The 132,100-nt window shown below is 39.6% G+C and overlaps 2 protein-coding genes and 1 long non-coding RNA gene across 5 annotated transcripts in view; 2 read left to right on the forward strand and 1 right to left on the reverse strand.

The window, feature by feature from the left end:
• The first annotated feature begins 16,602 nt into the window (after positions 1 to 16,602).
• LOC138354483 (uncharacterized) lies at positions 16,603 to 19,839 on the forward strand. Its single transcript, XR_011223579.1, has 2 exons — positions 16,603 to 16,652; positions 19,738 to 19,839. It is a non-coding gene; the product is annotated as an uncharacterized lncRNA (long non-coding RNA).
• A 13,427-nt stretch (positions 19,840 to 33,266) lies between these two features.
• On the reverse strand, positions 33,267 to 104,984 carry mle (dosage compensation regulator mle). 3 transcript variants are annotated; one of them, XM_069308798.1, is made up of 24 exons: positions 104,909 to 104,969; positions 98,837 to 98,929; positions 97,901 to 98,073; positions 94,402 to 94,614; positions 85,622 to 85,761; positions 79,818 to 79,951; positions 72,206 to 72,252; positions 65,147 to 65,373; positions 62,610 to 62,777; positions 62,187 to 62,384; positions 58,999 to 59,328; positions 57,076 to 57,273; positions 55,288 to 55,537; positions 50,942 to 51,036; positions 50,616 to 50,828; positions 47,511 to 47,685; positions 46,358 to 46,534; positions 42,854 to 43,044; positions 42,162 to 42,326; positions 40,482 to 40,586; positions 40,061 to 40,159; positions 38,065 to 38,211; positions 37,486 to 37,633; positions 33,267 to 35,925 (listed from the first exon to the last, which is right to left on the reverse strand). In XM_069308798.1, the coding sequence occupies exons 7-24, from the start codon at positions 72,234 to 72,236 to the stop codon at positions 35,519 to 35,521; spliced, it is 3,324 nt and encodes a 1,107-aa protein (XP_069164899.1). In that variant the 5' UTR covers positions 72,237 to 72,252; positions 79,818 to 79,951; positions 85,622 to 85,761; positions 94,402 to 94,614; positions 97,901 to 98,073; positions 98,837 to 98,929; positions 104,909 to 104,969; the 3' UTR covers positions 33,267 to 35,518. The 3 variants fall into 3 exon arrangements, with proteins under 3 accessions (XP_069164899.1, XP_045616539.1, XP_045616540.1); XM_045760583.2 differs by lacking the exon at positions 79,818 to 79,951 and having other exon boundaries at positions 104,909 to 104,984; XM_045760584.2 differs by lacking the exons at positions 94,402 to 94,614; positions 97,901 to 98,073; positions 98,837 to 98,929; positions 104,909 to 104,969 and having other exon boundaries at positions 79,818 to 79,872; positions 85,622 to 85,638.
• Positions 104,985 to 121,398: 16,414 nt separating this feature from the next.
• LOC138354545 (oxysterol-binding protein 1-like) overlaps positions 121,399 to 132,100 on the forward strand; it is a 95,971-nt gene continuing 85,269 nt past the window's right edge. The window contains exons 1-2 of the mRNA XM_069308908.1: positions 121,399 to 121,582; positions 124,783 to 124,988. Coding sequence (XP_069165009.1) covers positions 121,464 to 121,582; positions 124,783 to 124,988 — 325 coding nt within the window. The 5' untranslated portion in view covers positions 121,399 to 121,463. The remainder of the gene's footprint in view (positions 121,583 to 124,782; positions 124,989 to 132,100) is intronic.

The following is a 132,100-nucleotide window of genomic DNA, read 5'->3' on the forward strand; positions in this document are numbered from 1 at the left end:
AGAACTCTGTAGGGTAAGGCAGGTCCTAGTCAATAACGGCTTCTCCAATGGTTTCATCGAAGACATCATAAGAAGGAAAGTGAAAAGCCATGCAACCTCTGAAGAGACAACTAACACAACACCTATACCCCCTATTAGACTATTTTACAGGAACTTCTTTTCCACAGCTCATAAAACGGAGGAAAGGGTCCTGAAAGATATTGTTAATAGAAACGTTATCCCTACAGACAAAAATCAGAGGATACAACTGACGATTTACTATAAAACCAGAAAAACGGCCAGCCTACTCATGAGAAACTCTCCAGACACAAAACAGAACGCTTTAAAAGAGACTAACGTCGTCTATGCCTTCAAATGCCCACTTGGGGACTGTAAGCTCCAAAAAACCCAGTATATAGGCAAGACAACAACATCTCTTTCTAGGCGTTTAACGATGCATAAGCAACAGGGCTCCATTAAGGAACATATAATCTCTTCCCACAACCAAACCATCGCCAGAGAAATCCTAGTAAACAACACAGAAATCATCGATAGATACAGCGATAGCAGGCGGCTTGACGTTTGCGAGGCACTACACATCAAGAAGTCAACACCAGCAATCAACAGCCAATTATTGCACAACTATATTCTACCCACCTCAAGACTCCGCTCCAATATAGAAGCATCAAGAAATATGGACCAATAGGCTTTCTACAAACACTTCTATTCAATACCCATTGTTTCTGTTCTGTCTTGTGTTGATACTTTTAATACCCTATTAATATCCCCTCTTGTTCTGTCTTGTGTTAATGCCACATCACCCCTCCCACCTCACTCAAATGTAGATATAAAATTGGAGATACGTAAGTTCTAATCAGTTGTGTATTTGTGAAGTCTTTGAAAATGTAATAAGTTTTACGAAACGCGCCCGTGTCGCGTCAGACTAGAAATAAAAATGAATTTTGGAGAAGTGATTTTTGATTTACCTCCAACAGTGAAGCGTAATGTACGAAAGATTGAGAAAATTCGTGTTAGAATTATTAATCTTACTTTTTCGGTCATATTTAATAATACATGTCTACAGGAAAGACTGCTACCAAAATATACTAATATATATATATATATATATATATATATATATATATATATATATATATATATATATATATATATATTAGTATATTTTGGTACCAGTCTTTCCTGTAGACTGTATTTTCACTGTATATTGCACTGTAAATTTATATATATATATATATATATATATATATATATATATATATATATACATATACACACATACACAATGTGTGTTTGTGTGTGTGTGTAAATCACGAAAATAAACACCTGATTAAAAATATACACTTTATTTTACAAGGCATAATATATTATACTGTATATATATGACAGTGTCAGACCACGGAGGAAAATTGAAACAGTAATTTCCTTAAGTACTTTCGTATATTAATACATCTTCAGACTCCTCCTGAAGATGTACTTACCTAAATTGTGCTTGCAGGGGGTGAGCTCTGGCTCTTTGGTCCCGCCTCTCAACTGTCAATCAACAGGTGTACAGGTTCCTGAGCCTATTGGGCTCTATCATATCTACACTTGAAGCTGTGCATGGAGTCAGCCTCCACCACATCACTTCCTAATGCATTCCATTTGTCTACTACTCTGACACTGAAAAAATTCTTTCTAACGTCTCTATGGCTCATTTGGGCACTCAATTTCCACCTGTGTCCCCCTAGTGCGTGTGCCCCTTGTGTTAAAAAGTCTGTCTTTATCTACCCTATCAATTCCTCTGAGAATCTTGTATGTGGTGATCATGTCCCCTCTAACTCTTCTGTCTCCCAGTGACGTGAGGTTTAATTCCCGTAGTCTCTCCTCGTAGCTCATACCCCTCAGTTCTGGTACAAGTCTGGTGGCAAACCTTTGAACCTTTTCCAGTTTAGTCTTATGCTTGACTAGATATGGACTTCATGCTGGTGCCGCATACTCCAGGATTATTCTGACATATGTGGTATATAATGTTCTGAAAGATTCCTTACACAAGTTTCTAAAGGCCGTTCTTATGTTAGTCAACCTGGCATATGCCGCTGATGTTATCCTCCTGATATGAGCTTCCGGGGTCAGGTCTGGCGTGATGTCAACCCCCAGGTCTTTCTCTCTCTGACTCTTGCAGGATTTCATCTCCCAAATGATACCTTGCATCTGGTCTCCTGCTCCCTACACCTATCTTCATTACATTACATTTGCTTGGGTTAAACTCTAACAACCATTTGTTCGACCATTCCTGCAGCTTGTCCAGGTTTTCTTGAAGCCTCAAGCTGTCCTCCTCTGTCTTAATCCTTCTCATAATTTTGGCGTAGTCAGCAAACATTGAGAGGAACGAGTCTATACCCTCTGGGAGATCATTTACGTATATCAGAAACAGGATAAGTCTGAGTACAGAGCCCTGCGGGACTCCACTGGTTACTTCACGCCAATCTGAGGTCTCACCCCTCACTGTAACTCTCTGCTTCCTATTGCTTAGGTACTCCCTTATCCACTGGAGTGCCCTACCAGTTACTCCTGCCTGTTTCTCCAGCTTATGCATCAGCCTTTTATGGGGTACTGTGTCAAAGACTTTCCGACAGTCCAAAAAATGGGGTCCGCCCATCCTTCTCTTTCTTGCTTAATCTCTGTCACCTGATCGTATTATTCTATAAAGCCTGTAAGGCAAGATTTACCCTCCCTGAACCCATGTTGATGGGTTGTCATGAAGTCCCTTCTCTCCAGATGTGTTACTAGGTTTTTTCGCAGGATCTCCATTACCTTGCATGGTATACAAGTTAAGGACACTGGCCTGTAGTTCAGTGCCTCTTGTCTGTCGCCCTTTTTGTATAGTGGGACTACATTAGCTGTCTTCCATATTTCTGGTAAGTCTCCAGTTTCCAGTGACCTACTATACACTATGGAGAGTGGCAAACAAAGAGCTCCTGCACACACTTTCAATACCCATGTTGAGATTCCGTCCGGCCCAACAGCCTTTCTCACGTCCAGCTCCAATAGGTGCTTCTTGACCTCATCTTTTGTAATTTCGAACCCTTCCATTCAATCGAACCATTCGAACGAATGTATTAATAAACGAAAGTACTTAAGGAAATTCCTGTTTCAATTTTCCTCCATGGTCTGACATTGTCATATATATACAGTATAATATATTATGCCTTGTAAAATAAAGTGTACAACAAAACAACAACAAAAAGGGGGTGTGGTAAGAGAAGTGAACACTCATACATATCCAGAGTTAAATGACAAGCTTTTCTCTAAAGGCTGTGTTCCCTACAGCTGCACCAGAGGTGGTACCACTATTACATATACATACAATATATATTATTTATATATTATATATATATATATATATATATATATATATATATATATATATATATATATATATATATATATATATATATATATATATACATACACACACACACACACACACATACATACACACTATATTAATATATAGACGAGGAGTCACAATATATTAATATAAATATATACTGTGTATGTATGTGTGTGTATATATATATGTATAATGTGTGTGTGTGTGTGTGTGTGTAAATAGAGTTCCAACTAATACATATGAAATTTTAAACAATACTGAACATGTCCTTACAAGGTAAATTCATGATAGTGTCACTGGTTACAAAGTATAACTGCCTAATTCAAACAAATACCTTATGACCTTGTGTAAATATGTAGGTGCCATAGGTACCCTGTTAATTTATGTTCAGGCACATCTATCACCTTACTACATTAAAATGTTGAAAGGTAAACCTTACCACATTTCAATAAAGGCGTTGTATTGTTTTCAACTGAAAGTTCAGAATTAACACAAGTGCCAAATTATAAATTGTTTGAAGGACTGTACTGCACATTTGAAACCATTTTATTGTTGCTGCTAACTAACTAAAGCAAATAGATTCTACCTATAAGAAGAAGCACTATACTGTACAGTTATGTTTAAATACATTTAAAGCATGAGAACTAAATTTGAAGGCACAACCAGAGTTATTCATTCAAATTCAAATTTATATATTGTATATGCTTAAGTAGATGTGTTGTATATTAACACATTTAATATGATAAAACTTTAAACCTTCCTAAATACCATTTTGAATGCATTCACATTCCTTGTGTTTTAAAAATGTATCCTGACCTTAAAGTACTGTAAATCTATACCCCTCGCACTGTATTTTAACGCTAAATGACTGTCCTATGGGCAACCATTTCACATATCCACAGTACCTAAGCACAGCACGAAAGTGACAGATCTTGGCCTGATCTAAAGTGCCTACTCAAATATTACTTAATTACGTTTTAACTATAAAAAATAGTTGAGAATATCCCTACATTTACATGCACTCATTAAGTGTTAACCTAAGTAAACCTAAATTAAGGAGTATAGAATGGGTTGTGTTGAGGAGCGGCAGAGCCGACGCTAGGGGCACTTGATCATGCCGTTCTCAATACTAACCACCACAAATAACAACAAACTGGTGTTGGTTGCCAAATGTTATTCTCACACACTTAATCCTAAGACACACCCAACGTATTTACACACCATTGGCGAAGTAGGCGTGTCCAGGTATGGGGAAATATTGCGTAAATCCCGATGGTGGAGAATTGGAGAGGGCCGCAGCCCACAACAACAAACGGACGGTCCTGCCAAGCCACCAATACCACCGTATTTTCAACCACTTTTCTTTCTCCCCATCATCACATCTTACACTTCACTTCCTAACTATAAGGAGCACTTATATCCAAGCGTCACAGTTAACTCAGGTTTCCACTGACTTGGCCAAGCGTTAGCAGATTATTTCAGCAAAAACGCTATAGGTTTCGGTCTTAGCTATGGCCAAGCGAACGTCACTCGTTCCATACACCATTTTGTGAAAAATGATTTTTCCACTCACTTGCCACTTTTAACCGTCCATTTGCACTGTAATTTGTTCTTGAGATACTAAACTTGCTTTCTTACACCATCATTTCGGCGCATCTTACCTGTTATAGGGGTAAATCCAGGCATGATTGTGAAATATTACAGACTCCATTAAACAATAACATTCGCCGCCATTTGCAATGTCTTGTTTACGCATGCGCTGATCAATCTGAGGCCTGATGGGAAGGTGCCCTGAGCTCCGTCTCTTTCTTTACGAATAATACAACGTTATTAATTAAATCAAGAATTTTGTCAAAATATTTAAAGTCATTAATTTCTATGAACGTTTATAATCTGATAGGTTAAATATTGCTGATGAATAATATTCATATTCAGTTTATTGCCTTACCAAATGTTTATTCACTGAGAGAAACAGACGGAGCCTTCGGAGACACACTAGAAAGCTAGCTGCTGATTGGTGGAAATTCTTAGTAATGTGATATCCCATTGGTTGAAACGCAAACTTTGTACTAGGTTTCATAGACAATAATGTTGCATAAAATATGTATAGATCTGTACAAAAAAAGACTTTAGCGATTTATTAAGTATTTCATTATGATTTCCTGGTATTACTTTGATATACTTGTGATGTTGATAATTCCCTGTTTCCTTGATATTTGTGTTCCATCAAGTTGCGGTAACAGGTGAATTTGTGCACTTGATACCCATATGTATTTTACTTTCATGTATTCTGTATCATTTTCCTGTATTTAATGATAATAAAGACATTATTTATGAGTTATTATATATTACAAACGTAATATTTCAACGAGTAAGAAGCGATGTTATTTTTTGGTGAGTGGCAGTCGCGCTGACCTTATTACACCGTAGCTCTTGGTACACGTCGCCCACTGTGTACATGTAACGTAAAATGCAAGCTCTTGTTTATAGTGTGTTGTGGAGGGGAGTGCGATGTGCTTTAGAAGTGTGGCAGGTGTGGAGTGAAAGATTAAAGGAATGAGAGGAGCGGAGGGAGGGTATTCAAGTGTGGCGGTCTTGGTGGCGCAGGTGAGGGCTTGCTGCCGTCGCCGCCAGAGGCCTCCCGCACCCGCCATCTTCCCCACACATCCTCGCTCGCCATAGCTATTTGCTCCCTCTTGTCGTCTTTGCTGGCCTCTTAGTGCGCCTGCTTTCATCCCCGGGTGACTCTATTTCAAGGCAAGGTTTACGCAGATTTATTTATGTGATAGAGAGTGTATGCGCGTGTGGTGTTAATGGTGTAGTAAGCGTCCTCGAGTACACCGTAAACCGGTCAATGAATGGGTGGATCAGCTGATTGTTAAACCTTCAGTATCGGTGTTTTTTATAATTTGGGTAATGTAAAAGTTATCAGAGTTCTTGCGTTAATGTTAGCAAACCTAATACGCCTCATGAATCTCCTGTATAAGAGACATTTGTTCTGTGAGATATTGTTCTCGGCTGTTCAAGTACGTTTTTGTAAGCCCCCAATATATTCCTCCCACACTGTATGGTCACCTGGATACAGGTTACTTTGGTAGGCTGTTAAATCCTAAGGGATATAACAGTCTACCTAACGGATTTAACAGTCTACTTAACCCAACCCAACCTTGGCTTACAATTGGGAGACTCGATTCAGTCATATGGCAGGACAGAAACTGTTGGGGACATTTCTTTTCACCTAGCAGTAAAATGGTTGCATGGGAGTTAAGCATTATTGCAGGTTGCATCCTGGCAAAAGTCTATACTTGGTATTGTATTGTACTCTTAACCCGGTTATTGTACAGGTACTCTTAACCCGGTTATTGTACAGGTACTCTTAACCCGGTTATTGTACAGGTACTCTTAACCCGGTTATTGTACAGGTACTCTTAACCCGGTTATTGTACAGGTACTCTTAACCCGGTTATTGTACAGGTACTCTTAACCCGGTTATTGTACAGGTACTCTTAACCCGGTTATTGTACAGGTACTCTTAACCCGGTTATTGTACAGGTACTCTTAACCCGGTTATTGTACAGGTACTCTTAACCCGGTTATTGTACAGGTACTCTTAACCCGGTTATTGTACAGGTACTCTTAACCCGGTTATTGTACAGGTACTCTTAACCCGGTTATTGTACAGGTACTCTTAACCCGGTTATTGTACAGGTACTCTTAACCCGGTTATTGTACAGGTACTCTTAACCCGGTTATTGTACAGGTACTCTTAACCCGGTTAAGAGTACAATACGTTTAGAACCACCTCGGGTTTTGAACTGTCTCCTGTTATTATTTACATGCAGTTTTAACAAGGGGTGCTGTGCCAATTTTATAGATGCTGGAGCTCTGGTGATCCTGAAAAAAACATGAAATTTTCTATCCTGTTTCTAAATATATCACACGATTAAGTATTTCATTGTTCATTAAATACATCTGTTATCTTGAGATGATTTCAGGGCTTAGCAACCCTGCGGCCCAGTTGTCGACCAGGCCTCCTTTTTGGTACACATCCCCAGGAACCAGCTTGTAGCAGCTGTCTAATGCCTAAGTACCTATTTACTGCTAGGTAACAGGGGCATCAGGGTGAAAGAGACACTGCCCATTTGTTTCTGCCTCCACTGGTGATCGAACCTGAAACCTCAGGACTACAAGTCGGAAGCGCTGTCCATTCAGCTGCCATGTCTCTTACATTGCTCATGTTTGCACATACTTTACACCCAAGTTTATCATTCCTGAAGTCTAACAGTGGATAGGTTTCCTTTTTTTTCTTCCTTCTTTCTTTCTTTTTGATCATCGCTGAATATTCGTATCCAAAGTGGTAGGTTGGCAACTTTGTCTTGTATAGTTTTTCTCGCATAAATTGACAGGAAGCATTCACGCGCATCTGCAATTCAGCCTGTTTACTTTTATAGTATATAAAAATTTGAATGTTATTGAATCTTAAAAAAATATATCATTAACTCGCTAGTGATGTAAAACTAATTTTCCTGATATGGTCAACCACAAGCAAGCATCTCCCTTTCCCCTCATTCTCTCTCCCACTCCATCTACTTGCAGAGGTGCTGGAGAGCTCTTGTAGCACTGCACCTGCGTAGTAGCCTTGCACTGACGCCTTGACGCAAAAGTGCGTCAGCCAGAAAAATGATCGGATGGATTACGAGAACTTTCAAATTCAGGGATCCCATCACAATGGTTGTACTCTTTAAGTCACTTGTGTTGTCCCGTCTCGAGTACTGCTCAGTACTCGCTTCCCCCTTCAGAGCAGGAGAGATTGCTGAAATAGAGGGAATACATATACGGCACGCATAGACGAGATAAAACGCCTAAATTATTGGGATCGTCTCAAAGATCTCCAAATGTACTCTCTAGAAAGGAGACGAGAGAGATACCAAATAATATACACATGGAAAATACTGGAGGGCCAGGTCCCAAATCTACACAGTAAAATAACAACGTACTGGAGTGAAGGATATGGAAGAAAATGCAAGATTGAACCAGTGAAGAGCAGAGGTGCCATAGGCACAATCAGAGAGCACTGTATAAACATCAGAGGTCCACGGTTGTTTAACGTCCTCCCAGTGACTATAAGAAATATTGCCTGAACAACCGTGGACATCTTCAAGAGAAAACTGGACTATTTTCTAAGAGAAGTTCCAGATCAGCCGGGCTGTGGCGGGTATGTGGCCCTGCGGGCCGCTCCAAGCAACAGCTTGGTGGACCAAACTCACAAGTCGAGCCTGGCCTCAGGCCAGGCTTGAGGAGTAGAACAACTCCCAGAACCCCATCAAGCAGGTGCAGAATAGAACCAGTGAAGAGCAGAGGTGCCATAGGCATAATCAGAAAACACTGTATAATCATCAGAGGTCCGCGACTTCTTGAGGTTATCTTGAGGTGATTTCGGGGCTTTAGTGTCCCCGCGGCCCGGTCCTCGACCAGGCCTCCACCCCCAGGAAGCAGCCCGTGACAGCTGACTAACACCCAGGTACCTATTTACTGCTAGGTAACAGGGGCATAGGGTGAAAGAAACTTTGCCCATTTGTTTCTGCCTCGTGCGGGAATCGAACCCACGCCGCAGAATTACGAGTCCTGCGCGCTATCCACCAGGCTACGAGGCCCCGAGGCGAGACTGTTCAACATCCTCCCAGCGAGCATAAGAAATATTGCCAGAACAACTGTGGACATCTTCAAGAGAAAATTAGACTGTTTTCTTCAAGAAGTGCCGGACCAACTGGGCTGTGGTGGGTAAAGCAACAGCCTAGTGGACCAAGCTCTAACAAGTCAAGCCTGGCCTCGGGCCGGGTTTGGGGAGTAGAAGAACTCCCAGAACCCCCATCAACCAGGTAACCAGGTATCAACCAGGCACTACTACTGCAAATCTTTTTTTTTTTTTTTTTCTCCAAAAAAAGTGCAAAATGATGCATTTTTTCTGTTTTAACCTAGAAAAGCAATGCAAAGCTAGTGACATTTGACTATTTATTTGTCACAGCCATTTCTACTGTCAATTTTGCTTGCTTCTGTTAATTTTGTTGTAGGGGTCAACAGGTGAGAGCGGGGTTGTAGGGGGGGACCGCAGGTGAGAGCGGGGTTGTATGGGGGACCGCGGATGAGAGCGGGGTTGTAGGGGGACTGCGGGTGAGTGGGGTTGTAGGGCATTTTGACTTTGACCTGTACTATTGTCATTTATGACATCTGTTCATTGTGTGATGGTAGAGTTTAGTTGTATTTGTATGGGTGTTTTTCTTGCCCTTTGTTTTATTGTGTTTATTCTTATAAATAAATATGGACAGTAACCAAAAAATCCTCCTGAAATTACATGTGCAGTATGAGTAAACTGTTTTTAAGTTTGATCCCATGGATTGTACCTATATGATTGTGTAGTCCTGACTTTATTGTGAAATCAGTGTTTGTATTAGTTCTATGTGAAAAGTTTACTACATTCATCTTTGGACTGTTTAGTCGATCCTTGTCGTTGATAATCTTGTAATTGTCATACAGTGTGTCAGGGTAAGTGGATTGGCATACTTTTTTATTTTATTGTATAGACTGTATTCTCTACTTTTAAAAATAAAAAAGTAACACTTGAATACAAATCCATACTTATATTTTGTTTACCTTCCAAGCTTTGGATTGGTTATATGGGAAGATGTGTTATATTCCTACTCTGCTGGGTATGAAACTTTGAGTAAAACAGTGTGTGCTTTAGAAGAATTGAATACCTCCTAACAAAGCCTGTGGTAGGTCATTCTTATTTATAAATCTACAGTTCAAATTCTCTTGTGGCTTTCATTGTGTATACTAAGACTGAGGTAAAGAAAGATTACGAAAATAGATATTTCTATTTGTCCAGTCATAAATAAGGTAATTAATTGTAGGCAATTGAAGAAACAAATATCCAACATCATGTTGATGTATACCTACTGAAGATGCATAATGCAGTCACTTTTATTTCCAGCCCATCACGATGAGTCTGCCAAAACCTGTTATGCGGGGCCTCTTGAGATCCCAAATTAAGAGGCAGATAATAATTGCTGCCAGTCTTGCTGTTGTGGCTGTCGGTTCTTGGAAATACTTTGTGCAGTATCCCAGGAAACAGCTATATGCAGATTTTTATAAGTAAGTGACTTCATTGAACTACATACGATACTCAGTAAAGTGTAGTGCAATTGATATTTGAGGTTTCCATGTGATATTTTGATTGCCTCTATATATTAACTTTCGAACTTGGCTGTATAATATAGTACCTAACTATTTGTTAAGTGTAGGTCTATGAAAGCATGTATGTATAAGTGTGTGTGTGTGTATATATATAATATAATGTTGTACCTAGTAGCCAGAATGCAGTACTTGGCCTACTATGCAAGACCCGATTTGCTTAATAAGCCAAGTTTTCCTGAATTTTATATACAGTATTCTATTTTTTTTTTTTTTTCTTAAGAAATGATAAAGCTTTCTATTTCATTAGGTAGGAGTTAATTTTTTAAATTTTAGTTAAAACTAACGTAGATATATGACTGAACCTAACCAACCTATCTTAACCCCTTAACTGTGTTGCCTCCAAATATGACACCCCCCAGTGCGCAGGAAATAACTTCTCTTTTTTTTTTTTTTTTTTTTTTTCTGTTTTGTCCTTCTGAGTTGATGTACTGTACTTGCCTAATTGTACTTGTGTGGGTAGAGCTTTGGATCTTTAGTCCTACTTCTCAACTTTCCAGTCAACGGGAGTACGGGCTCTTGCATTTGAAACTGCGTATGATGCCTGCCACCATAACTTAGCCTCTTAGCAATTCATAGATTACAATAATAAAATTTACATGTACATATCACTCAAGATCACTATAGAAGCTGACAGGATTATGTAGGATATGCTGAAGTCTATTTTGAGCCTCTTCTCACAGTAATTCCATGAGAAAACACCCCCCTCCCCTCCTTAGATCACCTGGATAGTTAACTAGATATTTTTGATCTGAAAGCATATTACGGTTCTGGTAATAGTCTACATATAAACTGGTATGAATCTTTGTCATAAACATTGATTATTCTCAAGTTATAACATTATTGTATTATATATTGTTGGTTTAAAATATAAAATGTATATGCTGAAAACTTTTTCTTTCAAGAATGTGGTTTTATGTAAATGGAATTCTCAGACACACATGAAATAGTCTATATACCTGGACTGTATGGGTATGGGTTTGAAACCCATACAGTCCAGGTGAATGGAATGCTTATTTCCACGGAAGTGTAGATGGCAATTTACGTTGAAATACAGTGGAACCTCAGTTGACGACTGCCCTAGAAGACGAATTTTTTGGAACACATAAATTTCTTCATAAAATTTGAATTGGTACATGATGGTTTACTTGGAAGACGGCATCTGTTCATACATGTATGGGTCGAACGAATGCGTAGTGCTGGGGGGCGAGAGGCGCGGCACTCAGTTTGTTTACAAGTCTATTCCAATGACTGATCTTGAATTCTTTGCAAAGAATTTCAGTTTTTTGCTTTTGTGGTTTTCTGAACAGTAAAGTTTTTTTTATATATCACACCATGGGTCCTAGGATGGTGAGGGAGACTGTATGGATGGAGGGGGAACTGGATAGGGGTGGATGGAAGGATGGTGGGGGGACTGGATGGATGGTAGAGGGACTAGATGGATGGTAGAGGGACTAGATGGATGGTAGAGGGACTAGATGGATGGTAGAGGGACTAGATGGATGGTAGAGGGACTAGATGGATGGTGAGGGGGTCTGGATGGATGGTAGAGGGACTAGATGGATGGTGGGGGGGTCTGGATGGATGGTAGAGGGACTAGATGGATGGGGGGGGGACTGAATGGATGGTGAAGTGAACCTCTGTCCCTCACACCGAACCCCCCCCCCCCTGCACCGGCCACATCTGGACATTATTATGGGCTTCGTTGCTACCAGCTGGTGGATCAGAAGGCGGACTGCATGACATTAAACTATTCTTGTTTACTGACTGCGAAAGCCTGATTGACTAAATGCCTAACTGGTTGCTACCACAACTGTGAATGCTCGACTGCCTGACTGTCTTGACTGAATGCATCACAGATCAGTCTGCTACCTCGAAGAGCTTCACCTGCTTTAGCAAGCCTGTGAACTCATGCCTGTAGAGAGGTTACCTCCCTGGGAGAATAGCTCGTGTAGGATTATCATCAATGAAATGGCAACGAAAAAATCGAACATGATACCATAAGAAATGAGGCATAAGTATCTTGGGGAAATTTATAAAGAAGCCGGAGATGAACTAGATCAAATCTGCACTGACGGGTCATCTAATCCTGTCAATGGCAGGGCTGGTGCAGCATACACTATAATTAGGTATAATGCCTTTCAATGTAGAAATTAACACTTTCGCTCACTGGGCGCGCGACCGCTTTACTACCCCAGGTGGGTTTGGGCGGTTCACGGGTGCGCACGAAAATTCTGAAAAGTGTATACTCTTTTCAACTTTGTCACCTCAATTTTTGTCAAACGATATTCAATTTGGTATCAATGTGTTCGCAATAGAATTCTCTAGCGGATGAAATGCATATAACCTGCATAAGCCCAGCTTACCACCCGCAGCAAACAGAGAAAGTGCGAGCGAGTGACCCGGGAGCGCTCAAGAGGGAAAAAATGTTTACAGTCTTTTCACTTTGGTCACCTCAATTATCGTCCTAGGTCTTTCATTTTGGTATCAATGGGTTCGCAATAGAGTTCTCTAGAGGAGTATATTCATATAAAATAAAAAAAACCTGGTCACGCTCCACCCGCCGACGAGTTGAAGACAAGCCATGCGAGGGAGCACTCGTATGCTCACCTGCTACACTTAAATTCCCGCCCACAAATGTTTAGTATATTTTCCGGCTGCTAATGTCAATTTTCGTGTTACAGCGCTCATTTTGGTATGTAATTATCCCCTAATAGAATGTTTTAGATGGATATATGCATATAAGGGCAAATTGAAGATCAATATTGCAAATACAATACAATAAAGTATAAATAAAAATATAAACTATATAAGTTGTCTTGAATTTATTTGCGAGATATTGCATCACTGATCGAACTTTGATTAGTCTGTCTAGAGTGTGACCTTGTGGAATGGACTTACTGTACTGTTATAAATATGGAAATACTTTCCAATCAATTCATATCGTTTACCAGTCATAAATGTATCGAAACTAGGTATATGCCAGAATCTACCTGTAAGTCATATATTTCAGCAAGCTTTGAGTGAGAAATAATTGAATAAATCCCAAAGGAGTGCTAGGTACAGGAACAGTTAAGCCTGGTATTCCTGTAAAACTGTCTACAAAACTGACTGTATTGTCACTACACCACCCTTCATCAGAACCTGTTGGTGTTGGGGTATGTTTGGCTCTGGCACGAGCCCCAGTACCTCGCCTTGCACGTTCGGCAGTCTAAACCTCAGACTCCTCACTTCCATCACTATCAAAATCCTCCTATGCTGTTTCCGTGTCAATACATTCACTACCTTCATCAATGTCAGTCTCAACGACAGTTTAAAATCAGTCCCCCAAAAATTGGATAAAAACCGGATTTTTGGCAAATATTTTAATGGAGGACCCAATGCTAAACCGTCGCTGGACTTGCTCCTGTTTTACGGAGGACTCGGTGCCGAGTCGTCGCCGAGCGAAAGAAAGCTCATATTGAGAACTATGCAAGTTCTTCAATGCAAGCAGAGCTAACTGCCATTGTTATGGCATTAAGATTCCTTGAACAAAACACTAATGGCACAGTGATCTGCGCCGATTCAAAAGCAGCGTTACAAAGCCTAAGTAAAAATCAGGCAGAAAATCTTGCGATAGTTGATGAAATTAAGAGAGCTGTTAGGGTACTAATCATTCGGGGAAGAGTCGTCTAGTTTGTGGATCCACTTCCATGTTGGAATATATGGAAATGAACGAGCAGATGTGCTGGCTGCTGAAGGCGCTGAAGGAGACCACATTGAATGCTTCATATCCAAGACTCTTCTACAAATTAGAGGTATTGTCAGGCAACATCACCGTGACAAGGTATCTGAGGAAAGGAGGATAGAAACACAAATCAGCAAATCTGTATGATGGTACAACATAGTTGCAGCTGGCAATCCCAATCATTATAGGCAAAAAGGTGGTGGCCGCGGGAGAAAATCAGTAATAGCGAGAATCCGTCTTGGATACAAATATTCATGGAGATTCGGAATGGAAACGACAGTTGAGTAGCAGAGTTGTAGAATCTGTGATGAGAGTGACAGACTACCTTGACCACTACCTGAGAGAATGTGAACACCTGAGTGACGTTAAAAATGTGTAGAATAATAAACCCCACATTGTTCGAGTTAGGAAAACACCATTTGTCAATTATTGATACTGTTCTTAAAAGGTTCCCCTATTTTCCACCTGCAAGATAATGTAAGATTTGAAGGGTTGACAATGTTAATCCTCTTGTTTAAGCAGCTGTTCACATGACAGTTAAGCAAGTCCCAGCTATGTCTGGGTACAAGTGACAGGATGAACAACCCATCGGGTTTTCTTCCTACTGGGGAGTGTTCTACATGCTGCTATGGTGGTGTGTCCACTCACAGGTTGAGTGGCGCTGCCCAATGAACTCGCCCCTCGGGGCAAAATTTAAAATTTAAAACTCTGAATGCTTAACTGCCTTTGATTATGACTGACTTGTGACTGGCTGCCACATAACAGGCAGTGAAATGTGTGAAAAGAAAATCTGAAACAAGTGATGTAGATATGAATGCGCTGATGGCGATTGTGGGACGGTCTCACTACCTCCTCACCCTCCCCATACACCAACACCGCTCCTCCCTCCCTCCCTCCCTCGCTGTTTCCCATACACCACCAAGAGTCCCCAGTAAAGTGCAGTTAAATGTTCTTATTTTATTTATGGTTTATATACCTGATTGTTTTATGTATGAATAATATGAGTAGTATTCTGTATAAAATTTATTTTAAAGTTGATTTTTTTGTTGGGGGTGTGGAACGGATTAATTAAATTTACATTATTTCTTATGGGAAAATTTGTTTTGGTTGACGACGTGTGTCTGGGAACGGATTACGATCGTAAACGAAGGTACCACTGTAGTTATTCATTTTTCACATTACTGTATCGTCAATGATACACCATATTAACGCAACCAAATGTAACGAAACCAAACCAATCTTTACCTAACCTTACAATAGATAGAGAGTAGAAAATAGCACTAATTATGTAGTCATTCCCAATCCATTTCCTTGAGCTGATCTTGAGGACAGGTTGCAGATTCACTCAAGATATTACAAACGGTATTCCATTTATAGAAATTGTTGAAGATATTTGTTTTAAGTCTGAAAATTGGCATTCAACTACTGTATGTGTATAGCTGCAATATAAACATTTACAGGTATTTATAAAAAAAAACAATGCAAGTAATTGTTGCATCATCAGTGTGTGCATTTATAAATTGTCTCTATAAAGTTCTAATTATATAAGCAGAAAAATGCAATTCAGATAGTATAAGATGCATTTCCATAGTGTGTGGTATTCTTGGGTGGCTGATACATAATCAAACTGATCGCATTTCTCATTTCCCACACTGTACACTTGGCTCAGACAACTCAATCCTTTGGAATGAGGTTCAACCAGAGGCATGCTTTGGTTCATGGAAAAATGCGAGACATAAAATTACCATATATTTTCGTAAATTTTCAATGAAATTAGCATTGCCAAAATACCAGTACTTTATACCCAAATACACTAAGCATACAAATTATACCTGTACTTTTAATAAATATTAAAAAATGAGACCATTTTTAAATTAATTGTATTAAATTAGTGTTTGTTTTCCCTGCATGTTTTATTTCCTGTTTACTGTTAAACATTCCTGTGGACTCTAAAGGACGTCTACCAATTTTTTTAATTGGTCTATAATTGAGCAGTCTAGCAGCACCATTAGACAGGTTGAAGTAAAGAAGAAAAATATATATAAATTTCATTACACTTAATTGAGAAATACTGTTAATGTTAAGGGTTAATAAATATTTTTCATGGCAATTTTTTTGTCAAATACCAATGCAGTTGTTTATCTGTAAGTAATATATCATGTTTATTACAGAACTTACGATGCGCAGGCTGAATTCGACCGCATAAGGAATCTTGGTTTGTTCCAGTCCTGTAAGCCAGATGGAGAAGTAGAAAACTAATATTGTACGAAGCAAGCAGTACATTTCCCATTCATATTAAAAGTAAGTAATATTTATGTAAATGCTTGTTAGCATTTTTATTTTAATATATTTTATGAAATTCTATCACATACATTATACAGTATTGGATTTCTGATGTACTGTATCCAAATTTGCTCTTAAAAGCAACATCTGCTGTGTGATATGGCCAGGATCGACATGTCACAGGGCAACATTGACATTTATGCCATAGAATATTTCAAATGGTCACTACAGGCACATTAGTGTTAAGAGAATGCAAGAGAATATTTAGTTCAAACAGAGTTGATTAAAGTTAACACTTTGGCGTACCCCACGCGCCACCCCTCAACTGTGCGATATGGGACCCAGGGTGTCATGGGAGCGCGAGTAAATTCTGAAAAGTGTATACTCTCCAACTTTGTCACCCTAATTCTCGTCCTACGAGATTAAATTTGGTATCATTGTGTTCGCAATAGAATTCTCTTTAGCACTAAATGCATATAAACTCCAAAGGCCCGGCTAATTACCCGCAGCAAACAGAGAAAGTGCGAACGAGTTACCCAGGAGCGCGCAGACGCGATAAAATGTTTTCACTATTTTCACTCTGGTCACCTCAATTTTTGTCCTAGGTCTTTCATTTTGGTCTCAATGGGTTTGCAATAGAATTCTCTAGAGGAACATTAGCATATAAAATAAAAAACCTGGTCACGCTCCAACCGCCGACGAATTGAAGACGGGCCACGCATTAGCCGCGAGTGAGCGCTCAGATGCCTTCCAGCTACACTCCCAATTCCCGCCCTTTTCAAGCCTTTCTTTTGCAATTTTCTTCCTGGAAGGGCCTTGTTCATGATCACTATCTATCGTGGAGTAAGCGTAGATAGTTTCTAAAGCCGCAGTAAGAAATATAGCCACGAAAAATAGCCGAAATGTTCACACGTTTGAGATGCGAGGGGAGGCGACATTGGTCACAACAGTGGAGCAAAAACAATGGGCCCACAGCGTGTGCCAAGCCGCCTGAGGGCCACGAGGCTCAACAAAGAAAATGGGAAGACATCGGCGCGCATTTTAAAACCAGTCCCCAAAAAATCGGATAAAAACCTGATTTTTGGCGATTATTTAAAGTGGATGACGCAATGCTGCGTCATCCCCGGAATTACCGACAGTAAACGGATGACGCAATGCTGCGTCATGCCCAGGCGAAAGTGTTAACCGTCTTGTTCCAACCTTCGACATATGTCCCGACAGTGGACATGTGCTGTTCGTCATATAGTATACCATTCTTGGAGATAAGAATCGTGTTAGGTTTATAGAGGTCTTCTTAGCTAAGGGCCTGGCTATATGCACAAAAACCTATCCAGTACTGTACTTGTCTTAATTAAAGTGGTTGACAGTGTTACACATCCACCATTCTTCAGCCTTTCAGGTTTATTACTTCCTGATCGTTCTCATTTTAAGACTTTCGTTCAGGGCTGGATATGAACAGTGCATAAGGAGCAGCTTTCACGATCCATTGGAACTTGGTTTGTGAATGGTTGTTTTCTTCTGGTTATTTTACATTGTGTTGGGTATTTGTGTTGTCCCCCAGACCGTGCTCACCAGTTATTCCGAGTACATTTATTTATCCACTCATATTTCACCTTTTCATTCTCTAGTAGAAGGATAGTCTTTTTAACTGATTAAATGCCATCAAAAACTCCAACTTTAGTAAATGGACTTCCTCCTACTATAGTCAGGGTCGAGGCCTTCGCAAGTTGTTTGTAATACAGTACTCGGTATTGCTTTCCTCTAAGTATTGCACATTATTTTCCAGCACCAACAAAGTTTGCAAAATTCTGCATAATGCAACTTAGAGGAATGCCCAACAGGTATTTCTTCTGCCTTTAGTGTTCCTCTTTTTGGGTTCAAATGGATCTTCCTTTTGTTTAGTTAAATATCTTCATCCTGGGGTATGTAACTCATGTTTGTGTGGTGAGCTTGTTTGAGCCTCCTAGGCTTGCTGCATATCATGGTTTAGGGTTTACAAGCAAAATTATCAATTCTTTCCAGCTTTCATGCTTGCTTCATTGTCTTTAGATTAAAATGGCTGTTCTTGGTTTACTTTTCTAGATGCTTCAGTTGGTGACACTTCAGCTTCAAATCATCCATATTTTTCTTATCTTTATCAATTTTGAAGTTGTAAATGGAAGTGGTTTTGGCCACCCATTCAGGGTATGATAATCTTCTTACATTTCTACAGCTCGACAGTTTCCAGCATCCTTGTAGTTCACTCCCTTGGATCTATTGTTTATTCGGACCCATTTTGTTCTCCCAAACGGCATCTTGTTCTGCACTGTGGTATTGCTTAACCCTTGAACCATAGTTCTTTTAAGGAGTAAACAAGTGGGATAGTTTTAATGAAAGCCTTCTTTCTTGGTGCAACAAGCACCAAGAAAGTGCTTGTTAATTCTTCCCGCCCTTGTTTTCTCCACTTTTCCTGTGCATATCCATGTTCTGGGCATCATATGTGATTCAAGAGGTGGGGGGGGGGGCAGTCAGAATTGTGGCTGTAATAGGCAGCCTGATTGGTTGCTACTTAATGTGTTCTGTTGGAGGCAGCTTGATGCTAAAGAATGCCTAGAGTTTGTACTTTAACCTTTCTGGATATTATTTTAAAGCTGGATTGTGTATTCTCCAGTGCTGACACCTGAATGTGACCGTATAGGGACTTTAATACTATACATCTGATGCTGGTACCAGACCACCATTATGCAACCATTATTGAATCTGGTCAAATGCCATACAGTAGCAGGTGTGAAGTTCAGTAACAACCAAGTGTTCTGCTTTCAAAAAGACTAAAATTTCTACACCTCAATGCCAGATGATTTATACACACTTTTCAAGCCCCTTTAAACCATGGCAGCATGTGGGTGCTCTGCTGTTCATTCAAGGTTCATAAAACAAAATGTGTAAAAATCAGTGTGTAAATATTTAGTGAATCACATTAGCACTGTAGTAACATTTCTTTTTACTTCATTTATATTGGCAGAAGTGCAAGATTTATTATGTCAACAAAATAGGAGCATTGTACAAAGAAAATTAATTTGTATTTTATTTGCACAACTATTTCCTAATATTTTTCTCTTTTCAGGTGGCTTGTAATACCGATGAACATTATATAAATAAAATGTGTAAAAAGGATAATGTAATGAATTTGCTGTATAGATTGTAAATTATACTCTACAAACAATGATTGTTTTTTTTTCTTTAATCCCTTTTGCTCAGTCATTTTTTATAGCTTAAATTGTTAATTTAAGTATAAATGTCATATAAAAACTGAGAGGTGCCAGTGAAGGTTTGAATCTGAATACAATGCAGTGTATGTACAGTACAGTATGAAAGCCATGAATTAGTGGGATCAGTCATAATTTAACTACAAGTAGAGACAAAGCCCAGGAGGAAGGTATTAATCTTTTTCCACAATATCTGGAGAATGCTTGTGTGGATATTACTCTAATGTTAAGTATGATCCTTATTGTTACTGGCCTAGTTACTCATGATTTCATCTTATAAGTTAATGGAATAAAACTAATATCCTTTAGTAAGATTGCTGAGGCACTTGGTTAAGCATTAGAATTACTTTATCTCCTTAAGAAAATGCTAAACCAAACCAATTTGTACCATTTTAAATCAAGCATCTGTGCTGCAAGGAGCTGAGCACTAAACATGGTTCCTGGAGAGAGAATGGATGAAAGATGAGCTCTCAAAAATTAGCATAAAAGCCACATTTTGTTGAATTACACAGTGAAAACACGTGCAGGTAAAATTACCTCAAAACCAGAATTCAGCTCTGGTGGCAAGCTACTTCAACAGAGAGGTCATTAAAAGACCTGTGTGCAGAAAGGGGCCATATGTGGAACAATGCACTGGGTCATTGTGAAAAATACCAGGTCATTGTGTGGCTCCAGTACAATGGTAGATGTTCAGAACAGCAGAAAGTAAATGGTTTATGAATGGATGTGAAGTAGAATTTCAAGTGAATATTGATTGAAACTGAAATACTTACCATGATTGTTTTGTACACTTCCCCCTCACTGTCTGGCTCGTTGTCGCCGTGAGGGGGGCTTGGTGGGCAGCTGCCGGAGTGTGATGCTCCGTGGGTCAGTCCTCTGTCCTTTTGCAGCCTTATGCTCCTGCTGCTGCCTTTACCAATTTTGCCAGGCCCCTTTTCCTTTTACTCATGTTTCATTTTTCTCCTCCCTCTTCTATCAAATTGTCATTTCCTGCCGACCTTTTGCCTGTTTTGATTATTCTTTCGACCTTCTATTGTTTCGACGCTCGGGTGTTTGAGGAGGCATACTCTTGCACCCGTAGAACTGTAGTACCCAACGTCTCTAGCGAGGGGAACCTTTTATTGTCAATCCTCCTTTCGTCACTGAACCCGCTCTCGACAGACTCACGGTTCTTAAGGTGGCGTTTGTGGGGCGTATACTCATGACGCACCCCTGGGGGGCCCCGGCAAGATCGGTGATAGCTTCTTGTTGGGTGTCCCTGCCTCTAATTGAGGCTCCATGGTGGGTGTGGGGGCACATTCGTGAATGAGTTTTAACTCGTTTTCATGACTGATAATGTTTCCCTTGTATTTTCTCAGGCTCGTGGGGTGGGCGACCAAGCCCCCGAGTCGGACTGTGTTGGAAGACCAGGCCCTGTAGCCCCTGCTGCATTGACTACTGCCGGCGACCTGACTACTCCCCTCAGCTCCCCTCCCTCCTCTGCGGTAGGGTCGAGTCCCCAGCCCCCAGTGGTGACCACCTCGTCCCCTGGCCCGGCTCAGTCTCTCATTGTGACTACTGCGCCTTTTACCCCCTTGAACTCCGGGGGTTCTCAACGCCGCTCCCGCCACGGCCGCACTCGCACGATCCCTTCCTGTAATACTACTTACAACGCCTTGTTTGGTCCCGCTACGTGGGCTAAATACTTTGATCTTCACCATCTGGATTCTACTCCTGACGATTTCTCCCTCCATAAACACCTTCTTGATTCAGTAGATGCCTCTGTTACTTTTAACCCCACCAGTTACGGTACGCGTGTCGTTGCTGCTCTTCAGGATGCAGCTACTCGCTTAGCCGCTTTGTCCTGCATTGGAGAGACCCCTGTTCGGGTCCCCAAGAGCGCTCGGTTAAATGCCAGTGTTGGCACTGTTCTCCCACACCATGTTGCAACTGTTCGGGACCTCAACGATTGCCATGAGGATATTAAGCATATCCTCGAAGCCCAAGGCCATTCTGTCCTCCAGGTGGACACGTTTACTCGACCCCCTCGTGGTCATCGCCGTCAGCCCCTTCGAGTTGTAAAAATCACCTTTGATAGTAGGACCCTTCCGCCCTCTATTATTCTTGCTGGTGCCAGATGCTCCGTTCAGGAGTACATTCCCTCTCCTAGACTATGCAATAAGTGTTGGAAGTTCGGGCACGGTGTCCTCGAATGCACCAGTACTGTGTATCTGTGCCCCATGTGTGGGGACGATAGTCATTCTAAGTCCGAGTGCACTTCTTCCCAGGCTCGCTGCCTCAATTGCGGTGAAGCCCACCCTACCTTCTCACGCTCGTGTATGCACTACAAACTCGAGGAAGCCGTCCTCAACTTGAAGCACCGTGATCTTTTCCTGAAGCGAGACGCCAAGTAAGTCGTCTCATCCCTTTTGTGGGCGTCTCCTACGCTCGCGTGTTGCGTTCTACCTCTCTTCGTCCTTCCCGTCTTCCTCAGTCTCACAACCGTTTCCAGGCCTTAAACCCGACCACACCCACCACCTCTTCCCCTATTCCTTTGCCTCCTGTCCCAGATGGTCTCCGTCTGGGATTTCCCCCCTTCCTACCCAGTCCGCCATATCTCCTTTGTCTTCTTCCCCATCTTCCCGACCCTCCCCCCAGTCTCTTGACCCTCCACGCCACCTGTCTGTCCAGGCTGATATCCATCATCCTCCCAGCAATCTTCGTGTTGTTCGCTCTCGTTCCTCTTCTGCTGAGACCATTGAGTCTGTCGCCCGGTACGTTGTTACTGGAACGCCTGTCTCTCTGAGCCAGAAACGTAAGCCTGGCTCCTCTCCTTCTTCCTCTCCGGCGGGTAAGAAGGTTTCGCTGTCTTCCTCGCCCCCTCCCTCTGACTGTCACTACATCCCCTCCCATTTCAGTAGTCGAACCCCCTGTTTCTGATATAGAGGTTTCTTCCGCCCCCGATTCCCTCTTCTGTTGCTGCCCTTCCTGAGGTGCACTCCTTGATTTCTGCCTCCCCTCCTCCAACTGTCCTTGCCTGCCCCTCTCAGTTGTCCCCTCCTCCGGACCCCGTCAGTCCGCCTCTGGTCTGTTCTCTCGCTCCCTTCCCTCTCTCCTTACTAAGTTTACCCATGCCCCCTAACCCTGATTTTGCCAACCCTGATCCTGAGATCCTTTAATAAACTGTTCCTCTTTCCCTTAATTTCTTTCTTGTTCTTTGTTACTGTCCTTTCTCTTTGATAATGTCTATTCTTCAGTGGAATATTCGTGGATTTTATGCCAACTTCCATGAACTCCAACTTCTAATTACACAGTTTACACCACTTTGTGTTTGTCTCCAGGAACCAATGCTTGGTGCTCGTCCTGGTCACTTTCGTGGTTATTCCTTTCTTTCTCCCCCCCCCCCCAGCTGTTGCTGGGGCCCATAACTCTACTGCTCTCTTAATTCGTTCTGATATTCCCTTCGTCCCCCTACTTCTTCCGTCCTCTATCCATTGTTCTGCTGCCCGTGTTTTTGTGGGTAAATGGTATACAGTCTGTTCCATTTATCTCTCTCCAAATGTTCCTCTTTCCCTTCCTGATCTTAAGCACCTCCTGGACTCCTTGCCAGAGCCGGTGCTCCTTTTGGGTGATTTCAACTGTCGACATTCCCTCTGGGGTCATGTTCTGACAAACACCCGAGGCCGTCTTCTCGAACCGTTCGTCCTCGATTCATCTCTTATCTCTTCTGAATTCTGGTGAGCCCACTCATGTGGACTCTCGAACTCGCACCCTTTCCTGCCTTGATCTTTCTCTCTGCTCGTCGTCCCTCTACTTAGATTTCACGTGGCAGGTTCTTGATGACCTCCATAACAGTGATCATTTCCCCATCCTCTTCTTTTTTCTCATTCCACCCTCCTCTTTCCTTCCCTAGGTGGCAGTTTGCCAAGGCTGACTGGTGCCTATTCACCCTCCGCGCTACTCTCTCTGACCTCTCCTCTCTGCCTCTTCCTCGCGCCCTCCTCCTTTTTTATGACACTGTCTCCAACGCTGCCCTCAGCTCTATCCCTCGCTCTTCCTCCCCGGGGCACACGGAAGTGTGTTCCCTGGTGGAACGCGGACTGCTCGGGCTGTCCGCTGTAAGCATGCAGCCTGGAAAAAACACCGCCGCCGGCAGACAGCTGATTCTTTTATTCTGTTTCGGAAGGCAAGTGCGGTGGCCCGTAGGACCATCCGTACTGCTAAACGTGAGAGTTGGAAATCTTGTGTTTCTACCATTACGTCCGATAATCCTCTACCGCAGATCTGGAAGAAGATCCGCAAGATTGCGGGCAAGTTCGTTCCAGATATCTCGCCGGTTCTCCACCTCCGTGGGACTCTTGTGGCGGATCCAGTGAAGGTCGCGGCCGAACTGGGTTCCCACTTTTCTTCTGTTAGCTCTGGTTCTCATCTTCCTCAATCCTTCCTTCTTCGTAAGCCTGTTCTTGAATCTTATCCTTTAGATTTCCACACTCTTCTCCGCCTTCCCTATAACGATCCTTTCTCTCTTTCTGAACTTCGGTCTGCCCAGGCCGATCCGCAGAGGGCTGCGGATCTACGGCAGCGGGCTCGGATGACGTTCATTATAAGATGCTTCGCCACCTCCCTCCGTGCGCGTTTCAGTATTTACTGAATCTGTATAACCAGGTCTGGGAGTCGTCGTCCGTCCCTGAGGACTAGCTCGATGCCGTTGTACTCCCTATTCGGAAACCAGGGTCTCTCGGTACGTCCCCTAAGGACTTCCGCCCTATTGCTCTCACGAGTTGTGTTTGCAAACTGTTTGAGCGTATGGTAAATGTCCGTCTGATGTGGTTCTTGGAACACCATCACCACCTCTCTCCTTCTCAATTTGGTTTCCGCAAGTGCCGCAGCACGACTGATGTCCTGGTGAACTTGGAGGTTTATATTCGTACTACTTTTGCTGCGAAGACCTCCGTTGTTGCTGTCCTTTTTGACCTGGAAAAGGCTTATGACACGACTTGGAGATGCCATATTCTGTCCCAACTTCGTTCTCTTGGCCTTCGTGGTAATCTCCCTCTCTTCCTTCAAAGCTTTCTCTCTCGTCGTACCTTTCGAGTCAGACTTGGTGCCACTCTGCCTCTTTTCGGCGGTATAAAGGTGTGCCCCAAGGTAGTGTTCTGAGTACTACTCTTTTTTCTGGTTGCCCTCAATGGTCTCCTTTCCTCTCTTCCTTCTGGCATCTTCTCCGATCATCATGTTGATGATCTTACTCTTTGCTGTCGAGGTGATGATTCGCCTCTCCTTCAACGGCGGCTTCAACTTGCGATTGATGCCGTGTCATCTTGGGCCACCAATCATGGCTTCAAGTTCTCTACTACTATGACTTGTGCCATGACTTTTACTCGGAAGCGGGTCGTTCTTCGTCCCTCTTTGTCACTTTATGGTCATCCCCTTGAGTACAAAGATTTCACGAAGCTTTTGGGGTTATTCTTTGACACTCGTTTGTCTTGGTCGCCCCATGTCTCTTACCTCCGTGTTGAATGCTCTAAGGCCCTTAACCTACTTATTTTATTTTATTTTATTTTATTTTATTTATGCATATTCAAGAAGGTACATTGGGAATGTGAGGATACATAATATGGTAATTACAGTCTTGTAAAACCACTAGTACGCGCAGCGTTTCGGGCAGGTCCTTAATCTAAGAAAATTTTAAGTAGGTAAATACTTGCAAAATTTATAGTTTTACTTAAGTTTTTGTCCCATACTTCTTGGGGAGCGGATAGGCGCACGCTCCTCCATTTGCATTCCTCTCTCGTCCTGTCTAAGCTCGATTATGGTTGCCCTGCATACTCTTCTGCTTCTCCTTCTACTCTTCGCCGTCTTGATCCTTTGCACCATACTGGGTTGCGCCTCAGCTCTGGTGCTTTTCGTTCAACTCCTACCCTCGGCTTGTATGCTGACACTGGCTTTCTGTCTCCAGGATCGCCGTGATCGCTACAGTCTTCGCTATCTTGCGCGATCTTTACAGCATCCTCACTCTCGCCTCTATCGTGCTTTGACTTTTACCCCGCCTGTAGTTCTTGTTCCTCTTCACCACCTTCCTCTTTCTGTCCGTTTGTCTCGCTTACAAGATTCTCTTTCGGTTCGTCTTACTAATGTTTCTCCTCTTATTGTTCCCTCCTTGCCCCCGTGGAGGGTCCCCCTTCCCAAATTTTGTACTTCTCTGACCCGCATCACTAAAGCTTTTACCCCTCCTACAGTTTTGAAACAAATCAAAATCAAATCAAATGTTTATTTAGGTAAGGTACATACATACAAGAGATACATACATACATACAAGGGGCTCAACGTCACACGTTTAGGGGATGCGGCTCCAACACTTAGCCTCGTTGTCACGTGCACACACCCACTCGAGCCGCTGTGACTCCCCACTCTCTCCTTAGGTGATATGATCTCCTCAATCCCCTTTAACTTACTAATCTTCCATCCTACCCTGTCCACAGCGGTGGTTCTTGGTTCTTTCTCTCTCTCTCTCTCTTCCTTTACTATTTCCTGGGAAGCCTCACTAGGACAAGTGCAAACACCAGCAAATTGGAATGCATTTACTGGACAAAGCACATACACAATACATACACACATATAATAATAATGAATCCTATACTATTACAATCAGGTTGCACTCCATCACCATCAGAACTCTATTATCAGCTTATCAAGTGGTATCCTATCTCCTGGTTCACCACCTGATACTATCAACCTCCTCAAGTTGATCAAGTCTACATACACTGTTGCACCATTAGCAATAGAATATATATATATATGTATCCTATTAGACTATTTTACAGGAACTTCTTTTCCACAGCTCATAAAACGGAGGAAAGGGTCCTGAAAGATATTGTTAATAGAAACGTTATCCCTACAGACAAAAATCAGAGGATACAACTGACGATTTACTATAAAACCAGAAAAACGGCCAACCTACTCATGAGAAACTCTCCAGACACAAAACAGAACGCTTTAAAAGAGACCAACGTCGTCTATGCCTTCAAATGCCCTCTTGGGGACTGTAAGCTCCAAAAAACCCAGTATATAGGCAAGACAACAACATCTCTTTCTAGGCGTTTAACGATGCATAAGCAACAGGGCTCCATTAAGGAACATATAATCTCTTCCCACAACCAAACCATCGCCAGAGAAATCCTAGTAAACAACACAGAAATCATCGATAGATACAGCGATAGCAGGCGGCTTGACGTTTGCGAGGCACTACACATCAAGAAGTCAACACCAGCAATCAACAGCCAATTAATGCACAACTATATTCTATCCACCTCAAGACTCCGCTCCAATATAGAAGCATCAAGAAATATGGACCAATAGGCTTTCTACAATCACTTCTATTCAATACCCATTGTTTCGTGTTCTGTCTTGTGTTGATGAAATTAATACCTTATTAAATACCACCTCACCCCATCCACCTCACTCAAATGTAGATATAAACAAATCGGAGATGTGTAAGTTCTATTCAGTTGTGTGTGTTTAAACTAAAGTCTTTGAAAATGTAATAAGTTAAATTTAGAATTTAAATTTAAATAAATAAGTTAAATAAATGAGAAAATTCGTGTTAGAATTATTAATCTAACTTTTTCGGTCATATTTAATAATATATATATATGTATCTATAAATGTGTACAAAGAAAATCATCATGTGAATGCAATAACATATATCAGTATAAATGTTCATTGACACACAACAATGATCAATCGATCACTCTATCAGTCCTAGAACGCATACATCTGTAGGTAATCCAGCCTACGTCTGTAACTCTAAGCTTCAGTATAAAACACTCCTTGACATAAGAATGCCAACAATCACTCACCTCTCACTGCGTCTTGCACGCTAATGACAATCAAACACTATCAACTCCCTACAAGTAATCCACCAGAACTTCCCTTCCACCTCTGGAAGTTCACTACCCTGATATCTTTAGGTTCTTCCGGGCTTCACTACCAGGATCCTCTGCAGCTCCTCCAGGCTGCTACCATGAAGTTCTCCTTGAGCAACTACGGTGCTTCACCCTTCTGCTAGGTTCCTCCACAGCTCTCTTGGCTGCTACACCATGAAGTTTCCTCGAGCAACTATGGTGCTTCACCACCTCTACAGAAGCACGTGACACTCCTCTTCACTGCTTCTCCTCACAGCTCGAGGTCCTCTGCTCCACTACCTTGGAGTCTCATCAACTACTTCATCTGTGCTGGCTTCGAAGTTCTCAGCAACTTCTCCCCCAAAGACAAACCTGCAACCCATCGACACTCCAATAAAAATGTTTCCCCTTTAACACATAAACAAAAATAATCACACAATATGTTTGGCTCCTATATCCATCTGCTCTCTACATACTGTGAGAGTAGACTCCCCCGTTTTGGGCGGGTCCATACTCCACCTCGCCTGGCGGGAGTGAGTCACACTGGGAGGGTCCTTCGCCGTCAGGAGCCGGGCTCCGTCAGTTGCCTGCCAGCGCTCAGAGGGGACGGACGTCGCTCCGTGTTCCTCCCTCTCCACTCTCTTATTTCAGGCTTTCTGCCTTATTAAAACATGTCTAACTTATCACTAAACATTGCTACTGTCGCTGGGCACACGACCAACTACAAGCAATCACTATGAACTGGCGTATATCGTGCTTACCACAGATTGTCTGGTCGAGGGCGCTCCTCCCTCTGACGAAACTTGGTCAGGGCGCTTCCACGGCCCACAATAATGCCTCTGGGCGGTTTAATAATCTGCTCGTCGACCAGGACTTGAGACCACAACGTTCCCAGCTCGATTCTACAGCTGGCACATCTGCATACTTCTCTTCTCTTCGAGATATATCACTAGGGGTTCCCTTCTGGCGGGAGCTCAACGGAGCGCGGCTTTCCCTCTGCGATGTCTGACCTCAAGTGAGTCAAAGCCCTCCAGAAGCGAGCCTCACGCCTCCAGCAAAATGTCCACATCTCCTAGTCAGTCATTTATCTGTTTTCTTCTTCACTGCCCATAATCTCAAATTGTTTTTCATATCCAACCAGCTATTTTACATATGTGTTATCACCTCTATATTTTTTAGACCTGGTTAGGTCAGGCTTGATGAATAACTCTCAAGGAGGGAGACTCGTTTCTCCTGCAGGCTGAGATCATAACAATAGCCTTCCAGGTTTGGTGCCTTCTATTGATAATTACTTAATGTTTTGTACACTTAAAGTTGGTTAAATTTACACACAGGCAAATATAATCTACTGAAGAATTAGATGCTATAATATCAATGATTTTGAAAATCATCACAGTTGTCAAATTCTGAATAGGAAACTATTAACGTAACAACATTTACAAATAGTTATGACAATGACTGAACTGAAAGGTATACAGCAGTCTAAATAAGATTTTACATTTTGGCTTGGTGAGTAACATTTAGCCTACAATTTGAAACGATCATGGTATTGGTATAGGTCTTGGGGACTTGTCCCAGCATCTGGGAATCATGTTGTTTGGGATTTGACAGCTATTCTAAAGCTTTACATGCACAGAACAATGTAGGGAGCTGAAGACTGTTGCATGAACAATTAGGATATACATTAGGATTAAGACGAGGCTCGGGTGTTTTAATTTGCATAGTATCTCTGGAAAGAGAAGTTATGAGTTAAAGATGTTGCTTTAATTTTAAATGGTCACAGAAAATATAATATTCACAGTGACCATTGGTACAATATGTTCAGTAAACTGGTTATCTTGAGATGATTTTCCCCTCCCTGTCTGGCTCGTTGATGCCGTGAGGAGGCTTGGTGGGTGGCTGCCGGAGTCTGATGCTCCATGGGCCAGTCCTCTGTCCTTTTGTGGCCTTTATATGCTTCTGCTGCTGTCCTCACAAATTATGCCGGACACCTTTTCCTTTTGTTTCGTTTTTCTCCCCCCGTCTTCTTCTTTCTGATTGTCGTTTCCCCGCTGACCTTGTGCCAGTTTTGTTCATTCTTTTGTTTTGACGCCCGGGTGTTTGAAGAGGTATACTCTTGCACCCGTAGAACTGTAGTACCCAGCGTCTCGAACGAGGGGACGCTTTTATTGTCACTCCTCCTTTCGTCGCTGAACCCGATCTCGACGGACTGACGGTTCTTAAGGTGGCGATTGCGGGACGTATACTCACGACGCACCCCCTAGGGGGCCCCGGCAAGACCGGCAACATGTCTATAGTTGGATGTCCTATCCTCTAATTGTAGGTCCGTGGTGGATGAGGGGGCACATTCGTGAGCGAAAGTATTACCTCGTTTTCATGTCGCTGAATACTGTTCCTCTTATGAGTTCTCATGCTCGTGGGGTGGGCGACCAAGCCCCCGAGTCGGACTGTGTTGGACGACCGGGCTCTGTAGCCCCCGCTACATTGGGCCCAGACCAAGCTCCTCCTTTGACCCTCCTGACTACTACCCCTGGCTCCCCTCCCTCTGTGGTTGGGTCAAGCCACTCCCCCAGCGGTGACCACCTCGTCACCTGGCGCGGCTCAGTCTCTCATTGTGATTACTGCACCAATCTACCAATCTTTCATGTTGTCAACAATATCTCCAATTCCAGCTCCCGGATAGCAAACCCTTAACCTGTTCCCCCTATCTCTGGCACAAAACGTCCTGTCTAAATACCTCACCTGGGAATCTCCCACAACCAAAATTCGCTTAGGTACCTTCTTACCTTTCTGAGCACTTTGAGGGGCCTGCGCTTCGTTGCTCTTCGTTGATTTCCTTTTCGAGTGAACTGCAGGCTCACCACAGCACTCGTCTTCCAACACGGCAAATGAATTTGCCGTGAAGAATTTGAATGAATTTGCCGTGAATTTTGAAGGCGGCCTTGTCAAGGTCTTCTTAAGACCCCTGTCCTTTACGACTTTCCACGACGAGGTCATTTTAATATTGGTCTCCTCCTTCGTTTCTTCTCGATGTTTCAGCTGTCGTACCTCCTCCCGTAGGGAATCCATCTCTGCTCTCAGAGTTCCAACTAGATTCATCAGTTCTTTCACTAATCCTTCCATTATTGCTATAATAATATTACTGCAATCGGAGCTCCAGCTAACACACCCTCTCACTGTCACTGCGCCTGACTGACTCAACGTCTCGCCTGCAACATTCTCTTTCGGTTAGTATTACTAATATTTCTCCTAGTGTTGTTCCGTCCTTGCCCCCGTGGAGGGTCCCCCTTCCTCAATATTGCAAATCCCTGACCCACATCACTAAAGCTTTTACTCCTACAGTTCTGAAACGCCTTTTCCTTGAGCAGTTTTCTTCACACTACCGCCCCTTTTCCATCTTCACCGATGGGCCTAAGTCTGCGGACGGTGTAGGCTACTCTGTTGTTTTTCCTGACCGCACTTATATGTGTCGCCTACCTCCGGAGACAAGCATCTTTACAGCAGAACATTATGCTATTCTCTATGCTCTTCGTATCCTACTTTCTCGTTGTCAATCCTACTTTCTCGTTGTCAATCCTACTTTCTCATTGTCAATCCTCCTTTGTGGTTGTAGTTGACTCTCGTAGTGCCCTTATGGCTTTAGGATCCTTTAATCTTCTCCATCAGGTGGTCGTCGAGATTCAACATTGGCTGTTTCTTATCTCTAATAAAATTAAATCCGTAGAGTTTTGCTGGGTTCCCAGCCATATTGGTGTTTCTTTAAATGAGCGTGCGGATGTTGCCGCTAAAGAAGCTATCCCCTCTTGTCCCATTTCCCATAAAGGTATTCCTAATTCCGACTTTTACCCAGTTATTCATTCCTCCATCCTTGCCCGTTGGCAGGGTTGTTTGTCTTCTGCTGTTGGTAACAAACTGCGTACTCTTAGTACGCAGTTTGTACTAGGGTAATGTGTCCCTGTGGACACACAGGGACATATTACTACTTCCTCCTACCACAGTAACCAGCGATGGGAAACGGCTCTGGCTAAGTTACATATTGGCCATACACGCTTAACTCACGGTCACTTAATGGAGCGCCACCCCGCTCCTTATTGTCCCTCTTACGGTCGTGCATATCCTTGTTGAATGTCCTGACTTCGAGGACGAGTGTGTCTTGCTTTCCATCACAAATTCACGGTCACTTGTCCCTCAATAGAATTCTTGGTGAATCAGATACTTTTGATATCGTTCGCTTTATGCGTTTCTGTTCTCGTATTGGCATCCTTGGTGATATTTAGCGCCCTCTGATTATTCCGCACATTTGATGGTGCTACATAGCCGTCTTGGTTTGGTGCCTTCTTTTGATAATTACTTACTTGTATGTGAGCGCCCTCTGATTATTCCGCACTTTGATGGTGCTACATAGCCTTCCCGGTTTGGTGCCTTCTTTTGATAATTACTCACTTACTTGTATGTGATTATATATATATACTGTATACTACTTCATATTTTGACTTGGTTCTCTTAATTCAGGTACTGCAGTAGCCTTGTTACAAATATCTCTACTTAAATTTTTATTTGACTTTTCAGGGGGGTGCAAAGTTTATGAAAATGCTGCAGATTCTCACTGGGCTAATACAGATTGTAGTGTGTCCTGAATCCTCTATGTAGATTTCTGATCTATATTTATATTTTTGCCAATTATTTTTATCTTAATGTGTAACTGGAAGTACACATTTAAGGCTTTATGAAAGCAGATGATTTAGTCTTTCCAAGGAAGACCGTGGAAATATATTAGACTGAATAAATTACGCCAGTAACAAGTGTGTTCAAATACTAAAAGTTATAAGTGTTGGCTTCCCCATTTTTTTAGCACAGTCTGTTAGGGTTATCGAGTTCCCTTTGGCAAACAACTGACCTTACCTAGGATGCAATCCACACCAGTCAATAAACTCTCAGGCATTATTAGCTGCAAAGTGAATCAGGGAATCTGGTGCAAGGAAATGTTTAAACAATTTGCTATCTGGGGATCAAGCTTTGTCTATACAATATGACTTGTTTGGCACGATAAACCTACAGTACTTTACTGCAGTTCAGATTCTAAAGGGTGATATTCTTCCATGTAATGTCCAAGCTTATGCTAATTTTCAACATTGAATACTATTTCACTTGGTGCTGCTGTGCGAAGGATCCTGGTTATTTCAGACCATGCCTTGTATTAACTTTACCTTATATTACAGTATACTATCATTTTCTTGTATTCCTGTGGCTGCTTTTTTATCCTTCTTAATCTTTTTATTCCTGTTCTTGGTAACTTCATTCATTTTTTAATCCCGACAAGGATCCACCCATCCTTGGCACTTCTTAAACCGCTTTCCAAAATACTTACAATTGTTTGGCTGCTTCTAACTTTTGTATCCTTCCCAGAATTCATTCATAATAGTGTACCGAATGCCCTCCCTGGTGGCATTTATGTCTTTTCTTTGGGTTGATTTCATACGATGGGAAATCATATAAATGTAACAAATATTTATTCATTTTATTGCCACCACAGAACAACTTTCACTTGGTTCTAAAGTCCAACTTTTTGGCATTTTTTTATTTGCTCAAAATGCTAAGAAGGCATCATGCCCCACAAATATGAATGTTCCTTACTGTGGAATATAGTTTAGTTTTTTTGAGCACCATTATAGCTTAATAGTGTGCTTACCAAATCATGCAGAGACAGCGAGATTTAGCATTAAAGTAATCCTCCTTTGTGTCGCAGAATGTTCAAATGGATAAAATCCACCAAAGGACAAATGACTCAAACAGCAAGAAATTTCATATAACCTGAAAATCAAGACATTCTACAAGTTGTTGAAATACTTTTAGCAGGACAATGTTGTTCTGACTAATTTAACGATTTAACGATTTAATATTAGATTAGCCCTTTTACTATTCATTATGGATAAAAAATACTAGCACTACATTTCCATCAAGTACACCAAAATTTTTTTGGAAAATCCTTATAGACAATGTTTACAAAGACCTGAATTCCATTAATTAAAAATTTCCAGTTTACTGCTATTTTTACATACAAATCTAAATCAACAGTAAAATAGATTTGTTAGTTTACCTAGTCAAAATTGTGTGTTACCTTCCGTCAAACGTTTTGTACAATTTGTTCAGCTACAAGTCAAATATAGTTCTCCAATGCTGACAATAGAGCATTGACAAGTACTATAGAATTCAACTTATTTCTGCCATTAACCTTTATCTGACCCATTTCATTTTTCAATGACTTCTACCCATACCTGGAAAAAATCTTTGCTTGACTTTGCTGCTCTGCTATATGCACTTCATAATTTATATATTTTTTTTATGGTACTGCCTAGCATAATAAATTGTTTAGAAAAAATCAGTTCACCATTATAATATAATGTAAAGTTTACTTTAGTCCCATGATTAACCATTTAGGCCAATATTATTGAACCTAATTAATTTTCATGGTATACAATGCCCGTAAACCTCAATTAGAAAGTTTGTAAATGCATTAGAATTTGCATCTGCAGAATATACTAGTTCAAGTCACCTCTCATGATCAGCTCTGCCCAATCTACCCTCTGCAAGTAACTCGTCAATCCCTCAAAATCAGCTTCATGCTCTATGTATACATCATGCTTGTTATAACTGTTCTCAGTCTCCCACTTTGTTTACTTATTATTAATTCCCTGTTGACCAGAAGTGTAAAATATTATTTTCCTGTGTTGCAATTCATGCAATTAGTAAGAAAGCACTGAATGCTAATCTATATTAACTTGACATGTCCTGGAAAGAAAATTTACTTAATTGTTCCTTCTTGAAAAAAGTTAAGGGAAGACACTAATATAGTTTGACTTGCTTCAGGTGCTGGTATAATTATATGCACACAAATCTTAAATTGCCATATACAATGACAATACACAACAGAATTGCATAGGGGCAATGATACTTTTAAATCTAGAATGTTCTGAAAACTATATACGGTACTGTATTAACTGTAATTTATTATTGTGATACAGTTTTACTATTACAGTAAATTTAATCCACAAAAACATGATTTAAAACTAAAGTATTCTATAGTTTGTACTAAGTTTGTAAACCCATCAATATTCCTTATTAGTATTGTTTAAATATATCAGAATTTTGCCAAATTTTGCCTCATTTGCCAAAACAATTACCCATGAATGTAATTCAAATTGCACAAGTTCACTAAAAAAAATTAAACACAGTATTTTCAATTAAGACAATTTTACAACTTTATTTTGATATCTACCACAACTTAAGAAATTACTGTAATGAAAAATGTTTGATTTGTGACCTGTTCAGGATGTTAATCAAAACAGTACAGTATCATGGTTTTATTATTACATCCATTGGGACTGTAATGTAAATTTATATGATCATTATTTCCAGAACATTTATCACCCATTTTATGTGTATATTAATCAATATATTGTACAAGATTATTAATTTAAAACAAAAAATGCAAAATTTTTGATCTGTATTGTGCACTAACCAATACCAAACATGTTTCATTATGTTACTGGAATATCCATCATAATGTACTGTGTATTTCAAAAACATTTATTTCCTCCTCATTTGCCAAAACAATTATTCAATTATTCCTTTTAGTTCAGTGAACAGCTGCTTAACTGTTCAATAGCTATTTATTACTGGCATCTTTGTATGGGAAAAACTAGAACACATTACTATGCAGTGTGCCAATGTCCATCAAGCTTTCCATACATAGTTCTTAGTCTGCACCATATTCCCTTTTACCACTGAAACCTCCAGAGCTTCCTCCATAACCTCCAGAGTTTCCTCCGTAACCTCCAGAGCTTCCTCCGTAACCTCCCGAGCTTCCTCCATAGCCTCCCGAGCTTCCTCCGTAGCCCCCAGAGCTTCCTCCGTAGCCCCCAGAGCTTCCTCCATAGCCCCCAGAGCTTCCTCCATAGCCTCCAGAGTTTCCTCCATAGCTTCCACGGCTGCTACCAAAGCCTCCACGGTTGCCACCAAAACCCCCACGACCACCACGGCCACCGCCAAATCCTCCACGGCCACCTCTAAATCCTCCATCACGACCATAGCCCCGGCCACCAGCAAATCCACTGTTGTTGCTATAACCACCCCTGAAACCTCCTTCTGATTCTCGAAAACCGCCTGTAAAGAAAAAAATTAAATTCAGTTTTTTTTTAATGTTTAAACAAAATACTGTAATATTACGCACACATATGCCGCCTCAAACATTCTGCAAGTCTTAATTTAACATCTGATGAACTGTTTAAAGTCACTTCAGGCAATTTAAAATTCTTAAAAATTTACAATAATAAATAAGTATAATAATAAGGTAAGTATCCACTCAATACAACCACCTATATGCAAACTGTGCCCAGATCGTTCAGTGCTGGGCTCTGCTAAAACCTAAGTTGTTGAAATGTCAGTAAAATTCAGGCCCTTAAAATGTTTCTTTCTAAAAATTTTATTAAAGTTACAGAGTACTGTACAGTACAGTGGTACCTCGGGTTACGAATGTCGAATGGCCCTGTTTACGAACTTTTCGGGCTATGAGCCCGATTTGTTCAGAAAATTTGAATCTGGATACGAGTTTGTTGATGTCTTGCGCCCAGTGACTATCCCGCCTGAATTCTTCACAAGAATTTACCATTTTCTTGTCAGCCTTTTGGCCATATGAGCATAAAAGTTGTTATTATATATATTGCCATGGGTCCCAAGAAAGCCAGTGTAAAGGTTTACCTAAGAAAACAGTTGCATAGAGGATGTCCCTTCCTCATTAAGAAAATGTGTGAAGTATGGGAAGAACTGCAAAGTTTTGTTGAAAAAACTAACCCAGATAAAGCTGTAGCAGGCCTTTGCATTGACCTTTTAAATGACAATGTGATGTCTTACTACAGACAAGTGTTAAAATGTAGGGAAAAACAAGTGTCTTAAGCCAGATTCTTAGTAAGACAAGAAAGCAGTGAGCCACAAACAGGTCCTAGTAGTATGCAGGCAAAACGTGCCAGAGAGTGCACACCAGAGAAGTCCTCACTGCCTGATATTATAATGGAAGGGGACTCACCTTCCAAACAGTAACACCTCTCCTCCTCTCCACTCCTCAACATCTTCCATACACCAACAGGAGTCATCAGCAAAGGTAATAACTTGAACATACTTTTGTAGTGAAGATTTGGGTGAATTAGGTATAGAATGTACATTGAAGAGAAGTTTTTAGCGAGTCAGGAACGGATTAAATTCTTAAACCGAGGTACACCTGTATATGTATATGGTACTTTGAATTGCAATAAAACAATACTATAGCTTTATAAATAATACAAATTACAGTTAATTACAGTTAATTACAGCACTGCCATTACGTCAAATTTGTAATGACGTCTGTAATGAACAGTACAGCACAGTATTTAAAAAACAAAACAAAAAAAATCGGTTCACTTGTGTTTCAGCCTGTGCTCCAAAAAGATTAATTAAATTACTTACAAATAATACTTATACCCACAAAAATCACAGTTTATATTTTGTGAGAGTAAATATGCATAAACATGTATCACTTGCTTTCAGAATCTGCCATAAAATTTGGAGGTAAATATAATGTCCTTAAATATTCTTTCATGAGCACTAGCCGAGACTTGATTTTGCCTTTTACCTTATACTATGTATATTTATGTAATTTAACCGCAATACCTTACTGTAAAATGCCATTACCTGTTCCATCATCTGACCTCATTCTCTTCATGGGTGGCCCACCAAATTGTCGGGGAGGTCTAGGTGTATTAAATCCTCCCATACCAATTGGCTCCATATTGTAACGGCCTGCATTAATGCGGCACAACTGGCGAACACAGTTCATGACCTGAAAGTTAATTTACAAATTTACAATAACATAAATTATAAAAATATATTCTTTATGGAATACACAAGTATTGGTATCTATATCCATCTTGGCACTCTATCAAGACTTTTTCAATACATTGAACTTGTGACATTTTATCACTTTCAACAAAAACAGTTCCCTTGATGTTAATTCAACCTATCCTTACACTTAGGGCCAAGTTAACAAATTTAGTAATCCTTAGAGAATGTAAGGATGATCTCTCACTCATTTCTCTTGGTTCAGGTATAGTGTAGTTTCATTTTGTCCCTCATTTACCACAGATTTATCACATCATACTATACAGTACTTCACTGGGACGCAGCTAACTCGGGAAAATATCACAGGCCCCTTACCAAGGCATATTAACCAAATCCTCTGAATGCAATACAGTTCAAAGAATTTTAACTAACCTGCTCATCCTGATGTGAAGGCTCAGTTATAGCCTCAGGACTGGTTGCTCCTCTAATAACAAGAGCTTCCAAACACGGCCTCAGTGTTAGTATTCTCGATGCAAGTTCAGCTGAGAGATCTAAATTAATCCAACCATCCAAGCGAATCTAAAAAAAGTAAACACATTAACACCCACAATGACATTACTACAAAACATTTAATATCCTAACCCCTAAACTGCTCTGGGCTGTGTGGCCTTCAACACTCACAGGCACAAAAAAAAAAATATATATGTCTTGTAAGTGTTCATTTGTGTTCCCTGATCACAGGAAAAATTATAAATTGTAGGTGGCATATTTTGGCCACAATAGGGTGGGGAAGTCTGGCAAAAAAGAGGATGACAGAGCAAGTGCAAGAAGACATCTGCTCCGCTCCAGCAGTCAGGCGGGAGTTGCCACAAAGATATATTACCTAATTATTTCAATGTCTAATTGATTTTTCTTAGTTTTTTGAAGTAATATTATTCAATAGTGTGTAGTGTGATATATTTATATAATAAAATGTGAGAATCATCGCTATACTCAAAATTATGGAGTGCATAAATGAACAAATCAACAAGGGTCATGACAAGGATTCGAACCCGAGTCCAGGAGCATCCCAGACGCTGCCTTAATCGACTGAGCTACGACATGGTCAAAAGAGTTGAAGCCGAAGTTCTACTGAACTTACTGGATCCTGCAGCCTCTCAGAGAGGCAAACCAGGGTTTTATACAACTCCCCCATGCACTCGAGCTATGTCAATAGGCCGTTCTCCCTCTTGACTCGTGAGAGTTTGGTGCATCAAGCTGGCATATTTACTCCTCCCACAATACTATGCACAGCACAAATTATCACAACAATCCTGCTATTATCAGAATCCTTTACATTTTTATCACAATCAGGGATCTTCTGTAATACTATCATCCCTAAATAATACCAGTTACATAGATTTTGACATTTTTAGTCGATGCTGTGGTCACAAGCTGAGCAGCAGTGCTGTGAGCTCATGCTGCGTGCGCCAGCCTTAGTGGCTCACTCAGCACCGAGGCTTTCACACCCAGGAATGCTGCCCACGATTTTTATTTAAAAATGGCGTCTGTTTACAAGAGCCCTGAGGAAGCTGATGTGAACCTCGTGTAGCCGCGGGACTTTTAAATCTTGCGTGGTACTCCCAAACATCATATGATGCCGAGCGCAATTTGTCAACAGTTACTCAAAGCATCATACGATGCTTTGTGCAGTTTAAGGGTTAATGTCCACCAATGCTGGAGAGACTAAAAAATAAATTAACTAAGACTGTCCTTTCAAAACTAACTCCTTTAAGGATAATATTTCAGAAGCTTATTTACCCTTCCAGGAATTAAAATTTCAAATATTTGTTATGAGAAATGTAGATGTAAATGTACAACTACACATTTTAATATGGTATTAATTGTATGATAATGCGAAATGCATGTAAGAAAATCTAGACAAAATTGTATTCCTCTAAGAAAATATTTTAGATAATAAAATCACTTTTTAAAGAATAAAATCTATAACTTAACATCCAATGTCCCTGGCTCTCCTAGCACCTGGCAATAGTAAAAAATCTCAATCGGTGCCCAACTCTACATGATACCATGATACAGGGAAACCACTTTATTTTTACAGAAAAATATTCTCATCTAACCAATTCATATGATGGTAAACAATGCCGAGAAATATTTGAGGCCGGCAGCACAACAGACCGATGCTATCTTCTTTGTTTACTTGGAAAGCAGCAAACAAGCAAAACTGCTACCCACATGTTAGACAAACTCAAAAAATGCAGAAAATACTTGTTGCCAAGTCATAAGTATTTCTACTGAAAAATTAATTTGGTTAGACATGCCATATTAGCCATTAAAATCTGTAGAACATAACTAATTCAGAATATAATAAAAATATTTGTATTAAATATGCAGTGTACGACACAAGCAAGAAGTGGCGTATACTTACAACACCCTCCACAGCTTCTACACGTCTAGACCCAAACAACATCAAGTGAATGGGTGTCACCATTGTCATTTGTTTGCACGATACGGCCCGAGTGCGAATCTATAATGGAAATGTCTTGTTACCAACATTTATATTAAGACACTAGAGTATACTATTTTCCAATGTCTTCATTTATATAGTTGAGTTAACAGTACAAATGAGTAGAATTCAACATGAATAATAGACCAAAATATAAGCAACGTTATAATAAAATTTAATAAATTTTACACCTATAATTTCATGCAATCAAATTTCTACCACTCGGCCAGTTTTGCTTACAAACTGCCATCACATCTACTGTTCATATCTGTGACTGTGTCAATTAAGTTGAACGAATCCTGTCTTTGATATGCAAGTAAAAATATTTTATTATTACACAAACCTTTTCTCCAAATACAAAGTACGGAGAAGGGAAGATCAATTCTTGATTACTGCAGTTGACAGATGATTTGTGAATAAGAGCCGCTTTAGATTCTGTGGTTAATACCTGCCAATAGAAGGAAACATTATAAACTGTTCTAATGAGAATATTAAAACTCACTCATGCGCATACACAAATATTCCCATACAAAAACTAGAAGCGGTCCCCAGCAGTGCCCAGGTCTTTGTCATGTGCGTGACTTTGTGACACCCACTCCTACTACCACCGCCCCCCACCATCTGTATCTGCTTTCCTTATGTTTGCCAATCTTGCATGAATATTTTATTCTCTAAAGAATTCAGAGAAGAAATGTGCCTTCTGCTTGGATCCTCTAAATAGACTTTTGAGTCTTAACATGGGCTATGGATAAACAATCTAGGAACTATATTAATATAGGCTTTCAGCACACTCTCACTCTAAAGCACAAGCTTCAGTTCATGTAAATAGCCTTAAATTTCAAAACGCCATATAAACTCTATCCTTGTCTGTACGTGTAGCCAATGTAGCTCAGACTCATAGAAACTCCCAATTTAAGCAAAAATCAACTCCAGGAAACAATTATAACTTTCTTAGAAAAACATTTTGAGCCAGTACATGGAGGTATTCTTCAGATAATGTGCACATACAGCAAATTAACATTAAAAAAAAAAGGGCATTTTAACACTTTGGCGTACCCCGCGCGCCACCCCCTCAACTGTGCGATTTGGGTCCCAGGGTGTCACGGGAGCGCGCGTAAATTCTGAAAAGTGTATACTCTCTTCAACCTTGTCACCTTAATTCTCGTCCTACGAGATTAAATTTGGTATCATTGTGTTCGGAATAGAATTCTTTACAGCACTAAATGCATATAAGCTCCAAAAGCCCGGCTAATTACCCACAGCAAACAGAGAAAGTGCGAACGAGTTACCCAGGAGCACGCAAACGCGATAAAATGTTTTCACTATTTTCACTCTGGTCACCTCAATTTTTGTCCTAGGTCTTTCATTTTGGTCTCAATGGGTTCGCAATAGAATTCTCTAGAGGAACATTTGCATATAAAATAAAAAACCTGGTCACGCTCCAACCGCCGACAAGTTGAAGACGGGCCACGCGTTAGCCGCGAGTGAGCGCTCAGACTCCTTCCAGCTACACTCCCAATTCCCACCCTTTTTAAGCCTTTCTTTCGCAATTTTCTTTCTGGAAGGGCCTTGTTCATGATCACTATCCATCGTGGAGTAATCGTATAGTTTCTAAAGCCGCAGTAAGAAATATAGCCACGGAAAATAGCCGAAATGTTCACACGTTTGAGATGCGAGGGGAGGTGACATTGGTCACAACAGTGGAGCGAAAACAATGGGCCGACAGCGTGTGCCGAGCCGCCTGTGGGCCACGAGGTGCAACAAGGAAAATGGGAAGACATCGGCACGCATTTTAAAACCAGTCCCCAAAAAATTGGATAAAAACCTGATTTTTGGCGATTATGTAAAGTGGATGACGCAATGCTGCGTCATGCCCGGGTGAAAGTGTTAACTATGGATCTTGAATGAGAAAGAAAACTGGTTGTAAATAATTAAAAATTGTATATTATAAGCCAAAAGGCTCTGCTATTATATAATTTTTTTTTTTAATTTTGACAACTTCCATTGAAAAAATATTGCTTACCTTGCGCTTCTCTTTGTGAGCACAAACATTGGGATAGTGTCCCAAAGCTAGGAGGCCCACCACCATGTCCAGCTTAGGATCTGGGCCATAAAAGTTGAATGTTTGAGGTAAAAGACATTCTTCTGGGAATCCAGCAGTATTCACAAGCAACTCCTTCAGCTGATTCTGATTTGGAAAACAAATTACATTTACCTTCAAGCAATATGTAATGGGAACACTATATCATTGCATACTTGTGTTATGTTAGATTTAAAAAAAACTTTTAATGTGAGCATGACTGGATTTGACAGTGTAGGAGTCCAATACAGTATATAAGAAGCTGATAAAACAAAAAACTGAAATACAGAAAGCTGCACATGTTGAGGAATATGCAGTAACTATTATATGCAAAGTAAGCAGGTTATGGACAATATGCCTGAAAGAACTAAAATATCTGCAGGTTATGGACAATATGCCAGAAAAAACTAAAATATCTAATGTTAAATGTAACCATTTCTAAGTTGGTGTGTTCCTCAAAGTAACATATAAGACATTTAGAGCATAAGAGAAAATACAAATGCATTATGGAACATGCCCATGAATTCATGTAAATGTGTCTTCACTGCCACTGTCTTGAATGACTATTCAAACACACAATTGCAGGATAAAATGATCTAAAGTAAATATATATGAAAGCATAAATATTAACTGACCTTTGCTTCCCATGTAACTCTAAGCGTTGGCATAGAAAGTCCTTTGTAGTCACAAAACCTAATTTCTGCATCTTCTCCTCCAGATCTGGCTTCTTCCCACGAGTAAAATGCATTTAAAGCTGCTATATGGTCACTGTATCTGTTACCAGCAAAAGCTCGCTGGAATGGGCTAAGTCGACGGTATTCGGGAGCTATAATAAACCAATAATTAAAAATTAATAGATATTCCAACTACAGTAATGTATATAATCTAATTTACCTTCCATTATTCCTAAGTAAACAATTCCTAAAAATATTGTATTTTAGTGATTCAGTCAATAGTAATGCTGACCTTTAGCTTCTTTCAATTCAGGATACTGAAATAACCAAAACAAGCATTGCGCTGGCATGTGGTACCCTTAAAGGGGCATATTGCCGAAAATGCGATAATGAAAACTGGTTCGATTTCAATAAAACTTTTTTGACTAGTTGTATTTAAAATTTGGTTCAACTGGCTCAAGTCTGAGCATCGTAGCATAAATAGGAAGAGAAAAAAACTGTTGAATGTAATGAAACGCCATTTTGTGGGTAAGACCCGGGGGCTCCCCGGAGCTATCCAGGCTGATATGCTAATGTCAGACTTTGGCATCAGTCATGTGTATGGAGTTCTTTGGGCCTACTGGGAACCTGGCCCCCTCAGAGAGGCAAGGGAAGCAATGACCTATAGAAGCCCCCGGGTAATTGGAAGCATTCTATGTTTGCCATTGACCGGGTCAGGCACCCAGAGTGGTAAGCATCCCAAAACAAACCCCTATTCTAGTGAAAATATTGCTACCAAAAGCCGAACAAGTGGATAGAACTCCCCAAACAAACAGGAGCAAACTAGTGTGACGTCACCTGTTGGCATGCCACCGTCTGCGCAGCTCCCCCCTCCCCGGAAGGGGGAAGGGGGAGCCCAAGACAGACCGTACCAGCGATCCACACCCCAGTTCTGAGGCTGGATGTCAAAACATGCAAAAAACCGCCGACCGGTGGGAGGGAGGGATGCCAGGGAGCCTCCAGGTCTCGCCCAGAAAATGGCGTTTCATTACATTCAACGCTGGTTTACTGGGGTGAGCCCCTATGGCTCCTTGGAGCTAAATACCCACAGAGGAAAAAAGAGGGACTTACCCCAGGAGGGGATTGCTGCTCACTCCTTAACCCAAAGTCAAGACAACTGGCTGCATCCGCCGACCCAAAGCGACACAGGCCCGACTGGGCCCAGGGACGTTAACAGGGTAACGAGCAGCCAGGACCCTGTTCGACAGCCAAAATCCCTGTGCCCGAATGTCAGCCCAAGACATATTGCCAAAGACGGCGGCAAGAGCCGCGAACTTGCAAACGTCATGGGCACGGGGATAGACCGCAGGCTGCCTAGCCTTAATAACCCTGCGGACAACCTGGGAGGCCCGCACCCGCAAACACTGAAGAAGGGAAACTGGATCAACCCAAAACGCATCCACGGACACAGAAGCCGTGGCGCGCAAATAACGGCGGAGAGCCGCAACTGGACACAAAACATGATGCACCCCCCCTAACCAACAAAGCATCAACAACCCAGGGACCCCTTCGGAAAGCAGCAGTCTGAAGAACTGGGGTGTGGATTGCCGGCGCGGTGCATCTGGGGCTCCCCCTTCCCCCTCCCATGGAGGGGGGAGTTGCAGACGGTGGCGCGGCAATAGATGACGTCACACTAGTTTGCTTGTGCAAACTTGTTTGGGGAGTTCTATCCACTTGTTCGGCTTTTGGTAGCAATATTTTCACCAGAATAGGGGTTTGTTTTGGGATGCTTACCTTTCTGGGTGCCTGACCCGGTCGATGGCAGACAGAATGCTTCCAACCACACTGGGGCTTCTATAGGCCATTGCTCCCCTTGCCTCTCTGAGGGGCCCAGGTTCTGGCCGTGGTCCCCGGTAGGCCAAAAGAACTTCATACACATGACTGATGCCAAAGTCTGATATTAGCATATCAGCCTGGATAGCTCCAATGAGCCATAGGAGCTCCTCCCAGAAAAAATACTGAATTATGTGTCAAAAATTTTCCAAAATGGTCAAAAATTAACATCAAACAAAAATGTCAACTGAAATCATGTCTATGATTAAGCTATCACAATAACTTATAATAAAGTATTTTAAAACACTTTTGCGCTCCTCGGTCGGGTTTGACCGACGAATATTTTTCTATTGATTACATGCACACGTCATGTTTACCCGTCTTTTGAACAAATATTTCTATTAAGTCCAATTCTTATCCAATCGACTTGGGGATAGTATAAACGTGTTTGCCATGAAATTTCCGTTTTCTCTAATAGCCACATAGCCTATTTGGGAGAACGGCATTGTATTGTTGACACAACGAGTGTAATAGACGTAGGTTGTTTATTTGGTGCCGGTCTAACACATCCTTGTGTGACATTTTATATATATGTTCTTCTAGACCATTCTACTGCGAACACATTGGTACAAAAATTAAATACGTACATCGAAAATTAAGGTCAGGACAGTGAAAAGAATATACACTTTTCAATAGGGGTTTCGCCGATGTGCCATAACGGGTAACACTTCAGCCACTTCCCACTCTTGCGGGTGGGCCGCGATCATGATTCTACATTTATATGCATATGTCCGCGTAGGGAATTTTATTGTGATCTCAGTGATACCAAATTTAACACTATAGGACAAGTGTGGAGTTGACAACCCTGAAAAAGAGTAGAAACATTTCGTCGCTGTTTGATACTCACGGCTAGTGATCAACGTAGTTCTTCATTTTGTGCTGGTCTAACTCATGCTTTGGTGATCTTATATGTATATTCTTCTAGAACATTCTATTGCAAACACATTGCTTCAAAAATGAAATACATACATTGAAAATTAAGGTCAGGACAGTGAAGAGAGTATACACTTTTCAGCGTTGCTGCTCGATCTCCCGAAACACCGCGTGCACATGGAGGCGTTTTTTTTTTTTTTTTTTTTTTTTTTTTTTTTTGCGGAGAGCGCGAAAGTGTTAAAATACATAACCCAACAAACACATGAAAATAAGGAAAGTGTCAATGTTTTGGCCTGTCCAGGACTCTTACCAAGCACTTCCTTTACTTTTAACTCACTGGAGTTTCCCAGCTTTTACCCTGACATGTTGTTGCACTCTTGTTCTCTCTATGGTCCATTATTTCCAAAAGCTCATACAAGGAGACCCTTTTATCACAATTAATTAACATCAAATAATTACCGAATGTGCGTTTTGCTAAAGTTCAGACCAGATAATTTATCATTACATGGTCACACTGTCTCCCAGAACCCTGTTGGTAGGATGTGAATCACAGCCTACGGGTAAAGTGATTACCATTGGACTGTTACAGGAATTTTTTCTGCTGTAACCCAATATGAGGCAAAACATCTTCAGTAACTACCTGATCAAACAGACTGTTGATACATACCTGTATAGCTCAAACTTCAAAATAGCAACAATAACCTAAGTGATCACACTTACGGATGATAAAAATTTCGGGAGAAGTAGAATTGTGAGCTGCAATGGTACACATGGCATCCCCACAAAAGAAGATGCAACCAAGAATCACCATCTTCCCCAAGCGAGGCTCAATGGGTAGCCTTGCTAAGATACGGCCCAGAGGTGTAAGTTCATCGTTACTGTCCAAACACTTCATCTCTGAAACAATTCATTTATAATTGTAATGGCTTTCAAGATTTGTTATAAATTATTGGTAGTGTACATACACACACGATATTATACATCCCACTTTCACATGAAAGTGAAACAGAAATGAGAACAGTGAAATTTTTTTTTAATTCAATAATAATGAATAAGGATTTGTATAGTGTAATGATTCCCACTTTACAGCATTAAACAGCTGCTGTATCACTGAACTCTTGTACCAATCTGCTTCACAAAACTGTGTATAGTGTTTATTATGAATTTTCATATACAATACCTGCAAATGCATTCACTATACTGACACACTGCTTCTACACAGCCATGTCTAGTGTGTTGATGACACTTCTCACTATTTCAAATTCACTCAAACTGATGAATAAATTGTATTATCACCACCATCCATTTGTTTAACCCTAAAGTATAATCAGTTGTGTGTTGATCGCTTATGTTAATGAACTTATCATCACATGACAATTTGTGTTTTGTTACTGTCTGAATACCATTGTTGCCCATTTGGTCCAACAGTTCAGCACATTTTCTAGAAGTCAGGAGATATCACAAACTCACTCGCTCTCCCCCCCCTCTCTCATTCTCCACCCCTTAATATACATAACCCAGCACACACACAATGTAGCTGTTATTGTGTCAAAATGTTACTTCTATTCAACATTATAACACGAATTATATGGTGTGAACAACTGAAAAACCCTTGAAAAACTATGTAAACAAAACACCATCTGAGACTTCATATGAGTCATTGGTTGCCAAAATAGGAGCCAATCTTTCCTAAAGTGGGGCAGGGAAGGTCAACCCCAACCCTGTCACTATACAATCACAAATTACCGTGGAAAAATTGCACGAGCTTGATCACAAGTTTTGGTCTCTATCTTCAGACACACACACACATTTATATAGATTTAATGGTAGATAATTACTGTAAATATAGTGCCAAGATAATTTTCTACCTTACCTCTCAATGTGACTTCTGCTTCAATAACAGCATCAATAGGTGGGGCTTGAATTGCTTTTGAAAGAAATTCTCCAATGGATCCAAGACGCAAAAGTTTAATTGAGAGTCCCACTTCATGCAATGGTGTGCGGAACATTTCAGGTGTCATGTGTTCATCTAGTCTTTCAAATCTAGCCTGAAATGATTTTTTTTATTGAGAACAGTAAGACTATACCTTTCCCAAATTACACTGACTGAAAGGCACTTACATACACACATTTATATTTGAGAGTAGTTCAGACAAGACTTTTATTAGTGTCGAAAAAAATCTCTTCAGTTATAATAAAATTATTAAAAAACAAAAATTTATGGGCCAGGATAACATTGTACCAGAGAATAACAAAGGAACAGAATAAGCCAACAAGGCTGATCATTTTAAAACTGCACCCATTACATACTACATAGCATCATGGAAAACCACCACCACTAATAAACAAACCATCCATAAAGGCACCATACCATTTCACAACTAAAAATATTGATTATGAACTGGTATTAAATAAACATTTACTTCCACTTAATACACTGATGCAATTAGACTCATTTGCTTACCACAACTTACATAAGCTTCACCATCCACAATAATAAGCCCTGACCACCATCATGGGCTGTTCTTCACTTTTAGTCTCAAATTCATTGGATAATTTCTTCATTCATCCATTACCACCCACATGGACATCTTTTACAATTTTTGCCTTATCTGCTTCCTCAAACTAGGTTCCCTGGAGAGGGTTTCGGAAGTTTTTCTACTCGCTGAGCCTGGCTTGGGGCTCAACTTGTGCCGTAACATTTGGACTTATAACTTGGTCCAACAGGGGGTCGCTTGAAGCGACCCGCAGGCTCACATATCCACTACAGCCTGGTGGTCTGGCATTTCTTCCAAGAACCTGTCCAAGTGTCTCTTGAATACCTCCACCTTCATTCCAGCAATGTTTCTAATGCTTGCTAGAAGGGTGTTGAACAGCTGTGGACCCCTGGTGTTCCGGCAGCTTTCTCTGATTGTGCCTATAGCACCTCTACTCCTCAACGGTTCTATTCAGCAATTCCTTCCGTATCTTTTGCTCCAATATATTGCTGTTCTACTGTGCAAATTTGGCAGCCGGCACTTTTCTCCTCTCCTTTCCAAAGAGTACATTTTAAGAACTTTGAGACAATCCCAATAATTTAGATGTTTATTCATTTCTATGTGTGATATATGTATATTCAGAGCTCTCTCCTGCTCTGAAAGAAGGAAGTGAGTACCGAGCAATACTCAAGACGGGAACGCACCAGTGATTTAAACAGTTAGCATTGCTGTGGGATCCCTCGATTTGAACGTTCTCATAATCCATCCTATCATTTTCCTGGCCGCCGCTATATATGCTTGGATATGTTCACTAAATGTCAGGTCTTTAGACATCATAATTCCCAGATCTTTTACATGTTACTTTCCTTCAACAAGTAGGTCTGATTGTGTCCTGTACCCTGTGTTTCATTCAAGTTTCTCGTTTCCACCATACTTCAGTACCTGGAACTTATCACCGTTAAACATCATGTTATTTTCAGTTGCCTAATCGAATACTTTATTTATGAACAAATCTTTATTTGTTTGCCTGTAGTTTTCAGTGTCTTCTACGGTGGCAATTTTCACACTGAATTTTTGTATCTGCAAAGAATGACACGAAGCTGTGACTAGTATTTTTGTCTATATCGGATAAAAATGAGAAATAGCAGCAATGCAAGGACTGTGCCCTGAGAAACAAAGCTTTACACTGCACTTGGGCTTGATCTTACTAGATTGAATGTCACTCAGCATTTTGTTTGACAAAATTTTCCCCCATCTTCTTCCATAGCATCACTCGATTGGGTGTAAAAAGAACTGTAAAATCTCTCTGGGGTTGTTTTAGCATTTTCATTTATGCATGTATTAATAATTACACTTGCAGACAAATTGGCTTTTATGTTATTTGCCATAAAAAACAGCGTAACGTATTCTGATAGTTTTTGCTTTCTTTATTCTTTGTTGAGCAAGATTTTTGTTATTTTTGGCAGCATTTTATTTTATTGTTTCACACCATTTATATTTATTTGTATATTGAGGACCGATGTTTCAAAATGGGACATGACAGCATTCAGACAATTTGTTAGCACTGCTGAACTTCAGTCAGGCCATGTTCTTGTCACTTTTTATGGTGATATCACTCCAGCTTAGGGATTAAACTTGCTTTTTTAAACCTGGTATTTTCTCACCAGTAATTTTGCATGTATTTTCTAATGATTACTGGTTCCTAACATGCTCTTCATTTCGACATTATTCACTAGTGCCCCTTTGCCTAGACACTCCCAATACATCTGCCCATATAGATGCCTTACTTTCTATTTTTGTTTGGAAGTCTTATAAATAACTTCTAATGTTAGGCAATTATTATTTTGTTAATTCTATCCAAATTGCTTGGGAGCTGAGTTTTGACTACTAATATATCATCTGATTTGATCTCCTTACAAGCAAATGAGAAATTATCTCACCTTTGCATTGCCAAAGGCATGGCAAATATTGTGCCAAATAATTACATGCCAGACCACTGGATCAAGATGGACAAACTTTTGAACTATGCCAAAGCAATGGTCACTGACACGTGGCGCCTGACAGTTGGGTGGACAGCGCTTCGGATTCGTAATCCTGAGGTTCCAGGTGGAGGCAGAGACAAATGGGCAAAACGTTTCTTTCACCCTGATGCCCCTGTTATCTAGCAGTAAATAGGTACCTGGGAATGACAGCTGCTATAGGCTGCTTCCTCGGGGGTGGAGGCCTGGTCGAGGACCGGGCCGCGGGGGCACTAAACTCCGAAATCATCTCAAGATAACCTCAAGATGACCAACATTTGGTTTTAACCAAGTCACATTGGATATTACAACTACACACTTTTGTTATGGTATCTTTATATAGGCAAGTCATAGATAATAACAAAAAGCTATTACAAATGATTTATTCAAATACCACAACCCAAACTTAATATACTGAAAGTCCTTTTATTTTCTGACATGCAAATGAATGAAAATAAAAAAATGTTTATTAATTAATAATACCTGAGTGCACATGTGGAAACAAATTCCTGCCCTGACTCTACCAGCACGACCTTTGCGCTGTTCCATGTTGGTACGTGAAGCCCATACAGTTGCATAGTTGGTCATGTTGTTATGTGATGTGAAGAGTTTCATTTTTGCTTTGCACGAGTCTATCACAAACACAACATCATTAATGGTGATTGAGGACTCGGCAATGTTTGTAGCCAGGATAATCTGGGGAATAATTAGCAGATATTACTCCAAGAAACATATCATAAACAGTTTAATCAAATGACACACACTGAAGCTAAGAACAAAATTATTCCAAGCAAAATAAATTAAATTACCTTTCGAACATTATCGGGAACAGGGTCAAACACCCTGCGCTGGTCCTCCCGTGGAAGTTGAGAGTGCAGAGGTAACACACAGTATTGGTGTCCCCCTGGGAAAAAGAAATTATAAAAATAATTAAATTAATTATTATATGGACATCAACAGAAACATACCAAGCAATACTGATTGAGGCAAGGATGATGATGGCTTTGTTGGGCCTCTCTCTTACCACTGAGGGGACAAAAAAATAAGAGGAAGGGGGAAAAATTGAGAGAGTGAGGGGGAACTGCACCTTAAAAAATGGGGAAAGGATATCAAGCACTGGCAATAGGGATTAGAAAATGAACACAGATTAGATAAAACAAAAGAATCAAGCAGGGAGAATGCTGCTCTTAGGAGGATCTGATGAGAATAAGAAGACTAAGAGATGATAGTAAGTGAGGAGAGGCGATACCAGATAAATTAGATATACAGTAAAAAAAAAAGAATCAAAAGTGCAACAAAAACATAAATCAGTCAAATTACAGTACAGTATAGGATAAGTTAAAAGAAAGAATCTAAAGAAAAGAAGAAATAGTCCAATTTAAAAAAAAAAGACTACAAGAACTAGAAATGGTTTGATCACAGCTGATCAACGGAAGTATTCACACTCCCATTGGCAGGCATATCTTATAAAATAATAATAAATATTCATAAGCTATGAATATAAATATGGCGGAAGGTAGAGCGACGGTTTCGCTTCATGCAGGTCTGCATTCAATTCCTGACCATCCAAGTGGTGGGGCACCATTCCTTGCCCCTCCCATCCCATCCCAAATCCTTATCCTGATCCCTTCCCAGTGCTATAGTCGTAAAGTCTTAGTACTTTCTCCCGATACTTCCCTACCTCCCTCCATTTGAAAAATGAGCCTGTTTTTCAGTTTTGAAAATCAATAAGGATCAATAAACCCAAAATTAGGATCAATAGTTATCCACTAATTTAATAATAATTTTGTTAATAATTGATTGGGCAGAGGAAATGAGGTAATCTTTTTGTGGAAGGCAGCAATAAGATCTGTGACAAACTTACCCTTAAAATACCCCTGCAATTTTCAAACGTTAGACCCATGGTGCCTCTGTCGTTTGTTAACAATTAATCTCTCTAAGATTCAATGTGCCTAAATAATCAATGAGGGCATCATTCTAAACTAAGAGACCTCTGGCAATTATTTGCCAGTGGGAAAAATACTGAAAGCCTTAGCTATCTTCCTGGACATTATTAACAATATGGGCATCAAATCAAGTGCTTCATCCATTTATTGATGCCCATACTCAAACATTGTTGCTAAGCAAAATTTCAAGAACTTTTTATGGAACAGGAAGATATTTGTAATAATAAACCTAAAATTAATTGTCCGTCCAAATGTAACATTTTCAACACTTCACCTCACTATTGCCCCCCCCCCCACCCCAAAAAAAAAATCCTGGCTGCTGAAATATATGTTTTACGATACAAAACAGAGAAGGAATTAATTTGTATTAATTTTTAAAATTAAGGACCTAATAAAATGCACAGTTTGAGGGCTAGTAAGACCTAAATTTCAAGACAGAACCACAGAGGTTAGGTATTGATGACAAGGGAAATTAGATAAGACTAAGAAACCAGCGTTGAATGTAATGAAACGCCATTTTCTGGGCGAGTCCCGGAGGATCCGCGGAGCTATCCCAGGCTGATATGCTAATGTCAGACTTTGGCATCAGTCATGTGTATGGAGTTCTTAGGCCTACCGGAGACCACGGCCAGAACCTGGACCCCTCAGAGAGGAAAGGGGAGCAATGGCCTATAGAAATCCCCCCCCCCCCCGTGTGGTTGGAAGCATTCTATGTCTGCCATCGACCGGATCAGGCACCCAGAAAGGTAAGCGCCCCAAAACAAACCCCTATTCAGGTTAAAATTGCTACCAAAAGCAGAACTAGTGGATAGAACTCCCAAACAGAAAACGAGCAAACTAGTATGACATCACACATCGCCGCGCCTCTGTCTGCGCAGCTCCACCCTCCCCGGGAAGGGGAAGCCCCAGACCCCTCACACCAGCTACCCACACCTCAGTTCTTGAGGCTGATGCTATAGACAGAGGTCGTGTGCTCTGGCTCCAGTGTCTTTACAGCACTGTGCTTCGTGTGTGGCGTTTGTTTTTTTAAGGGTGCGAGAGCCAGAAGTTTTCGTCGGTACTCGGGCTGCATGCGCTTAGGGCTGCCTTCCCTAGGTGCCCTGTAAATACTGCCCTTGGAGCTTGGGGCCACCTTCCACAGGCTCCTCAGGACCTGCCTCTGCTGGTCCGTTCTACCGTTCGGTTTTTGCCCCCCCCCCCCCTTCGTTGGGCTCTTGGGTGTTCTGTTCTCCCTTGTTACCTGCAGGTAAGTGACAGTTTGCACTGGTAAGGGTGCAGGGTGCTGCACAGCTTCATTTTCCCGACATAGCAACCAATTCTCTTCCTTGGGGTTCGCTGTCCTCTTGTGTGGTTTTGTTTTTCTTTTTATCTTTGCCTTTTGGGGAGTTCTGCCTTATTATCCACTGGTGTTTGCCTCTCCAAGGTTCTTCTCGGTGGCGCCCCCTGCTAGGTTCCTGTGAGTGTACACGTCCCTGGGATAGCCTCTCACCGCCACTCCCTCCCTCAATGACTCCTCTCTCGCCACATCATCCCCTCCACCATACTGTTTTTGCTTTTATTCACTATATACAGACGTTATATATAAGTATCTATATGTTCTGTTCACCATAACTGTTCATCTAAGCTGGTATAGTGCCCAAAGAGCATAGTGGCCACCCCCTACCCAGCATGATAAATCATGCAGATGTCACCACCTCCCTCACCAAAATGGCTTCTCTCCACACTCATTTTGCTGTTATTACACTATATATACACATTATATATAAGTATCTACATTTGTGTTCACCATAACGAACCAGTACGTTGGTATGCTGAGTGGCAGTGGCAGCCCGCCACTGGCTGTCACTCCCTCCCTCCCGCTCTCACCTTATCTGACTAGCCAACATTCTCCTCCCACCATACAATTTTTGCTTTTATTCACTATATACAGATGTTATATATAAATATCTGCATATACTGTAGTATTTTGTTCACCATAGTGAACAACTAAGCTGCTATAGTGAGCCCAGACAGTAAAAAGTGATCACACAGAGTCAGCAGACAACACTACCTCCCTCCCCACCAAGATTACTCCTCCCACTACAGTGCTAATTATCACAACAATCCTGCTATTATCAGAATCCTGGTCATTTTTATCACAGTCAGGGGTCTTCTGTAATACTATCATCGCTAAATAATAGCATGTACATATATATTATGGCATTTTTAGGCGATGGTGTGGTCACAAGCTGAACAGCACTGCTGTGAGCTCATGCTACGTGCGCCAGCCTTGGTGGCTAACTCAGTACTGAGGACCTCACACCCGGGAATGTGGCCCATGATTTATTTTTTTAAATGCAGTCTGTTTACAAGAGCCCTGATGAAGGCGAGGTGAACTCTGTGTATCCGCGAGCCGTTTAAATCTTGTGTAGTACTCCAAAACGTCATGACGCGATGCTCAATTTATAGCAAGTTACTCAACACGTCATATGATGTGTTGCGCAGTTTAAGGGTTAACACTATCGCACTCCATTGCCTCCCCCGTAGTCACTCATTTTTCTCTTAGGTCATCGCAGGTGACTTGGTTTCGAGTCACTCATAAATATATTTGTTAAAAATATAAATTTTATCTGATCAATCTGGGAGTGGTGTCAAAATGAGTGCCTTTAGATTGCCCACAATTTGATACCAAAATGAAAGACATACCAGGGAAATTGATGTCACACATTTTATTGCTCTTGCGCGCTCCCGGGTAACTCGCTCACACTTTGTCTGCTGCGGGTGGTAAGCCAGGCTTTTGAAGTTTATATGCAGTTAGTCCTGTAGTGAATTCTATTGCAAACACATTTATACCAAATTGAAAAACCTAAGACAAGAATTGAGGTGACAAAGTTGAAAAGAGTATACACTTTTCAGAATTACTGCACGCTCCCGTGGAATGCCCGGATCCACCTAGGATAGCGTGGGGCTCGCTCGCCCATAGTGCGAAAGTGTTTTAACCTTGGGGAAAATAGCCAGAAAGGGCACACATGAAATATAAGTCAGAAACAATTTAGTCAGATATAAGAAAGTACTAACAAAGTTTCAAGGTAGTTAAATAGTGGCACCCAACTTTAATAAGACACAATTGGAATATAGTATGTATAAAGCAATTTTGTCAGTGCATGATACTTTAGAACAATTTTTTGTTCCTCACCACAATATAATATTAATTGAAGAGGATAACTCACCAAAAACAGGGTGTTGCTTTAGGTGTCTCATGAGAGTGAAGATGAGATTCCAACCTGGAAGAAATATCAGAACAGCCCCAGGAGTACTAAGAGTGTCTATATATTTCAGCAAGGCTTCAACCAATTCAAAGCTCAAATCTTTCTCATTCATCATAGCCAATGCCCGTCTAGTGCCTTCTGAATAATGACTTGAGCTAACAATATTCAGGTTCTCCTCTGGTTCTTCTCCTGGCAGTTCTTCATCCTTCTCCTGAAATAATACAAGAAACAAAATGAGACACCAAAAAGGTGGATAGTGGAAATAACCTAAGCCACTCTATCCTTTTGAGATGTATCTTATTGTCTCAATAAACTTGCTTGAACTTGAAGATCCAAATTTCCCTTTATATTAGACATAAGAACATAAGAACATAAGAACAAAGGTAACTGCAGAAGGCCTATTGGCCCATACGAGGCAGCTCCTATTCTATAACCACCCAATCCCACTCATATACTTGTCCAACCCGTGCTTGAAACAATCGAGGGACCCCACCTCCACAATGTTACGCGGCAATTGGTTCCACAAATCAACAACCCTGTTACTGAACCAGTATTTACCCAAGTCTTTCCTAAATCTAAACTTATCCAATTTATATCCATTGTTTCGTGTTCTGTCCTGTGTTGATACTTTTAATACCCTATTAATATCCCCCCGGTTATGTCCATTCATCCACTTGTAAACCTCTATCATGTCACCCCTAACTCTTCGCCTTTCCAGTGAATGCAACTTAAGCTTTGTTAATCTTTCTTCATATGAAAGATTTCTAATTTGGGGAATTAACTTAGTCATCCTACGCTGGACACGTTCAAGTGAATTTATATCCATTCTATAATATGGCGACCAAAACTGAACTGCATAATCTAAATGGGGCCTAACTAGAGCAAGATATAGCTTGAGAACCACACCAGGTGTCTTGTTACTAACGCTGCGATTAATAAATCCAAGTGTCCGATTTGCCTTATTACGAACATTTATGCATTGATCCTTTTGTTTTAAATTCTTACTAATCATAACTCCCAGATCCCTTTCGCAATCCGACTTCGCAATCACAACACCATCTAGCTCGTATCTTGTAACTCTATCATCATTACCTAACCTCAGAACTTTACATATATCAGCATTAAACTGCATCTGCCAATCCTTTGACCATTTCAAAACCCTATCTAGATCAACTTGAAGTGATAGTGAGTCCTCCTCCGAATTAATTTCCCTACCGATTTTCGTATCATCGGCAAATTTGCAAATGTTGCTACTCAAACCTGAATCTAAATCATTTATATATATTATAAACAACAGAGGTCCCAGGACAGAGCCTTGAGGCACTCCACTTACAACATTTTCCCACTCTGACTTGATTCCATTTATACTAACTCTCTGTTTCCTTTGGTATAGCCATGCCCTAATCCAGCTTAATATAGCACCCCCAATACCATGAGACTCTATTTTTTTAATCAGTCTTTCATGTGGCACTGTATCAAAAGCTTTGCTAAAGTCAAGGTATACAACATCGCAATCCTTACCACTATCAACTGCCTCAACAATGCTAGAATAAAAAGATAACAAATTTGTTAAACATGAACGGCCATTTATAAAACCATGTTGCGACTCAATTATTAATTTAAATTTTGCGACTCAATTATTAATTTGATGATTTCTGTGTTGTTTACTAGGATTTCTCTGGCGATGGTTTGGTTTGGTTATGTTTACTATATGGGACCAAATATACTGGATAAAGAACTATTACTAACCTTTTTATTCCGTTTTCTGGTATCTGGAGAGGGCATAAATTTTGTAAGTTCAATGCAGTCTTCCAGGAAATACTCCTGCACAGGAAAGGCTCGGCCTGGTACCTCAATCAAAAAAGGGTTGGCAAAATATTCCGAAAAAAGACTGATATCTATGGTAGCAGACATAAGAATAATGCGAAGATCGGGGAAAGCACGCACCTGCCAATAAAAAAAAATATATAGTAGTCAGGTCATCAATATAAATTAGATTTAAACAGTTACTTTAATCCATGGAAATTAATCAAGAGAGATTTGTCAACACCGATATATTGCCTAAACCATAAAAGCAGATTTTTTTTCAATAACACTAACAAAAATATTTGTGAATACACACACAAATCACAATAGCGTGATACATCAAATGAACAAATCCACAAGGGCCGTGATGAGGGTTCGAACCTACATCCGGGATGATCATTGACGCTCCTTAGTCGACTGTACCACGACATGGTAAAAGGATTGCAACCTGGAGTGCTACTGCCTTCACAAGGCTTTTGCAGCTTGGGTGCATTTGATGCATCATGCTATTGTGATTTCTGTGTATTGCAGTAAGGGCGAAGAGGTAGAACATTTGGTTGACAGAGACCGGGTGCATGGGGGAATTCTTTTGAGGGCAGTAGCATTCTAGGTTGCAATTCTTTTACCATGTCGTGGCACAGTCGACTAAGGCGTGTCTGGGATCATCCCTGATGTAGGTTTGAACCCTCATCACGGCCCTTGTGGATTTATTCATTTCAGTGAATTTTGTCCTCTCATTTTTGTTCTAAATACTGAACATCCTGCAACAATGTCAGCTCAAAATACCAGAAGTGTCACTAAGGTTTCTACTAACAGCAAATATGAAAATAAATAATGTCATGAATTTTAAATAAATTGCAGTCGAGTGGAGCATATCTAGTGGCCATGTGAGATGAATTCAAATTCATCACACACAAAACAAAAAAAATTCAAAACCCTTCTTGATACTGTGAAGTCCTGATTAAATGGTCTAATTGGAACTTACCTTCATCCAGGCCTGTCTGTCATTCCATTGCATCTAGCTCGGGTCACTTAACCCATTTTTTACTAAATATTTTTTTATGAGATTCAATACTTGTGCACATATTTATATTTTAACACAAATGACATGAGAGATGTTTTAATACAGCTGTATCACCAAAATTACCTTACAATAGGCAACAATTACAAAAGAAAATACTATTTTCTGCTTACTTTTTTAAAGAAATTCCATTTGTCTTATAATCAATAGTGGCCAAGTGTGGTGACCCTGTACTAAAGAAGTTTACATACACTACGTATTGTATTTTTGTTTTTGTAGGTTTTACTTCTATTGTCTCAAAACAGAGCTGGCACCAATGTCGTACTCTTTCATCCTTTTCATCAATTCATCCTTTTCGTATCAATTATTTTTTCTTAACTGTTTACTGAATCAACATTAACTTGGCTGATCCAGTAGTTTCAGGATTCATCCTTGACAGAAGGTTAAGTTTTCACAGACTCTTGTGTACCTTAATTCTGCCCAATTTAGTGTATTATATACGGTATTTTCATAAAAATACAGCTTTCTACCTCTCAATGTATTGATATCTAAAATGTGCCACCAGAGAAGACTTCAAAGACCATTAATAGTGAACACCTTCCTTGCACCACCACCACAGAACTAGTACACAAGTCTTACAGTTTGAGGCCAAGATGTGCAAGTGTTATCCAGATGACCCATGGACATAAATGTGTAGAGGAAAAACACAAAACTATACCGAACTATAGTACAAATTAACAAAATACAGATAGCATAAATGTAATGTCTTGATATAAAGCGGGCCAAATTTCTTTCTAACGGTAAATATAGTGGAATTTCTTTAAAATATAATTGACAAAACTTACCATATCACGTAACACAATAAGGATGAAATCCGTATTGATGTCCCTCTCATGAATTTCATCAACAATTACATGAGACACCCCTCTCAGTCCAGCTTCTAGCTTCCTTAATAGAACTCCAACAGTGCAGAACAATATTCCTCCATATGGTCTTGGAAGCACTGACTCAAATCTCACAGAGTAGCCAACACTATTACCAATATCTTCTCCTCGCTCACTTGCAACACGATCAGCAACAGATACCGCCGATATACGGCGAGGTTGTGTGATTACTATGTTGCAAAACGCTCCAGATCCTGATTGAATATAATCATCCAAGATGAACTGACAAACCTGTTGGAAAAAAACAAAACAATTACACTACCAAACTACATAGCTACCAAGCTGCAGATACTCAAACAGTACTTACTGTATGGGACAATGCCAGGGATATGATTAGTACAGTATATGAAAGGAGGAAATCTTAAAGCAAGATCCCTATCACATGAAGGAGGGGGGGGGGGGAAGGGAGGAGAGAAAAAAAATCCCTGATTTATTAAAAACAAGTGATTAAAATTAAGCTTATACAGATGACAGGCAATTCAGATGAAACCTGGGAAGAGAATAATTTCAAAATTTTAAAACCATTAAAAATAAAAAATTAAATCCCCACTTTTCTAGTACTCGACTCCCTTCTATTGTCATCAGTTACTTTCACCTATTTTATTCACCTGGCTGAACTTATTCTCTAAACTTAGATATTTTGTCAATCTCCTCTACCCTCAACCTTGACTCCTCTCCTCCTTGCTTATTTACCTAACCACTCTCTTATGCAACTAGGACCTTCTCTCTAATTAAATCCTAATTGGGTTACCTGTTTGCTTGATGGGGTTCTGGGAGTTCCTCTACTCCCCAAGCCTGGCCCGAGGCCAGGCTCAACTTGTGAGCTTAGTCCAACAGGTTGTTGCTTGGAGCGGCCCGCAGGCCCACATATCTACCACAGCCCGGCTGGACCGGCACTTCTTGAAGAAAATCTGGTTTTCTCTTAAAGATGTCTACAGTTGTTCCCAAAATATTTGTTATAATGACTGGGAGGATGTTGAACAACCATGGACCTTTAATGTTTATACAGTGTTCTCTGATTGTGCCTATGGCCCCCTGTTCTTCACTGATTCTATTCTGCATTTTCTTCCCATATCATTCACTCCATAATGTTATTTTACTGTGTAGATTTGGTACCTGGCCCTCCAGCATTTTCCACGTGTATATTATTCTACATCTCTCTCATCTCCTTTCTAGCGAGTACACTCGGTGAGCTTTGAGATAATCTCGACAATTTAGTTCTTTATCGCGTTTATGTATGCCGTCTGGATTTGAAAACTCTCATAATCCATACTATACTATTTTAGTGTTCTATTTTAGGGTTTTAGCATTCAATATTCCACTCACTTGGCAACAAAATTCTGAATCATATAATTATAGTAATCTTATATATTAGAGGGTACAGCAGATGGGTTTTGACTAGTTGGTAGGCTAAAAGCCCCCTTTCAGTAACTCATTTCAAGCCTTGCCCTAGAAGTTTCTCCAAAACACAAGCCTTTACGCAAGTTACAGCCAGGTCCCCAGTAGTATTATAATTTATACTTTATTAAGTATAAATACTCAAATCTGGGTTATTTTTGCTGGAAAGATACATGGGGGTAAAGCCTCTATCCACTATAACACAGGGCATCAAGAATAGCTTATAACCATCTTCAATTTTTTCCTAATATTTTATACAATACTTTTATACAATTGAATAATGAATAATGAATATACAGTAATACTGATTATTGGTGTATACTGGCAGCAGGTTTTCTTTCAAACATGTTTCATTGAATATGACCGCATATTCTGTATTTATTATTTTCTGGTTTAGGGCTTCTATCCCTCTAACTATTTTCTTAGCATCAGGGCTTAATTGAAATAGGAGTTCTCCAAAACTCATTTTCGTACTTTTAAGGTGAAGAAAAGAAGTGATTTACTATAGATTGTATTACACTTATTTGTATAATTTGCACGACGTTTCGAACCTCCATGGTTCATTCTCAAGTGAACAGATCTTACAATACTAGTTGATTTTATACCCGCATTAGGTCAGGTGATAATACAATGAAGGTGAAAACATGGGGGGATACATAAGGGATAAACATAGGGGCTGCAGAAGGCTTATTGGCCCATACGAGGCATCTCCTATCTAAACACAAAGATTAATCCAGTGTAATTGGCCTGTTATGTTGGACATTGTCTTCTGTGTTGGCATCGATATGTTCTTGTCTTGTCCTTACTCTCATGGTGGGTAGAGTAAATAGTTCCGTGATTTGGGTGTTCATGGTAGGTCGCTCTATTCTTATGTGAATTGCAATTCACATAAGAATAGAGCGACCTACCATGAACACCCAAATCACGGAACTATTTACTCTACCCACCATGAGAGTAAGGACAAGACAAGAACATATCGATGCCAACACAGAAGACAATGTCCAACATAACAGGCCAATTACACTGGATTAATCTTTGTGTTTAGATAGGAGATGCCTCGTATGGGCCAATAAGCCTTCTGCAGCCCCTATGTTTATCCCTTATGTATCCCCCCATGTTTTCACCTTCATTGTATTATCACCTGACCTAATGCGGGTATAAAATCAACTAGTATTGTAAGATCTGTTCACTTGAGAATGAACCATGGAGGTTCGAAACGTTGTGCAAATTATACAAATAAGTGTAATACAATCTATAGTAAATCACTTCTTTTCTTCACCTTAAAAGTACGAAAATGAGTTTTGGAGAACTCCTATTTCAATTAAGCCCTGATGCTAAGAAAATAGTTAGAGGGATAGAAGCCCTAAACCAGAAAATAATAAATACAGAATATGCGGTCATATTCAATAATACTGATTACTAAACATACGAGATCTAACTAACTGCATTTGAAATGCTTATCTACCTTTGCCATAAAGAGTGAATTCTAGCTCTTTATGCCCCACCTCCTAGCAATTTTTACCTGATGAGCTAATAACATCTTTTCGTCATACCTTTTTCCTGAAGCTGCAACAGAAAAACATCAAAACCTCCTTCAGGGTATGAGAATTTATTAGTAATGCTATCTAATGGTGGTATAAAAGAACTACCAAGCATTATCTAAACTCATACTAGAATTTATTTATACATACCTGAGTTGTCTTTCCACAGCCTGTATTACCCCGGATGATAGTAACTGGGTTATCATATATGGCACTCATTATATCTTGCTTCATATTGAACACAGGCAACTGAGTCCTTTGGTGAGTTACAGACTGTAACATTTGATCAGTCTGCAGCCGGTCTTTGTGAACTCCTTGTAAGTCGGCACTAATTTGATCCAAATTGAGCTGGCAAGAAAATATATAAAATGTTAGAACTTTTAATTTTACAATGTCTATCACAAACCAATGATTTTGAAAAAGTTATGTTTATTTTGCTTTGAAAGGTTATGATTCAGATTTTTCATTGCATCTATTTCTAACTTAGTTCAGTTTTACGATCTAATATAAATTCCATTTATATTATATTTGACAATTATGATACATTTTAACAATTCTATTCGAGATACATACTGTAGATAAAGGACCTTCATCCAAATTACAGCTAGTCCAGGCATTCCAGTTTGGCTGTGGTGGAGACCAAGACACTACTCCACCAGTAGACTGAGGAGCTTCAGATGGTTCAAATTCAGCCAGCATAACATCAGGAATCAGATTGCTAGGTTGAGAAGGATCATTGTCCTGGAGGAATGAAAGAAATTTTAAGACACTGCCCTTCTGTAAAATAATCTACAAATGGTATATTTATTTATAAAAACATCCATGTTTGTGAGTGTGAACATTTTATAACAAAATTCAAATTAAATATACATAAGAGCAAGAAACAAAGAAAATAGGTCTTACTAGGAATGGTACTGATATTCCTAAATAAAACTAAACTAAGAGCAATTATTCTACAACAGGCAACAAGCATCAGACAAGAAAGAGAGGGGTGGGCAGACTGCATATTTTTAGATTACCAGAAAGCCTTTGACACAGTACCACACCAGAGACTAGTGTGAAAGCTGGAGTTGCATGCAGGAGTGAAAGGGGAGGTACTCCATTGGATAAGGGAGTACCTAAGTAACAGAAGACATCAAGTCACTGTGAGGGGCAAGGTCTCAGATTGATGAGACGTCACCAGTGGAGTCCCACAGGGTTCAGTCCTTGTACCCACATTGTTTCTTATAAATGTAAATGATCTTCCAAATAGTATAGAATCATTCCTCTCATTGTTTGCTGATGATGCAAAAATTATGAGGAGGATTAAGACGGAGAAAGATAGTATGAGGCTACAAGATAACCTAGACAAACTGAAGGAATGGTCCAACAAATGGCTATTTAGGTTCAACCCAAGTAAATGTAAGGTAATGAAACTAGGCAGTGGAAACAGGATACCGAATGGGGGAGGAAGTCCTTCATGAAACGGACAGAGAAAAAGATCTGGGAGTTGATATCACACCAAACCCGTCTCCTAAAGCCCACATCAAAAGAATAACATCTGCAGCATATGCGAGGCTGGCTTACATCAGAACTGCCTTCAGGAACCTGTGTAAGGATTCATTCTGAACCTTATATACCACATATGTAAGACCAATCCTGGAGTATGCAGCCCAAGCATGGAGCCAATACTTTGTCAAGCACAAGGCAAAACTTGAAAAAGTTCAGAGGTATGTCACTAGGCTAGTCCCAGAACTAAGAGGCATGAGTTACGAGGAAAGGCTGCGGGAAATGCACCTCACGTCGCTGAAAGACAGAAGAGCTCGGGGAGACATGATCACCACTTACAAAATTCTCAGGGGAATTGACGGGGGAGACAAGGATGGATTATTTAACACGGGTGGTACACGCACAAGGGGACACAGGTGGAAGTTAAGTACCCAAATGAGCCACAGAGACATTAGAAAGAACTTTTTCAGTGTCAGAGTAGTTAATTTAAGTTTATTAACTGACTACTCAGAGTAGTCAGAGTTAATAAATGGAATGTGCTAGGAAGTGATGTGATGTAGGCTGACTCCATACACAGTTTCAAATTCTCAGTGGCATATGCTAGATTGGCCAACATAAGAACTGCCTATAGAAACTTAACCTTGTATTATACCACATGTCAGACCAATCCTGGAGTATGCAGCTCCAGCCTCGAGTCCATACCTAACTGAACACAAGACAAATTAATAAAAAATTAAAGAGGTATGCCACCAAATTAGTCCCAGAACCAAGTGGTACGAGACATGAGGAAAGGCAACGGCAATTAAACCTCACATCATTGGAAGACAAGAGTTAGGGGAGACATGATCCCCACCTACAAAATTCTCAGAGAAATTGACAGGGTGGACTAAGTAACTATTTAGCATGGGTGGAACACAAACAAGGGGACACAGGTGAAAACTTGCTCAAATGAGCCACAGAGACATAAGATTTTTTTTTGTCAGTGTCAGGGTATTTAACAAATGGAATACACTAAGCAGTGATGTGGTGGAGGCAGATGTCAGACACAGTTTCGAATGTAGATATGATATGAGCCCAATAGGCTCAGGAACCTGTACATCAGTTAATAGACAGTTGAGAGGCAGGATCAGAACCAAAGCTCAAACCCATAAGCATAACTTAAAAATTTGCTTTATATCATTCTGTTTGCAACTAAATCAAACAAGTCCCAAAAACTTTCATCACATTTGTCAAACTTGGTCGAATCTTAACACTTTGGCATCCTGATGCTGCTCTCAATGTCATTAAAACAATACACACAGTGCAGGGGATGATGCTCTAGGCATCATGCTTTAATTTTTGCTTATTCTTATTAAGTATAAACATTGTGAGTGAGAGAGTTTAACATTGGGTTAAACACATGCATAGTTTCCTCTTCAAATATTTAATAAAATATGCAAGAAATTAATCGTACTTGTCAAGTCAACAAATTATACTGTAGAAAAATTTAAAATTAGCAATAAAGGTTAAGATTTAACAAGGACACACAAACTGACTTACACCCTAATAAAGGACACCAATAAAGCACTCAAACTTTTAATCTAAGGTAAGGCTAATTAACTTTATATTTTTTATAAACTTACTGGCAGAACTGGATGAACACCTGTCATTTTAATCACAGAGTCCATCAGTGTAACAAGTTCTGGTGAAATGGCCACTTCATATGGTTTGAGCTGCTCACTGTCCTTTTTCTTCAGTGTCCCAGAAAATGGCTCAATTACATTCAAGTGGTAAAGTTGCCGAACAAGTGAGAGAGAGCAGCTTTTACTGGCAGCTTGTTTATTGGACCCAGTTTCACGTCCATAAACATCTGAAATGTGATTATATTACATTAATATAAGTCATTTATCCACATACAGTAGGACTCTCGATCAATCATATTTCTAAGGGAAATGAAATAACACAAGATTTCAAAGTGCCCCCTAGGAGCCACAGCTACTGGGTATGCTCAACTTCCAGATGGAGAAATGGGGATACATACAGATCTCTATATGAAATGTAGAATAGGAGAAAATAGGCCCCACATAACCTATAAATTACGTGAAAAGGTTTTAAGGAACTTTCCAAGAGATCTAGGAATCATTCTGGATACAAAACTGTCACCTTAGTACCACATAAAGAACATTGTGTGGGTAGTGTATGCCATGCTTTCCAATGTCAGAATTGATTTTAAATACATGGATGGTAAAATATCAAAAACTGTTCATGACCTTTTTAAGACCAAAATTGGAATATGGAGCAGTTGAATGATGCCCACACCTCAATAAACATATCAATATACTGTACTAAAAAAAGTGCAGTCATGCAACTAAATGGATTCCAGAACTGAAACACGAGAGCTACAAGAAGAGGCTAAAGGTGTTAAATATACCAAAGCTAGAATACAGAAGAAAGAGAGGTAATGTGATCACTGTGTACAAAATAGTAACAGGAATCAACAAAACTGTCAAAGAAGTGCTCTTGAAAACTGCAACTTCAAGAAGTGTTCATGGATTTAAACTAAGGAAACAAAGCTACCAAAAAAATTAGAAAGTTCACTTTTGCAAACAGTGGTAGATTGTCGGAACAAGTGGTAGATTGTCGGAACAAGTGGTAGATTGTCGGAACAAGTGGTAGATTGTCGGAACAAGTGGTAGATTGTCGGAACAAGTGGTAGATGTCAAAACCCTCAGTAGTTTCAAATCATCACATGACACAGTACTGTGAATATTGAACACCATGAGCACAGCTCTCATCCTGTAACTACACAGCAAATATATAGATTACAAGGCTAAACAGGTATGATTTTGCTTCTCCCCCCAGCAAGCCCTGAAAACCCCACCAAGAGAGCCTGCTAGGCTTGAACAGAGCACTCTTTGCCAATTACAACAACAAAGTAGCTGCCACGAGAGAAAGGTATTGCAGGAGGTATTGCACCAGATGCAATAGCTATGAGGCGAGGTTTTAGAGTTGGATCTTGTAAACGTAAGCACACTTGGATAAACATCATAGTCACGTTGATCATGTACCCTCTTTAAGCATACAGTATCACACTCTGATAAATTGGTAATTTACTTTTTAATTTCAGCTTTTTAAAGTTTATATTTCTCTTAATTAATATGCTTACTGAACCCCATACATATAAGAGGGATGATTTCCTTATTCCTTATACCTCCTGGTCTCATAAGGAATAATTTAACTTGGCAGATTTGCATTTACAACCCATATTCACAATACCGGACACATGCTGCAAGTTTTATTAAATTCTTTTGTAACAATTTAACAAATTCCTCCCAATCACAGAGCAAAATTCCAATTAATAAATGCAACATTTAAGCAAATTTATTGTTATACAGAATTGTACCAGATTTATCTGTATAGTTGAACCTTCGTTTATGAATTTAATCCATTCCCAGAGATGGTTCATCACCCGAAACAAATTTTCACATAAGAATTAATGCTAATTGAATTAATCCATTCCACACTTCCAAAAATATTACCTTCATAATACATTTATATAAATAATATTACTCATATGTTGTACTATAGTATAGTATACCTTACCTTTATTGAGGACTCTTGTTGGAGTATGGAAGACGGTGAGGAGGGGAGGGGGGGTTGAAGGAGAGATGTTAGTGTTTGGAAGGGGACTCCCCTTCCATTAAAACATCAGGTAGTTATGACATTTCTGGGGTACTCTCTCTCCTATGCTTTGCAGGCATACCACAAGGACCTGGTTGTGGCTCACTGCTTGCTTGTCTTATCAAGAAGCTGTCTATAGACATTTGTTTATCCCCATGCCACAACACTATGAATACCAATTCAAACCATCCCCTACTCGCCCTAAATGCTTTCATATCCGCATCACTTGTTCCAGAGGTTTTCTTTATGTAATAGCCTTGCATTTCCACAAATTATAGCCTCTGAAATACTTTCAGAAACTAGTGGCTTGATCTATAATAATTACTTTTATGTTCAAAAACCACAAAAGCAGGAAAACAATGAAACTCTTTACAAAGAATTCAGTGTAATCGTCACTAGGCAGGAGGCACTGATAAACTGAAGTGCACCTCACCTGTGCCACCAGGAACCATGTACTCAATCGACCCACACGTGTATCAACAAACTCTTCAAGCGAGGTTAAGGTCGTTAGTCGAATTTCGTAAGATATTGAGATCACAACCCGAAAAATTCGTAAAAAGGGACGGTCATCAACCAAGTATCCACTGTACAGTACAACCTTGATTCAACGTACCCCGATTCGCCGCATCTCTGGCTAGGTCGCACACTTTTCAGGCCCGATTTAATCGTCCGTTTCAACGAACAATGGTTCGCCAAAGCGGTGGATGTGTGGATTTGCTTACGATGTTAGGACAGAGATCACAGACTGGTGGAAAACTTTCCCATTGTATCACAGGTTACAATTAATAATTCCTTAATGACTAGTTGGATCACACAACTAATGAACCATATGAAACAAACATCAGCTAGATTGGTCCACACAAGTGAAGCATATTAACCAATCACCAGACAGAGTGGTCCTCACAAGTGACCGACTGTTTCCATAATTTTCGTTTACAGATTTGTGGCACATGTATCTTTGTAGATTAATTTAAAGGATGAAGGTGAATAGCTAGTTAATGTGTTGAAATCTTACATACATTTTCAGAGATGAAACAAAATGAGCGAGGGTGGACAAATATGGGAATACTGTACTGTAAACCTCACTTTACAGTGAGGTTTCACTCACTTTCGTTTGTCATCATAGTTTAGTGACCCATGACTTTGAAAGTTTCAAATTAATAAACCATTTCTAAAACCGGTGTTTTAATAGTTCTTTATTATCCTAATTAAACTAAACTAAATAAAACCAAAAATATATTGTAATACCATCAACATCTGCTATTTGAGAAATTATTCATGTTATTGGCACAACAACTCCAGCATGAGTGGACAGGTCTAATATGTGTGCACACAGCACCACGTGTGTTTCGTTCGATTTCGTCGCCACAGTTCAGTGACCTACAGCTTCGAAATAATAAGATTAATAAATAGGTTCTAAAATAAGTATTTTTATAGCTCTTATTATTGTAATAATGTTGCTAAACTAAATATATAACTCAAAAATATATAATTTGATGTAAATCCAATATTTGAGAAATTTATGTTACTGGATCTGGCTTAACCCTTAACCCTTACACTGCTCAGGGGTCCTGGGGACATTTACACCCCTGTGCGCAAGAAAAAAAAAAATTCAAAAATTTTTGTTCGTCTTCTAAACATGTTAATTTGTGTCCCCTGAGCATGGGAAAAATAACAAAAAATCGTAGGTGACATATTTTGGGCGCAATTGACCGAGGAAGTCTGGCAAAAAGTAGGCGTTGACAGAGCGGTCGTCATTTTTGCTGTTATTACACTCATACACACATTATATATAAGTATCTACATTTGTGTTCACCATAGAGGACCACTGACCTGGTATGGTGAATGCAAACAATAACAGGTAGCCACACAGTTAGTAAACGATGCTGTCTCCCTCCATCTCTCAGCATCACTCCTCCCACAGCGCTAATTATTACAACAATCCTGCTATTATCACAACCCTGGTTATTTATATCACAGACATGGGTCATCTGTAATATTGTCATCGCTAAATAATAACAATTATATATTTATTTTGACATTTTTCGGCGATGCTGTGGTCACAAGCTGAACAGCAATGCTGTTCGCTCATGTTGCGTGCACCTGCCTTGGTTGCTCCAACAGTACTGTGCCTCTCTCACCTGAGAATATTGCCCACGATTTTTTAAAAAAATGGCGTCTGTTTACAAGAGCCCTGAGGAAGCTACTGTGAACCCCGTGTAGCCGCGGGCCATTTGAATCGTGCCTGGCACCCTTTGGCGTATATGTACGCCATGTGCACTGTGGGACATGTTACTCAGGGCGTATATATATATACGCCATGCGCAGTTTAAGAGTTAAATGGCACAATACATACATATATGATGTGAGTTACTGTCAAGGAATGGCGCACATCGTACATATACGATTGAGGGTCTAGCACATGATTTTAAATGCCCCGCAAGGAATATGGGGCCGCTATAGTCCAGCCATGACCAAAAGTAAACAGAATCCATCTGGGAAAAAAAAATGGTTAACATTCCTGGGTGTGAGAGCCTCAGTAATGAGTGAGCAACCAAGGCTGGTGCATGCAGCATGAGCTAACAGCACTGCTGTTCAGCTTGTGAACACAGCATCACCTAAATATGTAACAATATATATGAACTGGCTATTATTTAGTGATGATAGTATTAGAGAAGACCCCTGACTGTGATAAACATTGATTCTCCTCAGGATTCTTGTAAACAGAAGCCATTAGAAAAAAAAATCTTAGGCAGCATTCCCGGGTGTGAGAGCCTCAGTACTGAGTGAGCAACCAAGGCGGATACATGCAGCATGAACTAACAGCATTGCTGTTCAGGTTGTGACCACAGCATTGCTAAAAATGTTAATTAAAATATATATGTAACTGGTATTATTTAGCGATGATAGTATTACAGAAGACCCCCGACTGATAAAAATGACCAGGATTCTGATAATAGCAGGATTGTGGTGATAAATTAGCACTGTGCTCTATGGTGGGAGGAGTAATGCTGAGGGAGGGAGGGACGTGGCATCGTCAGAAGACGATGCCACCTTGTCCTCCACAATAAAAGGTGTGGCCACCTTTTGTTGTCTGGACTCGCCATATCAACTTAGTGGTTTGCTATGGTGAACAGAAATGTAGATACTCATTATAATGTGTATAGAGAGTGTAATAACAGCAATAGGAGTATGTTGGGAGCAGCCATTTTGGTGAGAGAGGTGGCAACATCTGCATGACATGTCATGCTGTGTACTGGTGGCCACTATGCTCTTTGGGTACCATACCAGCTTATTTGTACAGTTATAGTGAATAAAACATATAGATACTTATATATACTCTTATTGCCTGAACTCACCACACAAGATTAGTTGTACAGTTACGGTGAATAAAACATGTAGATATTTACATATATAACGTCTGTACATAATGAATAAGTCAAAACAGTATAGTGGGAGGAGATTGTGGGCGAGTGAGGTGTTGTTGAGGGAGGGAGTGGAGGCGAGAGGCTGGCTGGCTGTGTGGCAGCCACTCCTCATTCCTTTTTGACTCACAATAGCAACATAGTGTTTTGTTATGGTGAACAAAACGTGCAGATATATATAAAACGTGTGTATATAGTGTAATAACAGCAAAACTATTTGTTTATTGTTTTATGAACATAATAATTTAATTAATAATATGCACACCATAATTGAGCACGGTATATCCATGGTTCACACATTTTATTATATAAATATATCGCACTACACACTATTGAATAATATTACTGCAAAAAAATAAGAAAAAATCAGACACATTGAAATAATCAGGTAATAATATCTTTGTGGCAACTCCCACCTGACAGCTTGGGCGGAACAGACGTCCTCTGGCACTTGCTCTGTCAACACCTCTTTTTTGCCAGACTTCCCCACCCTATTTCGGCCAAAACTTGCCACCTACAATGTTTTTATTATGTTTCCTGTGCTCAGGGAACAAAAATGAACACTTTCATAAGACAAAATAATTTTTTTTCTTGCACCTGGCAGTGTTGAAGACATTAAGGCCCAAAGCAGCACAAGGGGTTAAACACCAGCCAACTGTAGGGTGTATAGCCCCTAGTCTTCGTTCATACAGTAGGCACCCAGAACCATTAGCATTGTCAGCGAGTGACGTGTATGTCTGCCGATGGAAGAATAATCATGGAATTTACCATTTTTTAACTACAGCTGTATTGTTATATAAGATGACTCAGAAGATTGCTAATAGTGCTTTATTAGTGCCAAAAATGAGTCAATATTTTGCAAGAACTAGAAACAGAAAATCAACCAGCACAGCCGTACCCAGCACGAGCACAGCCGTACCCAGCACGAGCACAGCCGTACCCAGCACGAGCACAGCCGTACCCAGCACGAGCACAGCCGTACCCAGCACGAGCACAGCCGTACCCAGCACGAGCACAGCAGTAGCTAGCACCGGTACAACAGCAATGGAAGTAAACACAGCAACAGTAAACACAGCAACAGCAAACACCAACAAACCTGATGCAAAAATCTAAGAACATCGTGTGTGTGGAGTGTACAATTAGAAGAAGTGTTTAATTTAAGTACAATGTTAAGTGTTAAAATTAAAGTTGCTGTAATTTTAGTGTACAATAGCTTTCATAACCTGTATTGTACTACTGAGCATGCAGCACTGTACATATTTACTGTACAATATTCACAACTCCATGAGAATTCAAGATGGACATAACTCAAAAATAAGGTAAATAAAAACTAACTTTTTTAGTACAGTATAGTAATATATAGGTACAGTATATAATAAGATAAAGCATTTTTATTGTTTACAAGAAAAACAAGTGAAACGCCTCCTGAAGGTCACCTCTTGCAACAAATCCAACCCTGCAATGCACTAAGGTTGGTCCCATATAGTGCGTTGAATGGAGGTTGTCCTGTATATGCTTTGAGCTGTTCCTAAATTGCTACCCCAAAATTTAATAATCCCTATCAGTTTTAAGCACCAGTAAAAAAAATGAACTTACTTCGTTGGAGCTGTTTCACATAGAAGGACATTTCAGCCACAAAACTCCTGCGATCAAGAAGAAAGCATAATTAGCATGATAAAAAAGCATCATTTTGTATGAATGTAAAACTAAGGAATCAAAATGTAGTAAGGATTAGTAAAAATTAGTGTACTAAGTCATTACTTTACTGGAGCAATCAAGGAATTATTAAATACCTTTACAAACTTCTGTACTAATTGCATAGAGGCAAGGAACTTTTGTATACATGACAATATATACATAATGCATACACAGAAAACAACTTTTATTTGTATGCATATTTTCTCATGAGTAACAAAAACATATTAAGGGACCAAAAGTTTGTTTTGAAAGTTGTTCTATGTCAACAAATATTTTTTGACTAGTTGTATATGAAAAGGGCTGCAATTGCTCCAAGTTTCAGTACTGCAGCCTGAATAGAAAGGGAGATTTATTTTTTTTTCAACAAATATTACACGTTTTCAAGTGTGTATATACAACCACAGGTTTCAGATATAATCATTCTATGACACTTTTCTGGCACATTAGCATATAATACAGGATCTTGGGCAGAGGATTTTCCAAAACATGTTTAGTTTTTCTAATACAAATAGTCAAAGTCCCCCCCCCCCCCCCAAAAAAAAAATATGCAAATGTAACATGTTTATTGCCATTATAAAATCAATAAATAAACTTAGGAAAAAACACGGGCCCCGGATTTTATAGACAAACTTTACATATAAGGGGTAAGTTTCATGTAAATTGAATAAAAAATGAAAGTTATATGAACGTTTATGTTACTTGAAATAAATAATTAAAAAATAATGCCTGAGGTGCTGCCATCTGTTGCTGAGGTTGACATCAACCAATTTCCTCCAAAATTGGCACCCTTACAGATACGCTTACTTGCAGTCAGGTGTACAAGTTTCATGCAAATCGTCCAATAAATAAATAAGAAAAAAAAATTATATTAATTTTTTAATAAAACTAATTATAATTTTTTTTTAATATATGCTATTGTGATATCTGAGAGTCATAGACATGATTTCAGTTGACACTTGTGTTTGATAATTGTTTTTGACCATTTTGGAAAATTTTTGACACGTAATTCAATATTTTTTTCGCCCTTCCTATTTATGCTACGATGCCGAGACTTGGACCAGATGAAACCGTTTGCACATACAACTCGTCAAAAAAGTTTGATTGAAATCAAACAATTTAAAAAAAACGGTCTATTGGCCCCTTAACACTTTCGCGTTCCACAGACTGAATAATTCGTCACTCATTTTTCTACTGAATGTGTTCCAACGACGCAATACTGAGTCACTCATTACAATATTTTTTAAAAATTTAAATTTTATCAGATCAATCTGGTAGTGGTTTTAAAATAAGCGCCTTTAGATTGCACACAATTTGATACCAAAATCAAAGATATAACATGAAACTTGATGTCCAAACACTTGAAATATTATAAATAGGTCTATGGTCTGAATATTAAAATATTTGTTAAAATTCTATTTATTGTCCTATTATCTTGGGACTTGTTTTAAAATGTGCGCCTTTTTATTGCGAACAATTTGATACCAAAATGAAAGATGTAACACAAATATTTATGTCAGAACACTGGAAAGATATAAATAAATTTGTGATGATGAGCGTCCAGAATTAAAATATTTGTTAAAAATCCAGTTATTGCTCTATTATTCTGGGACTAGTTTTAAAATAATCGCCTTTTTATTGCGAACAATTTGATACCAAAACGAGCGACGTAGCACGAAATTTGATGTTATCAAATTGAACGAGTTGAACATTAGGTTGCAATGTACAAAATGGTGCTCGTTCATGGGTAACTTTAGGCTTTTCTGCGGGGAGGCACTCCAGCCTTTTGTACATTTTATTCATACACATCTGTAGGGAATTTAATTGCGAACACAATGATACCAAAATGAGCGACGTAGCACGAAAATTAAGGTAAAAAAATGGAACGAGAATGCACATGTTACTGATTTTGTGCGTTTTTGCCGACTTTACGCTTTGCTGTTGGGAGTCACGCTAGGCTTTTGGACATTATATTTATACACACCTGTAGAGAATTTAATTGCGAACACAATGATACCAGAATGAGCGACGTAGCGCGAGAATTAAGGTGAGAAAACTGGAACGAGTATACACATTTGAGTGTCACCGCGCGCTTACCCGCACGGAGGGGCCACGATCCCCCTGTCAACCGCGAGTTTCCACGGAGCGCGAAAGTGTTAAAATAGGGGTGGCAAGACGTGCAGATTTGTAATTCAAGACAGACACCACCTTTATTTACACTGCAGTATATAGTTAAGAGACTACAAACATTTGGATACAATCTGTGAAATATAATTAAAAATTTTGTAAATATTTAAGAGGTATGCACAACTCTCAAGAACTGATTAGCTGTTTAACACCACTGAGATTTTGTTTAATCAAATTCATTCTGAAGAATTTCAAACAAAATCTGCTCTTACTAATATGTAAAGTATTATAATGTTAAATGTAAATAATGAACTTTACTACAATATCGTACTTCAAAAACATTCAACAGAATTCCCGAGCGCGCACAGTTAATACATGAAGTATGGTTAGTACAAATTAGAAAAGTGGGATAAGTTGGTTGAGAAGGGGAAGGAAGACAGGTTCTATTGTAAAACTAAAATACTGTGTATTATTAGTCAAATGGGAAAGTATACTGGAGATGGAACGTCTTATTGTAAATTATTTAAAAATTCTATGAACTTAGCCATACAAGACTAAATCAACAGACTCCCTCCGTTAGACCTGGCAAGGCATACCTCACCATCTTTTGGGTAACAAAAAATTAATATGAAAGTATTAGTCATCATTAGGGCTACTTGCCTAAGATGGAAAGCAAGATTAGTTTAATAATCATGAATTCAAGCGAGTATAATGACACTCAAGATATTACGCATTAATGATAAAAGCTAAATACAGTACAGTATTAAAAAGTGATTCATCTAAAAAAAAAAATCAAACAATGTATTCATGAATTAAAAAAGATGCAAACTTAAGCAGAATTTCTTCATATCATGTACAGTTGAAATGAGAAAAAAGTCACAACAAACTAAGGCTTTTAAATACTAACTGCTAGAGAAATACATTGCTCACTGTCAATATCAGTCATTGTGTTATGGGCAAAGCTAAGTACTATATTTAACCCTTAAACTGCGCAAAACCTCACATGATGTGACATTGAAGGGGGTATAATTCGAAAAATATTCAAATTCTGTAAAAATTACTTTAAAATGTTAAACAAATCTCCCACTTATTGGCTTCAGCTTCGTGAAACTTTCAAAATATTTTCAGAAATTGATTTTAGAAGAATATTAAAAAAAAGAACGTTTTGTTGATAGAGAACCCTTAAAATTAAGGGTTATGCAATAATAAAGAGATGCAAGCACCTGCCCGACACACAAAGAAGAAAAGTAGTAAAAGTAGTGTCCACAAAGTGGATATACAGCTGGTGTCTTTATAGCAATGGTGAGTAATACATAACACAAATAATAATAAGTAATATGTTATATAACAAAATAGAGCATGATATCATATAAATACATTGTCCAATATTTTTATAAGTTACTTTCAACAATGTCCAAAAAAAAATTTGGAGGGGGAGATTTTTTTTTAAGGTTTTTAGTTTTTTTCCTCCTTTGTTTATTATTTGAATTAGTTTTAACCTTTACATCCTGGAGAATGCATACTCGTCGCTAACTATGTGAAACCAAAATTAAATTGGTCAACAAATAAATCAGTCACAACTCTCAGAACTTGGGACTTTAAAGTTTTTTTTGGTTGATTTTTTCAAAGATTTCAAACTATTTTAGTTGTTTCTTTAGGTTGTTTTGTTAATTAGGGACCAGATTAGGGATTTTTTCTTATATAAAGTATACCCTAAATATATTCCTATATCATTATAATTATTATAATTATCCCTATATTTGTTTTTTTGGGGGGTTATTTTTTCTTGACTTCATTTCTACACACATTGACCTACAACTTTCACATACTTGAGTACGAATGCCAAACAATGTTCATTACAACATACAAATAAATTCATGAATTAGAACTGCCTTATTCATTGTCAATAACTTCAACTTTAATTATACTGTATCTTTAACTTGAATATCAACTTACTTCAGTAACCAAAAATCTAGTTTCTGACCGATTCTCACCATTTTTACATATAGTGTGCACAGCTGTCTGTTCTACAATGCTTATAGAATTGATTTTTCATAAACTCTAAATGGTTGGAGTTATAAATTATTGTTGTCTAAATTTGCACATATTTCAAATGCCATAATGACCAAAAAAATTTTACAGTAACCTATACTGAAAACCTATATTCTAAATATTTGAAAATGAAAATCATATGCTATTCTGAGAGCATAATAACACTATATGAACAAATGGTGATATTTTTGTTTTTGCAGCCAATTTCAAAATCAGAAGTTTTCAATATTCAATTTTAGTTATTTTTTTATTTTCTTGTTTTTGAAGTTACGCTGGTATCATTTAGACAAAGCTGAAGCATTTCCCCTGTAGATTATTCAGAAAACATTTGAAAGAATTTCAGAAAATTTTAAAAACTGAGTTCAGTGTCACACATCATGAGAGGTTTTGTGCAGTTTAAGGGTTAAAGCACAGCATCAGATCAGTATGGTGAGGGTAATGCTGAATGAAAACCTAAAGATAAACTACTAAAAACATAGCCGTTTTAAACACAGCCAACTGAGGGAGGTGTACCCAGTACAGTAAATCATCTGCAAACCTCACAGTTTCCTGCCTCGCTTTCACTGCAACCCTATTTTCTACTGACACACACACTCTAACTTGGGCCAGTACCTCCCCTGGTTTCCCAGCTTCCTTTTTCCAAACTTGTGAATCCACTTTTTGTGGGGGACATTATTAAGGTGTCACTGGTCTAGTTGCCAAAACTGCTGTCCTTGAACATTTGAGACCACATTCGTCAATTTCCAGATTTCTGGGAATCTATTGTTTTGTTGTCAATACTAGTTAATGGATGGTAAAGTGCCTTTGTAGCCTCCTTGAGCAGCCATGGTGGTATCAAGTCTGGTCCTACTGCTTTTGTTGCTTTTAGTTCATCCAGTTGACTTTTTACCATATCTGTGTCTAATATATTACCTAATGGTGGAATGTGGAGATGCACATGACAAAGAAAAGAAGAATTTGTACTGAGTAAGGATGGTCAGTAAGTGGAATGTACTAATAGTATTAGGTAATTACTGCACTTAGTTGAATATACTATTTAACAATGAAATTAAGATTAGTTTTAAAATGAAGCTCAAGTATTAAAGGTCTTATATTAATATAGTGAGGTACTTTATATACTGAATGGAAACCTGTCATAAAATAATACACACACACACACCCTTAAATGTATCCATACTGAAACTTTACTAAAAATACAAAAGGCCATTTGCAGCTAGTCATGATCAACATAGGAAGAAAAACTTACCTAATTACTATGCAATTTTTTCATAATAAATTTATTTTAGTAATTGCTTCTAGGAACCTATAATACCCCCCCTTATCAAATAACATTTAGTTCTATCATATTTTTTTTATAAATTTCAAGTCAATAAGAATCATTGTAAAGATATCACAAATATGCACACAGTTCTATGCCATTTAATTATAATTAAGCAATCCCAAGTAAACAAACACCAGGTTTTATCAGCAAGTTCAGTAACTTAGTGTATCTTTCCTGTGCTTTCTAGTAGGCAAGAGTGTGCATTTATTAAAGTTTCCAATATTATTTTCCTGGGCTGGCCACTCAGTAGCTACCATCAGCTTGTTACTCGCACATTAGAAATGCACTCAATGCACCTAGCTGCTATGACCATCTCGACTAACTGGACACAAAAGTGCCTTTTGGCAGGCAGCACATGGGAATTGGAGATCAACCCACTTCCAAAGCAAACAGTTTGGTGATTTATAAGTCACAATGACATCCAACCTCAACTGAGCAATATTTGATAATTGTCCAAAAAAATTTGGAAGCCAATCATAGTTATCTGAAGACTAAACCACACACCAAAAAATGAGGAAACAATGACGTTTTGGTCCGTCCTGGACTATTATCAAGTCGACTGTGATTTAAATCCCAGCAAAATCCCTAGACCATTATTAAGGTAACTGTTACCTTCATTAATGCCACAACGCAGCAGCCCAAAACAGTGAGTCTGGGTGAGGCAACCACTTAAGGAGCCCACTGACCGACGAGTATTTTTCCAAACATGAAATATTACATTGTGAAAATTTTTAAACAAATCTCCCGCTATTTGGCATCAGCGTTGCAAAATTCTCATCCCAATATGTTAAGAAATAGATTTTTTACAATTTTTTTTTAATAAATGTGAGCGAGACGGGGGCAACTGGTACTGATAATAACGATAACACTTATTTACTGCCAATCCGAGATAAAGAGATGCAAGCACCTGTCTGACACACAAAAAAGAATAGTAGTAGTAAGGAGGGTCCACAAGGTGGATATGCCGTTGGTGCCACCTGGAGGGCCAGATTTCACACAATGAGTTAGTATGTTGTATTTTATTATACAGTATATCATATAAATACATTGCCCAATGGCAATATTTCTTGTGTCCCTTTGTACAAAAAGCTGACAACCACTTTTTTTCCGCTTTCCCCCTTTTGGTGGGAAAGAGAAAAATCCCCTATGCGGATTTTGTTGCAACTTCTACGTCATGGAGAATGCATATCCGGCACTAAGCATGTAAAATTGGTCAAAATGTTAATCACAGGTGGCAGAAGTTGCTACTTAATTTTGGGGGGCCAATTTATTTAAAGATTTCAAACTATTCTCTTTGTCTAAGTTGTATTGATGAATGAAGACCAGATGAGAGCCTTAACACACATATATGGGCAACAAAGTTACTGCAATGTGTGTTTGTTATCACTATATTTAGTTTTTCTGGGGGATTATTTTTGCATGACTTCATTTCAACACACATTGACCTACAACTTTCACATATTTGAGTACGAATGCCAGGCAATGTTTATTAAAACATACAAGAAAATTCATTAATTAGAACTACCAGATTCGTTTTCGATAAACTTCAATTACTGTATTGCTAAAAAATGAATTTCTACTTGAGACTGCTTCAAAAATTCAGTTTCAGTGTTATCTTTCCTGACTTCGGGAAGGTTAACGCATGACTCGAACGTTTCAGTTTTGAGTTTTAATTTTGTAAATGGAATTTTTTTTTTAAGAGTTGGAAGTGTGTTTTGCAATATACTTTTGGTATTTTAGGAGGCAGTTCACCTTGGTAGTGTGTTGATCATTGATCCTCATATACTATATATCCTGTTAAAGGGGGAAAAAGCATTCGAACAGGCTTTTGTCCAAAGTAGGTCGAGATGGTCATAGGAGCCTAGCGTACCTTGTACATACCTAACATGAGGAGCTACTGAGGAGCTTGCCCCAGAAAGGGGTATTTCATTACACTCTATGCTTAGTTTGATATACAATTGCCTGAAATCTATGTGATACAAGTAAGAGATGGATGATCTTACTCTCACTAACCTGCTAAGTGCTTACACAGGGCTGTAGTCTTGAATGTGGTCCAGTCAGCTGCTGCCTGCGGGGAACACTGCTCAGGGTAGATGATTTTCCAGCCAAACTTGTTTCTATGATGCCCTAACTTTTCTCCAAAGTTTCTTAAATTTCAACATTATCTGGTTTTGAATTTGATCTTTAATGTCTAACACAACCAAATCAAATCAATAGCATTATATCTAATTACTGTGATATGAGTATAAACTCTTAAGTATGTGTAATTAATAAAATGTGAATTGCTAACAAATGCTTATTTGTGCCATCTTCAACAGCAACAAATTTTCTAGCAAGCTGGTTGGATGTCTCTACCCATGGAATAATTAAAATAAAAAAAATTTTAGTTATTACTAAAAAATTATCTATATACTGTTCATTTCTAGTGGGCACCTCATGTCAGTATTATAACTTACTGGCCTGTTAGCAAATTCTGTGCTAAGTTTCAAAAGTAGCACAGCTAACTGTGCTAGTGAAATGCACCTATAGGAAGCAAGATCCAAACTAGAGCCATACCTCATAGTTACAAAAGCTGTGCCACTGCAATGGAGGAGGGGTATGGAGGGGAAGAGTAAAGAAAGATATCCAGTGAGGGAGGGATGGAAGAAATCAGCTAGTCAGAAAGGGACAGAGGGAGGGAGGGAGGGAAAGGCAGAGGAAGTGAACCAGTAAGAAAGGGAGGGAAGGAGCAAGTCAGTGATGAAGGAAGAGAGGGAGTGCACACACTAATAAGAGGGAGCCAAGAGAGTAAGAGCATTGAAATAAATTACTACATCTATCCTCTTATAATGAAATAACTTTCACTAACAGGACAAACTTTACCATAAGAGGGTTATACAAGCACAGCCAAAGTTACTAAATATCTATGAAGGAAAGCTTCAGGCATCAACAGGCCACCACACAGTATATACAGTAATTATACATGGGCACAGATCCAGTATGATTACTGTTCAGCAATTATATGGCCACAGATCCAAACAGGCAAAACTAGAATACATTTTTCCTAAAATAATAATTCCATGAGCAAAAATCAACCAGTCTACTAATATTTTCACTAAAGTACTGTATAAATAATATAACAATTTTTCTAGTCGATTCTGTAAATTTTACTTTGATATTTTTAATAAATAAAACATGGAAGCTTAAAATTCTATTATATAATTACTACTCAATGCGAGCAAAAATCAAGAACAGAACTAGTTATTTTAATTGAATTTATTTAATGTGCAAGAAAATACCTACAGAACTATAATGCAAGATTGGCATAATACAAGAGACAAGCTAAGCCCAGAGTTACATAAACTCTGGGCCCAGCCTGTGATCTCCAAGAGGCTTTGTTTATGATAGAGCAGCGTTCCTCACAGGCCCCAGCTTTGTTGCAGAGATAATGAGAAAAAGCTGCACGCTTTTTTGCTCATATCTCAAAAATGTACATAAAAGGCAAGACATTATTGCCTTGGAAACCTGGCGTTTAGACCAAGTCAATAAGGCAATGTTTCAGTGCAAGATAAATTCACTAAAACATTGCAAATGGTTTACCTTTCAGGTACCCAAGTCTGAACAGACTGAACATGTTCAATTTGTTTTTACTTGGATACCTGGAAATATTAAATTTGTATTAATTCAGTTCTGACAAAATACAATATAATGTATGCAGCTTCCCAAACCAGAAACCAAAACTTACACGTCAAGGTTCTATTTCAAAAAATGCATTAACTGAATTGCTTACAGTAACACATCTGGCAAAATTGTTAGTACTGTACTATAGCCCAGTTTATCGAGATGAAAATAATACAGTTGGCCCAGGATTTGCACGAGCTCAGAGAATGCAAATTCACATTTATACAAGAAAAATTATAATGGAAAATGTAAACTGAAAGGTGTGGGTTCACCAAAGTCAGAGATGGCAAGCAAGTATTGTAATTATAAAAAATAACACTATGCCCTAAAAATAATACTAGGATATATATAGCACTAAGTAAGACAAACGAGTCAATATATATATCACTTGGAAGCCCATACTGGAGCAGAACTGTCAGTTTATCTATATTGAAAATCTGAATTAGTAATTTTGTATATAGGGATTTCTTGTAAGCAAATTCTTTGATTATCCAAAGATGGAATTTGGACAGAATTGTCACGTTTCTGTTCCATCAAGAAACCAAGTGATCCTTGATGGGGATGAATTATAACTAGGGTTTTGAGGTTTCCTAGTTTGGTTATACAAAAAGACCATGAGGATAAATCCCTATTGATTAAAGGAAACTTAATATTAGTTGTTGCCAGCTATCTCTCTATCATTCCAATGCAAGCATAGAGTATTATTATCAAGAAATAAGCTAAATAGAGGATGGGTCTTTGGGAGATGGGAAAATAGAAGGCATCACCTAATTTTTTATATTGCCCAGACACAATGTTGACTACCATCACTATTTGATGATGATTGATGTACTTAGCAATCATGCTTGAAAAAAAAAAATGACGAAGCAAGTAGTTATTAAAATATGGCACCTAGTCAGGAAGGCTATGTAGCACATGAAATGTGCTGGATATTCATAGGGCGCTAAATATCACAAAGGATGAAAATACGAGAACCAAAGTGCAGAAGGTGAACGATATCAAAGGTATCCGATTCACCAAGAATTCTATTGAGGGAGAAGTGATTGAGTGGGACGGTCGGGAGGCAAGGCCGCACGTCCTGGTAGTCTGGACATTCAACAAGGATATACCATGACATGAAGTAGATATGTTTAACCCTCTCTGTCCACCAATATGTAGTGCAATTAGCCTTGCATAACCTGGATTATAGGTGTGAAGAGAATTTGGTATTTTTTATTTATTTATATACAAGAGTTCTTATGTTCTTGTAAAGCCACTAGCACGCATAGCATTTTAGATAAGCCCTTAATCCTATTTTTTCCCAGAATACAACCCATCAAATTGTTTAACAGTTTCGCGCAAATAGGCAGCAGTCTGCATCCGTAATTTGGTAACATCTATGCCCCTGGTATGCAGGTTGTCTCTAATTAAAATATTTGTTAAAATTCTAATTTTTATTTGATCATTCTGGGGATGGTTTTAAAGTGAGGGCCTTTAGATTGCACACAATTTGATAACATAATGAACAACGTAACATGATGTCAGGTGTTGCGGGTGTGCCAATGAGTGTACTCAAATGGTTAACTCTTGGCCGACTTTCGGCGTTGTTGCGGTGGGGCGCGCGAAGATTTTGGACTTTATATGCAAATGTCCCTGTAGGAAATTCTATTGCAAACACATTGACACCAAAATGAATGATGTAGCATGAGAATTGAGGTGAGAAAACTGAAAAGACAATACACATTTTATCGCTGTTTCGCTCTCACAGCTAACGATTGCCGATTTTTATGTTTGGTGTGGGTGGCATGCTGGGCTTTTGGACTATTTGCATATACTTCAGAGGGGAATTCTATTGCAAACAATTTGATACCAAAATGAAACACGTACAATGAAAATAGAGGCGAGAAAATGGAAGAGAGTATAGACATTTCAGTGTCGTCGCACACTTGCCGGAAACACCAGAGGCATTAGGGGAAAGTCAGCAGGTTATCTTGAGGTTATCTTGAGATGATTCTTGAGGTTATCTTGAGATGATTTCGGGGTTTTAGTGTCCCCGCGTCCCGGTCCTCGACCAGGCCTCCACCCCCAGGAAGCAGCTAGTCAGCAGACAACTGACTAACACCCAGGTACCTATTTTACTGCTAGGTAACAGGGGCATAGGGTGAAAGAAACTCTGCCCATTGTTTCTCTCTGGCGCCCGGGATCGAACCCGGGACCACAGGATCACAAGTCCAGCGTGCTGTCCGCTCGGCCGACGGTGCCCACGGGCGCTGACAGGGCTCACGGGCGGTGTACGAAAGTGTTAATAAGGTCAAGGTAACGACCTGCTACAGCTTTACTTAGGCGAGTCTTTTCAGCAAAACTTTGCAGTTCTTCCCATACTTCACACATTTTCTTAATGACCAAGGGACATCCTCTACTCAACTATTTTCTTAAGTTGAACCTTACTACTGACTTTTGGGACCCATGGCATATATAATAATTACTCATGTTCAAAAACAAAAAAGCACAAAAACAATTAAATTCCTTACAAAGATTTCAAGCGCGTTTGTCACTAAGCGCGGTTGCCTGTGCCACCAGGAACCACACACTCGGTTGACCCATACGTGTATCAACAAAGTTGCAAATAGAGGAAAAGGTCATAACTCGATTTCTGATGAAATTGGGGTAGAAACCAAAAATATTCTTAGTAGGGGCATTTGTAAGTCGAGGTTCCATGTATACTGGGAATCCATTTCTTCACAAAGTGCACCAAATATTTGGGAATTGAGCGCTTTGTGTCGAAATTCATTTATAATTTAAATAACAACAGATAATACTTTGTATAGTTCTGGGGACATTTTTCACCACAAGTTGCTCACAATGTATAATGCCGTGTGTAGACACAATATCTGGGTGACCAACATTATTTACCTTTGCAACAATTCCTGAAAGATGTCATGTTTACATCACCATCTGTACATTTCCCAGTAAATTTTTTCCATTCAATTCCATGTTCCAGGAAATAACTATTAAGTGCTTTAAAAATCTAAAAACTAGTTCTACCCACCATGTTGAGTGAACAAAGGAGTTCTTCCTGTAACTCTCCTACACACAACCCTCACAAAACAAAGGAGAAGTACCTCGTTACTTATGTCCGTTGATTCGTCAAGTTGAATTGAATCAAATTGTAAATTTTTCCCCATTTTTATAACTTTATTTTCAATAACTTCAGCCATGTCTGCAATTGTGATTGACAGCATTAATGGACATAGGAATTACTTTCAGTTTCTGGACAGCTTTCCCAAAACCTTTTCACAGGCTTGTAATATTCAAGGCTTAATTAATTCTTCTCCAATCATATACGCCTTTTTATTTTTCGCAATCTGAAGTGCTATAAGATAAGAAGCCTTTAATTAATAAGGACTTATCTCCAACGATCATTTTTGTTGGAGAAATTACTTGCTTTGCATATTTTCATGCAGTTTTTGAAAATATTTATCTAGGCATTTTGATTGAAAGTGTCTTTCGAATTCCAAAGGTAACACGGCATCATTAAACCCCTGGTTTAATGATGCCGTGTTCTTGGGTTGTTCTTGGGTTCTTGAAAATGTCAGACATTTTGTCTACACACGGCATAATACATTGTGAGCAACTTGTGGTGAAAAATGTCCCCAGAACTACACAAAGTATTATCTGATGTTATTTAAATTAAAGTAAATTAACTTTTATACAAAATTTATACAACAATTAATCATCTTACAACCGAGTGACAACCCAAGAACTCTTTGGACACTTTCATCGTTAATATCCAGAGTACTGTAATTATTCCCTGTACTGTACTATCTTTGCTTCCTTTATGTAAGAAATGGAGCTGGTGGAGTGCAAATACTTTCAACCTTTTGCACACATCACACAATACAATAAGTACCAAAAGGAACAAACACATTAAAGTTGCAAAGCTTACATTCTAGTTTTAATCAAACCTAAAACAAACTGAAATCACTAATTCTCAAAAGGAAACAATCATCTTGCCAACTATCTAGTGGAATTATTTAACCTCTTGGCAAAAAGAATCGATTACACAGTACAGGGTATAATTAAAGGTAGTCCAAGAATGCATTTAAAAATTTAAGGCAAATCAGTGCTTTATTTTATCAACAAGTTCAAGTTAAAATTACTCTGACCTACTTCCTTACCTGTTATGGTCTGGACCAATTGCACTGTACTTGTAATCGGCCTTAATCTTGTTTGTCTGAAGAAACATGTGTAGACGTGATTTTGCATTTTCAACTGTCCAATTACCGTGGATATTTGCAGTAAGATCAACATCTTCAGCCTGGAAAAAAAAATTTCTTGCTGAAAAGTTTGAATGATGAAATCCAGTGTGAGGAGTGGCACACTTTCACAACAATCATAGGACATAGGAATCACTCTAGGACATCATAGTAAAGATAATTCATAGCAACGCCAGTCAATTAACATGAAGTAAAATTCAAATTACATTACATCACTCCTCTAAAAAACCAGCATTGAATGTTATGAAATGTGATTTTCTGGGTGAGCCCCAGAGGCTCCCTGAAGCTATCCTAATTGATATGTGCAATATTAGTTTGGGGTCATCTGTCACAGAAGTCCTTTTGCCTACCAGGGACCATGAGCCAGAACCTGGCCCCCCCTCAGAGACGCAGGGAGCAATGGCCAATGGGCACTTTCCATTTAAAGTACATGTATGTCATAATTGCCATCAACTGGGGAAGGACCCAGAAAAGTAAGCAAATAAAAATGGACCACTGTCTGGTTAACCTGTGCAATCTACCTCCAAAAAGATAAAAATTAACACCTCTAGAAAGAAAAACCAAACAAGCAATTCTTCATACGACTACCACTTCGGCTCCTTAGCGTTACAACCCTCCTGTATGGGGTGGAGGGGGAAGCCGGCAGCCCACCAACCCAGTTCTTGAACGATGAAAAGCCGCCGACAGGATGAAGGGAGGGAGGGTGTAAGGGAGCCTCCGAGGGTCACCCAGAAAATGGCGTTTCATTACATTCAACCATGTTTTTCTGTGGGGAGCCCCATTGGCTCCCTGAAGCTAACTACCCAAAGATAAGTAAAAGGAGGGACGGCCACAACAAGTGCCCCAAAGCCACACACAGCCGGGAAGGAACAAGAATGTTCGCTAGATACCTGGCAGCTAGGAACTTGTTCGACCTTGAAAACCCCCATGCCCAAATGTCTACCAAAGACAAGGTACCAAAAACTGCTGCAAGATCATCATACTTCTAAACGTCATGTGCACGAGGGTAAACTGCAGGCTGGCTGTAAGTGATGACACTGCGGACATCTTGAGAGAGACAGGCCCTGAAACAGGTAACCAGGGAAACCAGATCCATGACAAACAACCAGGGAAATCAGATCCACCCACAGTGTCCACCGTCACAGAACCAGTGGGTCGCAGGTAGCAGCGAAAAGCTGCCACCGGACACAACATGCGATGCACCCCCGGCATAACCAACTAAGCATCCACAACCAACAGACCCCTCTGGAAGTCCACCGTCTCAATAAAGAACTGTTGTTTGGTTTTCTTTCTAGAGGAGATACTTTTATCCTTTTGGAGACTGATTGCACAGGTTAACCCAGACTAGTCCATTGTGATTCGCCTACCTTTCTGGCTCCTTTCCCGGTCAATGGCAATTATGACATACGTACTTTAAATGTAAAGTGCTCATAGGCCATTGCTCCCTGTGCTTCTCTGATGGGGCCAGGTTATGGCTTGTGGTCGCTGATAGGCAAAAGAAACTCCTATGACTGATGATCCTAAACTAATATAGCACCTAACAGTTTGGATAGCTTCAGGGAGCTGACAGGGCTTCCCACAGTAAGCCCCACACGACTTGTGTGAGCATAAATTAGGCCAGTCGACAATTCAACATTTGCAATGGAAAAGGTATACTCTAGCCCCTTATTAGTGAATGCAGCTTTAATGTAACTCTTCTCTAGTGGGCTGCTTTGAGTCTGGCCTGGGAAGGATGCATGAGGGATGAGGGTAGGTGGTAGCTTCAGTTGTCCCTCAAGTCTATTCCAGTATCAATTGGTGTATTTGAAGTAAATAAGTAATTATCAAAAGAAGGCACCAAGCCAGGGAAGCTATGTAGCACTGTCAAAAGTGGGTGTATTCAAAAAGCTCTATTTATCACTAAGATGACAATACGAGAACAAAAGCACACAGGGCAAACAACATTTTGTTAGGCCAAAGCTGGAATATGCAGCGGTTGTGTGGTGCCCATATCTTAACACTTTGGCGCATTCCTGCAGACCGTCGTTGTCACCAGTATTATTAATCACACCGCACGCGTGCCCCGTTCGGGAGTCACGAGCAAAAATATTTGTATAAAATCCATTTATTATCCGATCAACTTGGGAATAGTTTACAAATGTTTGCCAAGAAATTTACGTTTTCTCTAATAGCCGAACAGCTTATTAAAGAAAACGGCGTGGCAGTGAATCATCGTGGTAAAACAATTGTATTATTGACACGACGAGTATAATCGACGTAGTTTTTATATATGTTGCCGGTCGAACGCATCCTTATGTGACCTTTAATACTTATGTTCTTATAAAACATTCTATTGCGAGCACATTGGTACAAAAATGAAATACATACATTGACAAATAATGTCAGGACAGTGAATTGAATATACACTTTTCAAAGCGAGTTTCGCCAATATGCCGCCGCGGGTAACACTTCGGCCACTTCCCACACTGTTTTGGGTGGGCTACGACATTGAATCTATATTTATATGCATATGTCCGTGTAGAGAATTTTATTGCGATTCCAATGATACCACAATTAGCGATGTATAACAACTGTAGGCTTTGCAACCATTAAGAGAGTGGAAACATTTTGTTGCTGTTTGGCGCTCTCGGCTAGTGATCTGAATAGTTTTTTATTTGGTGTTGATAATCCTTATGCTTTGGCGGCATTTTATAGATATGTTCTTATAGACAATTTTATTGCGAACACAGTGATACCAAATTTAAATACGTGCGCCTTCAATTATTGTCAGGACAGTCAAAAGAGTGTACACTTTTTCGGTCTTACCGCATAGGCGCGCGAAGCGCCGAAAGCATCTGGGGAATGATTTTTTTTTGAACGCCGAGAGCGCGAAAGTGTTAAGAAGCACATCAACAAACTGGAAAAGGTGCAAAGACATGCTACTAAGTGGCTCCCAGAACTGAAGAGCAAGAGCTACGAGGAGAGGTTAGAGGCATTAAATATGCCAAAACTAGAAGACAGAAGAAAAAAGAGGTTATATGATCACTACATACAAAATAGTAACAGGGATTGATAAAATCGATAGGGAAGATTTCCTGAGACCTGGAACTTTAAGAACAAGAGGTCAGATTTAAACTAGCTAAACACAGATGCCGAAGAAATATAAAAAAATTCACTCTTGCAAACAGAGTGGTAGACGGTTTAAACAAGTTAGGTGAGAAGGTGGTGGAGGCTAAGACCATCAGTAGTTTCAAAGCGTTATATGACGAATGCTGGGAAGATGGGACACCACGAGCGTAGCTCTCATCCTGTAACTACACTTAGGTAATTACATCAAAGGCATCTGATTCACCAAGGTTACTCTCGAGGGACAGGTGACCACGAGAAACAGTCGGGAAGCAAGATGCACACACTTCCTGGAAGTCAGGACATTCAACAAGGATATGCACGACCGTAAGAGGGACAATGCAATTCGGACAATAAGGAGCATGTCGGCGCTCCATTAAGTGCCCGTGAATTAAATGGGTATGACCAAATAACATAACCTCACCAGAGCCATTTCCGCACTAACGGTTACGGTGGTAGGAGGAAGGCCATGGGGACACACTACCCTTAAGAGCACGTGGCTTGTTACCAGTAACAAGACCAGCGATCCTGCCAACGGGTATGGATCGAGGAATGAATAACAGGGTAAATGTCGATATAAGGAACACCTTTGCGGGAAATGGGCAAAGTGTAGATAGCCTCCTTCGAGGCAGCATCCGCACGCTCATTTAAGGAAACACCAATATGGCTGGGAACCCAGCAAAACTCGATTCTTAAATCTGCAAGAGATAAGAAACAGCCAATATTGAATTTCGACGACCACAGGATTAAAAGACTGCAGAGCCATGAGGGCACTGCGAGATTCAACTACAACAATAAAGAAAGAATTACGACGAGAAAACAGTTGACGAAGAGCAAACAAAACTGCATAAAGTTCAGCTGTGAAGATGCTAGTCTCCGGAGGCAGGCAACACATATAGGTGCAGTCAGGAAACACAACCGGTTAGCCTACACTGTTAGTATAAAGAAAACTGAGCTAGGAAAAGGCATTTCAGAATTGTAGAAGGGGTAAAAGCCTTAGTCATGCAGGTCAAGGTTCTACAAAACTTAGGAAGAGGGACCCTACACGCGGGCAATGACGGAATGACACAATGGAGAAACATTGACAACATGAACCTAGGGAGAACCTTGCAATCGAGACAACCGAACAGAAAGAGGAAGGTGGTGAAAGGGAACAGAGCCCACAGGAAGGGTAATGGTCAAAGTACAACATAAGCGAGAGTGAGGGTGTTGTAAAGACCGCGTAAAGTAGCGAAGACAGTATGGATCACGGCAATCCTGTAGACAGGATGCCGGTCTCAACATACAGGCTCTGGGTAGGGGCCAACAAAAGGCACCAGAGCTAAGACAGAGCCTAGTATGGTGAAGAGCATCAAGACGACGACGGGTGGAAGTCGACCTGCTTCAGAGTAAAGGTCAAAGCACAAGTCTTGGCCAGAGAGAACTTGAAGCCATGATTGGTGGCCCAGGACGACACTGCTTAAATCAAAGTTGAAGCCGCCATTGGAGGAAAGGCGAGTCATCACCTGGACAGCAGAGGGCAACCGGAAAAAGAGTAGTGCTTAGAACACTACCTTGGGGCACACCATATTGCCAAAATAAGTCAGAGAAAGTGGTACCAAGCCGCACTCAAAAGGAATGACTAGAGGGGAAGCTCAGGAGGAAGAGAGGGAGATTACAACAAAGACCAAAAGAACGGAGTTGGGACAGACTACAGTATTGCCAGATGGTGTCAGACTTTTCCAGGTCAAAAAGGACAACAACAACGGAGGTCTTCGCAGTAAAAGCAGTATGAATATAGACCTCCAAATTCACGAGGACATCAGTCATGCTGCAACACTTGCGAAAGCCAAATTGAGAAGGAGAGAGGTGGTGATAGTGTTCCAAGAACCACATCACACAGACATTGACCATATGCTCAAAGACTTTGCAGACAACTGGTGACAGCAATGGGGCAGAAATCTTTAGGGGATGACTTTAGAGAACTAGTTTTCTGAATAGGAAGAACAACCACCTCAAGCCAGTCCTCAGGAATGGATGACTCCCAGACATGGTTATAAACATTCAGTAAATACTCAAACATGCGTGGAGGGAAATGGCGAAGCATTTCATAATGAATATCATCCGAGCCTACCGCCATAGAACCACAGAGGGCCAGGGCAGACTGAAGTTCTGAGAGAAAGAGAGAGAGGATCGTAATAGGGAAGTAGAAAAGTGAGAACCCAGTTCAGTCGCAAACCGACACCAGATCCGCCACAATAAAATCACAGAGGTGAAGGACTGGCGAGACATCTGGATCAAACTTACCCGCTATCATGCGGATCATCTGCCCCTTATCATCCAGATAAGGGGCAGATGAGTGTCAGACGTAATGGTGGAAACAAAAGATCTCCAACCTTCACGTTTAACCGTACAGATGGCCCCACAGGCCACTGCACTTGCCCTCCAAAACAAAACAAAAGAAACAGGCGTCCTATGGCGACAGTGTTTCCTCCAGGTTTAGCAAACTTGGAAGGTCAGAGGTGGCTTTCCTTTTCTAAGCCACAGGAAAAGAAGCATTGCCTGCCCTCTGCAAGCTTACAGCAGACAGCCCGAGCATGGTTTGCATTCGACCAGGGAACACATTTCCGGGCGCCCCTGGAGGTAGACAAGGAACAAAGCAGAGGGCAGCATAAAAAACTGTCATGAAAGAGGGCAGTGGCTCATGGGAGAGAACCATGAGAACCGTCAGTCTGTCGAGATTAGATTCAGCAACGTACCTTACCTACCTTGAGGCGAGAATTACGTAGCAGGCGAGGATTGACAATAAAAGCATCCCCTCGCTCTTAACGTTAGGTACCATAGTTCTACTGGTGGGTGTGTGCCACCCCAAACACCTGAGCGTCAAAACAGAAGATGCCCGAAAGAATAATCAAGAATGGCAAAAGGTCGGCGGGAAAGACAATGAGAAAGGAAAAGAGAGGGGAGGAAAAATGAAACATAAGGAAAAGGAAAAAGCCATCCAGCACAATTTGTGAAGACAGCAACAGCTGCTTCGAAAGGACAGAGGACTGCTCCATGGAGCATCACACCCCGGCAGCCGCCCACCAAGCCTCCTCACGGCAACTATGTGCTGGAAAGGGAGGGGAGAGGAGTGTATGTGAAGTCATTCATGCCTAATCCAGTAGTAAGAGGTGTATTCAAAACCATTCATGCCTGTTCTATTGGATGGATGCATTGATAGGCTGGTCTGACCCCCTGTATTGTTGTCTTTTACATTGTTGCCTAGATTGTCAGTTCTTTTTATGCATTGTTTGTACTATTTCCTGGTCTCCATTCATTACATTTAAACACTTTACCCCCTGAATTCATTTGCTTCCTCTATGTCCTCATATGTCTCTCCATTTCCTAATTGTACATTTTCTATTAGAAATTTCATTGGAGTACTATTCTTATAAATAAAATGCATTTCTATCTATTTTGAAACCTTGTTAGTCTAAAGTAATGTTTTATTTACCTAGAATCAAACTATCCAAAATTCTAGGACACCTTTTGTAACACCTTACCAGTTCTCATCCCCCTCCCCTTCTCCGATTCTGGTAGATTACAAATTACCACATTTCCTCAACTTCAGCATTTCATCACTGCTGGGTTCTTACAGCATATTACAGTTTATCATTATCTGAAACAAACTGAAGTGCTCTCTTTGAGCCTGTGACTACTTTTAATATATGTTTTGAAGTTCTCTCTCTCTTAAATCATCATTCCTTAAGGTTTAGTCTTTTACATTGTGGCCTAAATTGTCAGTTCTTTTTATGCACTGTTTGTATTATTTCCTGGTCTCCATTCATTGCCATAAGGGGCCCCTGACAGCTGAGTGGACAGCGCTTCGGATTCGTAGTCCTGAGGTTCCGGGTTCGATCCCCGGTGGAGGTGAAAACAAATGGGCAGTTTCTTTCACCCTGATGTCCCTGTTACCCAGCAGTAAATAGGTACCTGGAAGTTAGACAGCTGCTACAGGCTACTTCCTGGGGGTGTGTAACAAAAAGGAAGCCTGGTCGAGGACCGGGTCACGGGGACGCTAAGCCCCGAAATCATCTCAAGTTAACCTCCTGTGCGAAAGTGACACCTGCCGTGTTATGTCATGTACATGTGTATATACTGTATAGTTAAGAAGTATACTTGGGGATGGTTCTGTTTAGTGTTGTTTAACCCCCACTTTTCCTTTAGATTGATTATTACTACAGTTCTTAATAACTTGCCTATAACTCAAGGTGGGATCAAGAAAGAAGTCACTAAGGCCCCATATATAGTTTAATAAGTAAAGAACCCAGTTACTAGCTAAGTAAGGCCATGAAACACTTTCTTTCATATTTCCATCTTGCAAATGACATTTTAGCTATTGCAATTTTTACTATAATTCAAGTTTCTCATAGATGCAAGTCACATCCTAATAACTTCCATAACAAATATTTTACAGTCTTTTAAAAATTGTTCTAGTTTATTTACCCCTTCCATCAAACTCCTCATAGTCAGGAAGATTTTATATTAAGTTAGAAAGCAGTTGCAGTAGGCACCAATTCTCAAGATTTTTAATAAATAAAGTTTCACCCAAAAACTTTAAGAGCTAAAATATTAAGGGGGCGTTATTCGGGTATCATAAAGTTGTTGTTTAGTGTCAAACATTATTTTTGACTAGTTGTATATGAAAAGGGCTACAATTGTTCGAAGTTTCAGCACTGTAGCCTAAATAGTAAGGGAGATTTTTAATTTTTTTATTTTTTTCAACGAATTTTACACATTTTCAAGTGTAAATTTACAACCACACCTTTCAGATATAATCATTCTATGACACTTTTCTGACACATTAACATATAATAAAGGATCTCTAGCAAAAGACTTTCCAAAACGTCTTTAGTTTTCCTAATACAAATAGTCTAAGTTCCCCCCCAAAATTATGCAAATATATCATGTTTATTGCTATTATAAAGTCAATAAAGAACTCAAGATAAAAACATTTGCAAACGATTTTAGAGACAAAATTTATATATAATGTGTAAGTTTCATGTAAATTGCATAAAAAATGAAAAAGATATTCATGTTCAAGTAACAAACTTTCAAGTAAAAAATAAAGTCTAAGGTGTTGCCCTCTGTGGCTGAAGTTGACTCAACCAATTTCCTCCAAAATTGGCACCCTTACAGATAGGCTTACGTGTAGTCAGGTGTATAAGTTTCATGCAAATCGCCCCATAAACAAGAGAGAGATAAAATTAAAAAAAAAAAAAAAGTGAAATTTGACTTTTTTTTTAACTAAATTTTTTGTTAATAAAACTAATTATAATTTGTTTTTAATATATGCTATTGTGATACTTGTGAGTCATAGACATGATTTCAGTTGACATTTTTGTTTGATAATCTTTTTTGACCATTTTTGACACATAATTCAATATTTTTTTTCATCCTTCCTATTTATGCTACGATGCTGAGACTTGGACCAAATGAAACCCTTTTCATATACAACTTGTCAAAAAAGTTTGATTGAAATTGAACGAGTTTTCATTTTTTGCATATTTTGTGAATAACGCCCCCTTAATCGATATTTAAATGCCAAGCATTACCTCTTCTATAGCTTTTCGTTCCTGTATGCGTTCCATGTATGTCATATGTCTACCTTCCCTCTGAATTGGACGATAAACATTTCCTTCATCTCGAAGACCCGGGACAGGAGCCATTGGTGCAGAAAGTTGGTACTCTCCATTACCTTCAAGTTGTTTATTATCATCGCCATCACCACCACCCCCACCACCACCGCCGCCGCCGCCATCAGGTGTCTGAAAAAATATATATTGTACAATAAAACTGTACTGGCAAATTCTTTTTAATACAAATATTTCTGGTAAATTGCAAGCCACAAATGAAGTATAAAGCAATGTTGTATAGGTGCATAAAATAAGCTCTGCGGTGTTCCAGGAAATACAGCCCTGATATTTTAAAGCTCATATTTTTAAATACAAGTTTCATTTGTTAAATTTAATGTTTGCATATTGAAACCCTAACATAGGTAAAAAGTTCACTTGTAAGGGCATTTATGAAAATGAAACAGTCAAAAAGCTACCACCCCCCCAATATTATGAAGCCTTTTGACTGTATGCTTATTTTAACTACCCCCAAAATTTACATGGCATTCTACTTACCATCTGCACATCAATCTGACTTCACACTATTTTAACAACAGAACATGTTTGGTAATTTATGTTTATTGCAGTACTTTCTTTGTATAGTACAGCACAAGTCATACAGCAGATTACAGCTACACATATTCACTCGTTTTAAGAGGAAAAAAATGAATGAACATTATGAACGTTCTACTGTGCATATATTGTAAAGGACACAAATATGCATCATATACGATAAAAAATACAAATAAAACCGCATTGGAAATACATAGAATAAATAATTGAAAATATATTTGTGGCAACACCCAGTGCTTGAATGGCCTGTGCAACCATGTCTGGGCGATTCATGCACGGGCAACCAGGCCCTGATGACATCACAGCGCACCTTGTCCATGTCCTCACAGCCAAAGTAAGTGGAATTTGGTATTTATTTTTACATAGACATGTTCAGGGAAGGGAAATTATCATTTTACACAGAAAAAAAAATTTGGGGGGAACACTTTATTTCAAGCGCACAGGGGGAATTTCACAATAAACACAGAGCAGCACAATGGTAAAAAACAGTGAAGGATAATTCACTCCACTTTTATTTCAAATTCTTCAAATCTTTATGACTCAAATAGTATTTGTCAGGCATTACTCCCATTTAAAACCATGCTGACCTCCACTAAAAATTTATCCTCTGGGTACTCCACCATTTTCTTATTACTGTGCTTAATTCAGAACTTTGCCAAGAATGCATGATAGTAATTCTAGTCTATAGTTTAGTGCCTGTCTATCCATTTTCCTGAATGTTAGGACAGCATTTACCTCTTTTTAGATTTCCAGGAGCTTTCTATTAAAGTATTATTAATAAGTCTAGTTAGCAGACAACACTAGGTCCCTTATATGATAGTTTCAAAGTACATTCTCATGAAATGAATGTTTCTAGGAGGCTTCAGATGAGCTGAGGTGGAATAACAGCTCTTGCTTACAGTTTCACTAGGTACGTCATTTGACAGCCCTTATGAACCGCAGTCTTAGTTAAAAAAAAAAAAATTACCTCTGCAGCTTTCTCAGCAGCCATGGCAATGCATCCTCTGGCCCTTCTGTTTTTGATGTTATATGGGTCTCTCTACCTCATCAGTGGCTACTTCACTATACTGTATTGTCTAAGGATGCTTTTGGCCATGTCATCATCTAGCTTGCCATTCTAGACCCGTTTTGTAAATTTAATGGAACACCTCTCATTTTTTGCATACCTTTACAATTTATTTGTTAGAACTTCCCCATTTCACCTTAAGTCAATCATAAGGTCTTTTATAATAATTTTCCTTGTTTGACTATGAAGCAGCTTGCCTGGTCTTTGGGTGCCAGGTAATTTTCAAATTGCTTTACTGCAGCTCTTCTAATTTGTGTGTTTAGTTCTGGCATTCTTAGCTCTTCCCTGTCAACCTCCACACTACTTTGTATTTCTTTCATGCCTTTCTGGGTCTGATTTTTGCTTCTATGAACTATCTGAAGCACCATTTTTTGTGTATCTCATCAATTTCCTTAATGAATATGACTAATATTTATGGAACTTGCTTCTGTTACTTGATCATCTCAATTGGGTTTCCCTCTAAATCATTTTCCAATAGGTCTTCTTACAGGTAGCCTCTTTCCCTACTGAAGTCTTCTCTATCATAGTTTCATGTAGTCTCACAGACTTTTGATAAATTCTTGACTTGTCTAATTCTTCAGGTAAACACAACGTATCCTTACCAAAGAGCATGTGTTTCCCAAAATCTAATATCAGGGATAAATGCTACCCTAAATCTATAATGCATATTATAAAGTAATTGCAAAAAATTATAAAACATGAAATATATACTATCAGTAATTTGAAAGTACTGTATTCCAACATATAAATACAGTACATTCTTTGTCTGCCATGACATACATGTCATGCCTGAGATTTTTGGCATAACACACCTGAACTGACAGAGGGGGGAGAACTCCTCTAACCCCCCTTTATCTTGACCCCAGACACAAACACACACACACTTAAAAATGTATGTCTTTAGTGGTCTGGGGACATTTTACTTTATAAATGAGGTATTACCACTCTTAGTTCCTAATAAACATGCTTGCACATTTAATCAAGCAAAATCATGACTGGAAAGGTACAATAAACTCACACAGTATAAGTATTTGTGGAGTTCCAACATATAAAAATTGAGTTTATTTCAAAATATAATTCTTCTACTCAAATCCCACTGTGTTACTAGCATATTGAGCTCTTTTCAGTCAAATTAAATGTCATTGAAACAATTAAAAAAATTAATTAGAATATGTTTACATAACAATCAACATTCCTGGTAAATTTAATGGTTTTCATCATCACTATACATCAATAATCTAATACTGCATTAATATGTAGCCGATATCCACATTCTCTTACAACATTTTGGCCATCAACTGAACTACAACTATGAATGCATATAATTAACCATGAATAGTATGACAAAGTCAAGAAACCTTCTTTAACCACTGCACTGCACACCTGTTTTATTCAAAAACTTCATAGTGCAATTGTTAAAGACATTTTTGTTGTTTTTATAAATGTTCAGGTAAAGTTAATGTCAAAATATTTCCAAACTCCACCATTTTTATTTAAAATCAGTGATGAAAAATTTAAAAATATTAAATACCCTAACTAAAAAAAAAAAAAAATCAACTCTGGGCGCCTTAAGGTGCCCTGTGCATTTTATTGGTTAAAAGTGGCAAATTTCCCTAGTCATCATTAAACAAAGCTCTTCTATGGCTGTAGTATGCTTTTACAAGGCCACCACCATATGAGTTATTATATAATTGTAAACAAATCATGTAGGAAAAATGCCATATGACAATAAGCAATCCCACAGTAAAACATCTTGACATAAGGAACCACAAATTGAGCAAAACTTAATAAAAATTTTACCTGTAAATCTTTAATTTCTTCTGCAGGAACCTCTCCTTGGCGGATGAGGAACTGTACAAAATCTTTAGCAGCATTGGACTGGGAATCCTTCTTACTTGTTGAATTGCCAACACCAATATAGTTGTATCCAGGGACACGCACTTCACATAAGAACCGTTGGCGATGCTTAGGACCTAAATAAAAAACATATAAATATAATTGTGGAAAAAGTAGGAAGAATACATCAGTACAAAATGCAGAGATGATGAATGCTCTGAAAAACTTATTCACAAAATATTAACCTTCTTTCATGCAAAACATTACTAAGAAGTGCTTGTTCACTGTCCTGTACTTCAAGGAACTGTATTTTAAAGTTTATAAAAAACAAAAATATAAAATATAGGTGGTTCCAAATCACGACAAAATTATTAAGAGCAACAAAGTACAAAAGTACACCAACAATTTCAAAATACTGAATTATATTATGGTTGTCTGCCATGACATACATGTCATGCCTGAGATTTATGGCATAACACACCTGAACTGGCAGGGGGGAGAACTCCTCTAACCCCTTTATCTTGACCCCAGACACACACACACACACACTTTACAATATCAGTGACTTTTGTGGTCTGGGGACAACAAAAATATAAAATATAATATAAATAAATAAATAAATAAATAAAACAATAAATAAATAAATAAATAATACACACACACACACTGTGTTATATCATATATTGGATTTCACTATTACGGGTAAGTTCTAATTGGTAACTTACCTAAGACTTTGGGTTGGATCTGGGAAGAAGAGGCAATAAGGACCGATAGAAAGTTTTGAATGAAAAGAACTCGGTTACTGGCTAAATGAGGCTGTAACATCTACTTATTTTGTAGCAGTGATCTATTAATGATTTAAAGGAAACCTAAATGATCAAAATCCATTATAATCTTTACCTGAATTTCTGACTTCATAATTGGGAGTAATCTTTTTTTTCCCACAAAATGCATAAAGCCATGACTTGACGTTCTCAGCCATCTTGACTCAATCTGCAATGAAGATGTCAAATTACACAGATTGTCAAAGGCAGCAAAATACAGTACTACACACACACAGTTATGGAATGTGGAAGCGGAGAAAATAGACCACACACTACTTTTAAATTATGTGAAAAGAAATTACATATATCTAATAAAGAACGAGACTTGGGAGAGGTTTTAGATATTAACCCTTAACACTTTCCCGCATTGGGCGAGCGAGCGATCGCTCACCCCAAGGTGGGCCAGGCATTTCAAAGAAGCGTGCGGTAATACTGAAAAGTGTATACTCTCTTTAAATTTTGTCACCTCAATTCTCATCCTAGGTTTTTCATTTTGGTATCAATGTGTTCGCAATAGAATTACCTACAGAAATATATGCACAAAATCCAAAAGCCCAGCGTACTGCCCGCAACAAACTGAGAAATTGATTGTGCATTACCCCGTAAGAGCGCAAAAGCAATAAAATGTGTATACTATTTTCACTTTGGTCACCTCAATTGTCATTCTAGGTCTTTCATTTTCATATCAATGTGTTGGCAATAGAATTCCCTACGGGAGTATACACATATAATGTCCAAAACCGTGACGTGCTCCACCCGGAGCTAAGCCAAAAGCAGGCGATGTGTTACCCATGAGCGTACACCCATTGACCCACTCAGTACATGCCCATACACCATACTGCGTCATTCCCACACATTCGTCTAATAAATTTTTGATGCCATACTGCATCATCTCCGAACGAAAGTGTACGCTGCGCAAAACGTCATATGAAGTCGGACATAGAGCTCATTTTTAAAATTTGCTGAAACGTTTTCAAATGTTTTGTGCATAATCTACTAGGCAAATGCTCCAACTTTGTCTAAATGATACCAACGTAACTTGAAAAACAAGAAAAAAATAATTATAAAATTGAATATTGAAAACTTCAGGTTTTGAAATCAGCTTCAAAAATATAAAATATCACCAAGTGTTCATTTGGTGTTATTATGTTCTCAGAATAGCATATGATCTTCATTTTCATATATTTAGAATACTGTACAGATTTTCAGTATAGTTTACTGTAAAAAAAAAACCAGCGTTGAATGTAATGAAACGCCATTTTCTGGGTGAGTCCCGGAGGCTCCCTGGAGCTTACTAGGCTGATATGCTAATGTCAGATTTTGGCATCAGTCATGTGTATGGAGTTCTTATGGGCCTACCGGGGACCACGAGCCAGAACCTGGCCCCTCTAGAGAGGCAAGGGGAGCAATGGCCTATAGAAACCCCCGTGTAACCATCAACCGGGTTAGGCACCCAGAAAGGTAGACGTCCCAAAACAAACTCCTATTCTGGTGAAAATTGCAACCAAAAGCCGAACGAGTGGATAGAACTCACCAAACAAAAACGAGCAAACTAGTATGACATCATTCGTCGTCGCGCCGCTGTCTGCGCAGCACCCCCCCTCACAGGAAGGGAGAAAGGGCAGCCCCAGACCTAGTGCGCCGCCGATCCACGCCCCAGTTCTGAGGCTGCATGTCAAAAACACTCGAAAAAAAATGCCGGCTGGAGGGAGGGAGGGATGCCGGGGACCCTCCGGGGCTCGTCCAGAAAATGGAGTTTCATTACATTCAACGCTGATTTTTTGGGGGGAGCCCCTACGTCTCCCCGGAGCTAACTACCCACAGAGGAAGAATAGGGACTTACAAGAGAGGCGGTTGCTGCTCACTCCTCAACCCAAAGTCGAGACAACTGGCTGCATCCACCGACCCAAAGCGACACAGGCCCGACTGGGCCCAGGAACGTTTACAAGGTAACGAGCAGCCAGGACCCCTGTTTGACCGCCAAAATCCCCACGCCTGAATGTCAGCCCAGGACATATTGCCAAAGACGGCGACAAGAGCCGCGAACTTGCGGATGTCATGGGCACGGGAATAGACCGCAGGCTGGCTAGCCTTAATAACCCTGCGGACAACCTGGGAGACCCGCACCCTCGAACAGTGAAGAAGGGAAACCGGATCAACCCAAAGCGCATCCACAGACACAAAAGCCGTGGCGCGCAAATAACGGCAGAGAGCCGCAACCGGACACAAAACATGATGCACCCCCGGCCGAACCAACCAAGCATCAACAACCCAAGGGCCCCTCCGGAACCCAGCAGTCTCATTCTTCGCCAGAAAAGACAGGGAAGGCTGCAGACGAACAAAACGATCACCCCAACCGAAGGAGCAGAAACCTCCTCTCAACGCCGGAGGAGAGCATGAAGCTCACCCACCCGACCCCCAGAAGCCAATGCCAACAGGAAAAGAGCCTTCGAAAAACAATCCTAAACCGAAGGGGCCACAACAAAACGAGAAGATAGAAAAGAGAGCACTCTGTCCAAAGACCAGGACGGCTCAGGCGGCGCATGAGCAGGCCGGAGGTGAAACAACCCCTGAGACAGCTTGCGAAACGGCACAGACATGGCATCAATACCGAAAGCAAGCTGAAGCGGCTCCGCCAGCGCCGCACGATACGAGGCGACAGTTAGGCATAAGAAGACGGTCCTGGAACAACCAAGAGAGAAAGGACAACACCACCCTACAGAAAGTGAAGTATAACGACGAAGACATAAGAAGAACCAGAAGGACCGCCAGGAAACTTCATACTGCCGCCGAGATGAAGTCCGCAGGTGGGACACTAATAAGAAAGTCACCTAATCAACATAGAGATGATAAACTCGAGTCAAAAATACCATATGCGAAGATTTGAGGAGAAGATCGAACCAGCCACATGACGTACCAGGCCAATCTGTTGGAAGAGGCGGAGCCGAGGAAAAACCTCCGGGTTCGGACACCGAGCAAGCAGCGCCTGAAACCACGGCTGGGCCGACCACCAAGGGGCCAAGAGGACAACTCTCCCCTGGTACATCTCTAAGCATGTCAGGACCTGGAGCAACAGCTGAAACGGGGTAAAGAGGTACAGGATCCCCCACCTCGACCAGTCCTGCCGAAAGGCGTCGACCCCGACAACCTCGCAGTCGGGAAACGGCGCCATATACAGGGGAAGGCGCCGCGACCACACCAACGCTAAGAGGTCCACCTCGGGGCGTCCAAACGTCTGGCAAAGCCAACAGAAGGAGTCGGCATCGACCGTCCATTCCATGGAGGGGAACGAAACGAGACAGGCCGTCGGCCAAGACATTGGACACTCCCCTCACGTGAACTGCCAGGAGAGCCAAACCTCGAGAACTCAGCCGACGAGTCACCCGAAGCGACCAGCGCCAAAGAGCCAAGGACCGCATCGAAACCCCCCCCCCCCAAGTTCAGACAATGAACCACCAGGGAGCCGGATCGTCGACTAGTGTGCGACTCAAATCCTCCGAAGAGTAAACCACACCACCGCGAACTCCCACACAGTGCTGTGGGCTCGACGGAAGGACGGACCCCACCGACCCGGCTGGCCTGGTGAGCACTGGTCACAAAGCCCTAGCTGAGAGACGACACGTCCATGAACACATCGAGCGAGAGCTCGGGTAAATTAAATTTTCAGAAAACCAGACAATAAGAATTCCAGAAAACTTTGAGCACAAAGAAGTGTCACTAAGAACAAAGCAGTTGGCCCAAATGGAGTTTCACCTTGGATTCTGAGAATGCACACCCGAGCTCAGCATGCCAATTCAACTGATTTTTCAGGCATCCCTGAGTACAAATCCTGGAAGATATGGAAAAAGGCTAACATACTTCCAATCTACAAAAGTGACAGCAGGAAAGATCCCCCCTAAATTATAGACCTGTATCATTGACAAGTGTAGTAGTCAAAATACTGGAAAAACATTATTAAAACTAAATGGGTAGAACACATGGAGTAAAATGATATGACAGACATTATGGTTTTCAATCTGGATGATCCTGCATTATGAATTTACTGTACTTAGTTTCTATGATAGAGCCAAAGAGATTTTACAGAAGAGATGGTTGGGTTGACCACATTTATCTGGACACGAAAAAAGTACTTTGACACAGTTGTTCTGAACCTGGAACATACTTGAGTGACAGAAAGACTTCTAACATGGATGAAAATTTTCACACAGAAGATGAGTGCAGCAATCTGAGATAATGTAGTGGAGAAATGTAGTACCAGTGTTCAGTTTCAGCACCAGTCAATGATCTACCAGAAGGAATACAGAATTACTGAATATATTTGATGATGCCAAGCTACTAGGGACGAAATTTTGATGATTGTCATGCCCTACAAGAAGACCTGGACAAAGTGTATGCATTAACACTTGACAAATGGAATTTTATGTAAATAAATGCCACATTATGAAATACGGAATACAGTATGAGAGAAGCCACACACCTGGATTGTACTTTGATTGTTCCTGGATCGGGTTCTGGGAGTTCTAATGCTCCCCAAGCCCAGCCCAGGGCCAGGCATGACTTGTTAGAGCTTGGTCTATTAAGCTGTTGCTTGGAGTGGCCCACAGGCCCACCACAGCTGGGTTGGTCCGGCACTTCTTAAAGAAAACTAACTAGTTTTCTCTTGAAGATGTCCATGTTTGTTCCGGCAATATTTCTTATACTTGCCAAGAGTATATTGTACAACCGTGGCCCTCTGATGTTTATACATTGTTCTCTGTGCCTCTGGCACAATATGGCACAAAGAATTTTGATAAAAAGATCTAAGATAGTTCTGGACAGAAAACTGTAACCCAAGTACCACAAAGAACAATGTGCATGGATCATATGCTATGCTTTCCAACTTTAAAATAGCGTTTAAATACTGTACATAAATAGCAAAATATTGAAGAAATTGTTCAAGACCTTTACGAGATCAAAATTGGAATATGCAGTGGTTGTATGGTGCCCAAATCTCAAGAAGCACATCAATATATTGGAAAAGGTGGAAAGACTTACAACTAAATGGCTTTTGGAACAAAAAAAAGTGAGAGGTGGTTAGAGGTGTTAAATAGTGTATACCCAAGAAAGAAGATACAAGACCAAGATATGATCACTACATATAATATAGTAAAAGGAAATTAACAAAATTGACAAAACAGAATTTGTAAAAACTGCAACTTTAAGAAGAGGACATAGGTTCAAACTAATGAAACAAAGGTGCCAAAAAAACAAGGCTCACTTTTGCAAACAGTGGTAGACGGTTGGAACAAGTTAAGGGAGCAGGTGGTAGATGCCCAAACTGTCAGTAGTTTCAGATCATATGAAAAATTGTACCAGGAAGACTGGACACCATAAGCGTACATTATCACTCTGTAATTTTGCCAAGATGATTGCACAAATTGTCTAACCAAACTTCACCTGACATGACCAATAAGTTAGGCCTCGAAAGCATATTGTACATGGCAAGTTTATGAAAAAAATATGAAATACTTCTACAAATTAGAATTTTTGGACAAAACCAATATACAAAATATCTATACTGTATACAAAACCATACCACATAACTATGCTAAGTACAAGCTGGCAGGTTGCTACACATTACTTAACTGCTAATAAAAACCTATCTTTAGTGCCACAACAGTAGTTATTAGTAGGAATAAGCTTTTACAAGACACAATCACCAGGGTGACTACAAACTAGACAATTATCTAATATTACCAAGATTTTGCTGTGAACTTCACCCACAAGTTTTAGATTTGAAATTCTAGTGAGATTCTACCACGATTCCCTTGAATGCTTTCTGGAAACAATCCTAAGGCCTGACCACAGCCTAAAACAAACGCTAAAACCAAATAGCTGTGCTTTATGAAGTTCACTCTTGACCAAATTACAACTGTAGTTACACACATAATTATGTATCACACTGTAGTGTTAACACGCTGGCATCCTGGCGTTGGTCTCCCTTATCCTCCCTCACCGCCCAGCCAGGCACGCAACTCTCTCAATACCTAACCACGGCCCATAACTTGTCGGCCTTAATTGTTAAACTAGTACGTCCATAGCTAGGAAATATCTTATCCAATTTAAACAAAAAATGGTTGTTAGAACATAAAATGGATGCTAAAATTACCTGAGTCTTGACGGAAGTGCGAGCGGGCGAAGCGGGAGGCGGGTATGGCGCCGCCAGTCACAGGGTTGCCAGATACTAGTTGCTCAAAGTAGCGAGCTGCTGGTCTAAAAGTAGCGAATTTCCAATAAGAGTAGCCCAATTTTTTGTTTAGTGACTGATACGGGTTTCAAAGTAATATATTTTCTACTTAAATGTATGTACTTAATTAATGTATGTATGTACTTAATTAAAAGTACATACATAGAAGATGAGTTACAAACATAATGTTGGATTTATAGATAGAGCTAGTACATACAATGCCTAAAGCCACTAATAAAATAAAATAAAAAAGTGTTTATTTAGGTAAGGTACATACATACAAGAGATTTGACTAAGATTGACGGATTTATAGATAGAGCTAGTACATACAATGCCTAAAGCCACTATTATGCGACGTGTTTCGGGCATGAAAAATACGCATAGTGTTTCGGGTCTTCACAGTTGAAGATTATCAAGATCTTCTTTGTCTGTATCGGCAACCTCGTTCTTGTATATTGCACTCATATTTAAGCATTGACATGTGTGGTTCAAATGATGAGTAACAAGTTCCGTTTTCTTAAAGATATGTTTTGATTCTTAAGATTGATGTCAAAAGCTCAAGTCGCATTTGATTTGTCAGTTTAGTTTTTCACAGACGTTACTCTCGAAAATACCCGTTCAACCAAAGCATTACTGATTGGTAAGCTATAGATTTTAAATGCAAACTAAGCGAGGTCAATCAGTATAGGATCACCAGCCGCGTTCTTGACAGTTATTGCCTTGGTCCAAAATGACGGTCCAGATGTTGGAATTTGTCCCTCGCAAATGTTGGACCAGTCAATGGTTAACAGTAGGCGCCACTGACTTTCAATTTCACTAAGCTTAGACTGTAAGACTCATCATAGATGTAAAGTTCATCTAAAAGCTCATCATAGATGTAAAGTTCATGTAAAAGCTCACAACAGTCACTTGTATAGTGACTGTTGTGAGCCTCTTGTTGTATCACTTGTGACACACAAGATTATTGATGTGTGTATTTGCGTGGGTGATTAAATATGTATGTGTATGTATATATGTATACGTATGTATATGTACATGTATGCATGAGTATGTGTACATGTATATATAACATTAATAGCTTTGTAACTAGCGTCAAAAGATTGTTATTTGCTTAGCTAAACGAACTAGAGGGTCCAGTTCCTGAACCGATTATGTGCCTCTGTAATCCTTTACACCACCGCCCACGAGATGGGTGTGGGGTGCATAATAAAGAAAGAAATTGATTAAGCTTAGATTGGTCAGCTAGTACTAATGAAAGTTCTGAAAATGGTAGCCGTGTGTGGGTAAGGCATGTGCTATCTTGAGAGGTTATCTTGAGATGATTTCGGGGCTTTTTTAGTGTCCCCGCGGCCCGGTCCTCGACCAGGCCTCCACCCCCAGGAAGCAGCCCGTGACAGCTGACTAACACCCAGGTACCTATTTTACTGCTAGGTAACAGGGGCATAGAGTGAAAGAAACTTGCCGGCGCCCGGGATCGAACCCGGGACCACAGGATCACAAGTCCAGCGTGCTAGGGAGCCGGTCGGCTCTAGACCGGCTAGAATACGAGAAAGAAACTATTTGCAGGTTTTCACTAACAAATTATGGCATCATTCTTGAATATTTTGAAATTTTTCCTGTGTTATAAAATAGTTTTGTCTGTTAGTTGCCAGAAGTGTTGAAAATTCGTAAACAAAGTCCATTTTCTCCAGGAGCAGATATATGGAATTGTAGTCCAAATTAACCTCAAGCTTTGCATGAGGAGGATGCACGAGCCTTCTGAGCATTCCAAGAGGAAAGTTATCCAACATCGTTAGAACCTTTGAAATATCTCTGCCTGAAACAAAATATCATTGGCATATATGATCGGAGTTACCTCATTTGAGTATCTCTCAGATGCTATCTTATTCATTAGTATATTAAACAGTGTGGGACTCAACACTCCTCCCTGAGGTGTGCCGAGTTCAAAAGATCTCACACCTGACATACAACCTTGATACCACACCTGAGCCTTCCTTTCGTGAAGATAATCCCCTATCCAGCGCAATAATTTCCCTTTAGCGCCAAGACCAGCTAGTTCATATAAAATAACCTCTTTGTTGGCTTTATCAAAAGCTCCTTGTAAATCAATAAAAATTCTATAATAATCATTTTCATTAGCTAGACATTTAATAATTAATACAGTCAGAGGTACTTTTGCTTCTGAGGAACCTGAACAAATTATTAGACAGCTGATCACATCATTTTACAAAAACACGAGGTTATGTCCTTGTGGGAGTGGGAGTCCCTGTGCTACGAATGATATACCTGAGTACTGTAAGATCCCTTATTGATTGTGCTGCACCTGTCATTTCTTGTTTTGGTAAAGGTAAGATGGGCAAGTTGGAGAAGGAACAAAATGAAGCCATGAGAATTATTTTAGGATGCCCAAGAAACGCTATGATTGAGAAAATGAGGATGGAGTTGAATCTGAAGAGTATTGGGGATAGAATTTCAGAGATTAATGTAGCCTCTGCCATTAGATTAATGAGAGGTGGGGGAGCTAATGAATTAATCCTCTCAGTTCAAAAGGTGGGAAGTAATGAACAATGTACACGACCACCATTTGGTCACCACTTGGTCCGGGAGACATCTCCCGTCACGCAGGGTGGCTTCATCTTCATTTTAACACATTCACACGGGAGACATCTCCCGTCACGCTGGGTGCAGTCGCACCTCCACAGATCTCCAGTATCATCTATTGATACTGGTGATGGCTCAAAAGGGCCACCACTTACGAGCTATTCATGCCCGTGCCACCTTTTGGGTGGCTTCATCTTCATCTTAACACATTCACAAGGTAGACATCTCCCGTCACGCAGGGTGCATTCGCACCTCCACAGATCTCCAGTATCAGCTCTTGATACTGGTAATGGCTCAAAACGGCCACCACTTACGGGCTATTCATGTCCGTGCCACCTTTTGGGTGGCTTAATCTTTATCAATCATCAATCAGAACAATGTATGATAAAGAAGAGAGCATATATGAGTACCTTATACTCTAATGTTATAAAGTATGAAGTTACTACAGAATGTATTGCTCTGCCTAAGAGACAATTCACACCACCATGGGAGGATTGTAATGTAGATGTAGTAATTATTCCCCTTGCAAAAGAAAAACGTATGTATGAGATAGGAGAGCTGAGGGCAACATATGATTGTATAATTAGAAAATTACCTACAGAAAACACTCTACATGTATATTGTGATGGGTCAGTAGCTAGGGATGGGAAGGCAGGATGTGAAGTCTTGATCAGGGAGTACACTGACATCGGCACTGTAGACACTGTTATTGGACGCCGCTTAACTGACAATGTCTCTTCAACGCAGGCTGAACTCCAAAGTGTATTAGCAGGATTGCAAAAAGTAGTAAAATATCGTAAAATGCCTGCTTCTTTATTGACAGTAAAGGTTCGTTAGAGTCTTTAAATAGCAGACGCCCGGCTAGTTTACCAGAATATTGTGATAAGAGTGTAGAGAGAATGTTAAGACATTAGAAAAAGCTGGGTATAAAGTAAGATTCATGTGGACCCCTTCACATGTGGGAATACTGTTGAATGAGGTAGTTGATGAGATAGCAAAGAGAGCCACGGAAAAAACTCTTGTTGATGTTGTATGTCAGATAACCTTGAAACAAATAAAAACAAGAATCGAGATTTTTTTTTTTTTTTTTTTTTTTTTTTTTTTTAGATATATACAAGAGTTGTTACATTCTTGTACAGCCACTAGTACGCGTAGCGTTTCGGGCAAGTCCTTAATCCTATGGTCCCTGGAATACGATCCCCTGCCGCGAAGAATCGTTTTTTCATCCAAGTACACATTTTACTGTTGCGTTAAACAGAGGCTACAGTTAAGGAATTGCGCCCAGTAAATCCTCCCCGGCCAGGATACGAACCCATGACATAGCGCTCGCGGAACGCCAGGCGAGTGTCTTACCACTACACCACGGAGACTGTAAGACTTCACCCTCTTAGATGATCTAAGAGGGTGAAGAAATCGTAAAGAGAATGGCAATAGTGGACAGTAGTAACACACTTAAGAATTATTCAATAATCAATACAAATTCGTCCTTCACCTGGTAGAGGAAAGTCTACTTGGAAGGATTCAGTTTACATGAGATTAAGATTAGGATACAAATATATCTGGCAATACGGTGTTGATGTCAGTGAAAAAGATAAGGAGTGTACATGCATTATGTAGTATATCGAACGCCCACACCTTTGAACATTATGTATTAGAGTGTCAACTTATTGATAACTATAGAAATAAGGAAATAAGTAGTGTACCACATCAAATTGTTTGGATGTGTGATAATGGTATGATAGACAGAATACTTTGGAGCTACAAGAATTTTACCCAAAGAGTGTAACACTTATATGCTGTGCTTACTATATTAACCTGCAATGTTAAATGGGATTCTTGTATTGTGATTTGTGTATTTGTACTCATTGAATATGTGCGCCCCTTGAGGGACTTGTAGTAGAGGAGGGGGGTAGAAATAAGCTAAGCTATATTACTCTATCCCTTTGAGACGTATTTTTTTTTCTTGTCTCAATAAATATACTTGAACTTGAACTTGAAGAGGAAGGTTTTCTAAGTCAGTGTGAAGACTACACTGATCTTTCATATTTTTGATAAATTAATTTCATCTTTTCAAAATCATTTAGGATTGGTTTGAGAAAAGTGAAATATAGCTTATTGGGGAGATCAGAGTACATTGAAAATAGTTGACTTACAACTTATTTATCACAAGAGAAAGAAGCGATTTGGTAATGAGTTGTTAAAGAATCCCACTAATCTAACAGCCGCTTAAATTTACACTACCGCACCTTGCCAACCATCGTCTTCCTGACAAAGGTATTAACTGTAAGGGATTTTTCCCATCATTTATCAATCTGTAAATTTTTAGATATCTTTCTCTCCTTAATGAAGATATGTAAAACCAGCTGTAGCTTTTGGGATGAAGTATTGATGACAATTAAGGTTGGGAAATCTCTAGCCCCTGAGGAGAGTTACCTTGCCTTGTGGTTACTTTTTCTTTCGAAGGTTCCTAGGATCAACATTCTCAGGGGGCCGGTCTCTGACCAATTAAGCCTCCTTCGGTAAGTGGTCTAGTCAATCATGCTGTTGGACGCGGCTGTGGTTTGTACACATAACTATTGATTGATTGATAAAGATTAAGCCACCCAAAAGGTGGCACGGGCATGAATAGCCCGTAAGTGGTAGCCCTTTTGAGCCATTACCAGTATCAATAGATGCTACTGGAGATCTGTGGAGGTGCGACTGCACCCTGCGTGACGGGAGATGTCTCCCGTGTACACATAACATTATAAAAGCATAAATAATCATCATTGATGTTTTTAACATTAATAGCCCAAATTAGCCCAACTTGCTTTTAAATAAGCCTAAAAAGTAGCAAGTAACGAAATTAAAAATTTGAGAGCGCGGGGCTCTCAAAAGTAGCCAAATTCGCTACTTGTAGCCCAATCTGGCAACCCTGCTGCCTGATGCGGTCTGATGCGACTCCTCCGCCACTAAACGGTACCAGCGATCAAACTCTCGTAGAAAACGCGTGCTCTCCACCTGAATGATAAACTCTCGAAATATATTTTAATTTATATTTGGAAATAATACTTATTTGTATAAATAAGCTCTTGTTCATATAATTTACAGTTGGAATGGTGAGCATTTCAGTTGTAAATAATGTGAACAAGAGCTAGGACATTGTAACGTACGTTTATGTTACGTTGTTGGGTAGATTAGATACACATTGTTTAGTGAGTTTTGATATTTATTTAGTTGTCTTGATTACAGTAGTCGGTTGGTGGCATTGTCGTAAACGTTGAGACGGAGCTTGGAGCAGAGCAGAGAGCTGAGTGAGGCCGGAGTCGCGGAGTTCTATGTGGGAGAGCGTGGCGGCTCGATTGGGAATTGTGAGTGTCTGAACTCGGGGAGCGAGAGCGTGGCGGCTGGATTGGGAATTGCTAGTGTCTGAACTCGGGGAGGGAGAGCGTTATAGCTCGATGCGGTCGTAGTCTGCTGTCTGCTCTGTGTCGAAGCTGTAGCGTCTTGGGTCGACTGTACACGCCGAGTGCTACAATGTTGACTGTGGAAATTGTACTGTCCGCTATTCCGATTGATTGCTGATTGATGAAGATTAAGCCACCCAAAAGGTGGCACGGACATGAATAACCCGTAAGTGGTGGCCCTTTTGAGCCATTATCAATAGACGATACTGGAGATCTGTGGAGGTGCGACTGCACCCTGCGTGACGGGAGATGTCTCCCGTGTCCAAATGGTGATTGATTGATAAAGATTAAGCCACCCAAGAGGTGGCATCGGTATGAATAGCCCGTTAGTGGTGGCCCTTTTGAACCATTACCAGTATCAAGAGGCAATACTGGAGATTTGTGGAGGTGCGACTGCACCCTGCGTGACGGGAGATGTCTCCCGTGCCGCTATTCCTCATATCGCTTGCTTATATGGTGACTACACCTCAACTCCCTCCAACAAGATGAGAAGAGTATTACCTGTAATTGGAGAAAGGATTGTAGCTTCTGTAATTAGTGCTAATTAGTTATGCTATTAAGATAATGAGATAATGGAGCGAGTATAAGATTAACTCGCTACAACATAATCTCCCACACTGTATCTGTGCCTTCTATTTTATTTATTTATTTATTTATTTATTTATTTATTTATTTATTTATTTATTTATTTATTTATTTATTTATTTATTTATTTATTTATTTTTATTTTTGCAGTCCCCGTGGTGTGGTGGTTAAGACGCTCACCTGGCGTTTCGCGAGCGCTTTGTCCTGGGTTCGTATCCTGGCCGGGGAGGATTTACTGGGCCCAAATCCTTAACTGTAGCCTCTGTTTAACTCAACAGTAAAATGGGTACGTGGTTGTAAAAACGATTTTTCGCGGGGTCGTATTCCAGGGAACATATGATTAAGGACTAGCCTGAAACGCTATGCATACTAATGGCTGTACAAGAATGTAAGAACTCTTGTATATATAAATAAAAATAAAAAAAATTATACCTACATTACGAATAACAATAATCAGAAGTTTAAATATGTTTAGAAAGTTTATATTATAGGGGATTTAGGAATAGTCAAAAAGAACGTTAGAGTTTAATAAAAAAGTCTCCTTGGCGAAGTGGTTATACACTCGCCTGGCATTTCGCGAACGCTTTGGCCTGGGTTCATATCCTGGCCGGGGAGGATTTACTTGGCGCCAATCCTTAACTATACCCTGTGTTCATCCAGCAGTGAATGGGTACCGGTTGTTGAACGATTTGCCGGGTCGTATTCCGGGGAAAATTAGGATTAAGGACTTGCCTGAAACGCTATGCGTTTCAAGATATATTCTTGACAAACTCTATATTGAATAAGAATGTAAAAACTCTTATATATATAAATCATAAAGCAAAATGGTTATGCATGTGTACAAATTTCTCCTGCGCCCATCTGAACTAATGCATCTAAGAATGGAAAATTTACCTTCAAAATAACATAACTATTAGGTAAATATTTTGCGCAGTGAGAAAAATCCTCCAACATACACAGAATTTGCTAATGGAGCCTAATAGATCAGCCTTACATTTGATGTTTTCTTGATTTTTTAGTCGGAGTTGATTTGTTTTTGTATTGAGGCTTGTATTTTAACCATCCTGTGAGATGAGAATATTAGATGAACTTATAGTTAGTTGTTTAGTCAGAGGTGATTTGTTTTTGTATTGAGGCTTCGGGGTCCTACGGTCTAGAGAAGAGACCTTCCCAGAAGGGAGAGTCGATCTGAACCCACCTCGGAAGGTGACACCCTCCAATTTCCGGAGAGGACGTATCCTGTGACCTGAACAGTTGAACTGCATAATTTGCTTCCGTGATTTTATGTACGACTAACCATCCTGTGAGATGGGAATATTAGATGAACTTATAGCTAGTTAGTTATCAACTCTGTGTAATCTTTCATATAGAACAGGGTAGTAGCACATTGCTGTATACCTAAGCCTGTTAATAAAAATAAAAAATTCTAACATACGAGCCATAAATACTCATCCAAGTAAGAGAGGAAGGAATAACACTTAGTTACCATTAGTAACATATTAGTTGCCATTAGTTGTGCGTATTAGTAACATTAGTACCGTTAATACTAATTAGTATGATTAGTACCATTATTAACATATTAGCTACCATTAGTTGTGCGTATTAGTGGCTTTAAGCATTGCATGTACTAGCTCTATCTAGAAGTCCAACATTATGTTTGTAACTCATCTTCTATGTATGGACCTTTACCTGAATAAACGTTTAATTTGATTTAATTTAACGTAGGTTCACAATTGATGGGCAGTACAGACATTTGGATATGTTTCCTTACACCTGATGCCTCTGCTTGCATAGTTAATAGGTACCCGGAATAGGCAACTGTTCCTGTATCCGACAATTATTATTATTATTATCATTATTATTATTATTATTCAGGCGATGAGTCACATTAACGTAGCTGAAGTATGTTGGCCAGACCACACACTAGAAAGTGAAGGAACGACGACGTTTCGGTCCGTCCTCGACCATTCTCAAGTCGATTGTGACTTGAGAATCGACTTGAGAATGGTCCAGGACGGACCGAAACGTCGTCGTTCCCTCACTTTCTAGTGTGTGGTCTGGTCAACATTATTATTACTGCAATGGGACCAAAAATTAAGAATTGTCGCTAGAGTTAAGAGACGCTGATAATAATGCTAGCTGAAAGTGTTGGGTGAGGAAGGTGGTGTTCTCAGTGCGCCGGCGCGTCTCCCTACGTCTCCTTGCAGCAAAATATGTACACAAATAATAATAAATCATTGTGTCGGGGAGCAGGCAGCTAGTTTATATATACAGTACATGTTAGGATTATATAGAGGTCCCACCCCTCCTCAGGGACAAATTACTGACCCTCCCCAGGATGCAACCCCACAATAAGCTGACTAACTCCTGGGTACCTATTTACGGCTACGTAAACGGAAGCATTAGGTGATAAGAAATACACCCAACCATATCAGTCCCGCCCGGAACTCGAACCAGGAATTATCGATTGTGAGTCGAGAACGAACCCAATACTACCAGGACCCTATGACAATAAAATAACGACTAAATTTAAGATAATATTAATGCATATATTATGACCAAGTCGATTCTCCTACTGGACCCAATCGATCCTCCTACTGCACCCCAGTCAATCCCCAGACTGCATCCAGTCGATCCTCCTACTGGACCCAGTCGATCCTCCTACTGGACCCAGTCGATCCTACTGGACCCAATCGATCCTCCTACTGGACCCAGTCGATCCTCCTACTGGACCCAGTCGATCCTCCTATTGGACCCAGTCGATCCCCGACTGGACCCAGTCGATCCTCCTACTGGACCCAGTCGATACCCGACTGGACCCAAACAGTTGATCCAGTGAGTGGGTTAATTCGGGGAATCAACTGGGTCCAGTATGGGGATTGACTGGGTCCAGGCGATGGATCGACTGGGTCCAGTAAGAGGATTTCTCTCTCTCTCTCTCTCCCTCTCCCTCTCCCTCTCCCTCTCCCTCTCCCTTTCCCTCTCCCTCTCCCTCTCCCTCTCCCTCTCTCTCTCTCTCTCTCTCTCTCTCTCTCTCTCTCTCTCTCTCTCTCTCTCTCTCTCTCTCTCTCTCTCTCTCTCTCTCTCTCTCTCTCTCTCTCTCCCTCTCCCTCTCCCTCTCCCTCTCCCTCTCCCTCTCTCTCTCTCTCTCTCTCTCTCTCTCTCTCTCTCTCTCTCTCTCTCTCTCTCTCTCTCTCTCTCTCTCTCTCTCTCTCTCTCTCTCTCTCTCTCTCTCTCTCTCTCTCTCTCTCCCTCTCCCTCTCCCTCTCCCTCTCCCTCTCTCTCTCTCTCTCTCTCTCTCTCTCTCTCTCTCTCTCTCTCTCTCTCTCTCTCTCTCTCTCTCTCTCTCTCTCTCTCTCTCTCTCTCTCTCTCTCTCTCTCTCTCCCTCTCCCTCTCCCTCTCCCTCTCCCTCTCCCTCTCCCTCTCTCTCTCTCTCTCTCTCTCTCTCTCTCTCTCTCTCTCTCTCTCTCTCTCTCTCTCTCTCTCTCTCTCTCTCTCTCTCTCTCTCTCTCTCTCTCTCTCTCTCCCTCTCCCTCTCCCTCTCCCTCTCCCTCTCCTTCTCTCTCTCTCTCTCTCTCCTCTCTCTCTCTCTCTCTCTCTCTCTCTCTCTCTCTCTCTCTCTCTCTCTCTCTCTCTCTCTCTCTCTCTCTCTCTCTCTCTCTCTCTCTCTCTCTCTCTCTCTCTCTCTCTCTCTCTCTCTCTCTCTCTCCCTCTCTCCCTCTCCCCCTCTCCCCCTCTCTCTCTCTCCCTCTCCCTCTCCCTCTCCCTCTCCCTCTCCCTCTCCCTCTCCCTCTCTCTCTCTCTCTCTCTCTCTCTCTCTCTCTCTCTCTCTCTCTCTCTCTCTCTCTCTCTCTCTCTCTCTCTCTCTCTCTCTCTCTCTCTCTCTCTCTCTCTCTCTCTCTCTCCCTCTCCCTCTCCCTCTCCCTCTCCCTCTCCCTCTCCCTCTCCCTCTCCCTCTCCCTCTCTCTCTCTCTCTCTCTCTCTCTCTCTCTCTCTCTCTCTCTCTCTCTCTCTCTCTCTCTCTCTCTCTCTCTCTCTCTCTCTCTCTCTCTCTCTCTCTCTCTCTCTCTCTCTCTCTCTCTCTCTCTCTCACACAGAGCACCCATATCACATGCAACAGAGCAGTTGTATGTGGATGCTGAATTTCAGTCTCTTGTCCATACATACGTCAATGAACTTTCCATCATTTTTATTGCTAATGTTAACATTGCCTTTCTGAAGTTGAATTTAGTTTGAGGATTTACTTCCAAATAAAATGTAGTCTTTCTTGTCTAAAATGTAGTTTAGTGTGAGTTTGTTGGTCAACATCCATGAGTGGACTTTTTAAATTAGTTATTTACAATGTTATTTAGCATTGGGGTCTGAATAAATGAAGGTAGTATGCCCAGCACTTATCTTTACATTTACTTGAAGTATCTAAGTATCAGTATCAACTCAAATAAATATTTTTACACTTGGAATGGTCCAGAAAATGGCTATTAAAGTTTGTCCAGGTCGTCGTGTAGTTTCTTTCTATTTTTACTCGTTCTTTATCCTTCTCATAATGTTGGCATCATCATCATCATCATCATCATCATCATCATCATCATCATCCTCATCATCATCATCATCATCATCATCATCATCATCATCATCATCATCATCATCATCATCATCATCATCATCATCATCATCATCATCATCATCATCATCATCATCATCATCATCATCATTATGCATTCAAAGGCCAACGAAGATGTATTTCACTTGAAGTGGATTTCTGTTATCACTAAAAATCCGGAGAGAGCATGAAATGTAAGGCTGTTAGCCTCCACTAGCAAAATCTGAGTGCAGCTCAAAAATATCTTCTAATATTGCTGAGTGTATGAAGTAATTACAGAGCTCAAAGTACCTCATACCATTTGGTCTGCAGTCACTGATAACAGGGCAATCACAGATATAGTGTTGGAGAGTATGTCCCAGCTCTTGTTCACATAGTTTACAACTGGAATGTTCACCACTGGGGAGTTCATTACCTGCAGCCACCTGCCATAGATATCGATATCCCAGCCTAATTCTGGCCATTACAATGTCACACTGTCTAGCGAATGTTTTTTTGCTGCTGCCCGTGCATATAAATAACATATAAATATAGAACATATAAAATATAACATATAAATATAAACGAATCAGAATGGAAAAATGTGTTAAGTGGGGTGCCACAAGGGTCCATTTGCGAACTACCCTTTTTGTCATTTATTTATATACACACACACACACACACACATATATATATATAATATATATATATATATATATATATATATATATATATATATATATATATATATATATATATATAGAAGGGAGTACCACCTCTAGCTGGAAGAAGGGGGACCCATAGCCTCGGAGGAAACCACGCATAACGCATTAGAGGGAATGTTTAGATCCCCTCCAATACAGTTTCTGTGTGCTTTTCTCCTACCACCCCCTTCCTTGAATATTTTTTGTGCTTTATTATGCATTTGATGGTTACAAGATATACATGGGTTGATACAAAAATAATAATGCAAAAAGGTGCTTAAAGGTTATGGATCTCTTGAAGAACACAACATATATATATATATAAATATACATATAAATATACATATAAATATACATATATATATATATATATATATATATATATATATATATATATATATATATATATATATATATATATATATATATATATGACTCAAAACTCACACCCCAGAAGTGACTCGAACCCATACTGCCAGGAGCAACGCAACTGGTATCTACAGGACGCCTTAATCCGCTTGACCATCACGACCGGACAAAAGGAAGTGATAGCCGAAGCTATTTAAACCACTTCCCCGCCGGCACTCGGATGGTAATCTTGGGCATAGCATTTTATCAAATCACCTCCTTCTTTGGGGCACACGTGAGGAACTCAAATGCGAACAAGCCTGAATGGTCCCCAGGACTATATGCGACTGAAAACTCACACCCCAGAAGTGATTCGAACCCATACTGCCAGGAGCAACGCAACTGGTATCTACAGGACGCCTTAATCCGCTTGACCATCAATCCTTTTGTCCGGTCGTGATGGTCAAGCAGAATAAGGCGTCCTTTAGATACCAGTTGCGTTGCTCTTGGCAGTATGGGTTCGAGTCACTTCTGGGGTGTGAGTTTTCAGTCGCATATAGTCCTGGGGACCATTCAAGCTTGTTCGCACACACACACACACACATATATATATATATATATATATGTATGTGACGAGAATATTGGTCAGATGTAACACAAACAAGAAGCAATGGTTTCAAGCTTAACAAACCACAATGTAGGACTGAGAACAGGTAATGCTTTTTCACGCACAGGGTTATTAACCCACGGAACCGCCTACCCGCCGAGGCCGTAACTGCCAAAATTGTGCTTAATTTCAAAATATACCTGGAAAAGAGCATCAAGGCAAATGGACGGAGCCTTCGACAAGCCGCTGGCTTCCTATCCTCGTCGAGGCCACTAGGTTTAGAGGCCCTCAAGTAAATCAGGTAAATATATATTTAAACTTCTCGCAGAATAGTTATAGGTATATAATAAATTAACTACTATACATATTGTTTGTTTTACTCTAAAAAAAATCGCTGTAGCTATTTATAACAGGGCAATCACAGGGCAATAAGTGACTTCAGACCAAATAGTATGATTTTTTTTTAGTAACAAGCATACAGAGCAATGTGCTGCTACCCTATTTTATATGAAAGATTACACAGTGTAGATAAAAAACTAGCTATAAGTTCATCTAATATTTCCACCTCACAGGATGGTTGGTTAGTCATACATGGAATCAGGGAAGCATGTACTAGACTCAGAAAAATTTATTTATTGATTGATTTTATTAATATATAACCTAGAAGGGGTACCACCTCTGGTGCAAGTGTAGGGACCCATAGCCTCGGAGAAGAAAATAAAGAGTACTCAGAGAAGACCTTGTGGATCCTCATTGAACACTTTGATATTTTCTTCTCCTACCACCCCTATTCTTTTGGTATGTGTGCATATTTATCTAACTTTATTTGAAAATGTCATTACACACAAAAAGTTACAATATTAATTACATGCAAGGTACAAGGCTGCTTGTCTCAAGTTGAATAGCTCCTCCAGCTCCTCAGATATATATATATATACATATATATATATATATATATATATATATATATATATATATATATATATATATATATATATATATATATATATATATATATGCAATTGACGATCACAAAACACTGATCATTTTATGTGGAAAATCCACAGAGAAATATGAAATGAGGTGAACGTTTCGGCTTGTTAAAGCCTTTGTCAACACCAGAGTCTGGTGTTGACAAAGGCTTTAACAAGCCGAAACGTTCACCTCATTTCATATTTCTCTGTGGATTTTCCGCATATATATATATATATATATATATATATATATATATATATATATATATATATATATATATATATATATATATATATATATATATATATATATATATTTGTGCATTAATTGGCTGTTGATTGCTGGTGTTGACTTCTTGATGTGTAGTGCCTCGCAAACGTCAAGCCGCCTGCTATCGCTGTATCTATCGATGATTTCTGTGTTGTTTAGTAGGATTTCTCTGGCTCTTCTCTAGGATTTCTCTAGGATTTCATATATATATATATATATATATATATATATATATATATATATATATATATATATATATATATATATATATATATATATATATGTCGTACCTAGTAGCCAGAACGCACTTCTCGGCCTACTATGCAAGGCCCGATTTGCCTAATAAGCCAAGTTTTCATGAATTAATTGTTTTTCGACTACCTAACCTACCTAACCTAACCTAACCTAACTTTTTTGGCTACCTAACCTAACCTAACCTATAAAGATAGGTTAGGTTAGGTTAGGTAGGGTTGGTTAGGTTCGGTCATATATCTACGTTAATTTTAACTCCAATAAAAAAATTTGACCTCATACATAATGAAATGGGTAGCTTTATCATTTCATAAGAAAAAAAATAGAGAAAATATATTAATTCATGAAAACTTGGCTTATTAGGCAAATCGGGCCTTGCATAGTAGGCCGAGAAGTGCGTTCTGGCTACTAGGTACGACATATATATATATATACATAGTTTATTGAGTTATGATTGGATTTATATTGGGTTTATGGGAGTACATAGCATTGATGATTTTACATTCTTGTAAAGCCGCTAGCATTTAGGGCAGGTCTTTAATCTAATAGATAATTTTAATAAGATAATTTCTAGCAAATCTGAAAAATGTTAACAGGTATATTGTAGGAAAATTTGCCAAAGATTAGTATGTACATTAATGTAAAATTTGAGGGTTATCAACAGGTACATTGGAGCATAATTTGAGGATTATTTCAAGGTATAATGCAGTAAAATATGCGTTCAATATAACAACCACAATATAAGATGATAGCAATGATTACAATGGTAAAGTTGTATGGCTTAGGTACATATATTAGGGGATTGGGTAGCACTAGATACAGTGCGAGTTTATTGAAAGATATTCTTGTGCTGTACCCAGATTTTGTTAGTGGAGACTAATATCTCAGTCTTACATTTCGTGTTCTCTCCTGATTTTCAGAGTTGATTTGTTATTGTATTGAGCCTGGCATTTGTTCCCATGATTCCTTGTATGACTAACTACCCTGTGAGGGTCCCTACCATGGTTTTACGATAGGCCTGCCTACTCTCTGGCTTGCGGGTAATGGTGTTCACATCCTTATGCAGGCCTATCCTAAAATTCTTGGGCACCGATTCGGGCCTCCAATACCTTCCAGTTCTGGAGGCCCTGACAGGGTTGAAGGAGCTCTAGCAAATATTCCATATTCAAATGTGGTTATTCTGCATTTGGTAGCTCAGAGATTATTGATCTTTGTTGCATATATATATATTTACATTTATAGTAGGTTATGTCGAGCATCACACATGTGTAAGAATCCATTCTGCTAAAGCATGGAGCCCGTTTCTTCACCCAAGACAGAGTCCCAGCGACAACCCCTTCATATACTGACTAGGAACAAAAGAGTGTACTGTGCTATTCTGACCGATTAAGCGAAACGGACATTACAATCATATGTGTCTACGATAAGGTAACCATCACTGGATATACCAGCAATTATAGTGTTGAAGTACAAGAAAAGATTGAAATTTTATTTGATTAATAGAGATACAAATAAATGTTGAATCTGATGAGGGAGATAACTCTTATTTATTCATTTTATTTATTTATATACAAGAAGGTACGTTGGAGGTTAAGATAGAACATACAAATGAATTTGATTTTACATTCATGTAAAGCCACATGCACGCAGAGCGTTTCGGGCAAAATTTTACTAGGATTTACCTCCACTCTAGGATTTTTGTGTATCATTGCTACAAATGAGCCAGTTTAGTAGTAGTGTATGGTAGGAAAGTGGTTACAGAAAGTGTTAAAACCATAAATCTGCACTTAAATGACTTATTTGAACGAACAAATACAAAAAATATATATTATTCTGCCACGAAAGCAGTCTACCCTTAAAGTATAAAATATCATATTTTCTTTGATGAACAAAATACTTCGCTTCTCCATATAGACATTATTAAGCTTTTATGATATAACATATCTTGCAGCTAATAAAATATTTATATGAATTTAGCTAACACCAAATTAATATGTTATACAATATTGATGGTAATCCATGTAGAGAGGTGGTATGGCCACTGTTGACAAAGGTGCCATCTTGGCCGGACCAGATGATAGTGACAAACGATTCTCGGCTCTAAACGAAATGTCTGAGAAACAAGCTGACCCGGATATGAAAGGTTGGCTATACAAGTGGACCAACTACCTCAAGGGGTACCAGAAGCGATGGTTTGTTCTCACCAACGGCCTCTTGTCGTACTACAGGTAAGACGGGGTGATTGACTACGGACATAAAATAAGTTTGGGTATTATTATAATGAAGTAGATGGGTAGTGAGGCAGCAGGGAGGTGTCAGCGGCAGGTGGGCACGGGGACAGCCAGTGCCAACTGTCCAAGTAACATTCACATACTTCAGTATATTCCACTCACAACCATTTGTGTTATATTCCTGACAATAAGTCTCTTCGGTATAACTATTTTTTCCTGAACTTACGACTCTCTTGAATATATTCCTCACAATACTTCAGTAGGACAATTTCTGGACAAAGGGAGCTTCAAGTATGGAACTGAAATATCACAACAATTCTGAAGCCTAGAAAAGCTTATTAGTTAAAAGAAGAGTAGCTTTTAAGGGCATCATATGGTGATCACCAGGCAGAAGGTGTGTGAGAAAGTCATACAAAACTTATGCTCAGACATATATTAAGCAATGCCTATTGGGGAAGTTTATTTTTTGTTATTTTAAGTATCTTTAAAGTGCATTTAATCAAGTTTCATGTGATTGTCTGTGGGGGTATTATCAAGTGGCCTTCAGATAGTGCCATAGGCCTATATAAACATACATGTCATATTGGTTTACAGAAATACAGCTAAGTATGTGAAGAGACAGTTTTTTTCATATCCTTCCTTCATGACCTGTGCATATTGCATTTGTCAGATGTTCATGCACAAAATAAATGACTACTTTTGTACAGTGACTTCTTCACATATTGAAGTGACAGCAATGAAGATGGAACAAAAACTTATAAATCAAAGTGGGAAAATGAGTGAACTGGGAAACAGACTTAAAATCTTTTAATTATAAGTAAGAGTAAAGGAATACCTTGCAAGGGTAACCAATAATCAAAGGGTGAATATATATAATTAATATTACTTAAATACAGAACCACTTGACAAATGCCTATTGGGATAGCAATTAGGCAGCTAAAAGTAAGAGAATAGGTCAAATCTGGCCTTCCAAGAGAAGTGAGAGTGAAGTGATAGTTTACAGGACAGAGAAGTTAGGAATCTGTCGCGTGCTGAGTTATAAATGCCAAGGTGAATCTAGGGGCAGGGCATGAATAGGTTATGAGACTATAGGTATGACTCCTCGTGCTAAGCTGTGCCCACTGTAAGTAATAGATTGTGCACAACCACCATAGAAGCAGCTTCCATTTTTCAATCCCAGAAATTTGTCGGTATGTGTTCTACCCTGGAGTATAACATCCACTTATTCTGCATCACATTTATACATTTGCAAATTACAGTACTATACAACTCACAAAACAAAATCAACAGTCATACACATAATGACTAAACAAAAGTACATATACATATATTTCCAAATGCAGTCTTGGCTCCAAATACTGTACTGATAAAGATAGAAGTACAGTACAGTCATCATCCTCAGGCATCAAAACATTTCACCTGTTTCAAAATAATCTCGGTGTGGAGTATAAATACATCTTGCTGAAACGAAAGGAAAATTTATTTGTTTTTTCACATCCAAAGGGAAAATAATCAATACCACAGACCTCGGCTGCATCCACCACAATGGATGTCTACGATAAGGTAGACTCTTATTTATAAGGTATAAATAAGATGGAATCATCTGAAACCATCCTAGTTCATTACCTCATAAACACCCTAGAGCACCACCTCCCTCTTATCATACTCCTGTCAAAAACGACATGCAGAATAAATATAAAGCGAAGTTAATAATATAACCTCCAACTTTGTTATTCATTATTTTATAGATTATAGCACAGGGCAGACCACTGATAGGTAAATATAGTACTGTAGTTTTAATAGAATATTGTGTATAACCTAAAGTACATGATATATTTTCCATTTATCTTTTACCCAATTACATTTTATTAAGATATGTCCAGCATTCAATGAAGCATCTGCAGGTTTATGCCAAAATAAAGAAGCCAAATTTGCAAATTCAGTAACTAAATACTGTAGTTACCATTGTGCATTTGTCTAGGACTCCAGGAAACAATGATTTGGCATTTCTGATTGACAGTTATGAGATTACACAGCCTTACTTTTGACAAATGCTGGTCACGTACAGTACTCTTCAATGAATGGTATAATATACGGAGTGCACTACTGTATTTACCCTCAATCTTTTACTATAATGCATACTGTGCTGTACTTAATGCAATCATTGATTTTCAGTTATAGTACTTAAAGATTTTTGTTACTTGAATCATAAATAATTTGAGATTTTAATTGCAGTTGTACTTTATGGATGATACATTTACAACCAATAATGGACATATTTTAGTAACTTTTTTATCCTTTCAGCTCTGGACACTAGAATATTACTGATAATTTTTGTGAATTAAAAAAGTTTTATAATAGGTTTAAATTGTGGAAATTGTAGTATGTATGAAAACAGGAGATAATTCAAAGAATGGCACTAGTTGTGTTTCATGATGTACAATGCACCTTGTTAATTGGTATATACAGTACTGCATTATAATAGCTAGGCTAAACAGATACCATTTGTATTTCTATATACAGTACTGTAGAAATGTCAGTTTTTGGCTACACTTTATGCTGACATTTGAAAATCCTGCCCTCTAGAATTTTTCTAAATGGAAAATATGTATGTCAACTTCAAGAATTATGCAACAAGTAATTTGTAATGTAGAAAAAGCATTTTATAATTCTTATAATCAATATAATAGTATTGCAAGATTGGCTAACAGTATTGTTTTTATTTTTGGTAATTTCAATGGTATTGCTCTAATTATTTCTATATACCATTTACTTTATAATAATTTTCAGTATAGGAACTTTCGAAAGCACTGTACTGTATACATTATTCATGAGGAATTTTTGTGGCTTCAGTGCATTGCCCACTCTTTTCCCATGCTGACCAGGCATATAGCTGCTGAGGGTGATCAGCAGTAGCGGGCCGACATGTCATAAATGTTATAATGTATATGTGTCATAGACAGTTATAATTTAAAACCCTTAGTGTTTGAAATGTAAATGAAGCCAATAAAAAATCCACAAAAAACTGTGAATATTTGTAGCTCATCCCCAAAGCATAACACAATAATAATTAGTCATATTATAATATAAAGAACTTACTATTTACTGAAAAACACTTAATACCGAATATTGTATAAAGATCATAGGAAAATAACATGTTATTTCATTATAGAAGTTTTGTATTTTTCTCTATACAGGTCGCAGGCAGAAATGCTCCACACCTGCCGAGGAACAATCAGTCTGCATGGCGCTGTTATTCACACAGAAGACTCTTGTAACTTTGTTATTAGTAATGGTGGTACACAAACATTTCACTTAAAAGCATCTTCAGAAGTGGAACGTCAAAAATGGGTGACTGCCTTGGAGCTTGCTAAAGCTAAGGCTATTCGTCAGCTGGAGAGCGGTGAGTGTTATATGGTTTCTTCGGAAACTTGTTTGTTCTCCAGCATAATTAGACTTGTCAGGGTACTTTTTGTCACATTTTTTTTTAGATACCAAAAGACTCACATGCCCAAGGTTTGGATGGAATTCAATTCAGTGTTGTAAAGGAACTGGCAGGTGAACTATGCCTACCACTGAAAATCCTGTTTAGAAAATCTCTGGACCAAGGGATAGTTCCCCCTGGCCTCAGGCTGGGCTCAGGAAGTAGAACTCCCAGAACCCTCTCCAGGTCCCTAGATTAGAAATATGCAAATGTCACCCTTATTTAAAAAAAAACAGAGAGCTCAGCAGGAAACTACCATCTGATCAGCCTATCGCACATCTGCAAGCTCGTGGAGAGAACCCTAAGGGAAGGAATCATTTTCCATCTCACAGTGAACAGTCTTGTAAAGTCAGCTCAACCTGGGTTTCTTAAATATTGATCCTGCCTTAAAAATCTGCTCACATTTTTAGAAACTGTAACCAACTACTCAAAGGCCTTCTGGTAGATGTACCATTGTATACATGGTTTTTGCTAAAGCAAAGCAAAGCAAAGCAAAGCAAAGCAAAGCTTTTGGTAAGGTACCACATGAAAGACTAACAAAGAATTTACAGGCACATGGAATAAATGGTAGAATACTAGCATGTAGTTATCTTGAGGTTATCTTGAGAGGATTTCGGGGCTTAGCGTCCCCGCGGCCCGGTTCTCGACCAGGCCTCCTTTTTGTTACACATCCCTAGGAAGCAGCCCGTAGCAGCTGTCTAACTACCAGGTACCTATTTACTGCTAGGTAACAGGGACATCAGGGTGAAAGAAACCTTTTGCCCATTTGTCTCCGCCTCCACCGGGGATCGAACCCGGAACCTCAGGACTACGAATCCGAAGCTCTGTCCACTCATAAAACAGTTATTAAAAAATAAGAAACCAGAGAATCATGCCAAATGGGAATGAATGTGACTGGAAAAATGTGGTGAGTGGGGTACCTCAAGGATCCATTTTGGGGCCAACCCTTTTTGCCATATGCATCAATGGCATAGATGAGAATATTACAAACCACATCATCAAATGTGCAGATGACACTAAGATTTATGGTAAAGTTGGAAGTGAAAATGATATTAAGACTACAAAGAGATCTATATGAACTCCACAAATGGTCAGAAAACTGGCAAATGCTTTTTAATATTGACAAGTGCAAGACATTGCATATGGGGCATAGCAACCCTCATCACAACTATCAAATTAACAACATTACCTTGCAGCTGATTGATGAAGAAAAGAAACGAAGTCAGAATCCATCATTCACTGTAGGTTACACAACAAGTGGGAGCGGCAGTTAAAAAAAGTTAATCAAAGCCTAGAAATAATCAAGTGTACCTTTTGTTAATGAAAAGAAGGTAGTTATTCAACTATAAATCTATGGTGTGCCCTCTCTTGGATTTTTGTATCCAAGCATGGAGACCTCATCTTCAGAAAAACATATGTACCTGCATTTGAGAAAGTTCAATACCATGCAAGATTGGACAGTTCAACACCAGACAAAAATCATTCCAGGACTAGTGAACTCTCGTACCAGGAACTGACAAGGGCCACAGAGTTAACAATACAAGATTGAAAACAGAAGATGCTTTTTCACCCATAGGTTTATAAATTCATGGAACTCCATACCTACAGAAGCCATAAATGCCAAAACTCTTGAATTTCAAAATCCAGCTAGCAAAAATCATCAGGACAAATGGGGGGGACTTTCGGCAAACTGCTGGCTTCTTGTTCTCATCGAGACCACTTGAGTTTTAATTGCCGCAGGTCAATTCAAGTAAATTTAATGTTTGTTGTACATTATAGGGACCATGTACCATATGATTTTGATAGATTTGTGTTTAAACTTGCTGAAAGTCGCCAAGGGTGTTTCTCGCCCAGATTCATTTGTTTATGATTAGTATGAGATATTTTGCTTATTCAATGTATAGCAGCATTTGAGTCATGGCTGCAAATTAGTTGTTTGTGATGCTCACGATGGCTTTAAGTTTATGCTACTGTATACAAAATACCTTTAAAAATCTCAGATTACCAGTATTATACAGATGAAATATTTGCCCAAAAGACTTTAGATAATCATAAGTGTATTGGTTTGAATTACAGTACGTACTATAATCAATCTTGAAAGTTAAGGTTTCAAAAAGGTTGACAATTATATTTTCAACCACAATAAACAAATTCTTGATGCTTAGTAAATTGTCTTTCATAATTGAGTATTAATGGTTTGCTTATAAAACATAGTGTGGGCTTGTAGGAAGGGATGGAATTCAGGTTTTGCCTAAAGGCCTCAGTTTTTGATGTTATAGACCTTTAATTTACAGCCTAAATTAAATGAAATAAAAGTACCAATTTACCAAGCCACACTGGCTTTGCAGTATGATTCTGAGGGTGGTTTGCTTTCTTGGCTCCTCGCAGCAAAGGGCAGATACAGTATGATGATTATTTTTGTAGGAAGCAGTTGGCTTCTGAACCTGATGCTAAACAGCTAAAATTAACCTCGGCTGCAGTCTTGGTTGCACGACAAAGTATGACAGAGTTCTTGGATTCCAAATAATATGCTATTTCAAGAGGCAAAGTTGCAAGATTTTTGTAAATTTAGCTTATTGTAGGGAAAGAATAGCTGTAGTTTATAATACAAATCATCTATACAGTAGATGATTTTAGAAAGGTTGTGCTGAGCCCTTGCACATGAGATCATGCAGCCACCAGTGGGGTCAAATTATGTTGTGTTTATATGAGAGAACCAGATGTAAATAAGTACCACAATGATCTGCTAGGATTTAATCTTCAGAGACAATTTTGTCACATGACAACAATGATCAAACTCTCTAAAGTATTGCATCTTGATTATTCTTTTTACTAACACCACTGACAAAGATTATTCTTAATTTTTGATGCTGTAGGCATTATTTGAATATAAAGTCATATGACTTCCAGCATGACATCAGTTTAAGGACCCTAAATGTTCTATCACTTGTTGCAGAAGTTGCACATGCAGACTTCTAAACTCTTGCATGCCTTAATTTCTCTTGACACAATGGTGCATCACAGGTAGTCTGAAGTATTAAAAATCATTACAGTACAGTACTTTGCATGAGGTATAATACTGTCCAGTTTGACACTCTGCAAGGGGTTAGGTATATTTATACTGTAGCATCAGTCCTGCATTGGTCAAAATATTATATTCTAACATGGTAAACAGTCTACATCAATTATACAATGGAGCTCAAATGAGCTAATTAAAAATGGGCCATTGAAAATGGAATGAAACTCCTTTCTGAACGTTTGCATGGTTGCTGCCCGAGCCAGAACCCTGATCCTCTCAGGACACTGCTCACATACCAAGCTCTAGTCAACTTTTTGACCAACTGTAGGAGATTACCTTGCAATTGGTTTTGCAATGTGAAATATATCCACCCCTGAGAAATTTCTTATGTGACAAAACAGCAGGTATAAAGCTCTCGACACCTTATGTAAGTTGTCAGTTGAATTACAAGGGTAGAGAATTGTCACTTGGCTAACTACTGATTAGTAACTGTCAGGTACATTGACCAATCAGATGTGTTATCACAGAAAAAGTCACAAGAGTTGGCAACCCCAATTTGAACAGAGGCCACACAAGGATGCCCAATTCAGAGCTTTTAGGCCACAAAAGTGGAAATGGTAGAAATGACCACAGGACAAGAGGGTATATGATTGAGGTTTTCAAGTGATGGGGAAATAAAGAGGCGGGACATAAATGGGGTTCTGAAACTATTTGAACAGGTTAGAATCTGCAGTGACTGGTATAAGTTAGAATTTTTTGGTTTTGAGAGGGGGCAAAGCAAGACACACTCCAAAACTCAGCAATAAAGACAGACAGCTTCAGCCAGTAAGACAAAATAATATTAGACAGTGCTTGGCATTGAAACAATGTGTTTACCAAGTCAAGCCTGGCTTTGGGCCGGGCTTGGGGAGTAGAAGAACTCCCAGAACCCCATCAAGCAGGTTGACAAGCGGCCACAAGTGAATGGCGATGTCTCGTGTAGGGGCAGTAAGCACTGCAATGAGAGCAAGGCTTCTTCATTCTGATGCTGTGACAAAGCTTGCAAATGAGATGTATGGAGGTCTGCCACCTTCATCCTACATAGGCAGAGGTACAACTGCCCTAAAAACTCAAAATGAGAAGATTGATAGGGACCAATCATGAAGGGTTAAAGTAATACTGTACATGTTCCTGATCCTCTGAGAGTGGTGAAGGTCATTGAATGCAACAAGATTTGGCAACGAGAGAGAAGGGTCAAGAATTGGAAATAAACCAGCCACATGGGAGCTAGCACAATAATGCAACTGACATAGGTCTCCAACTTTGACAGGACAGAGAAAAGCATTGAGTCTCTAGGAAAATAAATAAATATTCTCTAGTTCAGACAGCACATCCAATGCAAATGCCTGCCTGTCTGGAAATAAGTCTCCTGAGGCAAACAAAACATGGTGTTTCCCCAAGGAAAGGAGGTGATGTGAAACAAGAATGGGAAAGGCTATTCAAAGTCACATTTGTTACACCTTAAAAATATATTGCATAAAAGACTAAACACTGAGAAGCCAGAAGAGGCTAGTCAGAATACATCGCCACATTGAAGGAGACAGAGAAGTGCAATCCCCCTTCATTTTCCGATCAAGGCAATGAACTTGTAGTAATAAGCGAGTTGTCACTCTATGCTCTCTATGCTGAAGGCATAGGGAGTGAGGTCTCTTGTTGAATTAGTAGGAAGAGGGGTATGTTATGGAGCCTTTTGATCTTTCTGGCTCGATTAGGCTTTCCTTCAAGTCATATGGGTATTATGCCTAACATCTAAAACTACATAGGTATGGCATCGGTCATATTGTATTGAGCTAGTGATGGGTTTTAGGACAGTTACCCGAGGGCCACATCTCTAATGTCTTTGATGGTGATAGGAAGCTAGCAGGGGTGTCAAAGGTCCCCACATTTATTTAGCACAGTATTTTGTCTGTTTATTTGTGCACAATAAATGGCTGCTCACATTTTTAGAAGGATCAATGGCATTTTCACATGACTGTCTCAACCATTGAAGAAAGAGTGGCAGCATTTGATTGATCATATCAGAGATAAGGGTCTTGATCAAAGGGGGGGGGGGGGAAGGAATACTACAATTGACTGGAAATGAAGAGCTTTATTCTAGCTAATGCAGTCATGAGAGTAAATAGTGTGAAGCATTGCTGGAAGTTAGAAGTCATTGTTCGCTGCTTAAAGGTCAAAAGTTTGCTAGGCAGTCAAGATAAGATAAGAGGAAGAGAGTCTCAGGGAGAGAGACTGTTTTGACAACTTGTGAAGATATGGTAATCTATATCCAACACTCAAAAGTATGTACAGTATTAAAGTTCATTAGAGTACAGTATTCAATTGTGAGTCTGCTAGCTTACCTTGAGGTGTTTTTGGAGATTAGTGTCCCCGTGGCCCAGACATCGACCAGGCCTCCTCGTTGCTGGACTGGTCAACCAGGCTGTTGGACGCGGCTGCTCGCAGCCTGACATATGAGTCATAGTCTGGTTGATCAGGTATTCTTTGGAGGTGCTTATCGAGTTCTCTCTTGAACACTGTGAGGGGTTGGCCAGTTATGCCCCTTATGTGTAGTGGAAGCGTGTTGAACAGTCACGGGCTTCTGAAGTTGATGGAATTCTCTCTCTCGGAGAACCTGTCACACCTCTGCTCTTCAACGGGGGTATTCTGCACATCCTGCCTGCCTTCTGTTCTCTTGTGTTATTTCTGTGTGAAGGTTTGGGACCAGCCCCTCCACTATTTTCCATGTGTAACTTATTATGTATCTCTCCCACCTGCCCTCAAGATAATACAGATTTAGACTTTAGTCAGTTCCAATAGTTTAGATGTTTTACTGAGTGGACTCTAGCAATAAAGGATCTTCATACGCTCTCCAAGTCAGTAATTTCTCCAGCTTTGAAAGGGGCTGTCATTGTGCAGCAGTACTCCACTCTAGAGAGCACAAGCATCTTGAAGAGTATCATCATTGGTATAGCATCTCTAGTTTGAAAAGTTCTTGTTATAGCTTGCAGTTACCATTAGAATAAAACCTTAATGCTGAAGGTAATATTTGGTTATCATTGTGTTCACTGCTATATTTGACTATATCATACAGCATCACTAGCCTGGTACTGTGTACACTCACCACGGATAAAGGGTTAGCTAGAACTATACAAATTTGACAGCTGCTCCAGCATATATCATGAACAGATCAACTAATACGGTACCTTGATACTGTATTAGTTGATCTATTCTGCTAGTCTAGTTATAAATCTGAAACCCAAGGAACAATACGGCTTTACCAAATGATTAGCATACTCTTTTGATTTTCTTAACTTTGCTAAAGATGTCAACAACTACAATAATAAAATGTCATCTTTTAAAAACAGGTAAATACACAGAAAAAACTTAATTATGGTTTATGCTCTCAGTATCTTTGCAACAAATTCCTCATGTGAACACATGCCTTGTTTATCAATAGAAGGGACAAATTATTATGCATATATTGCCTGTAAATATAAACTGGCAACTAGCAATAGTAAAAATCAAGTACCATATATATCCATAGTGGATATATATATGGTACTTGAGTGGTAGCAAGTGAAAGTGATGGTTGCAGAAGTACCAGGCATGGTTATCCTATAACAGTAGCATTGTAAACTGTTGGAGGTAAGATTAAAAATTATTACAGCTTGATTGAACCCCTAAGCCAGATTTTTGTGAAAATTTAGTTTTTCTCAATAGCAACATTATATTCAGTTATACTCCAATTTGTTACAGTGTCAATTGCTGAAATATGGGGAGTGAAGTGTAATTTGCTGATGGAGTAGGAAACTGTATGTTGCTTGACGAAGGAGAAGGGAAAACAGTGTCATTTGTTGAAGTAGGAAAGTGGCCACATGACTGGGATGATGGGTAAATGGCTAGATGATGGGGGGGAGGGGCAGTGATGGGTATGTTATTAGAGGACTAGAGGGAAGGGTAAGGGTCTAGATGATAAAGGACTTTCTCAGTGAAA

The sequence above is a fragment of the Procambarus clarkii genome, chromosome 63 (assembly GCF_040958095.1).
Source record: "Procambarus clarkii isolate CNS0578487 chromosome 63, FALCON_Pclarkii_2.0, whole genome shotgun sequence".
NCBI classification, from domain to species: domain Eukaryota; kingdom Metazoa; phylum Arthropoda; class Malacostraca; order Decapoda; family Cambaridae; genus Procambarus; species Procambarus clarkii.

What these genes read in the sequence shown, in the direction of transcription:
- mle (XM_045760583.2), bottom strand. Translation starts at nt 98,918, where the DNA reads ATGGCTGAGAACGTCAAGTCATGGCTTTATGCATTTTGTGGGAAAAAA. An exon ending in TTATGAAGTCAGAAATTCAG is followed by an intron (nt 98,074 to 98,836) that starts GTAAAGATTATA and finishes TTTTTTATTTAG; the next exon opens with GTCCTAAGCATCGCCAACGG. An exon ending in ATTGGTCCAGACCATAACAG is followed by an intron (nt 72,253 to 85,621) that starts GTAAGGAAGTAG and finishes TCTTGATCGCAG; the next exon opens with GAGTTTTGTGGCTGAAATGT.